The sequence below is a fragment of the Vigna angularis genome, chromosome 3 (genome assembly GCF_016808095.1).
Source record: "Vigna angularis cultivar LongXiaoDou No.4 chromosome 3, ASM1680809v1, whole genome shotgun sequence".
In the NCBI taxonomy this organism is placed as follows: Eukaryota; Viridiplantae; Streptophyta; class Magnoliopsida; order Fabales; family Fabaceae; genus Vigna; species Vigna angularis.
Genome location: NC_068972.1, coordinates 34,044,365 through 34,168,440, shown reverse-complemented (window position 1 = coordinate 34,168,440; position 124,076 = coordinate 34,044,365). Strand labels below are relative to the sequence as shown.

At 36.3% G+C, this 124,076-nt stretch overlaps 3 protein-coding genes across 7 annotated transcripts; 2 read left to right on the top strand and 1 right to left on the bottom strand.

Annotated features, from left to right (window-relative positions):
- Nucleotides 1-12,856: 12,856 nt before the first annotated feature.
- Nucleotides 12,857-14,047, top strand: LOC108325808 (late embryogenesis abundant protein D-7). Its single transcript, XM_017558887.2, has 3 exons — nt 12,857-12,935; nt 13,602-13,736; nt 13,922-14,047. The coding sequence occupies exons 1-3, from the start codon at nt 12,882-12,884 to the stop codon at nt 13,997-13,999; spliced, it is 267 nt and encodes an 88-aa protein (XP_017414376.1). The 5' UTR covers nt 12,857-12,881; the 3' UTR covers nt 14,000-14,047.
- Nucleotides 14,048-14,697: 650 nt separating this feature from the next.
- Nucleotides 14,698-64,385, bottom strand: LOC108326621 (DNA mismatch repair protein MSH1, mitochondrial). 3 transcript variants are annotated; one of them, XM_017560220.2, is made up of 22 exons: nt 64,165-64,385; nt 61,842-61,983; nt 61,610-61,707; nt 59,601-59,676; nt 59,013-59,132; nt 58,859-58,906; nt 58,668-58,732; nt 46,861-46,946; nt 44,655-44,819; nt 44,052-44,161; nt 43,840-43,945; nt 43,685-43,760; nt 41,595-41,653; nt 36,366-36,433; nt 33,213-33,386; nt 32,325-32,531; nt 31,977-32,233; nt 31,723-31,866; nt 26,315-26,372; nt 25,689-25,985; nt 15,824-16,516; nt 14,698-15,084 (listed from the first exon to the last, which is right to left on the bottom strand). In XM_017560220.2, the coding sequence occupies exons 1-22, from the start codon at nt 64,281-64,283 to the stop codon at nt 14,875-14,877; spliced, it is 3,378 nt and encodes a 1,125-aa protein (XP_017415709.1). In that variant the 5' UTR covers nt 64,284-64,385; the 3' UTR covers nt 14,698-14,874. The 3 variants fall into 3 exon arrangements, with proteins under 3 accessions (XP_017415709.1, XP_052731188.1, XP_052731187.1); XM_052875227.1 differs by having other exon boundaries at nt 14,902-15,084; nt 15,852-16,516; XM_052875228.1 differs by lacking the exon at nt 61,610-61,707 and having other exon boundaries at nt 64,165-64,300.
- Nucleotides 64,386-69,681: 5,296 nt separating this feature from the next.
- On the top strand, nt 69,682-123,352 carry LOC108325976 (uncharacterized). 3 transcript variants are annotated; one of them, XM_017559159.2, is made up of 19 exons: nt 69,688-70,181; nt 75,789-75,847; nt 80,760-80,841; nt 81,035-81,102; nt 81,582-81,651; nt 89,254-89,335; nt 89,539-89,603; nt 89,962-91,008; nt 91,147-91,209; nt 91,287-91,333; nt 92,057-92,102; nt 92,209-92,288; nt 93,290-93,403; nt 109,072-109,153; nt 114,392-114,517; nt 120,530-120,610; nt 121,340-121,465; nt 122,242-122,438; nt 123,054-123,352. In XM_017559159.2, exons 1-18 carry the CDS (start codon nt 69,897-69,899, stop codon nt 122,302-122,304), a joined length of 2,586 nt encoding a protein of 861 aa, XP_017414648.1. In that variant the 5' UTR covers nt 69,688-69,896; the 3' UTR covers nt 122,305-122,438; nt 123,054-123,352. The 3 variants fall into 3 exon arrangements, with proteins under 3 accessions (XP_052730152.1, XP_052730151.1, XP_017414648.1); XM_052874191.1 differs by lacking the exons at nt 114,392-114,517; nt 123,054-123,352 and having other exon boundaries at nt 69,686-70,181; nt 122,242-122,557; XM_052874192.1 differs by lacking the exons at nt 109,072-109,153; nt 114,392-114,517; nt 122,242-122,438; nt 123,054-123,352 and having other exon boundaries at nt 69,682-70,181; nt 121,340-121,466.
- The last annotated feature ends 724 nt before the right edge of the window (nt 123,353-124,076 follow it).

Here is a 124,076-nt window from a genome sequence, read left to right as displayed (position 1 = left end):
ATTAACGTCAGTATGCGAAAAACGAGCACACCTAATGTGACAAGACCGTACCGAACGCCTTTGGTCCACAATCCTCAAGACTAAGGCATTCAACTAAGTGACGGGCGGAGATCCGGCGGGGGAGGGTGTTAATGGTACGCACGGCCTCTAGGTCGCGTGCTGTCAAATCCCCGATAGAATTCGCCCTTATGCGCCGAGGGTCCCTCGTCCAATAGAAGGGGAACAGCGGCCTCCCTGCACCATCGGAAAATTCGTGGAGGCCGGCTTTGTCAACGATTATTTTAAAATAATGTTGCTTAAAATTTTTGAAGGAGTCGGAGAAGGGGCGGAAAAGGGTCCTGTCCCGCACCGACCTAAACGATACCCAACCGCCAGAAGGAGAAGGGCGGACTGCGAAATAATAAAAGAAGACCGGGATGGTGGGAGTGACACCTACTGCCGAACACATCGCCATGAACGCCTGCACAGCCGCCCATGAATTGGGATGCAGCTGCGTGGGAGCCACATTAACTTCTCGAAGAACGGCCGTTTGAAATTCAGTAAAGGGCACCCGGATAAAAAGGTGGGTGAAGAAGGTCACGTACATGAAGAAGAAATCATATGGACTAGACCGCCCATCATGAAAGACCCTTTCGTTTAATAAAGTCACCCCGGCACGAATTAACTTCGAATCCTCCACATCCCGGACGATATGGGTATGGCGGACTCTCCATTCTAACTCCTTGCGATAAGCATAGCAGGAAGCATACCGGCTGGGAACGACGGGTGCCAACTCAGATACCACCGTCCCTTGACCATCCGGCTCGAAGGGCGACCCGACTACGCGAATACCGCCCTTAAGCAGGAACAGTGCCACGCCGTGGAAGATACGATCGTTGGTTAAGACCGGTGACTCAGGGCCCCCCCCGGAAGACCCAACCGCCTCCTCCAAAAAATAAGAAGAAACCGAGCTAGGAGAATCGCCGCTGTCGCCTCGCGCAGACCCCTCCCGGACTCCGCCCGACGACCCAGAACCTGACTCGATGGACACAGATGCCATTTATTACCTGAGGGAAAAAGAATCTTGAGCTCTTGAGTAATGAAGATAAGTGAAAATGACATCGTCTAATCCGCTATTTATAGGAAAAAGTTAGTAACCGTTGGGTGTATCCTGGCCGTCTAGATTTAGCACGACCAACGCTCCGGATTTGGCGACGCTTCACCTTCCGTCAATAAGAGCGCGCCACGTGTTTTCCCGCCCAAAATCCAAATTCGAAAAGCCCACTAGGACTTGGGGGGCTTGTGTACCAGGGAGAGCCGGGCGCCGTACAAAGGACGCCCGTGAGGCGACGGGCGCCGCCCAAAGGACGCCTATGTCACACCCGCCACAGACGAATGCTCGACCGCCCAAGTCTTGGCCGCCCAAGTAGGTACGGATTGAACCTAGACCGTACAAACTCTCCTACACCAGCTAATGTCCGGCGTCGCACGTATGGACGCCCACTAATGAGGTCGGCCGACCATCTCGAATCCTACGCCGACCACTTGGGTAGAACCTCTGTCTCTAAGAGAAACTTTGAAGAACTCACAAGGAATTCCATCACCACGAGACAACGCCGCACTCTCCATGCTCACAAAAACTGTTCTACAGGATGACGCCGAGAGACGAACGTTTGGTATCATGAAGTGCCGGGCGACCGCATAGAAGATCGTTCGCCCAACGAAGTGCCGGGTGACCGCATAGAAGATCGTCCGCCCAACGAAGTGCCGGGCGACCGCGTAGAGGATCGTCCGCCCAATGTAGTGCCCGAGTCGTCCATAGGAAAGACGAACGCCCGTATCACTTGGGCGGACGCCCATATCACACTGACCGGCCAAATCACTAATCACTGTGGCTCAAGTAAATTGACCTGGTTTAGAGGTAAGTAGAAATTAGGAGCTATTGGGCTGATTGGGCCGTGATTAACCTTTCACTAATCCCAAAGCCCATAGCGAAAACTATAAATACAGGTTCACGGTGAGTGGTAGATAGGTTACATTGAATGCACATTTATTGCTATCCCTTGAGAAAAGCCATTGCTCTGAAACTGACTTTGGCATCGGAGAATCTTTTGTAGGTCTCCACCCCTCCGGATCAAGAGGAAAGTCAAAGCTTGGGAAGAAGATCCGCCGTTGAGACAAGATCGAAGGAGAATTGAAAGGTTTAGAACCGCACAGCCCTACACATCCGAAACAATAATCATTCTATAATTTATTTAAATTACCAAGGTGTTCTTCAAAAGATGAACCCTAACTAGAAAAATCATCCATAAATACTTTTATGTGTTATTCCAAAAATTCACAAATATACCAAACATAAGGGGTGCATAGACCAAATGACATACATAGCAATAATATCAAATGAAAGTGATTTTTGTAGATAACTAGAGAACCCGTCTTAAAAGAAAGAGAGAGAATCCCCTGCTAACCTTTCAAGCATATGATTAATTAATGTATTTTGAAATAGGATAATTGACATCATCTACTAGAATGTATTGGATATTCTACACCACATCCATAGTTTCAATGTGCCATAACTTAAAGAAAACAATCATTCTATCTAGTTGAATATTTTACATATTCTTTTCATATTGTTTTGCAAATAACTAACCCAAAGAATTAACTCCAACAATACCAATTAAGATAACAGGTTACTTCTAAAAGAAAGTTTGAATAAAACTTTTAAAAATATTTTGGAAATTTTTTCAAGGAAATTACTCTATTAGTCGTTGCATAGGGCTCTTCTAATAGTCTTAGAAAGTTTAACAATTATTTTCACAAAATTTTATAAAATTGTTAGGGACTTATATTTGTTTTTATAACATTTTCTTGAGAAATAACAATGAACATTTTTAATTTTATAATGGTTCATCCCAATTTGGATTATATTAAAAAAACATTTATTAAATGAGATTAAATATGATTTAGAAAAAATCTAATGAAGAAGAAGAATAAAAACTTTAGAAATAAATACAAAAATTTTGAGAGAGAAAAAGAAATCAATAAAAGATTTGAAAAGTGCTTAGGTATGATTTTCTCTTCGTTTTGATCGATTGATTTTGTGCACAAGTGCTCTTTAGATATTTTTTTCGTTTAGTTTCAATAGCACGGAACCACCTTCAAAGTTAGTTTCATTTTAGGTTTTTGATATTTTCGTTTGAGTGTTTGTTAGTTATTCATATGTATAGGTAAAATCGAGAGTGTGCTCAAATGAACTCCAAATGGCTTGAAAATTTGTATGAAGGTCCAAAAAATCATGAAAATCACTCACAAAAATTCAGCTAAAAACTCAAACTCTAACTATTTTAATTATTTTTGCAAAGTTTTCAAAAAAGCATAAAAATAGTATTTTATGGGAGAAAACAGCGTTTTCTAGGATATATGGAAGGATTAGCTGGCTACGCCAAATGCATATATAATAATAGGAAAACGGTTAATCGAGGTGAAAGTTAGGGTCATTTTAATATTTGCAATGCAAATATTTTTTAAACTTCAGATTGATCCGAATTAAAGGGCTTTAAATATGAGTTTAAAAGAGTGCTAAATAAAATTTCGTTCAAAGATAATGACCATAGCTATGAAAACAAAAAATCACATTAAATAATTGTTCTTGTGTGCAGGTTTTTTTTGTGTTTCTAGGCTTGTGTTCTTGTATATATGCTATGGAATGTTTACAGAAACGATCACTTTTAAAAGAAACATACTTGAGACAACGATTCTAGTAAAAAATGAGACAAAAAAGGGTTTATTTCCCTAGTTCTGGATCCAACCAAGGCCATAAATCCTTTAATTAATTAATTTTAAGGCTCTACGACCTCGGTTGGAACCAGAATCGAAATAATAAACCCAATTTTTTATTTTTCGGTTTATTACTTCAAGTTTTTTAAACCAAGGCAAAATCATAAACTTTTTATTTCAATTTTTGAATCGAGGCCAAAAGTCCTAGACTTTTTATCTCACCTGAATATACCTCAATTCTACAACCGCTGTCATAGATCCAAAACAACCGTTGTTGTATCCCTTTGTTACACTAGTGATTTAAGGGAATTGAGTTAGTATAATTTCAACAAAAAAACTTATTAATATTATAAATAGGTTGAAATTAATATTCTAAAACAATACATAATAAAATTCCTCATTTTAACGTACATATTTTATATATTTATTTCATTTTTAATTATGTAATGATCCAAGAAAATATATTATTCTACTTCCTTTAGTTTCTATATTTGAGTATTAAGAATTAATTGATCATATGGCTAATAAAAGATATACATAAACACACAATAAAAATGTATTTACAATCTTTTCATAAGTAAAGTCTTTCAAAATACATAAAATATGGAATACGTTCATTCTAAAAAGAGTTCTAAGAATCGTTCTTAGTCTATTGATGAGTCTTATCACTACAACTCCATTTGGTCACACATTGAATGATCATTGCAAAAGAGACAAAACAATCAACACAAAAAGAAGAATAAGATAATGAACAAAAAATCATACTACCAAATAAATGTAAGTCTAATACAAATAAGCACACATTTTGTAGTTTAAATCACACTCATTAATAGATAACTTTAGACTAATATTACCAAATTCGCCCTCCTTATAAAAGATATTGACCATACAACAAAGCACAACATTTCGCTATCACACATCATTGATTTAACCTGAAAACATCTTCATTGTAATCAATATCACCTTTTCCCATCTCAATTTCTAGAATTTCCATCATAGAAAAGTTAAATGAAATCAAATAGGCTCACTCAATGAAATCACACACTCGCTCAACAAGCAACCCTTGGAGGTCTACTCACACAATGCCTGAATGGCTCGCCCAACGAGTCTAGCACTGGAACAAATTCCATAATAATTAGCCCAACAGAAACGATCTCTCTTAGATGCCAAAAATCTTTGGAAAACACATTAATTTTTCGCTCAGCTAAGCATTTGGCTCACCCACTGAAATGAGTGATGGGAGAAAGTCATTTAAATTTTTTCTCAACGACCACCCACTATCCCAACAGCCAAAGCTCTCGAGAAAATTGAATTACATGAACTCGTCCAACGAGTGTGTTATAATATCCCATTTTAATAGTATTAACACTACTATAGGAATCATCACATATTCAATAAGAAAAGAACAATTAACCTAAAAGAGGACATATAAAATGTTATTACAATTATCCAAACATAACTATAACACCAAAATTTATATATAAAAGTTATACCCTACTAGGAGTTCTATTACACTCAAAACTAAAGTGAAATACTAGAGTTTTACAAAAGCATATATATATATATATATATATATATATATATATATATATATATATATATATATATATATATATATATATATATATGAATAAGAAATCCTACTCTATGTTCCTTATTGCCTCACCACCCTGTACCTGGTATACAAAAATATCCTCATCTGCTCACACCATTAAGGTTATCACAGCAAACAAGAAAACAAGTAAACACACAACAAAGATAGAAGGATAAAATAAATTACCAAAGAAACATACATATAATTGAGTTATGAATAAAACAATTAAACAAAAGTCAATCAAACAAATTCCTAAGCATACAAACACTAATTCTAGACTTGATCATCCAGATACATGTATTAGTGTCAAAATCTAGCGGGTTATGCACTTATGGTAGCCTCTATTACTCTATAGAGTCATTGTCAATGGGTTTCATTGTATTATACACAAATTTAGTCCATTAATACCTTAGAACAAGGTAAAACTCCTAAACTAGGACATCATGCTCCTCTCAACCTCACTCTTCTCTACTATAAATTGAATGGTTATTTTAAACGTTGGGATAACTTCAAATACGAAATCCTTACATCAATACATACATAACTTGAAACCATATAACAACTTTTCATTGAAATTCTTTTAGCATCATACTTGATACATACATATAGTCATAATATAACTCATACGACATTACCAACTTCAGAATAAGCATACATAACATCCATAAAAAACCAATTTAGTTAAGCAAAGATCAAAGAATCATAGAAAACATATTGGCGCTCAAATTGACGCTTAATGCAGAAGCTCTCGCAAAAGAGAGCACTCAACGCCAAAAGACAGAAAATAGCTCTAGACCTACAATGGTAACTAACACTCAACAATGTTAGACCATTCAAATTTTGGCCACTTAGCATAAAAACTGGAGTTGAGTGCCATACCAAAAACTTGCACATTTCAAACTATGATCTGATTGAACTGATGACCTATCCAAATGACCAAATTGATACTTCTGACTTAGTACTTAGTTTGAAAACATGTTTCAGTGTTAAAGTGAATACCAATTTGTCCCACTGGCTAAAGACTTAGTCCATCAGCTCAAATCCAACTTCAACCAATTTCAAACAACACAACAACATACTAAATAACCAAATTTCAACAGCAAATTTAACTAACACTTCAATTTTCATCCATCTTAGACAACCAACAACAGGAACAATTTCAACAAGTAGTCACAACAGAATATCCTTATAATAGACTACCAATTACAAAACAAAACAAGTGTATCAAACAACACACCATCATCAGACTCAAAGCATATTTTAACAGTGATTCAATCAACTAAATTAGTAATTTCTATCAATCACATACCATTAAACATGCACACACAATTTTAATCATATTAGAACTTGAGAATAATGGTATTTAACTTTCCTTAATGTTAGAAGCTCAAACTACTATATGGAACCTAGAGCGATTCTTATAGCTCAACGAACTTTATCTGCTCCTACGAGTCACAAAATCATGATCACAACATAATGTTAGTATCACTGATCAGCAAAGAGTCTTATAGAAGACTTAGATGACACATAATGCTCACATGCATGGGAAAACATGCAAATTAAAGAAAAGAGAAAAAACTAACTTACTCTTTTATAAGAACTGATCAGATAGACTTGAAGACACAACCTTAGTGATCACTTAGGTGTTCTCTAGTCTTCAAACATATGAATTAGGAATGAAAAGGCTTACAAAGATGGTAGAGAGCTCTTAGAGAACATGTTTTAGAGAGATGATATGTTTTTGGATAATGAGACTCATTAATAGAAATTATATTTATACATTGAACTTTTAATGTTAAAATAATCAAGTCTCATTATTTAGAACAAGCTATCACTTCTAATATCCTATTTTTTACACTCTCACTTCTAATATCCTATTTTTTACACTCTCACATTTGCATAATTCATATAATTAAAATTTGCATTTTTTTAGACAATCCCAAGCATACCAAAAACCAAACCAATATTTCATACCTCACAAATCACAATTTCACCAATTTCGTACCCAACCAATTCCATTTCTAGTACATGTCATACAAAACACCAAAATTTCCACAAAAACATGAAAATTAAGGGTTTTTAATCTCATACCTATCAAAAATAAAATCAACAAATCAATTTGAGCTACCAAAACACAACATCACTACACAACTAAACATCCAAACAAAAAAAATCTTTATACAAAAACTACAGTTTAGCTTTCCTCACTTCACATGTTACATTTAAGTTTCTCAACACTCATTTTTGCAACTTCCACCCACAAAACATATTTACACACATAAGAAGATCAAATTAATTACCTAAGTTTATCATTAGATTCATGAAAAATATTGAAGTAGGATTGAGCTACATACAATCTAGAAAAACCTTAGACAACATAAAAACACATATTTTCTCTATAAAAATGGTAGAAAAGGGAGTTTATTCTATTCACGATTTAGATCGATTAGATTTTGAGAACTATCTATGGTGATTGTAACGATAGACCTTGATTGACGTATGAATGTAAAGTCATAAAGAGAAGACAAAGAGATTAGAAGAATTCTTTCTAAAGAAAATTAACCAACTTTTATATGAATTTTCTAAATAGTATATATATATATATATATATATATATATATATATATATATATATATATATATATATATATATATTTGGCTATAGAAGTATATTTTTAAAGGTATCACAAATTATATTTTAAAATATATATATTTATACAATAAAAAAGATTCCCTTTTCATATGCATTTTATATTTCTATTTTACCTTTAATTATATTTTAAAATTAAAAAAACAAAAATAAAGTATTCAAATACTAAAATAATTACTGTGTAAGTACTCATTGTTTTTTATATACTTATTGTTATAAATATTTTTTTCAGAAAATATATGTTCCACTGGGTAGATATAAAGTGTATTATGCTAGAATATTTTGTAATGAGATGACCTAATTAATAATTAATTGGTTCTCAATAATTATCGAAAAGATCAAATGCAAAAGGAGAAGTGTTTAAAATTTTATCGAATTGAGGTTATTATGATTTTTGGACATCAAAGAAACATTTGTACAATTGTACAATATGGTTCCTTAAAGTTGTATCAAATCTTGATTTGAAAGACAGACCAAACGATTTTGAATAAAATTAAAACAACAAGATTTGAATATATTTTCCATTTAACATTTTTGACATCATGCATTAAACTTTTAGTAATAATGTATAAGCTAAATGACAAGGAAGATCCGTTGTACGAAAATATATCTTTATTCTTTAATAAGTTGGAAAATATTTTTTATTAAAAATCACAAAATTATGTTTGACTTAATATTGAATATAAGTTTAGTTTTATTTTTCTCAATTCGTAAATTTCATCCATTCATTTTAAAATTGAAGCATTTGATATTTTATTAGAAGCTTTTCAGTTTTAACGAAATCCTTGATTTTTAGGTATTTTTTATTTTTTTTATTTCAATTTAATTGAACTCTAAACATGATTTCATTAATTTAAATGTAATGTAAGAAATAAAATAAATATAGATAAATTAAAAATTTAATCAAAATTACATATTTTCTAAAATAAGAAAATAAAGATAAAAATTTTAAATAGAAAATTTTAAATTTTATTTAATAAATTTCTCTTAAAATTTTGCAATTTTCAATATTTTTCTAACCATAAAGTGTTAAGAAAATTATTTTAAAATTTGTAATCTTAACACTAATTGTGAGGACATAAAAAATGATATTTTAAAATTTATAATGATAATAATTTAGATGATAAGACCCAATTATTTTAATATTAAAAGTATTTATATAAATAGAAAGTTTTATGAATGAGTTTCATTATTTTAAAACATATAATCTTTAGAAATCATTTTTCTATAATTCTCTTCTCTCTTGCTTTCTCACAAGATCCAAAACCGTAGGATTGATCATCGCAATGAGCTCTTCAATTTTGACCGAACAATTTTTTAGTTTGGATAAGTATAGTTTCATCCATTTTCTTAATTTACTTATATTTTTTGTTGTATGTAAGCATTTTTTCCACTTGCATGCATCCTTTTAATCTTTTATATGAGTCTTTGTTGGTAAGTGATCATAACAATATGTCAGATCATCTTTGTGATGTTCATGTAAAACATCCTGTTGAACTAGAAGTGTTTTTAGTTGTCTAAAGCTATTTGGACACTTTTGGCTATTATAATTGGTATTTTTGAGTCTTGATTGCATGATTGAGTGTTGTAAAATGTATGTTTCATGTATTAGGTTCGAGAAGCATGAGCTTGAGTCAATATATGTAAGCTTTGGGGTCTGAAAATGGTGTTTTTGAGTTGCTATTAATGTCACCATTGGGTGGCCCTGGTCACCACTAGGTGTTATTAGGTTTCGAAAAACCTAGAACAACAAGCCTATGTAGCTATATCGTTGGGAGGTATTCTTGGCATTGGATGTCATTTGGATAGTGGTTCATTGTCTTGTTAACATCGGGCGCCACACTTTAACTATTAGGCTCTAGTTTGACAGTGGTTCATTGTCTTGTTGGGCATTATCTAGTATCAAATTGAGCTGGAACTTTAACCGTTGATCCTAGACACATAGTTCTTTGCTTAGACCGTCAAATCTTAAATTAGAGGTATTTAGTGACACCAATTTTTCTCTTAAGGTCTCTGTATATTAGGTTATTATACAACTTTGACCTTTGTTGTTTGTTCAGTGCATAATTTTTTCTACATCTATCCAATTAGATTGATTCTTTTTTGCATTGTGTTCTTGATTCAATTACCTTTAATTTGAATGTAAAAATAAATTTGTTTAAGTTTTGGACAAGGTGAAGTCTATTTCTAAAATCCCAAACAATTTGTACAATGTATTATTAAGTTGTTATGCAATTTACTTAAGGAAGTTGTATTTGATAAAAGTGATGGGAACTAGTTACTTCCAAGAGAGACATATGCTCTATGGTTTCTAATATGTGTTTTTGAATACTTGTTTGAGGATGTATAGACCCATTTGAAATTATAGTATGTATGTCATATGTGTGAACGTATTAAGCATGAGTCATCGATTTCTTTATATAAGACTGTTGGAAATATATGAGTAATACTTAATTGGTTGTGATAGTTGAAATTGGTGATATTATGGGGATTTCTAGAGAGAAAATCCTATTTACTGTGTGATTCACTAGGATGCTTCTTGAGGTAAGGACTATTCCATTTTTGTGTAGCCATTCTTAACTCTACTAATCGTTCATACTCATGTAGAGGAGAATGATTAGGTGATAAGAGTGGCAAGAGGTCCTATCATAAGGATGACTCTAGGGTTCTTATGATCATGACAGGGAATAAGCTTGTATATGTCAGCTCGGTAGAACAATATTTTTATCACCACAAGTTCATGGTTTCACTAGTCTGACTCAAGGACATATATCCAAATAAATTGAGTTCTAGAAGAGTTTGGTTGTATGTATACTTTTATGTGATAATTGAATGACTCATTATATTATAAATGTATGTTATCTCATTTTCCAACTAGCTTACTATGTTGTGTGTTTTATGGTTTCTATGTTATCTTCTTATTTTTGCAAATAACATCTTATTAGTGTGAGCATATGAAGATGCGAGTGTAAGGAAACCTCTTGTGGATGAGAAGCTAGTTGTCTGAGTTGTGGGACAATATTAAATTAATTGATGTGTATCAATTTGATTTTCACAAAAATTAAAATTAAAAAGAAATATATATATATATATATATATATATATATATATATATATATCACATTGTGTCCTGTGTCCTATATTTTTCAACTTCATCGTATCTTCATGTTTATGTCTGTATTTGTGTTTGTTCTTCATAGTTCTTTTTATTATTGACACAAGAGTCTCACCAAGTGACAAAAATCATCTTGTTTGATAAATGTGAGAAAGTTTACAAGCACAATAGTGTGATTGTCAAATACGAAATATGTCAACACCGTGAAAGAGGACAATGTGATTTGGATGGTAGTTTGCAACTTGGTAATGTCTTTTATGTGTCTCAATTAATTTGCAATTTAGTTTATGTATCACAATGCCTCCAATTGTATGGTTTAATTTATTTTTTCTAGAGTATTTCGAAGGTGCATGCATTAATGACTAATATATATTATAGACGTTTAGGTTACCTGTCACAAAAGGTGTTAAAAGTTAATCCTTGTGTGAGCATATTTAGTAAAAATAATAATATAGAACTCGTGATGTATGTTACCGTGCTAAACAATGTAAGAATCAGTTTACATAAAGTGGGAGTTTGTTTGAATTCGTTCATTGTGATTTATGGAAACTGTATCACACTCCTTCATCATCATGTGGGGTGCAATATTACTTACCAATTATCGATTATTATTCAAAGTTTGAGTTTATTTTTTATATAATGAAATTGAAGTTAAATCTATGTTTATGAATTATGTTGCTTTTGTCAATATAATTTGATACAAAAATAAAGAAAGTAAGAAGTGACAATAATGCCAAATTTATTGATTTTATTTTATCAAATAAAATATTTCAACATTTATCAAATGCAACAAAATATTTAAATTTCAAATAATTATTGATAATATAAAGATATCACTATTAACAATTTTTAAGTTAAAAGTTTATCAAGGTTTTTTAAATTGATATTTTAGAAAAATAATTTGTTTTCAATTTATTTAATTATCATTATTTACTGTGTGAGAATCCGGTGTTAGAGCAACAGTGGTTTATATAAAAAGATAATAGTATAATATTTTAATAATAAAATTTTTAAAATATATAAAGTTTATTTTTATAAAATCATTATCTCTCTAAACCCATTTTCTAGTTTTTTTTTTACCATGTCTATTAAGTTTTGACCTATGATTGAAGATCAAAAACTGCAAGATCATTCCTAGCGAAGAACTCTACATAACCATCTAATCAAAAAAGTGGAACAGAGTAAATATTCATTTTTCCCTTTTTTTTTTAGACATTCTCTGCGGGTGCATGCGAGCCTTAGGGTTTTTAAATTTTGCAATCTAAAAATATTTTTTTAAAAAAAAAATTGACTAATTTGAAAGTTATTTTTGACTTTTAAATTATATAGTTCTGAAGTTATTTTTGGTTTTGGGATTATATACTCGAAAAATAAAAATAAAAATGAATTTGAAATTGTGTAATCCGAAAAGTAATATGAAAAGTTGTTTTTAGTTAGGAATGTATGAAGAATGGCATGGAGGAGGAGCAGAAACAAAGTGTCTAATTGTAAATAGTAAGTTTTATTTTGTAACATTGAAGTTTTTGGTTGGAAGAAAAATGAAGAATAAAAAAGCATTAACTAGTAATAAATGAAAGTAAAGGAAAGATGGAAATGCGTGATTATCTCATGTTAGAGAAACAGAAAAATGCGCACATTCGTTAACAGAGTATGAGGATCCTATATTTATGCTTTTCTTAGATCTATAAATGAAGCTTGTGAAACACCAAATAACACCATTTTAGATCTATTCTTTCTATCACTCTTTTTCATCAAATCAATAAAAGATGTCAAGTACCCAACAAAACTTCAGTGCAGGCCAAACCCAAGGCCAGACTCAGGTCAACAAATCCCTTTCTCAACTTACATCACATATATAATATTCAACCCAAAACCTCACTCTCTTTTCTTATATATTATATTACTTCTTTCTTTTACCCAAAACTTTGGTTCAATGACTTTCTTTATAGATATTTTTATATATATTTTACACTACCTTCAACTCAAACATCTTCTTCATATATTTTAATATCAAACTCTTAATTTCACACAATATATATATAATTCTTAGTTATTTATAAAATAAAGTTTGTATAATTTATATACTATAAATTTGTTTGATGTGAGATCTCTGTAAACATATATATGTTAAGTATAAAACTAAATATTAATAAAATAATTCAATAATAAATAATTTAACAAATAACAAATCTTGTTAAGATAAAGGTTAAATAACTTTAATATTATCTTGTAAAATAAATTTTAAATGTAATTAAACTTTATAAAATGATATTTATACTTACAAATATTCTAAAAATTCATTTTATTTATTGTTGATGAGAGCTGTACCACTGATTCTGGCCTGATTGAAGATCAGACGCAAGAGAATAAACCTTAAATTTAACTCTGAACTTACACAATACATGCCAAACAGTTTCTTTATCTTAGCAAATTGAAAATATATATTATTCTTAATTGTTAATGAGTGTTGCTTGATTATGGTTTAGGCTAAGGCCGAAAATTTGGTCCAATCTACGAAGGAATCAGTTTCAGCAGCTGCTGACAAAGCTAATGCAGCTGCTAACACATCAGGGCAAACTGCTGAGCAAAACAAGGAGGAAGCAGCTGGTTTTCTCCAACAGGTTCTCTTTTTTCTCATATCAAACAACTTTTGTTGAATGTCGCTTTAAGAGTTCATCATATATAATATCCTTACCATGAACATAATCTATGTTTCTTTTTGTGATTTTCACTGCAACTTCATGAACATTAATATCTTAATTAATTCGTTAAATAGTGTTCTAATTTCAATTACCCCTTTTTGCAGACTGGGGAGCAAATGAAGAACATGGCTCAAGGTGCTGTGGATAGTGTGAAACACACACTGGGAATGGACAAGAAATGATCAATGTTCATTAGTGAAAGTGTTTTTATAGGTTCTTGCTTATTCCTAGTTGTTAGGGACTAGCAAATTAAGTATCTATTATTATGGAGTTTTCTTCAAGGAAAATTCTTTTGTAATAAAAAGTTGTTTATTTATATTTTTCTTCTTTTCTTGATTAACTTTCTGTAGTACTCACTTTTATATATTATTATAGTTTAATTACTAATTTAAATATGATAATTATAAAACTCTAACTTTTAACTACTTTTAGTCCATTTAGATGCTAGTCAATAAAAGAGATAAAAAAAATTGTATATATAGGAATTGATAAAGAAAAAGATATATTGTATAAAGACATTAAAAAACAATTATTTGTTTTCTTTATTCTAAAACTAGAATTTTAACTTCATAAAAAAATTCTAAAATGACTCAATTTTTAATGTATTATTAAAGATATTTTCTTCATTTTTCGAAATAAAATGCATTATGCTTTTATAGCAAATAAACATACTTCATTTAAGAGTGAAGTTATTTTAAAATATTGTTTCAACTAAGATAAAAAAAATACTTTCAAAATCTGAATGAATTGAGAAAGAAAATGAAAAAAAGTTATAACAAAAACGAATTTTTCAAATAAAAAAAAGAGCAAAAAGAATATTGAAAAATAAGGATTTTGTTACCTAATCTCAATATAATTTAAAGCAAGAACCAAAGAGGGATACGATAAGAGACCTTTTTGTACTTGTAAGATAATTGACAAAAGTACATTAATACAGCTACAGCCACTAATTCTAACAAAAATGCTGCAGACATTACTTCCCAAACTTTTAAAGTGATTTCGCCATATAAAACTGGCAGAAAAATTAAATTAGATATTATCAATGTCTATCATCTAGTTATGCATACATGTTGGAAGTGCCAAAGTTCCTATGTTTACCATCTGACGTGTTGCTCAGTTGGAAGCCTTGACTAGAAAGCTGGTTGATGAGCAGAGATTCAAATTCGCATGCCATGCTTTTTCCAGGGACAAGGAAATAAAGGAATGATGCTTCATGCATACCTTCTTTCAATCTATGTCTTCGAACCCGTCCCTCAAGATCATCTGTCTATAACATTTCAATGCAACAAAAAATTCAACTAATTGACTAATATTAAAAAAAAATAAGAAAGGAGCTGTATAACGTAATGATGGCATACAAACGAATAATTTGCAGCATTTCAGACAAATTACATGTTTTTGTTATTGTGCTAAAAGTCATCACAAATGATATTTAGAGATACCATAAAGGAGATAGACACAATAAGAACTATAAGTCCCCAGAAAGAACTGTGGGTCCGAGTATAGAATTTTTATTAGTAATTCAGTCTTTTCATGTGATCGTTCATGTGAGACAATCATTCGGAAGGGAATCAGATCCATTCTACCCAACCATGAGACCAATTCATGCAGCCAGGTTTATCAGCTATCAATTAAATACTGCTTTTGGCTAAAAACAGTTACAATAGAATCAATTATGGTATCCCCACAGCTAAGTACTGAGAACATTTTTTACAGCAGAGACTTACTCCCTTGTAAATAGAAATAAAGAAAAATGCTAGATAGTAAAAATTAATAATAGAAATAGATCAAAATAAGTTGGTGTTATGATTGATTCCAGGATAAATTAGGAATGTCTACCCGTTTGTTTTCTTCAAAAGCAAATTCATATATATAGCTCAATTTTGCCTACATGGTGTCTAGTTCTTTTCTCGCGTTGTGTATCACGCAAAGATAAAGGAAGAAACAAAATAAATAAGGAAAAAGGTTACTTCAAATTACGATAATATACTAAAGTTGGTATTTACCTCTCCTACGTAGAGCTTTTTATCTGACCTTAAAATCACATAGACGCATGAAGAACCTACAACCGATGGAGGTGGCAGCTCCCTTGTACCGATTAAGAGACATTTTATCTCAGGAAGCTCCAATGCAATCCTTTTGCTTTTCCGCTCCAATATATAATCCTGGCATATCCCAGTGACAGCTCTTTCAACTTCCTGGCGTAAAACTTCCATTTGATTAGCTCCTGATGAGAACCTTTTAGAATGAAGACGTGTTGTATTCAAATTATTAAAATTGTTGCAAGTAGAAAACTTGTCTTCATTTGGGAAATTTTCCTCAGCATAAACTGACTGATAAAGATATTCAGCTCTTCTGATAATAGGCTCAGGAATTCCTTCCCTAATGGCAGTTTCAAAAGCAAGACTTTCCTTACAGACCCCATCTGTCAGCTTCCACGTAGGCATTATTTGTCCATCAATGGACGTTGTGCCCATTGCTTTGCGCACAGTGCTTGTGATGTTTAGGGGCAAAGTAAATATTCCATGCAAGTGAGTGGACACAACACCCAGACAACCAATTCTTTCTAGAGTTTCAATGATGCTACCAGCAATACAAGTCCCTTTTGCAGTTTCTGTTCCTCGGCAAATTTCATCAACAAGTACAAGGCTCCTTTTGGTGGTTCCGCCAATGATGGATCGAAGTTCTGACATTTCCACCTGAAACAAATACAAAAAAGATGGATGAAATGTTCAAGGTAATTATGAAAACTGTAATTCCATAAAGCACAGAAAAGTATTTAATTTTAAGGATAATGATGTTGACTTCCCCTATCTTGATAATTCATCCCAAAATTAGAACACAATAATTTCTCTCTTATTTAGTGTCATTACATGCATCTGATATATATACATAGATTGATTGGATAATTTAGGAAAGTAGCACAGCCTACCCTAGGAAACAAATTTCTGAGATTGTGGTATTGATATGCTAGTTATAAAATCAAGATACAACAAATTTACAGAATTAAAGCCAATGGGAATAATATCTAAACTTCCAAAAATATCTAGACACTCCTCAAGCTGGTGAATAAGTGTTCCCCATTCTCAACTTGGGCATAATGTTCTCAAAGTTACTCTTGTTCAACCCCTTCGTAAGTATGTCTACAAACTGTGCTTGTAAGTATGTTTGCAACCATGGTTTGGGAGATTCACCAAAGTGATGATGAGCCTTAAATATAAATAGAGCCAAGGGAACCACATTTTATTTGTCAAACATTCTGATTTAGGGGGAGTAACAGTTCTATTGGTCTACGTGGATGATATCATTGTTACTGGAATGACAAAAAGGAGCAACAAAGGTTGAGACAAGGCCTTACCAAAGTGTTCGAATTCAAGATTTTAGGAAAGTTAAAATATTTTCTGAAGATGAAAGTAGCTCAATCCAAGAAAGGGATATTTATATTTCAGCAAAAATACATTATTAACCTGCTACGGAAACCGATGAAACAGCATACAAACCAACATGTACACCCGTTGATCCAAATACAAAGATGGGAAGTGCAGAGGGTGAAATTGTGGATAAAGAAATGTACCAAGAGACTTGTGGAAAGACTTATTTATCTATTTCACATTAGACCAAATATTGCTTTTGCTATTAGTCTAGTCAGTCAATTTATGGATCAACCAAATGAAATACATTTACAAGATGCTCTTAGAATTGCCTAGCATTTGAAAGGGACAACAAGAAGAGGAATTTTGTTCAAAAGAAACAAGAACATTAGTCTTGAGGCATATATTAATGTTGATTATGCAGGCTCAGTTATAAATAGAAGGTTCACTACGGGATATTGCACCTCCTTAGGTAGAAACCTAGTAACTTGGAAAGTAAAATACAAAGTGTAGTAACTAGATCTAGTACTGAAGCATAATATTGAGCAATGGCTCAAGGAATATGTGAATTGTTACTTTACAAAAAAAATTGTTTCTAACATTATTCATGGAGGAGCAATTGCTCTTAAATAGAATACATAGACATACTTATTGAAAATGCTAATTTATGATGGATGTAATCTATCTCTGCAATTCACAATCAATGATATTGTACAATAGATATAAATATACCACCAGTCTAGTAATCCTCCTAATTATGAAATGTAATTAAAACTCCTAATTCTGTACCTAAAATTATACAAGGAAATATTAACTGCAACATAATTTAAGAGCTTCTGACACTTATGGTTGTAGATTATATTGGAAGAAACAAACACATTGAAGTGGACAGACACTTTTCAAAGGAAAGCGTGACAGTGTCTACTCAAGGACACTTGTAGAAATATTTACCAAGGGGCTAAAACTGCAGTATCTTCGAGAGAATTATATCCAACCTGAAATGTAGAAGAGTTATTTACTAGCTTGAAAGGGAGTGTCGAGATTGTTAGAATAATTGCACCTATGTATCACCATTAAGCCTACTTAAGGGTAGTGTACTAGTCTTTATGTGTAGTATCTACAGTAGTACCTAGGTTTGCACCTAGGTGTCTAGGACATACCCTTAATCTTCCATGTACTTTTGTATCAAAACTTTATTATAAATAGATGAAAGTGAGAGGGATCGATTAAGCCCTCTAGAAATATATTTTATAGTTTCAGTCTTAAGTTGGTATCAGAGCGGGTCGATCCCGCTCTAGTTTCTGTCTAGTCTTCTCTGTCGACACCTATAGTTGCTATCCACAATTGTCCAACACTGTTTCCCGCTGTCCACCATTGTTCAGCATTGTTTTACCACTATTTGTAGCTATCCACAACAGTTTGTCACCATCCAGCACCATTAATCTCTGTTCTCTGCCGTTTTGACCCTCCAACACCGGCCATCGTCACAGCTTTGTCCATTGACCATCGGATCTGGTTCGTCTCTCCGCGCAACGGCCAACCCCACCGATGTCGGAGTCCAGTTCTCCTTCACACGCCACCATGCAAAGCATCTCAGTGTGCCGCGAACAGGCACGTGTTGCTCTCATGTCACCTTTGGCTTGCTAGACCGCCACCTCCATAGTTGTTGCTAGACTCTCCTCTCTTTGTTCTGCCCCTCAGAACCTTGTTTCGATAACGTCCAAAAGCAACCCTTTTGAAAGTCACCTAGGGTTTTTCGGTTTTTCCTAGCTGGTTCTTTAACCCTTGATCAGAAATGGCGTCTGAAAGTGCCATTTCATTTTCTGGAAGTCCCTCAATCACTTCTGAAAAGTTAAATGGCAAAAATTACCTATCTTGGTCTATTGCCGTTGAGATGTGGTTTCTTGGCCAAGGTCATTATGATCACCTTGAGCAAGATGGCACCCATGTACATGATGACAAAGCTGATCAATGGAAACAAGCAGATTTCTAGTTATGTGCCCGGTTATGGCAATCAGTGGAACCCAGACTTCTTATGTCTCTTAGAGCTTTCAATACTTGTCACTCCTTTTGGAAGAAAGCTCGAAGCATTCATGCCAACGATATTCAACATCTCTATGACATGGCAAACAAGCTTGCATCTCTTAAAATGGCAGACCATGATATAGTGTCCTTCATGACCGAAGCCCAATCTGTTGTCGAAGAACTAAGGATGTTTTTGGAAGTGGACTCATTGGAGGATATCAAGAAACTAGACAAATATTATATGGTATTGATCCTTCATGCTCTACATCCAGACTTTGATCATATCAAAGATCAATTTCTGACCAGTCATGACGTCCCTTCCATGGAAACATTGACCACTTGCCTTCTGTGTGTCCCGGTACCTCAAACTCAGGAAGCTCATGAACTAGTGGAACCATTTGTCATGGTTGCCACACGAGGAAAAGGAGGACGCGGCCCTAGAGCAGGAGGACAAGGAGGTCGGGGACATCCTCAATGCACATATTGTAAAAGGATGGGTTATACTCAAGAGAATTGCTACTCCTTGCATGGTTTTCCTTCCAAAATAGACATTTGGTTGAAACTGTCTGTACCCTTTTCCTTGGAGTGCATATTCTTGTCCATCACGAGGGGATGTCATCTTAACTGCATGTTATCTTACTAATAGGATGCCCTCCTCCTCTCTCAATCATAAAGTCCCTTTCTCTATTTTGTTTCCTAATGATCCTTTATTTCACACATCTCCCCGAGTTTTTGGTTGTTTGTGTTTTGTTCATGACATGTCTCCAGGACTAGACAAACTCTCCGCTCACACTCTCAAATGTGTCTTCTTAGGCTATTCTCGACTTGAAAAAGGATATCGGTGTTACTCTCCTGAAACTAAGAAGTATTACATGTCTCTGTCAATCCAAGTCTTGATCAAATTTCTCCTGCACCCATCTCTCCATTACTGATGTCATCCAACACAGGACCCCGATGGATAGTCCACCTCTCCGTGACAATGGTGAATACCCTACTTCAAATTCTTCTCCCTTGTCACCTCATACCACGTCTCCTGGTGAAGCTGATTCAAGTTGGCCCATTACTCTCAGAAAAGGTACTCGTTCTACTCGCAACCCACATCCCATTTATAATTTTCTTAGCTATCACAGATTGTCGCCTTCCTATTACTCTCTTTTATCCTCAATATCTTAGTTGTTATACCCAAAAATGTGAATGAAGCTCTTGCTCACCCTGGATGGCGACAAGCCATGGTTGCAGAAATGCAGACTCTTGACCACAGTAATACTTGGGAGCTCGTACCACTTCCGCCAGAAAAAAGGACGTTGGTTGCCGATGGGTGTATGTAGTTAAAGTCAACCCTGATGGTGAAACTGATCGACTCAAAGCTCGGTTAATTGCAAAAGGTTACACTTAGGTTTATGGTCTTGATTATTATGACACTTTTTCTTCTGTAGCCAAGATGACTACTATTAGCCTCTTCCTTGCCATGACAGCAATTCGTCACTAGCCACTTCATCAATTAGATATGAAGAATGTCTTCCTCCATGGTGATCTTGAGGAAGAAGTTTATATGGAGCAACCTCCTGGGTTTGTTGCTCAGGGGGAATCTGGTATGGTATGCAAATTTCGTCAATCTCTATATGGCCTCAAGCAATTACCACGTGCTTGGTTTGGAAAGTTTAGCTCTATTGTTCAAAAATTTGGGCTAAAACGTAGTGAAACAAACCATTAGATTTTTTACTGTCATTGTGTTTACTTAATAGTATATGTTGATGATATAGTCATTACAGAAAATGATGCCGTTGGAATATCTCAACTGAAAGAGTATTTGTGTAGACATTTCCAAACCAAGGATCTTGAAAGTCTTAAATACTTCTTAGGCATTGAAGCAGCTTAGTCAAATGATGGAGTTGTAATCTCCAAAAGGAAGTATGCTCTTGATATATTACAAAAAACAGGCATGATTGATTGCAAACCTGTAGACAATCCCATGGACCCAAACCAGAAATTAAGGACAAAAGAAGGTGAATTATTCTCTGATCTTGAGAGGTATAGGTTGGCAAATTTTTTTATCTCACTATTACAAGGCCAAATCTATCTTTTGCAGTTGGAGTGGTTAGTGAGTTCATGCAGGCTCCATGTGTTGACCATTGGAATGTTATCATTCGCATTCTAAGGTAAGTGAAAAAGGCTCCTGGGCAAGGGTTGTTATATGAAGATAAAGGAAGCATTCAGGTATCTGAGTACTGTAATGTAGACTAGACAAGTTCGCCTATTGATAGACGGTCTACTACCGGATATTGTGTTTTCCTGGGAGGAAACATTATTTCATGGAAAAGTAAGAAACAGAATCTAGTAGCTTGATCAATAGCTGAAGCCGAATATAGGGCAATGGTGTCACTGACATGTGAACTTATATGGGAAAGCAATTCCTTCAAGAGCTTAACATCTGTGACAGATAAAGATGTATTACGATAATCAAGTTGCTCTCCACATTGAATCAAATCCAGTGTTTTACGAGAGGACTAAACATATAGAAATCGATTGTCATTTTGTTCGTGAAAAGTTGTTGACTAAAGAAATATGACTGAGTTTGTTGGATTAAATGACCAACTTGCAGATGTGTTGACCAAGTCATTAAGGGGTCCTTGGATTGAGTTTATTTGTTCCAAACTTGGTACATACAATCTGTATGCTCCAACTTAAGGGGGAGTTTTAGAATAATTGCACCTATGTATCATCGTTAAGCCTACTTAAGAGTAGTGTACTAGTCTTTATGTGTAGCATCTATAGTAGTACCTAGGTCTACACCTAGGTATCTAGGGCAAACCCTTAATCTTTCATGTACTTTTGTATCAGAACTTTATTATAAATAGATGAAAGTGAGAGGGATCAATTAAGCTCTCTAGAAATATATTTTACAGTTTCAGTCTCAAGTGAGATATTTTAGGAGGCTTTGGATTTTATTTTGTCGAGATATTTTAGGAAGTTCTAGGGTTTACTCCCATTGGTTCTAATTATGTATATTAACTGTATATTGGTTTTATTACTAGCATATCAATCTCACAATCTTGGAGATTTTTTTCCTAGAATAGGTTGTTCTTGTTTCCTAAATTACCCGTCAATGTATGTACATAATCATGTATATGTAATGAGACTCAATAAGACAAATTATTTTCTAATAAACTTAAGAAAAACCCTTAGGACTAGCAATGACTTTAATGTCTAATATCATTCTTTAGGATCTTTAGATTGTGACATCGGAGCTACTGACCATATGTTACGGTATAAGGTAGGGGGTAATAATAAGGTTTGGAAAGTATATGAGAAGGAGAAGGAAGGTAGGAGGGAAGTGAGGCCGAACGGTATTGACGGTAAAGGCCGAACGGTAACCCAATGGTGGAAGGTGTGGAGAGGTCTAGCCGAACGATGGAAGGTGGTGAAGAGCGGGAGCTGAACGGTAGGAGGCAGGGGAAGCAAAGCCGAACGGGAGCTGGACCCGATCGGTTGAAGAGTGACTATCGGATTTTATTTTGTCGAGATATTTTAGGAAGTTCTAGGGTTTACTCCCATTGGTTCTAATTATGTATATTAACTGTATCTTGGTTTTATTACTAGCATATCAATCTCACAATCTTGGAGAATTTTTTTCCTAGAATAGGTTGTTCTTGTTTCCTAAATTACCCGATCAATGTATGTACATAATCATGTATATGTAATGAGACTCAATAAGACAAATTATTTTCTAATAAACTTAAGAAAAACCCTTAGGACTAGCAATGACTTTAATGTCTAATATCATTCTTTAGGATCTTTAGATTGTGACATCGGAGCTACTGACCATATGTTATGGTATATGGTAGGGGGTAATAATAAGGTTTGGAAAGTATATGAGAAGGAGAAGGAAGGTAGGAGGGAAGTGAGGCCGAACGGTATTGACGGTAAAGGCCGAACGGTAACCGAATAGTGGAAGGTGTGGAGAGGTCTAGCCGAACGATGGAAGGTGGTGAAGAGCGGGAGCTGAACGGTAGGAGGCAGGGGAAGCAAAGCCGAACGGGAGCTGGACCCGATCGGTTGAAGAGTGACTATCGGATTTTATTTTGTCGAGATATTTTAGGAAGTTCTAGGGTTTACTCCCATTGGTTCTAATTATGTATATTAACTGTATCTTGGTTTTATTACTAGCATATCAATCTCACAATCTTGGAGATTTTTTTCCTAGAATAGGTTGTTCTTGTTTCCTAAATTACCCGATCAATGTATGTACATAATCATGTATATGTAATGAGACTCAATAAGACAAATTATTTTCTAATAAACTTAAGAAAAACCCTTAGGACTAGCAATGACTTTAATGTCTAATATCATTCTTTAGGATCTTTAGATTGTGACATCGGAGCTACTGACCATATGTTATGGTATAAGGTAGGGGGTAATAATAAGGTTTGAAAAGTATATGAGAAGGAGAAGGAAGGTAGGAGGGAAGTGAGGCCGAACGGTATTGACGGTAAAGGCCGAACGGTAACCCAATGGTGGAAGGTGTGGAGAGGTCTAGCCAAACGATGGAAGGTGGTGAAGAGCGGGACCTGAACGGTAGGAGGCAGGGGAAGCAAAGCCGAACGGGAGCTGGACCCGATCGGTTGAAGAGTGACTACGGATTTTATTTTGTCGAGATATTTTAGGAAGTTCTAGGGTTTACTCCCATTGGTTCTAATTATGTATATTAACTGTATCTTGGTTTTATTACTAGCATATCAATCTCACAATCTTGGAGATTTTTTTCCTAGAATAGGTTGTTCTTGTTTCCTAAATTACCCGATCAATGTATGTACATAATCATGTATATGTAATGAGACTCAATAAGACAAATTATTTTCTAATAAACTTAAGAAAAACCCTTAGGACTAGCAATGACTTTAATGTCTAATACCATTCTTTAGGATCTTTAGATTGTGACATCGGAGCTACTGACCATATGTTACGGTATAAGGTAGGGAATAATAATAAGGTTTGGAAAGTATATGAGAAGGAGAAGGAAAGTAGGAGGGAAGTGAGGCCGAACGGTATTGACGGTAAAGGCCAAACGGTAACCGAATGGTGGAAGGTGTGGAGAGGTCTAGCCGAACGATGGAAGGTGGTGAAGAGCGAGAGCTGCACGGTAGGAGGCAGGGGAAGCAAAGCCGAACGGGAGCTGGACCTGATCGGTTGAAGAGTGACTATCCTAACTGAGACAACAGTTAGGATAGGCGGGAAATAGTTAGAAATAATTATAGTAAATAAGAATATATCTTAGGGAAATATTTTATTTAGAACAATATTCATATTTTATTCTAGGGAAAGATTTTATTCTAGGGAAATAATTTTACTTAGGAAATAATTAGTATAAATAAAGGGAGAGTCTAGGGTTAAAGGTATGCTTTTGATTATTGAGTTTTGTGACAAACATTATTGTCTTGTGAGGGAGGTTATGCTCCCAAATAATTGATGGAGGTTATGCTCCCAATTATTGTTTACTTTTGTTTATTCAGATATTTCCATCAATAAAAGAGATTCATTCGTTCATTATCATTCATTCATTATTCTTTTGCTTGTTGTGAGTGTGTGAGAGGGTGATTTCGTCACATCTCCTACTCAGATACGTAACAGACTCAATAAGACAAATATTATTTTCTACTAAACTTAAGACAAACCCTTAGGACTAGCAATGACTTTAATGTCTAATACCATTCTTAAGGATCTTTAGATTGTGACATCGGAGCTACTGACCATATGATGTGTTGAAAGTTCCACATCGACTAGATATAAGGTCAATTTATAGTATATAAGTGAGTGGAAACCTCACCTTACAAGCTAGTTTTGTGAGGTTGAGTTAGGCTTAAAGTTCACTTCTTAACATGGTCTCAGAGTCAGGTTAAAGCCTATCCTATCGAGATTTGTGTGAAAATATTGTTCCACCCACTATCAAGCCACTATCGGACCACCCATTAATGTCTAATCACACGCTCGAGATGTATATACCTCGGCGTAGGGGAGTGTTGGAAGTCCCACATCGACTAGAGATAAATCCAATTTATAGTATATAAGTGGGTGCAAACCTCACCTTACAAGCCGGTTTTGTAGGGTTGAGTTAGGCTTAAAATTTACTTCTTAACATATGACATCATATTCTTGTTTTCTAGCATACACTACTTTCTCTAGTAAACAACACATTAGTATTGTGTTTATGAAAATGGTAAAAAGGTATTGCAAAAAGTAAAGGCCAACATCCTTGGAAGTCATAGAATAATATATTTTCAAGTGTTGGTAACTAAGTTCGTTTGGGAAGAAGCTTTATCTATGAATACTTCATAAGTGGGTATTCATCCTGGTTATGACCTCATTCTTGCTTTCCGTCCATATTTGAACACTCTGGCTTCGGGTTTGGGTGTAATCAGAATTGTATAATATTTTACTATGGATGAACATGAGACAAAAGCATGAGAAAATATCAAACCTGAAAGGAACTCTTTTTATCAGCTGGACTATCATATGACTTCATATGAAGTGTGATGGAGTCAAAATAAGGAATCACGGCTGATTCTGCAGGAACCATGAGTCCACATATCCCAAGTAGTGCAGCAGCACAAATTGATCGAAGTAAACTTGATTTCCCACCACCATTCGGTCCTGTCAAAAGAAATAATGATTCCATATCAACATCATTACGCACAACACCCTCCGCGATGTGGATCCAATATGGTGATAAACCAACTATCTTCATCCCATGGGTTTTGTCCGACGATTTTACATCCTGCAACAATTTAACATATAGACATCAACTCTCAAACCCAAACAAGTTATGAATAAAAATAACTGCCATTAGGTGATAGAGAAACACATTTACACATCTATGCTCAGAGGACTGAGATATAGTTGTAATTGTCTAACAACGATAACCGTTTTAACTGCCTAATCAATGGAATCATTGTAACCGCCTAACAGCTGTAACTATCTGACCAAGATACAACTCAGTTACAAGAGTGTACAATATACAGAGAACAATCCATAAGTTTATTCTCTGCAAACATAAACATTATCCATCAATAAAAATAACAGCACTATCAAGTTATTACATACTACCTCAAACCCATTCGAATCTGCAAGTGTTGGAAAAACCCATCTCCTTCTTCTCCCTTCACTGAAAGCCATCAAGTAAATAATTTCACCATTTCAGTATTATAAAACATTGATTGGTTACATTACATTTTACAACCACCGATTTCAAAACAGAAGAATTCCACAAGATTCTGAAAAGTGAAGAATGATTATTTTGTGGTAGGCTTAATTTATTAAAGAAACCAAGATAATAACAATTAACCAGACCACTGATTCACCATTTTCCATAAACAACCTAAGAAAAGCAAGCATATATGTTGGATTCCCACATATGTCTTCCAAATCAAGAGAGCCTATCACAATATGCAATTATCAAGATGAGCTATATTCTATGACACCATATCAGATTTCATCCTAAAACCTATTGGTATTAAGTGAAGTTACACAACAAATATATAAGCCATATACCAAGGATTGAGGCAGACCATGTGGGATTTCCCAACACCCACCTTATATAGAAGTCTTCCAAATCAGGAGAACCTACCAGTAGAGGTGATTACTAAGAGGAGTTATAGTCTCTGATACTGTTAGGTTTCTGAATATGAAACCCAACAATGACAAACACTCACACTCACAAACAAGAAAACCAACTGTAAAAGAATGGTATTTTGTATTCAATGTACCAGAGTTCAATGTACAATCAATATACGGGAGCCTAATCCCCCTCCACAGGACAAATGTTCCTGTCTATACAAACTAATGTCAAAAGCTACCCAAAACAAAGTACAGAACTCTATTTATACAATTCCTAACTTCTCGCCTCTCCTAACTGCTAAAACTGTTAGGACATTAACTCTTCCTTCTCCTCTCATAAACTCTCCACTCCCTAATATTACCCACTGCCTGCCGATCAACCTTGTTCTCAAGGTTGAAATCTGGATATTGGTCTTTGATAGTTAGTGCATCTTCCCAAGTCGCTCCATCTCTACCTTCTTCCTGCCATTCAATCAATATCTGTTGCACCATTTCTTCCCCTTGTTGTATCTGCCTTCTGTCCAGAATTCTGATGGGCCAAAATGTTGGCCCCTCTACCTGCAGGTCTGTTGGCAGTTCCTTCTCCACACTCTTCGCGCTCACTGCCTTCTTTAGTTGAGACACATGGAATATAGGATGTATCCTGGATGTGTCAGGTAATTGGAGCTTGAAGGCTACCTCCCCTACTTGTTGTATGACTTGGAATGGCCCAAAATATCTAGCTGACAAGGTTGGATGCAGTCTTGATGGCATAGAAGTCTATTGATGGGGTCTAATCTTTAAATTACCCAATCCTCGACCTTAATATCCACTGGTTTCCTCTTTCTAGTCGCATATTTTTCCATCAAGTCCTGAGCTCGGGTTAAATAGAATCTAAGCTGCCTAAGGGCTTCATCCCGAGTCCGCAACTCCTGTCCTACTGCTTCTACAGTGGTATGAACCTGTTTAGGGAGGGAGGAGCTCTGCCATAAACAGTCTCAAAGGGGGTGCATTTCGCTGCACCTTGATAGCTAGTATTATACCAATACTCAGCCCAAGGAAGTATTGTACTCCAGCTTTTTGGTTGCTCTGAGGAAAAACACCTCAAATAGCCTTCCAAAATCTTGTTTAAAACTTCAGTTTGCCCATTTGATTCAAGGTGATAGGCAGTACTCATCTTCAGTTGTGTCCCTCGCATCTTGAAAAGCTCCTTCCAGAAAACACTCAAAAACAATGGGTCCCTATCACTAAAAATGGAGACTGGCACCCCATGTAGTCGGACTATCTCCCTAACAAACACTTCTACTATGGTGCGTGCTGAATAAGGATGTTTCAAAGGTAAGAAATGACCATATTTGCTCAGGCGATCCACTACCACCAGCACAGCATCATACCCCTGGGACTTAGGCAGTTTGACTATAAAATCCATACTCACTTTTTCCCAAACAACGTGAGGTATGGGTAAAGGTTGTAACAGTCCTTGAGGAGAAGATGCTAAATATTTATGTTGTTGACATACTAAACAACCAGCAACAAAATCAGTGACTGACTTTTTCATCCCCATCCAATACAGTGATTGGGCTACCTTTCGGTAATTCTTGTAAATACCTGAATGCCCCCCATGTATTTGTCATGTGAAAGTCGACTATGAGCTTGGGAATCCAGGCTGAACTAGCCGAAAGCACCAACCTCCCTTTATAATGCAACCTGTCATGCTCTACAGTGAAGGCTGGATGTAAATTAGGATCTTTCTTGATATCTTCTATCACCTTTACCAATGCCTAATCCTCCTCAACTTCCATCAAAACCTCCTGAAAGTCCTGCCAATAAGGCCTTGCCACCACCCTCAATTCCTTCTCATCCTCCCCATTTTCCTCCTTTTTTCGTGACAATGCATCCGCCACTTTGTTAGTTGCTCCTGATTTATGCAGAATTTCAAAGTCATACCCCAATTTTGTTGATTCTGTGTAGTGATCCGTTGTTTCAACAAATATTTGAGGCTTCTTTGATCAGTGTGCACAATAAACCTCTGCCCTAGGACATATGGTCTCCAATGTTGGACAGCCATAACTAAAGCCATAAGCTCCTTTTCATATATCGATTTGTTCAAAGATCCCTCTGACAAAGTCTTGCTAAAGAAAGCAATGGGTCTTTTTCCTTGGGTAAGAATTGCCCCTACCCCTCCACCTGATGCATCGCATTCTATGTGAAAGGGCTGACTAAAATCAGGCAGGATCAACACTGGTGCAATGGTGACAGCTTCCTTCAACCTGGCCATAGCAGCACTAGCTTGTTCTGTCCACGCGAATTGCCCCTTCTTCAAAAACTCAGTCATGGGTTTTTCAATTTTACCATAGTCCCTTACAAAACGCCTGTAGTACCCTGTAAGGCCTAAGAACCCTCTCAAAGCCTTTAGAGTTTTGGGTTCTTCCCACTCCAACACTACTTTTACCTCTTCTTGATCCATTTCTAGTCCCCTCTTTGAAATTAGATGCCCCAAATATCTTATTTGTATTCTTCAAAACTCACATTCTTTTCTATTCGCCACCCAGTTATTCTGCTCAATTTACTCAACACCTGCCCCACATGCTTCAAATGTTCTCCCCATGATTGGCTGTAAACCAAGATGTCATCAAAGAATACTAACACAAACCTCCTCAAATAAGGTTGCAGCAAGTTGTTCATGGCACTTTGAAAGGTTGTTGGTGCGTTGGTGAGACCAAAAGGCATCACCATGAACTCATAATGGCTTTGGTGAGTTCTAAAGGTCGTTTTATGTATATCCCCTTCTCCCATCCGAATCTGGTGGTATCCTGCCTTCAAATCCACCTTAAAAAAACACCTAGCTCCCCTTAACTCATCCAGTAATTCTTCTATAACGGGGATTGGAAACTTGTCGGGTATAGTAGCCCGATTTAACGCCCTATAATCCACACAGAAACGCCAGCTGCCATCTTTTTTCTTGACTAATATAACTGGGCTTGAATACGGGCTGGTGATAGGTCTGATAATACCTGTCTTCAACATTTCCGCCACTTGCTTCTCAATTTCACCTTTCATCACGTGTGGGTACCTATATGGGCGCACATTCACAGGGTCAACCCCTTCCTTAAGGGGTATTTGATGCACCATCCCTCTGTCTGGAGGTAATCCCCTGGGTTCGTGGAAGACCTCTGAATGTATCTCCAGAACCTGCTTCAATTCCTCTTGGTGTCTCCCTGTCAGCCCCTGGCAGTCGGTATCTTCCTCTCTTCTTCCTATCTGCCCTAAATTCCACACCAACATCCATGCCTCCACTTCCTTCATCTTCAGTAAAGCTTCGGGCTCCACCAATCTTCTAGCCAACATGGGATCCCCTTTTATGACCACCTTCTTTCCCCCTTGACTAAACACCATCGTCAACTCTCCCCAATTCAGGGTCACTTCTCCCAGCTTGGCCAACCACTCCACCCCTAGGATTATATCCATTCCCCCTAATTCAAAAACATGAAACCTCTCCTCTATCTCGGTTTCCCCTATGTTGATCATGACCTTCTTACAACAACCCCTGGTCTTTTTCCTCTGCCCATCTCCTAGACTCACCTGGTAAGGTGGTGTGTCCTCAATGGGTAATCCCAGCTCCTCTTCCAGTCCTCTGCCAATGAAATTATGGCTTGCACTCACACTCACAAACAAGAAAACCAACTGTAAGAGAATGGTATTCTGTATTCAATGTAACAGAGTTCAATGTACAATCAATATATGGGAGCCTAATGCCCCTCCACAGGACAAATATTCCTGTCTATACAAACTAATGTCAAAAGCTACCCAAAACAAAGTACAGAACTCTATTTATACAATTCCTAACTTCCCGCCTCTCCTAACTGCTAAAATAGATAGGACATTAACTCTTCCTTCTCCTCTCATAAACTCTCCACTCCCTAACAGATACCATGTCAGATTTCATCTTGAAACCAATTGATATTACATGAAACTGTCCAGATAACACTAATTAAGGCAAGTGATGTAGGACTTCCTAACAATTTACACCCTGAGACTGATAGCACAACTTCCATGCTGTCTTCCCATTCCTAAATATTTGTTTAACTACTGCTCCTATTTAAAAAAACTGCTATTACTTGAAAGCTTTATTATATGACAATAAAATATTAGTTTTTGTTAAGATGTTATTCAGATTAGATATTCAGTCTTTGGTTTTCTATTCTTTAATTCTGATAGAGTGTTAAGAGTGTATGAGAGGAGGAAGAGAAAGTAATAGGATGTTTAGGCGGTTAGGAGGTTAGGAAGTGTGTTTAACTGTTAGTGACCCTGCTAACAGTTAAGGGAACCTTATCAAAAAGGTTGTGGGCTTTTATAAAGGGGTTAGCTTTTGATATTTTCTTGTAAAGACAGGAGGTTGTTCCTGTAGAGGGAGAGTGCTCCCATGAGAGTTGAGTGCTGTTCTTATAATGTTCTTTGAATACAAGAGGAATATACAGTTTTGTTCTTTGTTGTCTTTGCAAGTTCGTGTTGAGTGAGTGTTAGATAGATTCTTGTACTAAAAGAATCTATCAGATTCTCTCCTACATTCCTTGCATAAACTGTTGTAAACACTAAACTTTACGAACTTATTTTGCTGTCCACCTGCATAAATATTGAACAAAATCATATAATGCAATATACAATTTTCATAATATTGTTTCAGGTTTTCCCATGACTTGAATTAAATCACAAAACTATTGTTTGTGAGCCCTGGGAGACAAATGCCCATTAAATATTTTCTAATGAAACTAAATTTAATCAACAAACTTAAGACAGATTCTTGTAGCTTAAACAGATCTAATAAAACCCACTTAAAAAAATTAATGCACCAAAAAGAAAAATACCATTGCATTTTATCCAAAAAAGTACAGCAGATGCAACTGCAAATGTTTACAAACCTTGCATGAGCGAATAAAGCTTTGGTAATAACAAGTAGTGTGGATGAAAAGACAAGAATGTTTATACTGTAATGCAATTCAGTAGCGAGTTCCCTTAAAATTTCCAAAACTCGTTCTGTTGCCTTGGCATTTGCTTCATGGTACCTTCAACAAATAAACTTATCAACATATATGATTTAGCAAAAAGAACTACAGTAGTTTGACAAAATAAAGTAATAATAATAATAAGATACAATTACTCATAAAAAAGGTACCTTGTTAATGCAGCCTCAACCTTCGGTGTGGTAAACCATTCCTCCCCAACCCTTTTACCTTTAGAATCTAAAGCATGCCTAAGCTGTTTAATTTGTTCCTCCCCAGGGCTACCAGACCACAAATTTGGTGTAAAGCGTTTGCCTCTGAACCAAACTGCCTCATGCTCACGAGCATAACAAATTTCCCCCCTAGGACCTCCAAGTGGGGCTATAGTAGCCTTTACTCTAGAAACAACAGGAACAAAATCTTCAGTGACCTGTAACAATGTTGGGACAACATTAATGTTGCATAAACAAGACTCCAAATATGCAAACATGTACAGACAAGATTGAGTTACATAGACCTACTGCTAGGTGCAAGACCTCAGCTGCTTTTTGCACTGCAGTAAACACGTCATCTATGTGGATTCTTTTTATTCGACCTTTCCATTTAGACTCCATATCTTCAAAAAATTCATGAGGAATAAGAGAGAAATAGTTGACTTTCTGATCATTCCCACCATCCAGAGAGATTATTTCACCAATCTTACTAGATGCAACTTCACATCCAGCAACCTGGAAACAAAATAACATTAGGGTAGTCTAAAATATTAGGGTAGAATTATTTATGGGTAAGAGTAAATCATATATCTATATATATAAGATTGGAAAACTAATTTTGGAATATAATAACACTTTAAATAATAGATCCCTATTATTCAAGGATATTTACAATACACACTTTATCTATAGCCTGTTGACACAATACGGAGTAAGAAAATCTAATTGTTGACACTACCCTCAAGCTTGAGGAGGAGTGTTCAAATGTAATGTTCTTTATTATTATTAATACTTATGTAGGGGAACTCATCTATTAGGTTTTAGGGTTTCCTGACCTTTTGTATTCTACACTAGTGTACTCTATAAATATAGTAGTAAGTTGTATAAGTGGTTTAAGTGAAATAAAACAGTTTTGAACTAATTATAAGCTCTTCAAGTCTAACATATATGGAAATAGGATATGATTTCATTACATCAAATAAAGAAATATCTTGACAAATGTTTCTCATTATTAGTCAATGACATGCATACAACTTACACCATTACAAACAATTCCTTCTATAGAGATAAAAAAATATTTATGGCTCATCCTTTAGTTAATATGTTTTGAGAAGTTGGTTAACCCAATTTCCTACCGGAGAAACAATCCCTCCTTTTTATTTCAATAAAGTGAAGAAATAAACTTTTCACACTCACCAAGGTTTCAAAGTCAATTTCTAACCCAGTTGTCGCCCACGTGGGTGCGATTAAACTTTCCAATATTTCATTGAGCTCAAGGGTTCTATACATCTGCAAAATTTCATCGACCACATTCTTTATTCTACAAAATTCCATATGATTGACCTCTCTCCATTCAAGTAGCTTTACAAGCTGCACAAAAATGCACATGCAGAATGGTTAAAATAAAAAAAGTGTAAGGATCTAAATATGAAAGGTATTGAAAATATAGTACAGTAAATATTGTTACACTTTAAATATTGACTATGTGTAAGAGATGTAAATAAGGATTAGGCCAATAGTCGCAGACCTATCTAAGAATAAAACTTGCGACTAATCTCCTCTTTATTGGCAGAAAATTAAAAACTAAAAGAACACAAGATATCCTAAAATATTGAAAATAATATTCTCTTAACTGTACAAATAAGAATTAATCAGACTATTCTCTTTAATGATATAAATCCGAATGAAACTTCTTAATAAAGGCTCAATAACCAACACATAATATTGGAGCCCAAAATGGAAAAAAGGAAATTTGCATCACATATTTAGATAAGAAAAAATGCCAATTCAAGTCTCTTGCTCAAATAAAAGCAAACAAGTATGAACCATGACATAAAACAGTCATGACATACAACACTTTTGCAAGAACTTGTTTCTATCTAAAGTTCCATCAACAATATAAAGTTCGGACACTCTTCTTCAATAGTGTCTCACTATCCGACACATATATGACACCAACCCACGCATGACATTGGTGCAGCACATATCAGCCACTGTTGAAGTGCCAAATTTAAAAAACGATTTCTAATGTCTGACACAGCTCTGACATGACTCCAACAAAGTGATAATGAGGACAGGCTGTGATTTTTTTATGCTAGAAATCCATAAAACTTATTCTGTAAGTATTAGGTTACTTTATTCGAGTAACCTAAATCTATACTCTACTCTCGCTTCAACAATCGAATAACAGAAAAAAAAAGAAAGTATGTATGTATTATGGATTCAGTAAAGTATCGAAAATACAAGTATACTCTCCCCCAAGGAAGCCTACCTTCCTCCACTGGCAAATATGTCTAGTCTTTACCCAAAAGAAAATAACCTCCTTGATTAGAGTTACAGGAAGACTATTTAGTGTCTCATTCTCGCGCCCTAACCTTTAGGCTAACCCAACCTACTTCTACTAAATACCATTCGGTACTAGTGTATATATAACGTTCGGTCTTTGATCCCATCCTCCTTTCATTTACCGTTCGGTATTAGTTTATACCACTCAATCTCTACTTCCCTCTTCCCTTCTGGATATCGTTCGGTCTATACTTCCCTTCTCCCTTTTGGTACCATTTGGCATCTACTTCCCTCCTCCCTTCTGGCTACCGTTCGGCTCTACTTCCCTCCTTCCTTCTTGCTACCGTTCGGTCTTACTCTTTTATTCCTAATAGTAAGTTTCTATTATAATTATAGAAATAAGTAGATGCTATATAATCAAGAGTTACGAACATTTTATTTATTCTTGTATGATATCTTCATATATTATGATTTTCTCTAAGGTTGTTAATTCTCCTTAGATGAACCCCGCTAGTGTGTTTTTCAATAATCATGATCAAGACCAAAATGAAATAGATTCTTTTTTACTTTTCAAAGTTTAGATTCATTTTTTTATTAGCCAACAGAATATTTAATTATTATATTTGACTAACTTTTAAATAGATTATTTCGAATATAAAATTTTGATTGTCAATTTAAAAAATTAATAATTATGCTCAATATAAATATATTCATGTTGCTATATCTGAAATTTTAGAGGTTATAATGTGTTGTATTCATTACCTATGTTCATGTCCAAGCTTTTTAGAATTTGGATGACTTCTCTTTCACATCACTTATCGCATCCCCTTCATCATCCAAACCTCACTAGTGGTCCAACAAGTTCATAATCATAATCCAACTTGTGTAATTTCTATCCAAAACAAGCAGCTAGAGCAAGAACAACTCAAATTGTACTCATCTTTGCTACAAGAGAAAAAGCCTCACCTTAATCAATTACCCCTTTCAACCAATCAGCTTTATACCTGTCTAGTGATCCATCTACCTTAAGTTTCACTGTAAATTCATTAGCACATCCAAGTCCATTTTAAGTGAATTTGTACAATGAATACCTTCAATACAAGGCAATCCAATAAGCTTCTTTATCAATCATTGAAGTGCACAAGCTAGTAACTCTTTGGCCATGGTTATCCATGCTATTAATTGTACTTTTCTTAGTTATTCTCAAATCCAAATTGTGCATCAATGTCAAGTTCTTCAATAATAGCCATATTAGAACTCAAGATATTAAATCTTTCAACTTCTAAACCCCCCAACCATCTTTCAACTTCTTAATGCACACCAAATGCTTAACATGAATCGCAAAGTACTCCATCTTTTTCACTAGCCCTTTGCTTTTCTCCTAATTACACAAAACCACAACACCTAACACAATGTCTACTAGTGTCAAAGTTTCAAGCAACAATTCAGTTACTACTGACATAGCAAGTTCTTAACAAACCTAGTTTCATAATACTAATAGTAGAATGTTCAGCTACATTTTATTTGTAGCAAACAATAATTCCTTTCAAAAGCATAGTTAGAAAATGGCCAAACAAAAACAATTATTTCTCATAAATAAGGAAATCCAGATACAAAAGCCTTTAAAGCCCCAAAACTTTTCCACTAAGACACTTCTTTTCTACTTGCTACATACCCAAAAGTTGAGAACCAAGAAAAGTTGAGAATCAAGAACTATCATGCTTGTTTCATATATATTTAAACATAAAAGTATAATACAACTTACAAATTAAAGCTAACATTAGTTTTTCAGATTGAATAATGAAGCATTAATTAGTGAACAAAAAGAAAAACATTAATAACCCTTTTATTTTCAGGCCAGCACATGTGTTTATGCTAGAGAGCAAGAACTATAAAAACTAATCTTCATAAAAGAAGTACTTGAATATAGAATGAAGAATAATTACTTGCAGGTAATCATTATGTTGAAGGTTGCAATCATAGTACAACTAATATTCATTCTATGTTTGACCAAAAAAAAAAACTGCTTTACAGTATATAGGATACAAGCAATTTAATAATAACCTTTGCTGAAGAAACACAAGTAAATTCTGGAATTGAGCACGTTAAACTACTCATAAGTTTGCATGTTTCTGTGAAACAAAAAAAATGAAATAAGTCCAAATTTAGGTAAAAATTGCCATTATAATAATAGCAATATAAATATGTAAAGTACATAATTGAGAATACTTTGAATTGCAATAAAAAGATTGAAAGTAATAGAGTAGAATAGCAAATCTTTTGTGCAAGTACATTACTCTCTATTGTAATATAACTAAGAGACCTAAAGAGATTATCAAACATTCAAAGATCAAGTACAAGATCCATGGTTAAAGAGACAGGCGTAAAGAATTCAACAAATCCAAGAGGATGCAAAGGGAAGATCAACAAGATTCGAGACTAGAGAGCTAATAAAGCGTTTCTATTTTATTTTATCTTTTAACATCATACACGTCCTTATCTCTAATATTAACAACCCAGCATAAAATCAGTTGTAAACGTTTTCTTTAATCTATTAATCACAGTTTAATTTTGTTTACACCAGATTTTCAAATAATAATTACAATAAATAAATGACAATTTTAAAATCAAAATATATAGTTTCTTAGTTTCAAGTATTTATTTACTCACTTTGTTTAGGTAGAAAGAATATAATATAGAATAAATAGGTAGATAAATAATCACAACACTACATGTGATACAGCCCTACATGCAATGTTACATATGTGATCTATCACTTTTAATTTGTCATTAAAGGTGTGGGAAAGGAAAATCATTTGAAGTGACATTCAATTCGTTTATTCCTGTTATTCTGAAAGTCTTTGACCAATTGCATTTTATCTCTTATTTTATCTTCCTTCTAAGGTATTCGTTCTTTTATAGACGTTTGTTTCATTATTTTCTACTATTTTTTTCCTATTATTTATTTTACTTACTTCTAAGTAAAAGAAATATTGGCACCAATACCAAATTTTTCTAGTTCTAACTTAAAAATTCCAAGGAAGTCTATTTCAAAAGATGTTTAACAAGTTGATTATGATTCTTTATGGGCATATGTCAGTTTATTAGACAAAGGAACAAAAGGAGGAGGAAACAAGAGAAGGTCTTGTAATTTTTGTCAAAAAGATTTTAAAAGTTATTACTCTAGAGTAAAAGCTCATTTATTAAAAATTCATGGATCCGGAATTAGTGTGTGCTCAAACGCCAATGAAGAACATTTGAAGTAAGGAGTGAACTTTAAGTTTAACTAAATCCCATAAAATCAGCTTGTAAAGTGATGTTTGCAGCCACTTATATATTTTAAATTAGTCTTATCTCTAGTCGATATGGGACTTCCAACATACATCCCTCACACCAAGGTATATACATCTCGTATGTGGGACTAGACATCAATGTGTAGTCCGATAGCGGCCCAATTGTGGGTGAAACAATATGTCCAACAAATCTCGCTAGGATAGGCTCTAACAGTGCCTCTGATACCATGTTAAGAAGTGGACTTTAGGCCTAACTCAACCCCATAAAATTGGTTTATAAGGTGAGATTTACACTCACTTATATACTTTAACTAGCTTTATCTCTAGTCGATGTGGAACTTCCAACAATTTGGTTGAATAGAAATCAACTGTTGAATTGGCAAAAAATAAAGTTAAACCTAAGCATGTTCCCTTGCCCACTAAAGATAGACATGAAAATATTTCATTATGAAAGAGGAAGAGGGCATTCAACATAGAGGATAGAGACAATCTCAATGCTCCCATAGCTAGAATGTTCTATTCCTCTGGTTTGCCTTTTAACCTTACAAGAAACCCCTGAGATGTGAATTCATATTTGTTTGTTGAAAATCATATTATCAAAGGTTTTACTCCTCTCACATACAATGCATTGACGACAACCCTATTACAACAAGAGAAAACACACGTTTAGAGGATACTTAAACAAATTAAATCAACTTGGAAAAAAAGGAGTTAGCATAGAAACGGGTGGACTATCCAGTGGGGCCTTGTATGGGATGGTCTAAGCATGTGGAGAAACGGGTGCAGGAGGATTGTGATCAAGACTGGGAATGACAGAGACAGTGGAGCTATTTCACTCATCCACTAGAATGGGAAGGACCTGCTGGAGGATAGAAACATCCTGAACAGATGGAGAGAAGTAAGGAGTCTGTTCAAAGAATGTGACATTGGCAGACATGTAATACTTCTTAGTTTCAGGAGAGTAACACGTATATCTTTTTTGGAGTCGAGAATAGCCTAAGAAGACATATTTAAGAGCGCGAAAGGAGAGTTTGTCTAGTCCTAGAGACATGTTATGAACAAAACATACACAGCCAAACACTTGGGGAAATGTGTGAAAGAGAGAATCATTAGGAAACAAAATGGAGAAAGGCACTTTATTATCAAGAGAGGAGGAGGGCATCCTATTAATAAGATAACATGCAGTTAAGATGGCATCCCTCCAGTGATGGACAGGAATATGGGCACCAAGCAAAAGGGTACGGGCAGGTTCAACTAAGTGTCTATTTTTTCGTTCTGCCATACCATTTTGTTGCGGTGTATGAGGACAAGTAGACTGATGTAAGATACCATGGGAACTCAAGATGGCAGAAAAGGAGGATGAGAAATACTCTTTGGCATTATGACGTCTTAATATTTTGATTACTTGACCACATTCATTCTTGATTTCATTCATAAAAGATGTAAAGCTGGCTAATAATTCAGAACGATTTTTCATAAAATAAACCTAAGTACATCTTGAATATTCATCAATGATGGTAAAAAAACATCTAAAACCAAAGGAGGAGATACGACTAGGTCCCCATATATCAGAATGGATGATGGAAAAACTAGAATTACATATTGATGAAGACCTTTTAGGAGAGGAAGTTATAATATGTTTTCCAAGTTGACATGACTCAGATTCTAAGGTCTAGAGACCACTAAGTATAGGACACATCTTTTTTAATTTCAACAATGAGGATGGCCATGTCGATCATATAGCACTTTAGGATCAAGAGCAGCAACACACAACTTGGACGAGATCCAAAATGGTATAATCTGCCAGCTTCATATCCTTCTCCAATCTGTCTCCCCGAACCACGCTCCTTTATAACAAAAGATTTGTGATCAAAGTTTATTGAACAATATAACATTTTGGTCAACTGGCTTACGGAAATTAAATTAAAAGGACAATTAGGGACAAAAAGGACAGAGTTGAGATCGATGGAGGGAGAAGAGGAAACATGACCGACTCCTTTGGAGGAAGTTTTAGATCTATTTGCAAGGCTTATGAACTGAGGTTTTTCTCGAAAGGAAATAGATGAGAACAGAGAAGTATTACCAGAAATGTGATCAGAAGCACCTGAGTCAATTACCCATGAATTTTGACCTTCCATGGATTGAGAGATGCAGGTTGTTGATGTACTAGGAGATTGAGATGGTTGTGCCACGTTGTTAGACTTTAACCTTAGATACTCTTGATATTCATCCTCGGTGAACTTAGAAGTGGAGGTTTCAATCTTCGAAATATTGGCAGTTTTGGAAGGGAAATCATGTAAGCAATAGCAATTATCTTGAGTATGACCCATCCTTTTATAGTATGTGAATTAAGGACGTCCCCGACCTCCTCGTCCTTCTCCTCTAGTGCCACGTGCTCCTCTTCCTTGTGTGGCAACCATGACAGATGGTTTCACTAGTTCATGTGCTTCCTGAGTTTAAGGTATCGGGACACGCAAAAGACGAGTGGTCAATGTTTCTATGGATGGGACCTCACTGGTCAGAGGTTGTTCTTTGATATGACCAAAATTTGGATCAACACCATGTAAAATTTGTCTAGTTTCTTCTTGTTATCCTGATAGGACTCCTAACAATTAAACTGAATATCACAGGTATATTATTCAAGTATTATGCAGAAGAAAAGTTATAGACTGAAAGCTCTACAATCACCAGTAAAACCCAGAGTGCTCTCACTCCTAACCAGAGGATGACTCTCCTCCTAACCAACTCACCACCTCCTATTCCGTATCCCCCTTCACACTCTCTATTCTCTCTCCTATAACAGAATTCCCCTTCCCTGGATTCCTGACACGTCATTCCCCTCTCTAACTAACTTCCCTTTCTTTTCCTAACCCCATTTTCTTTCTTCTCACGTAAACGTTCCATATTTTGGGCCTTGCTCCCTCTATAATTATTTCATGTTGATTAACAGGCCCATCCTTGTTAGGAGTCCTATCATATCCTCTAATGAGTCTGTTTCCAGAAACATCCTTAGTTCTTCAACAGCAGATTCGGCTTCAGCCATGAAGGACACCATATCATGGTCTGCCATTTTAAGAGATGCGAGCTTGTTTGTCGTGTCATAAAGACGTTGAATATCGTTGGCATAGATACTTTGAGCTTTCTTCCAAAAGGAGTAACAAGTTTTGAAAGCTCTCAAAGATATAAGAAGTTTGGGTTCTACGGATTGCCATAACAGGGCACACAACTAGAATCTGCTTGTTTCCACTGATAAACTTTTTCAACAGGCACATGCCTTCCATCTCGCTCAAGGTGGTCATAATGCCCTTGGCCAAGAAACCACATTTCAACCGCAGCAGACCATGATAGATGATTTTTTTCCATTTTGCTTCTCGGAAGTAATTGATGGACTTCCGGAGAATGAAAGAGCACTGCCAGACGCCATCTCTGAAGAAAAAAAACGCAACAGCGAGGAACAAGAAAACTCTAAGGGTTTAGACCACTTTCTTCAAGAGAGGCTACAAGACAAACCAGAGCGGGGGGGTCCGCTCTTATACCAACTTGAGAATTAAACTGTAGAATAATTCTAGAGGGCTTAATTGATCCTCTCATAATCTTCTATTTATAAGAATAAATTGGTACAAGAGTACATGATAAATAGGATAACCATAAACACAATATAATCATGATAAATAGGATAACCCTTGACACAATATAATCATGATAAATAGGGTAAATATCCTAACAAAAATATTTTGTTCAGTTACAAGATGGTATTGCAGTCATTACCAATGTAGTACAATAAGATACTAGAGATTTTCGTAATCATTCCTCTAGGAGAGTAGAGCTTTCTATATACAGTGTTTTATATAACTAGAGAGAGAGATAGAGACACAAACGCGCACGCGCGCACACATACACATATATATTATGTGCTTATGTACGACTTCCAATTCGGTTAAGATCTTTTTTCTCCTCTCATATATCCAAATCCTTTTCTAGTTAAACTATTAAAAATTACCCTGAATTTTGGATGCAATCTCATAAGAAGGAGGATTCAAGAGAAGATTCCTTATATACCTGCGAAGCAAACATAAATTAATCATCTAATATGGATTCTAGAATTAATTGCCAGGACACTACTTTGAGCTAAAGTTAATTATTAAAACTAAAACAAAAGGGGGAAAATAGGAAAAATAAACAATTCATATTGAAAATTTTAGTCTAGTTAAGTCAATGAATTACACAATTAAATGGTTCAAAACTAGAAAATATAAACAAAATAAACAGTTAACTCAACACAGTCAGACTATATACCCACATCTTACAACAAAGCTATCTTCACCCTTCCATCAATCCCTTGAAACTTTTTTCCTTTTCTAAACTTCTTTCCAGAGTTAAGGGGAACACAGAAACTTTAGGTTGCAATAAAAAAAATAAAACAACCAAACTAAATGGAAAAATAGAACAAGCAAAACAATCAAACCATCTTGCAAATGCAATAAACCAGCGCTTATAACTTTGGACTTCTTTCATAATAAATGTCTTCTTCCCATGTATAGGGAAGTTTAGCTAATGGATTGCCTTATAGCTAACTAGCTTGTTCTTTGGTCATGGGTTTTGGTTTGGTCCCCCATGAGTTCTTTGTTTCTTTTTTTCTAGTTTTTAATGATATTGATAGGATCTAAGGTAAGAGGATAGAAGGCGGAAAAATGAGAGAGCGGTTAGGAAAGGCGGGATGGGAGATCTTATATAAATAGAGTTTTATTCTTTGTTAGAGGGCAGCTAGCCATTTCTTACATTGTGTAACCAGGTCTTGGACCTTGTTGACGGGGATTAGGCTCCCGAATCGTTATTCCTTTTCATTATACAATTACAGTGAATTTACGCATTTCCTTTGTTTTCTCTTGCTTGAATTGCCTTTGTGTGAGTGGGTGTTGTGAGAAAGTTAGGTTTTCTAACACAGAAACCTAACAGATATCTTCATGAACTTATAATAATAATTAAAAAAAATAAAAACCATCTTGCAAATGCAAACAAAATGCATCAACAAGAAAAAAGAAAATTTTAGTGGCTGTCCATAATAAAGAATTAATAACGAAAAAGCATAAAGCTTGTTTTTAACTAAAATATACAGTTATGTAAAATGAAAGGTAATTTTCAGTATGTTTGAGGGACAGCAGACTCAATACCAGCATATCAAAAACAGAATTTTCACTGTTGTGAATCTTTCTGGTTCTTTGGAAACAAGTAACATGCATTCTACTCCACTATTGCAGAATTCAAACTTAGTATGGCCTTTTAAGTTGTTTGCGGCCAAGGAAGTCAAATAAGACTGCTCAAGTGGATTGAACTCCCATTGAAACAGGATGGATAAAATACAATACAGATAGAACATAATTTGATCATGGACGAAAATCAGCTTGTGGTGGTATCTTTAGGAATTCGAAAACAGAAATTATGGGTTGCTTTTCAATAATTTTACAAGCACAGTCAGCCTTGGAATCAGAGCTTATGGGAGGAGCTATACATGCTATCAAGATTACTATGCAAAAAGGGTGGAGAGCTCTTTGATTGAGACTGATTTCTTGCTTACTATGAAATCTTATTATGATAGTTCCTTGGTACCCTGGAAGCTAAGAAATAGATGGCTCAACATTTTAGAGCCCATCAAAAGTAAAATTTCAGATTTTCTCATATTTCCAGATGATGGTTTAGCAGCTTATGGTTTGAGATCTTCTGTTTTTTCTAGGTGGAATAGTGTACCTACTTTTATTGTTTCTGACTTTCATTGAGATAGGTATGGTCTTCCGCACTTTCATTTTTCTTAGTGGGTTGGCTTTGCCTCTCCACTTTTGTATTTCATTTCCAAAAATAATTATTCTAAGAATGTTGCATATGATTGATGTTATAGCATTCTTTCTTTCCTTTGATTTAAAAAAAAAAAAAAAAAAAAAAAAAAAAAAAAAAAAGATAGAACTAGTCTTTTATAAAATGAAAAGGTTAAGTATGTAATAAATAGGAAAAGTTTAAAGGCAAGTGGGTCAAATAATTATCATGGAGTAATTTTAAACATGATACAACAAAAGGAAAAAGGAATCCGTCACTCACAGAACTGGTAATCCGTTGCAACTAAGTGGAAGTAAGACCTTTAACAAAGAAGGTATTCCTTCCGTTTGAATGGCACCTAAAATGCAAGACACTAGTTTAAGAAAAAGAAAATGACATGTGGACAACTAACAATCCATCATTAGTAATATACAAACCAATTTGAGTAGATGTTCCAAGAGTTAAAGGTCGAGCCCTATGTGCCGAGGATACAGTTGCGTTCCGAAAATTAACCTCATCACCAAGGCCATAAAGCTCCTTTACCTATGTTCAAAAGTGAAATAAACATGTAATGTTAAATGACTCATTTGTGTACCATTCATTTTAGAAAAGGAAAATGCAAAAAAGTTTATATAATTTGTTTATATACCTTGATCAAGAGATCAGAGAGAGGGTTGCCATCAAACCATTCAAAATGTCTAGAACTACATTCTCCCCATAGGAGACCCCCCTCACCGAATTCTCCCCATTTGCATGTTCCTATGAAAACAATATTCAAATGCTTAAGAAAGATGAGGAACACAAAAAGTATTTATATCTACTAATTATCTCTCTATTCTATCAAAGTTACTCCGGTCAGGTGGAGAACTCCTATCAATACTTGGGCTAAATGTAATATTGGTAGAGACCTCCAATCAATATCTAAAAATGATCTCTATATACTGTGTTACATAAACACCATTTATAGATAAGAACAATTACGTAACCAGCACCATGATAACATTGGTCACAGTTTTTGCTTTTATTTTTATTTTTATTTTCATATATATCAAATAAATATTATAACAAACAAGGAGAAAATACAACTATGTAAAGGATAGAATCTACCTAAACAAAAGAAAAATATTATAAAAAGGAACATCAAATCTAACATGTGACCTCTGACATGTCCTTCATAGAAAATCACCTTGTAAACCAAAATCCGGCCCAATATTTTCATAAAAAGAACAGCAAAGAATGAGAAAGTACAAACCACAAGAATCCTGCTTTAAAGATGTATGCAAAAATAAGTGATGATATTGACAAGTACGAAGCTTTGTAACAATTGCTTCTTCTGTCAAGCAATCTTCAGAGGAGAATGTTTTCATGGTCTCTAGCACCATGTTAATGCAATAGCCCCTCGCAGAATAAGATATTCCTACAATAAAAAGACATGTTTCAAACTTATCATTTCAATGTTGTTATAGTTATAGAAATAAGGAGCAGATCCTATATTCTCAAGTTTAGAACAAAATTATTTCTTTCTCGTTATATTTACATACACATAAACATATATTTGTTGGATAATTTTGGAAATAAGAACAGCCTATTCCACCGAACAAATCTCTGAGATTGTGAGATTAATATGCTAGTAATAAAAACAAGATAAATGTACAAAATTAAAAACAACAGGAATAATTTTTTAAACCTCCTAAAATATATTTTGACACTCACTCAAGCTAGTGAATAAGTGTTCCCCATTCCAAGGTTGGACATAATTCTCTCGGAGTTACTATTGTTCAGCCCTTTGGTGAGTATGTTTGCAAATTCTACTTCGGTAGAAACATATGGAGTGCAAATCATGCCACGGTCAAGCTTTTCTTTGATAAAATGAATGTCCACTTCAATGTGTTTAGTTCTATCATGTTGTACTAGGTTGTGAATTATGCTAACTGCAGATTCATTTTTCACAATATAACCTCAGATTCATCCCACTTTTTTTTATATAAAATTAATGTTAGGCATCGCTTTGAACTATGACCTCTGAGCTAGAATGACACCCACAATTCAACAATCATTTTCCATTACATGAAACAATTTATTGAAAAAGAAAGAACAAATAAAATCAAACTAAACAAGGGGTGGTGGTGGTGGTGGTGTGTGGGAGAGGGGAACCAAAACTCGTGTCTTTTATCAATCCTCAAATTTGCTAGATTATTTGCACAAGAATTTCCTTCACAAAAGATGTAGATTACTTTGAACTCCATAGCATCACAACTCTTCATGAATTTCCACCATCTCCCTCGAAAATTTGAGGATATAGAAAGGCTCACCAAACCAAAGTAGACTCAATTCCAACCACACCCGCCTATAATCATCAGTCCAAGATTCTTAATAGCCAAAATAACCCACATAATCTCAGCATATAAAGTATTTCGATTATAGGGATATATTTTTGGGATTCCAAGAAGATCCTAGCTATGGCTAATCCCAAAGGTTATTCTTTTCCACCTCATGTTTTATGTTGATGATGTCATTGTTTTCTGCAAAGCTAATAAAAACACTCTGGATCACCTAATGAAATTCCTCCATTTGTATGGAATGGTTTCTCGACAATGGTTGAATGTCAATTTTATAGTACAGATGACTAACCATTTCAATAGGCAGATTAGAAATTTACTTGGCTGCAATATAGGCTAGTTTCCTATATCTTATTTAGGTGTTCGTATCATTTTGGGGGCACCCAAAACTCAATATTTTCAACTCCCAGCTGATAAAATTCATGTGAAACTTGCCTCTTGGAAAAGTAAAGCTCTTAGTATGATGAGTAGAATTCAATTGATCAACCGGGTAACTATTGGTGCTTTTTCTTATAGTTTCAAGAATTATAAATGGCTTCTTAGTCGCAATTGGTTAGTGTTAAGTGGAGTCAATTGTGTAATAATAAATGTGTAAATAATAAATTTGAAGGGGATCTTCATGTTGTGAATACTTAGGTTGAAAATAAGACTTATTTGCTTAGATTGCCTCAGGATTTTTCTTATAGCAATATGCCTTGGTCTTTATTATGAGAGCTAGATTTTTAAAATCTACATATAATAAGATTGTTGTACAAGTCATCCTCTATGATTGTTGGAAATGGTGATTAAAATAATTTCTAGTATGACAAATGGTATTCTAGTAGTAGCTGTATTTCTCTTATGGTTGGTGTTTCTAATGTAGAGAGATTCAAGCTTTTGTCAGAGTATCACATGCCTAGAATGGTAATGGTTGGTCTCATAGTTCAAAGTGATACCTAACAAAAATTTTATAAAATAAAAAAATGAAAAAAACTAGACCTCATAATCTCTTACTAACAATAAAGTTATGTTATACACAATATTTGTCCTGAGTAATAAGTGGTGCAAAAGAAGTTATAATTTTAAAAGAAATGGTAATATTCTAATTAGTACAAATAGGTAAAAGAAAAACATCAATACCTATTACAGGCATTGGTTCGGGAAAGTTGAGATCATGATCAACTGCAGCAAGTCCATATACATATGGATTTCCAGGATGAGCATGCCTAAAAGTTAAACATGAAATCAATAACATGACACAATAAAAATTCAAAACTAATTTGAGATAAAAATATAATGGAAAAACTTGAGAATTAAACTGTAAAATAATTTTAGAGGGCTTGATTGATCCCTCTCACAATCTTCTATTTATAAGAATAAATTGATACAGAAGTACATGATAAATAGGGTAACCCTAGACACGATATAATCATGATAAATAGGGTAATCCTAGACACAGTATAATCATGATAAATATGGTAACCCTTGACACAATATAATCATGATAAATAGGGTAACCCTTGACACAATACAATCATGATAAAATAGGATAAATATCCTAACACTCCCCCACAAGCTGGAGCATACAAATTGTATGTACCAAGCTTGGAACAAATAAACTCAATCCGAGGACCCCTTAATGACTTGGTCAATACATCTGCGAGTTGATCGTTTGACCCAATACATATTTCTTTAGTCAACAACTTTTCACAAACAAAATGACAATCAATTTCTATATGTTTAGTCCTCTCGTGAAACACTGGATTTGATGCAATGTGGAGAGCAGCTTGATTGTCGCAATACATCTTCATACTATGGATGTCACAAAATTTAACCTCTTGAAGGAATTGTTTCACCCATATAAGTTCACATGTTAGTGATGCCATCGTCCTATACTCGGCTTCCGCGGTTGATCGAGCTACTACATTCTGTTTCTTACTTTTCCATGAAATAATGTTTCCTCCCAAAAAAACACAATATCCTGTAGTAGACCGTCTATCAATAGGTGAACCTGCCCAATCTGCATCACAATACCCAGAGAACTGAATGCTTCCTTTATCTTCATATAACAATTCTTGCCCGGGAGTCTTCTTTACATACCTTAGAATGCGAATGAGAGCATTCCAATGGTCAACACATGGAGCCTGCATGAACTGACTACCCACTCCAACTACAAAGGATAGATCTGGCCTTGTAATAGTGAGATAAATCAGTTTTCCAACCAGCCTCCTATACCTCTCTGGATCGGAGAATAATTCACCTTCTTCTGTCCTTAATTTCTGGTTTGGGTCCATGGGACTGTCTACCGGTTTACAATCAATCATGTTTGTTTCTTGTAATATATCAAGAGCATACTTCCTTTGGGAGATTACAACTCCATCTTTTGATTGTGCTACTTCAATGCCTAAGAAGTATTTGAGACTTCCAAGATCCTTGGTTTGAAAATGTCTACACAAGTACTCTTTTAGTTGAAATATTCCAACCGCATCATTTCCTGTAATGACAATATCATCAACATATACTACTAAGTAAACACATTTCCCGAAAGAAGAATGACAGTAAAAAACTGAATGGTCTGCTTCACTGCGTTTTAGCCCAAATTTTTGAACAATGGAGCTAAACTTTCCAAACCAAGCACGTGGGGATTGCTTGAGGCCATATAGAGATCGATGCAATTTGCATACCATACCAGACTCCCCCTAAGCAACAAACCCAGGAAGTTGCTCCATATAAACTTCTTCCTCAAGATCACCATGTAGGAAGGCATTCTTGATATCCAATTAAGGAAGTGGCCAATGATGAATGGTTGCAATGGCAAAGAAGAGGCGAATAGTAGTCATCTTGGCTACAAAAGAGAAAGTGTCACAATAATCAAGACCATAAACCTGAGTGTAACCTTTTGCAACAAGCCAAGCTTTGAGCCGATCAATTTGACCATCAGGACCAACTTTAACTGCATACACCTATCGACAACCAACCGCCTTTTTGCCTGGAGGAAGGGGTACCAGCTCCCAAGTAATACTGTGGTCAAGAGCCTGCATTTCTGCAATTAAATTAACAGGACAATTAGGGACAAAAAGGACTGAGTTGAGATTGAGGGAGGGAGACAAAGAAACATGACCGACTCCTTTGGAGGAAGTTTTAGATCCATTTGCAAGGGTTATGAAATGAGGTTTTTCTCGAAAGGAAATAGATGAGAACAAAGAGGTATTACCAGAAATGTGATCAGAAGCACCTGAGTCAATTACCCATGAATTTTGACCTTCCATAGATTCAGAAACGCAGGCTTGAGATGGTTGTGCCAAGTTGTTAGACTTTAACCTTAAATACTCTTGATATTCATCCTCAGAAAACATAGAAGTGGAAGTTTCAGTCTTCGAAGTGGAAGTTTCAGTCTTCGAAATATTGGCGGTTTTGGAAGGGAAACCATGTAAAGAGTAGCAATTCTCTTGAGTATGACCCATCCTTTTACAGTATGTGCATTGAGGACGTCCCCGACCTCCTCGTCCTCCTCCTCTAGTGCCACGTCCTCCTCTTCCTTGTGTGGCATCCATGACAGATGGTTCCACTAGTTCATGCGCTTCTTGAGTTTGAGGTACCGGGACACGCTGAAGGCGAGTGATCAATGGTTCCATAGAGGGGACCTCATGACTAGTTAGAAGTTGATCTCTGAGATGATCAAAATCGGGATGTAGGACACGAAGGATCAACACCATGTAAAATTTGTCTAGTTTCTTTTTAATATCCTCTAATGGGTCCACTTCCAAAAACATCCTGAGTTCTTCGAGAGCAGATTGGGCTTCAGCCATGAAGGACACCATATCATGGTCTGCCATTTTAAGAGATGCAAGCTTGTTCGTAGTGTCAGAGACGTTGAATATCGTTGGCATAAATGCTTTGGGCTTTCTTCCAAAAGGAGTGACAAGTTTTGAAAGCCCTCAAAGATACAAGAAGTTTGGGTTCCACTAATTGCCATAACAGGGCACACAACTGGAAATCTGCTTGTTTCCACTGATCAACTTTTTCAGTAGGCACATGGCTTCCATCTCGCTCAAGGTGGTCATAATGCCCTTGGCCAAGGAACCACATTTCAACAGCAGCAAACCATGATAGATAATTTTTTCCATTTAGCTTTTCGGAGGTAATTGATGGACTTCCGGAGAAAGAAAGAGTATTGCCAAACGCCATTTCTGAAGAAGACGAATAGTACCAGCGAGGAACAAGAAAACCCTAAGGGTTTAGACGAACGGAACTGTGACAGCGATGGACGACGGTGGCCGGCGACGGACGACGGCGGACGGTGGCCGGCGGCGGGCGGCGGCGGACGGTGGCGGGCGACGACGGACTGTGGTGCCGGACAGATATTACGAGACAGAAACCAGAGCGGGATCGATTCGCTCTGATACCAACTTGAGAATTAAACTGTAAAATAATTCTAGAGGGTTTGATTGATCCCTCTCACAATCTTCTATTTATAAGAATAAATTGATACAAAAGTACATGATAAATAGGGTAACCCTAGACACAATATAATCATGATAAATAGGTAATCCTAGACACAATATAATCATGATAAATAGAGTAACCCTTGACACAATATAATCATGATAAATAGGGTAACCCTTGACACAATATAATGATGACAAAATAGGATAAGTATCCTAACAGAATAGAAGAAAAATATTTTTTGTGATCTCTGTAACCTACAAATACTATGTAAATGGTGAATATGGTTATCAGGAAATACAATCACACCTTTATGCACCAACATGACAACATGAGTTGTTTCAACTAAAAGAATCAAACACAACCGATAAAATAAAAGTCTAAGGTCATTAAAATTTACCGGCGTTCATTTCAAGAAAAGAGAACTTTTACTTAGGCTATATCCATAGTTGACATGTGATCTCAGCCTATTTGTCATCCCTAGGATTGGATATATAGAGCAGGTGGTGATAGGACTACATGAGGCTATGTATGATAGACTTTATTTAATATTGCAATGGGAAAGTCATGAGATCAGATAAAATGAAAGTTGTGCAAGAGATTACACAGGCTCTCAGACTTTAGATAGTTGATACCATGTCAGAAAAACTTTTTCTGATATTATTCATAGAGGAGCAATTGCTCTTAAATAAAATACAAAAGACATAACAATTTAAAATACTAATTTATGATATAATCTATCCCTACAAATCAAGATCATTGATCCTGAACAAGAAATATAAAATATATTGTAAGCCTATTAATCCTCCTAACTATCCTCTTAAATATGGAATGCAATTAAATCTTCTAATTATGTAATAAAAACTGTACAGGGAAATATTAGCTGCGGCGTAAATCATGGGATTCTGACAGGAATCAACACTATTTTCAGACATGAACAAAGAAAAGTAAATCTGAACTTCTCTAATTTCACCAATCATACAATAAAAGATACAAAGGAGCACTCTCCTTCCCACTGAATTATTCCAGTTACAAAATTCAATTCTCTGAAACCGAACTCCCCCCACCAACCCCCCTTTTCCCCCTGGACTTTCTATAAAAGGAGACCTGACTGCTAGCGAACACTAGGCTGCAAAAACTACCTAACAACTGCATTTCTAGTTATTGTTTTTAAACATCTTGCTGTAATAAACTTGCACTCTTGTCTTACTGACAACATGTTTATATGCTTCCCAACACATTCACTACTAGTGTCTACCCCATAAATAGACTACCCACTGTCTACCTTAATTTTTATACCAAAATGGAGTTGTTGAACATAAACACCCCACATTGTGGAACTTGGTCTCACCCTCCTAGCTCAAGCATCATTACCCCTTAAAGTTTTGGGACCATGCAATTAAATCTTCTAATTATGTAAAAAAAACTGTACAGGGAAATATTAACTGCGGCATAAATCATGGGATTCTGACAGTCTTAAGATTGAAACTATAAAATAATTCTAGAGGGCTTAATTGATTCTCTCACAATCTTCTATTTATAAGAATAAATTGATACACAAGTACATGATAAATAGGGTAACCCTAGACACAATATAATCATGATAAATAAGGTAATCCTAGACACAATATAATCATGATAAATAGGGTAACCTTTGACACACTATAATGATGATAAAATAGGATAAATATCCTAACACTCCCCCCCAAGCGAGAGCATACAAATTGTATGTACCAAGCTTGGAACAAATAAACTCAATCCGAGGACCCCTTAATGACTTGGTCAATACATCTGCGAGTTGATCGTTTGACCCAATAAACTCAGTACATATTTCTTTGGTCAACAACTTTTCACGAACAAAATGACAATCAATTTCTATATGTTTAGTCCTCTCGTGAAACACTGGATTTGATGCAATGTGGAGAGCAGCTTGATTGTCGCAATACATCTTCATAGTATGGATGTCACAAAATTTAACCTCTTGAAATTGTTTCACCCATATAAGTTCACATGTTAGTGATGCCATCGTCCTATACTCGGCTTCCGCGGTTGATCGAGCTACTACATTCTGTTTCTTACTTTTCCATGAAATAATGTTTCCTCCCAGAAAAACACAATATCTTGTAGTAGACCGTCTATCAATAGGTGAACCTGCCCAATCTGTATCACAATACCCAGAGACCTGAATGCTTCCTTTATCTTCATATAACAATCCTTGCTCGGGAGCCTTCTTTACATACCTTAGAATGCGAATGAGAGCATTCCAATGGTCAACACATGGAGCCTGCATGAACTGACTAACCACTCCAACTACAAAGGATAGATTTGGCCTTGTAATAGTGAGATAAATCAGTTTTCCAACCAGTCTCCTATACCTCTCTGGATCGGAGAATAATTCACCTTCTTCTGTCCTTAATTTCTGGTTTGGGTCCATGGGACTGTCAACCGGTCTACAATCAATCATGCCTGTTTCTTGTAATATATCAAGAGCATACTTCCTTTGGGAGATTACAACTCCATCTTTTGATTGCGCTACTTCAATGCCTAAGAAGTATTTGAGACTTCCAAGATCCTTGGTTTGAAAATGTCTACACAAGTACTCTTTTAGTTGAGATATTCCAAGAGCATCATTTCCTGTAATGACAATATCATCAACATATACTAAACACATTTCCCGAGAGAAGAATGACAATAAAAAACTGAATGGTCTGCTTCACTGCGTTTTAGCCCAAATTTTTGAACAATGGAGCTAAACTTTCCAAACCAAGCACGTGGGGATTGCTTGAGGCCATATAGAGATCGATGCAATTTGCATACCATACCAGACTCCCCCTGAGCAACAAACCCAGGAGGTTGCTCCATATAAACTTCTTCCTCAAGATCACCATGTAGGAAGGCATTCTTGATATCCAATTGATGAAGTGGCCAGTGACGAATGGCTGCCATGGCAAAGAAGAGACGAATAGTAGTCATCTTGGCTACAGGAGAGAAAGTGTCACAATAATCAAGACCATAAACCTAAGTGTAACCTTTTGCAACAAGCCGAGCTTTGAGCCGATCAATTTCACCATCAGGGCCAACTTTAACTCCATACACCCATCGACAGCCAACCGCCTTTTTTCCTGGGGGAAGGGACACCAGCTCCCAAGTATTACTGTGGTCAAGAGCCTGCATTTCTGCAATCATAGCTTTTCGCCATCCAGGATGATCAAGTGCTTCTTTCACATTCTTGGGTATAACAACAGAGGACACTGAAGATAAAAGAGAAAAATAGGAGGGCGACAATCGATCATAGCTTAGAAAATTATAAATGGGATGAGGGTTTCGAGTGGAACGAGTACCTTTTCTGAGGGCAATAGGCCATGCTGAATCATTTGCACCAGGAGGCATGGGAGGAGGTGACGAGGGAGAAGAATCTGAAGTAGGAGATTCACCATTGTCTTTGGGAGGTGGACTATCCATTGGGGCCCTGTGTGGGATGATCTCAGTATGTGAAGAAACAGGTGTAGAAGGATTGTGATCAAGACTTGGAATGACAGAGACAGTGGAGCTATTTGACTCAGCCATTGGAATAGGAAGGACCTGCTGGAGGATAGAAACATCCTGAACAGATGGAGAGAAGTAAGGAGTCTGTTCAAAGAATGTGACATTGGCAGACATGTAATACTTCTTAGTTTCAGGAGAGTAACACCGATATCCTTTTTGAAGTCGAGAATAGCCTAAGAAGACACATTTGAGAGCGCGAGCGGAGAGTTTGTCTAGACCTGGAGACATGTCATGAACAAAACATACACAGCCAAACACTCGGGGAGATGTATGAAAGAGAGGATCATTAGGAAACAAAATGGAGAAAGGGACTTTATTATCAAGAGAGGAGAAGGGCATCCTATTAATAAGATAACATGCAGTTAAGATGGCATCCCCCAGTGATGGACAGGAATATGGGCACCAAGCAAAAGGGTACGAGCAGTTTCAACCAAGTGTCTGTTTTTTCGTTCTGCTATACCATTTTGCTGTGGTGTATGAGGACAAGTAGACTGATGTAAGATACCATGGGAACTCAAAATGGCAGAAAAGGAGATGAGAAATACTCTTTTGCATTATCACTTCTTAATATTTTGATTACTTGACCAAATTGATTCTTGATTTCATTCATAAAGGATGTAAAGATAGCTAACAATTCAGAACGATTTTTCATAAGATAAACCCAAGTATATCTTGAATATTCATCAATAAAGGTAACAAAATATCTAAAACCAAAGGAGGAGATACGACTAGGTCCCCATATATCAGAATGGATGATAGAAAAACTAGAATTACATATTGATTGAGACCTTTTAGGAAAGAAAGATCTAACATGTTTTCCTAATTGACATGACTCACATTCTAAGGTTTGGAGACCACTAAGTTCAGGACACATCTTTTTTAATTTGGACAAATGAGGATGGCCAAGTCGATCATGTAGCACTTTAGGATTAGGAGCAGCAACACAGGACACCCTTGGACGAGATCCAAAATGGTATAATCCGCCAGCTTAATATCCTTCTCCAATCTGTCTCCCCCGAACCACGCTCCTGTATAACAAAAGATTTATGATCAAAGGTTATTGAACAATGTAACATTTTAGTCAACTGGCTTAAGGAAATTAAATTAAAAGGACAATTAGGGACAAAAAGGACTGAGTTGAGATTGAGGGAGGGAGACAAAGAAACATGACCGACTCCTTTGGAAGAAGTTTTAGATCCATTTGCAAGGGTTATGAAATGAGGTTTTTCTCGAAAGGAAATAGATGAGAACAAAGAGGTATTACCAGAAATGTGATCAGAAGCACCTGAGTCAATTACCCATGAATTTTGACCTTCCATAGATTCAGAAACGCAAGTTGTTGATGTATTGGGAGATTGAGATGGTTGTGCCAAGTTGTTAGACTTTAACCTTAAATACTCTTGATATTCATCCTCAGAAAATATAGAAGTGGAAGTTTCAGTCTTCGAAGTGGAAGTTTCAGTCTTCGAAATATTGGCGGTTTTGGAAGGGAAACCATGTAAGGAGTAGCAATTCTCTTGATTATGACCCATCCTTTTACAGTATGTGCATTGAGGACGTCCCCGACCTCCTCGTCCTCCTCCTCTAGTGCCACGTCCTCCTCTTCCTCGTGTGGCAACCATGACAGATGGTTCCACTAGTTCATGCGCTTCTTGAGTTTGAGGTACCGGGACACGCAGAAGGCGAGTGGTCAATGTTTCCATAGAGGGGACCTCATTACTAGTTAGAAGTTGATCTCTGAGATGATCAAAATCGGGATGTAGGGCACGAAGGATCAACACCATGTAAAATTTGTCTAGTTTCTTTTTTATATCCTCTAATGGATCTACTTCCAAAAACATCCTAAGTTCTTCGACAGCAGATTGGGCTTCAGCTATGAAGGACACCATATCATGGTCTGCCATTTTAAGAGATGCAAACTTGTTCGTAGTGTCATAGAGACGTTGAATATCGTTGGCATAAATGCTTTGGGCTTTCTTCCAAAAGGAGTGACATGTTTTGAAAGCCCTCAAAGATACAAGAAGTTTGGGTTCCACTGATTGCCATTACAGGGCACACAACTGGAAATCTGTTTGTTTCCACTGATCAGCTTTTTCAGTAGGCACATGGCTTCCATCTCGCTCAAGGTGGTCATAATGCCCTTGGCCAAGGAATCACATTTCAACGGCAGCAGACCATGATAGATAATTTTTTCCATTTAGCTTCTCGGAGGGAATTGATGGACTTCCAGAGAAGGAAAGAGTACTGCTAGACGCCATTTCTGAAGAAGACGAATAGTACTAGCGAGGAACAAGAAAACCCTAAGGGTTTAGACGAAGGAAACTGTGACAGTGATGGACGACGGTGGCCGGCAATGGCGGGCGGTGGCCGGACGGTGAACGGTGGCCGGCGGCGGGCAGCGGCAGACGATGGCGGGCGACGAAGAACTGTGGCGCCGGACAGATATATATTACGAGACAGAAACCAGAGCGGGATCGACCCGCTCTGATACCATCTTAAGATTGAAACTGTAAAATAATTCTAGAGGGCTTAATTGATCCCTCTCACAATCTTCTATTTATAAGAATAAATTGATACACAAGTACATGATAAATAGGGTAACCCTAGACACAATATAATCATGATAAATAAGGTAATCCTAGACACAATATAATCATGATAAATAGGGTAACCTTTGACACACTATAATGATGATAAAATAGGATAAATATCCTAACAGACAGGAATCAACACTATTTTCAGACATGAACAAAGAAAAGTAAATCTGAACTTCTCTAATTTCACCAATCATACAATAAAAGATACAAAGGAGCACTCTCCTTCCCACTGAATTATTCCAGTTACAAAATTCAATTCTCTGAAACCGAACTCCCCCCACCAACCCCCATTTTCCCCCTGGACTTTCTATAAAAGGAGACCTAACTGCTGGCGAACACTATGCTGTAAAAACTACCTAACAACTGCATTTCTAGTTATTGTTTTTAAACATCTTGCTGTAATAAACTTGCACTCTTGTCTTACTGACAACATGTTTATATGCTTCCCAACACATTCACTACTAGTGTCTACCCCATAAATAGACTACCCACTGTCTACCTTAATTTTTATACCAAAATGGAGTTGTTGAACATAAACACCCCACATTGTGGAACTTGGTCTCACCCTCCTAGCTCAAGCATCATTACCCCTTAAAGTTTTGGGACCATGCATTGACTACTAATGTCTACCTCATAAATAGACTACTCACTTCCTACCTTAATTTTGATATCCCTAACCCTAAATTGTTTGCTCAAAATCCTGATTATACATTTTTTATGGATTTTTACTATGCCTATTTTACTCCTGAGAATGCATTTTCCTAAGGTACTCTATTTCCAACAAAGGATACAAGTGTCTAGCCTCCAATGGTTAATATTTACAAAGATATTATATTTAATGAGCTAAGATTTCCCTATCTCCATATTTCACAGTCTATTTTCCACTTTTCTAAACTCAGTCAATTCCCATTCCCTCACTGTATCACCAAAATGCCCTCCTTCATCTTGTCAACCCTCTTAATCTAGTTTCTTCTCCTGCCTATTCTCCCTTCCCTCCCCCCAGTTCCTGTCACTCATTCAATGTCTGTCCAACCTATGCAAAGGGCTAAATTTGGTTTTGTAAAGCCTAAGATTCATCCTACTGTTCTACGCACCCATATGGAACCAAAAAGCCCCGAAATCCTACTTGGTTGGAACTTGGAAGCAATAAAAGTTGAATATAATGCTTTAATTGGCAATGGCACCTGGCCTTTGGTTAAGTTACCTCCTCACAACAATCTCACTGGTTGATGTTGAAGATTCCACTCCCACATCATTCAGAGCATGGTAGTCAACATCATGTTCCAACTACAACAATTGAACGACTCTACATTTCTGTCATGTCACAGCAAGTTCATTCATGTTCTGAATCACTGCTGAGCAGAATAGGTAGAATCGCCATGCAGAATCATAAATGTAATTTTAGGTACTGTGTATTATATTCAGGAATCAAGAATTTAGATATATAGGAAAACCTGTCAATTAGATAATAAATGCAGAAAGGAAAATACTTGAGAATTAAACTGTAAAATAATTCTAGAGGGCTTAATTGATCCCTCTTATAATCTTCTATTTATAAAAATAAATTGATACAAGAGTACATGATAATTAGGGTAACCTTAGACACAATATAATCATGATAGGATAACCTAGACACGATATAATCGTGATAAATAGGATAATCCTAGACACAATATAATCATGATAAATAGGGTAACCCTAGACATAATATAATAATGATAAATAGAGTAACCCTAGACATAATATAATCATGATAAATAGGGTAAATATTCTAACAAAAATAAATAAGAAAGGATAGATTTGATTTTGACCACAAAAAATCAAATCAGAATTACCTTTGGACACTAATTATTTCGAATAAGATCAAATTAGAATAATCTGATTAATTATTCAATCTTCTAGAAAATAAAATTCAGTTGTCAACTAATTCCTAATACAGACATACAGGTGCCAACAGTAGAAATAGTAGAATCAGAGAGTTTACTGAGTTTGTGTGGATCATCTTTTTATGTGCCAACTTTCAGCATTGGGTCAAGTTTCACTTCTTTTTTTCATTTTGAGCCTCTACAAACCTACTAAGCCCATGATCCCTGGAGGGATCAAGGTATGCAGAACCCAAGTGAAACAACTGGGCCAAATGACCAATCAGAGTAAACCTAAAGAACAAGGGGCTGAGCTATTCTTGCTGGTTGAAATAGAAACCTATGATTATCAAGCATGTCCTTGAAGTCAACCAATATGACATTATAATAATTAGCAAAATGAAAGTTTATTTTACTCTAATAACCACAGCAAACTCTATCAATTGACCACAGAAATCCATAGAGACCACTGGCTTTGAGAGAGTATTGTACTAACCCAGATATAAACCGACGTTTCCTGGATCGAGCTTGAGTTGGGCCCTGAACTTCCTCCACGATGCACTGTGCAGATCAAGATTAATTAGCAACAAGTATTCATAAAACGGTAACATGGCAAGTAAACAACAAAGTAATGAAACCTTTAAAAGGTGAAAAAAGTATAGAATACTATTTAATTGTTGCACTCACCACTGAATAACCATTTTGAGTTAGATCATCTAAAGTTTGTCGAAGATTCTATGACAAACAAAAGAAGAAAGTTGTTATATATATAAGAAAGTCAGCAAAATATTTCATATATATTTAAAATCCATGAGAAAATAACATAGTAAAATGTCAATACCATAACAGGACAACCAGCCCTTGGAACACAATCTGATTGGAGACCACCACAGGGATTTAAACCAGCATATTCAACAAGCACACAAGCATCTATTCCCCAAGCTTCATAGAATTCCCCAACCTTAGCAGTAATTAGAAAATATATGAATTAATACATGACACAAACAGAATATTTACTTCATGAGGGATAGAAATGGAATACTACAAAACCAACGAAGAGAAAACAGAAATTTTATCAAGAATTGGGAAGGGGAAATGCATATTTAGTCCTAGTATTTTCAGTGAAACATGGACAAGGTCTTTATACTTTCGTATCAATAAACAAAGTCCTCGAACTACAAAAAAAAATGTGAATTTAATCCCTCATTTCTTATAATGTATAAAGTTTCCTAAATTTACGAGGGACTAAATGCATCTAAATTTGAGGACTAAATTCATCAACACAAAGGTACATAGATTAAACCATGTTTAACCAAAAGTATAGCCACTGAAAACACATTATTCCCAATAAATAATCATGCTCCCTTCAAACTAAATTTATAAGACCACCAATACTAAATTCTCAATGAATGGCATAACTATTACTTACTCTGCAGAGTAATACTTGACGTGGAAATTTTGACTTGAACTGCAACATTTCCCAGTTGAGTGTTCCTTCCTTTACACTAAACACGGAGATTCATCATACCACCATTCCTCAGATTACAAAAATAAGGGAGTTCAAATGTGTTTGAACAATAGCCTATAATGCTAAGAATAAAGGATTATTATAGACAGTCATATATGCATTCTTGATGACATTGGTCCAATAGTTGTGTTCTTGAATCTGAACAGAAGAACATTGCAACAGAAGAACGGACTTTCTGCTGAATTTATGGGAGCTATTCATGCCATTAAGTATGCAAGAAGTGTCAGATTTAGAAGTCTCTGGTTGGAATGTGATTCCTATCTTCAATAGGTTGTACCATGGCCTATCAAAGGGCGTTGGAGAAAATGTGTAAAGTTTTGTCGTGGTATTGAGTTTAAGGTGTCCCATATATTTCGAAAAGGAAATCATTGTGCAGATAAGTTAGCCACCTTAGACCTATCAACCAGAGAGGGGATTAAATGTTATACGACTATGCCAACTTTTATAACTTTGGACTTCTTTCATAATAAATGTAAGTTTAGCTCATGGATTGCCTTATAGCTAACTAGCTTGTTCTTTGGTCATGGGTTTTGGTTTGGTCCCTCCATGAGTTTTGTCTTTCTATTTTTCTCATTTTTAATGATATCTTTGTAAACTTATATAAAAGTAAGGGAAATAAATATTTTTATTAAGAATTGAACAGAAGTGAAGAATAATGCCAAACGATATACATAAAGTCCTATGGAATTTGTTGGAATTGTAGTCAAGATCACAAGACAATCATGGAATAGTGTGACTCCTCCATTTAGCACACCTTGTTTGATTCAATGCACACACAAGATCATGCCAAAGTGGAAGATCATGAGATCACGGATGAAGATTGTGAAAGCATTTCGATAGAAAATCAACTGAAATGTAGATGTGGATAGACAATCTAGTCAAAGGTTGGTTGGAAAATTGATATACTTGTCACACACTAGATTCGACATTGCCTATGTTGTAGGGGTTGTAAGTCAATTCTTGTATAATCCAAAGGAGACTCGACTCAAAGGTGTTTATCATATTCTACAATACTTGAAGGAAATCATGGAAAAGGAATTATATTTACAAAAGGGAACGAGATGTGATCTTAGAAGCCTACAAAGATGCTAACTATACAGGTCCAATAGACAACAAAAGATCTACCTTTGGATATCACACTTTTCTTATAGAAATTTTGGCAACTTGGGGGAACAATAAACAAAAAGGTTGTTGTGAGATCAAGTGCGGAGGTAAGTTTAGAACAATGACATTAGGGATTTGTGAAATACTATGGTTAAAGAAAATTTTAGAAGACCTGAAGATTGATCTAAAGTTGAAGTAGATCGACACTTATAGGAAAAATTCGATAATAAGACAATATGTACACCATTTGTATCCTCTAGAAATTAACTTGCAGAGGAATTGAAAATAGGAGCTAAGTGGTGCTACATTCCAGTCTATTATTAAAATGTTGGGAATGGATGACATCCACTCACTAACTTGATGGGCGAGTGTGAGAATCCCTCAATTTATATTGCAGATAATATTTCTCTGTACACTTTTAATTACATAATTAGGAGATTTAATTACATTCCACAATTAAGAGTATAATTTGGAGGATTAATAGGTTATATTTATTGTACAAGATCATTGGTTTTGATTTATAGGGATAGATTATATTCATCATTCGTACATGAACTAAACTGAAGAATGATTCAGAGAAATTGAACTGAAAATGAACTGATATCTAATTATCTCATCACACATAAAAATAGGAGTACCAATCATAAACTAGGATGTTCCATTATTAAGTCTTTGAATTCTATTTAAGAACAATTGCTCCTCTATGAATAACGAAACAACAATTGATGTTTTCGTATTGTTTTGTTATAAAAAAACCAAAAGAAATGCATAAAGTAGTAATTTTAATTTCATTAGTGCGCACTCACCTTCCATTTTTCAATTTGGAATCCAGGCCAAGCAAATTAGAAAATTCAAGTTTTTCAATTAGTTGGATAGTTGAAAACTTTTTGCACATTTGCAACCTCTGCCATAATTTGAGAAGGAAATAAAAGTCAAAATGAAGTTTTATTGTAAATAAGACTTTATAAACAGACTAACAAAGTTCAGGAACAGTTATTTTTGCTTTAACCAAATGCAAAAAAGAGTAGATAGACCTACCTCCTTCCACCACAATATGTGAGGAAGATCTTTATCATCTAAACCGTTCTTTGATACTTTTGGCTTCTTGGTAGTCCTACTACTCCCCCTTGAAACCTTGTTTTCCATATAACCCGATACATTCTTTACACATCTATTTATTCTGTTCAATAAGAAGTTTCACATTTTACATGTCATACAACAAAAAACTAGATATTTACATAATTAGAATTTCACCAAGTCAAGCAAATATTAGATCAACGTTTATGCTGGTGATGCAACCTTTCTCCAATCAACATTTAGTTCCTTGGTGTTTTAAGAATCATTTGAAGAATATGTTTTATCAACCTAAGAGAATTAGATTTCATGTGTCTCAAACATATAGGGAAAGAGGGAAACTATTATGTTGATGAATAGGCTTCTTTTAGGGTTAGACACAGATGTACTAGGTGGTGGGATCTTATTCCTGTTTTTGTTCAGTTTGATCTCTATAAGAATAGATGGAATCTACCTAATTATAGGTTTTTTATTGAGTGGCTTTCGGTATAGTCCCTCATTCAATTATATTTTTTTATTTTTCTATTGTACTTGGATATGCTGCAAACGATTAACATAACATGGAGTGCCCACCTAGTTGGAATTGCAAATTCAATAGTGATTTCTTATATACCTTATTTGCTTCACACTTTGCACAATAACATAAAAAGCAAGAAGGATGTAGCTAGAATGAACCCAAGGTCCAAAACCACTATTAGCATCAATAACTCTTGCTAACTCATGAGATGTTGTTCAAACACCAAAATCTCACACGAGATCTTTATGACTTTTACCATGTCTCTAAACTAGAACTCAATAGAAGACTGCTTGCGTTAGTTTTACACCTTCATACGAAATTTAAAAAACCAAAAAAGAAAAATGTTAAATTCGATTACACCATCCTTTTTACAAATTTTCAAGTACAATGTTTAGCGCAAAAAAATTAAGCAGTAAAGATGAATGATATTCATAAAACCTAATAACTACCCCCTTGTCCCAATGCAATTGAAGCTATTTTCACAAATTAAGAATAACAATAAATATATCACTCATTGAAACAATTTTACTCAAATCATCTTATCCTCTCAATAAATACATTACTTTTATAAGCAAATATAAACATTCTCCTTATGAACATTTGGGGGAGAATAGAAATTAAAATAATAATGGGTGAGTTTATGTATTTTTGTTTTTGTTTGTCTGTCTAGCATGTTTATTTAAAAAATAAGCACTTCTCTACATTTTAAGAACCAAATTATTAAGATAGTATAATTTAAACCTAACACAACCTCATTTATATATTGTAATTTGTCACTACTTTTAATCGACGTCAAATCTCCAACACACTTCCTGACGCAATGAACTTCATGAGTGTGGAATTAGATATTTGTGGGTGATAGTCCTAAAGCGGTGGCATAATTGTCCAAATGAACTTCACTAGGTTTTGCTCTAAATGGCTTACTTACCATATTAAGATAGTGAAATTTAAATCTAACTCAGTTTCACTTATATATTATGATGTTGTCTTATTCTTAATCGATACGAGATCTCCAACACAAATATTAGGTGAGTTTGTTTGTAGTATTCTTTACAAAAAAACTTACTCAATAAAATAAAAGCTCAATAAAATAAAAGCTTTATGCTTTTGTCATCCAATAGTCTGTTCTGCTTATTTATAAAAATAAGCAATTTTATGCTTATTTTAATAAGTAAATTGTATTTGCTTCTCAAATTACTGATTATTTTAAAAATTGCTTATTTCAAAAATATTTATTCTAATTTTAAACAAACTGGCCACATCTATTTTCTTAAATGGGCTTTTTTTTTCTCAAATTGCTTATTTCAAAAACACTTACTTTACCTTAACCAAACACTATTTAATCGAAAACTTAAAATATCTATCACATTAGAATCTTTCTCTTACGGGTAAAACTGGAATCACTTTTAGACCGAGATCAAGGAAGTATAAAAGTCAGTTTTCAACAAAAAAGGTTTCTGCAAGAACTAAATAATATAGATTTTTGTTGTAGCCATGCGATGTATCACTGGTTTGATGAATGATTAATCTTTACTGAAGAATAAAGAATAAAGAATACAAGTGAGTTCATAAACATAATATGTAGGTTAAAGTGAGTGTCACACCTAATCACGTTTCGAGACACATATTGTAGATAATACAATGTTAAAGTGTAGTTCTAAATACAATGTTTTGACAGATAAAGTGAATATTCACCAAATAATCTGATAAAATACTAAATACAAATTCTATATGACAAAATATGAAACGAAAAACACAAGAAAATATTACCGGAGGAAGCGAGAGGGAACACATGAAATGAAAATGGGAAATGGCGAATGAGAGAAGTGCAAAAGAGAGCGGCAACGAGGCAGGAAAACGGCGACGTTTCTAGTGACTACCCTGTACATTGCGTGAAGGGTAGAGAGAGAGTGCAAGCACAGTGAGTTCCCGCCACAGACACGAAGGGAAGGGTTTTAACTAAAAAGAAAAGAGGAAACCAAAACGATATTTAGAACGCCACCGCGTCTCAACGAGTGTTTGTCGTCTTTTTCAAAAGTAAATAATTTTTCTTTTTAAATTGGCCATTTAAAATAATTTTTTATTTAAATAAATCTTGATTTTTGGGCTTGGATTTCAAATATTCTAAAAAAATTCAAATGTATAGTATTTAAATTATTTATGATTAAATTCTTCTTATTTTTTAAATAGTTTGTTTGAAAAGTAATTAAGATATTTTATATTTGAATTTTTTTGTTTTGATTAAACAATTTAATTTTTCTTTTAAATAAAATCTTGTTTTAAAAATATTTGAATAACACAAGTTCGTCTTGGCCTTTAATTCGAACTTACTCGTTTCAGTCCTTAGTTTTTGTCAACCCATTTTAATTTTTAGTCTGGTCTAATCGTCTCGATATTTAATTTAGACAAATTTATTTTGATTTTGGGCCTACATTAATTTGTCTTAATCTTTCATTTAGGTCTAGTCATCTCGACTTTTTTCCTAACTTATTTTTTGACTTTCAACCTAGTTGATTTATCTTGACTTTCAACTTGATTAAATTAACTCGACTTTCGACATGTGCTGAATTAGCCTGACTTTCATGTTGACTCAACTTGACTTTTAGTTCAATCGACTCATATTAACTTTTAACTTTAGTTATTTTATCTCAAAATTCAATCCTAACCAAATTCATTCGACTTTCGATCCAAATAAAATCAAATTGAACTTTTAACTCGAGTTGAACTTTAAACTCAAACCTACTTGATTGAACTTTTAGTATAAGTTGACTCGACTAAACTTTCAATTTAGATCGAGTCACCATTGTTTTCGTGAGTAGAGTGAGAAAATTTTAAAATTCACTCACCTTTCAAAATTCATTTATTTTATTGATTTGAAATACTTTTCAAAATTATTTTAATTTCATTTTCTTTATAATTACTAATTAAACTAGTGAAAAAATATATGTTACATGTGCTCAATATTTTTGAAATAAAAAAATTATAATTATAAAAATAAAATAAAAAATCATTTTTATAATTTAATTACAAATAGTTTTAATTTATTTAATAGATGATTTTTATTTATTTAATTTAGAAAAATGGTTAAATTTAAAAATCAATAAATTCAAATAAAATGATAACTTGAAAAATAAAAGTGAAAAGAACCAACGAAAAAATTTGTATATATAAGTCATTTTAGTGTAAAAGAATTTAAATTCTTCAAGTAAATAAAATGTCATTTTAAATTATCTCGTCCAAACTCAGCATTAACAATGTTGAATCCGATATGGCAGCATTTTGACAGCCTCGATTCTTGGTGAAAACAAGTTTTGTTCAAGATTTACTCACCTTTAAGTCGATCTATACTAATTAATGTGGAACCAAGTCTAGAAGCACTAAAATGTAAAAATAAATAGGTTGTGTATCAGTGAAAGGGCAATGAATTGACGAAAAACTTATTTCAAAAACAAAAATATCCTCTTAAAAATAAAACTTCCTCACTCGCTTAAGAGACTATTTTAGGAGACAATAATAAATGCTTAAGTATTAAAAAACTTAAATTACAATATAAAAGAGATGAACGAGTGAATAGAAGTAAAAAAGTATATGAAAAAAAAATGTAATGACTAATAGAATAAGTAAATATTTATAATATTTTAGAGGATCAATAATAAGTGGGACATACATAAGTGTAAAAAACATTATTATTTGTTGTGAGGCTACGAACAAAGGTAAAGTTTATTGTAAATTGTGTCATGTGAGATACTTTGAAAAATTATACATTCCACACTCCAAATATATTATTATGCTTAGGTTAATAGCATGTGTAAAATTTGTATGAAATATTAATATTTTTAAAATTATGGAAAATTGGTATTTATGATAATATAAATAAAATATAGTTTATAATAAACTAAATTCAATTAATATATTTGTTAATTTGTTATTATATTTTAAGTTTATTTTATTTGTTGTTATAGTATCGTGTTCACGTAAACTTTTAAATATTGTGATAACAGATAAAGTGTACTAATTCAATATTATTTTTTATTCTCATACTCACAAGATATTATTTATTGACTTGACTATCAAAGTACCAGTGAGTGGACTTAGATTAATATGACAAAATTCTGATAAGAACATTTGGTGTCCACCGTGGGATGAGATAAAATTTATCAAACTTTTACATTTTATACTATCATCACCTTGTGTAAAAGATATTTAATCACAATCAATAATCATCTTGCTCGTAGTATCATGAACATTTATGATCAAAATTTTGCAAAGCATTTAAGGAGTGTTAGTTTCATACTCCATCTATTTTCTATATTAAATTATTTTTTATGATGAGTATTTTATTAAAAAAATTGTGGATATATAATTGTGTCAATCAAAGTTTGCAATCAAATACCAACCACTTGTGAAGCTTTTAAACCAATTTGTGCACTGATCAAAGTTCAAAAGGCAATTGCAACTTTAAAACTATAAATTCTCCTCTCTCTCATCAAAACTTGGAGTTCTCCAACAAGGGCGCGATAGTTTGGCTGTTGAGAGCATAATACACCAACTTGGAGATGAAGTTGTGATGAAACTCAAAATGATGATAACTTATAAATCAATCTCAACCACAAAATCCTATATGTATAAGAATGTTGAATAAATGATCAACCTTGTGCAAAAGGTACCAGAAAAAACTAGGGTGAAAAAAAGATGAAGACCGAGCGATATTCTATGGTAGAATATTAACATTATTGAAGATTTCTAAAGAAAATTTGTATAAAGGGACTGAGGAAAATTTTGTCTAAGAAGGGGGGATTGAGGAAAACTTTGTCTAGAAAGATTTTTTAACTTTATCTAATGTGACTCACTTCTCTCTTGGAAGTCTATTTAGTAAATCTTCAACAATATTTCTCTATAAAAAACTTATATACATCTCATAACTAGTAATTTTGTTAGTATTAGAATCAACTTACACCATCTTTCATTCAAAGTCCAAAATTTTACCAAAATCATCTCAAAAAAAGAAAATACTCATTATTAGTACTTAACAAAACAACACTTTGACAAAAAAACATAACAACTTCATACATAAAATACAAGAAGATGTAACAAAGCAAAATGTTACTCAATTATACAACATGAGAGTAAAAGAATGAGCTTATTCTCGAAAAAAAAAATATAAACTTGAAATTACTCATAATGCCACTTCTTCTAATGTTTTCCCGCTAAAAGTGCAGGAAGAAAACATAATTTGTAGGAAAAAAATCCTCAGAATTTTTTTATGTCTCACTAACATTTATAAATGTCACTATGACATTTTTCTAATGTAAACACAAAACGAGCTTCATATATATAGGAGAAAAACATTTGTTTTGTTAGATTAATTCACTTACCCTTTATATGCATCGATGAGATTAGACACCATTTGAAGAATGAGTTGTTGATTACAGACAAGTGTGCTTATTTTTTCTAATCGACTTGAAAGCATTGAGTTGTAGACAACGTGTTGATGCATTTGAAAAGTTTTCATAGAGTGGTGGACAATTATTGCTCGAGCATAACAGTAAATGAGTTTTAGGTATCTTGAAAAAGGTATTGTAAATGTGGAATTTGTTGAAATTGGAAAATTAAGCAAAACTTTAAAGAAGTTGATTTTGATCATGTCTGAAGAAGATGATATTAATGATGTATTACAACTTTCATTACATATGTTTTGTAGGTCTTGTACATAAATAAATTATAAGAATTAAAGTTTACTGCACAACCTAACCACTGGTGGAAAAATAACGTTCTGACTCCATCCACGGGCCGCTTGCTCTGACAATCTTCACACAGAAACCCTAACTCATAGATAGGGGCACCATCACGTTCTCAGTTGTAACACTTTATCACAAGAGCCACATCTTCATTCAATGTTTCCTTTCTCGCAATAAACACTCTCATTTTCACATATTCACTCATGTAACCATATACTTTATTTTAAAAGGTAAAAATAATTTAAAAAAATGTTTTAATTTTGTAATTTTATAATTTGTTATGAAAACATGGGTTTGTGTCAACTTATATTTTATAATAACAAAAAGCAATAAAATTATTATTATAATTTAAAAGTAAATGCAACTATTTTTTTTTTAAATTTTATTATAAATAATTTTTGTTTGTTTTGTAAATATTTTTCTATTGTAGACATTTATTTTAATTTAATAGAACGCTTAAGTTAAAAAACGATTAAATACAAAAAGTGATATCATCACTTGTAGTAATTTATATACAAGGAAAATCTCATTTATTAATGTTATAGATAAATAAATACTTTCAAATAAGGCTTACATAACTTCTTTTCCAAACAACAGCTATAAAACTTTTTTTAATACTTGTTTTGAGAAAAATGAGTATCCATGTTTTTAATTATTACATAATAATTTATCTTTATTTCAAAACTAATTAAATAATTATTTTTAAACTGAAAGTTAATGATTGTATATTTTTTATATTTAAATTATATAATAAAACTTGTTTTTAAATTATTTTCATTTTAAATTTTACTATTTTTAAGTCAGATAAATATTTATTTATATTTTATTTTATTTGAAGTCAGACGTTACTTTATCGTATAGATATTATTATATTTATTAAATAAATTCAAATTTTATTTTAAAAAGTAAATATTTAAAATTATTATATTATTAATCTATATTTTTTATAAGATTAAAAATTATTAATTTAAATGAAATTCAATAATATTATGAGTGTTAATTTAAAAATAATTTCAAAAATATTTGATATAAAACTAAATTTTAATATAAATACCAGTAAAATATTTATATAAATAATAAATTTGATTTTAATTTTGGAAAAAATATTATTATTTTATTTTAGAAAAAAATTGAGACAGAATTAACAGAATTAATTCATTTTAATTTAATAATTTTAATTAAAAGTGAAATAGACAAGAAAATACATACAATAACAAATAATTACGAAACAATGACATATTTTCACTAATTCAAAAGAATTATTTTTTTATATTGCGTTTCACGTTTCATAGTGGTTAACTATTAAATAATTCTTAGTTATTAAAAGTTAATCATAATTAGCGCATACGTCTTTTCGCTAGTTCAAAAGAATTATTTTTTTTATCACTGTGTTTCACGTTACATAATTTTTAGTTATTAAAAATTAATCATAATTAGAAAAAGAAAGTAATTTGTTTCTTCACGTGTAAAAGAAGCCCTTAAATTATAACATTAAACACACCTATATAAATAAAAAATAAAGGAATAAAAGCCGTAGAAAAGTGTCACCGTCCATGGAAAGAAACCTGTTGACATGCTTTCCAGAACTAACCAGAAACGAGCACACTTCTTCCCTTGGCTATACACGAAAATCCACTGTCTATTCTCAACCATTTACCCTTTCCATTCCTCTTAATTACACCTTTTGCCACTCCCTTCCTTCTATTTCTTCTATTAATGTTTATTATCTTTCTCTCTTCCCGCCTCTTGTAATGTAACAAGAAAATGTCCTCCGTCCAATTCCGTTACGCTCTCTCTCCTCTTTGTTCCACGCTTCCGCCTCCTCGCAGGCCAATATTTTCTCGCACCTTTCCTCCTCGTTTTCTCGGAAAATTGCGCGTTTTCTCGACCGCGCGGAGGAGGCGAGTTCCTTCAATCTGCTGCTCCTCAAAAACTGGTTCCCAGCTTCAGCGGGTTTCTGTTCCTGAGGACGATGATCGGCCTCCGTTCGATATCAATCTTGCGGTTATTCTCGCTGGTTTCGCTTTCGAAGCATACACAACTCCACCTGTACGTGTTCTTTTTGTTCTTTTCTGTAGAAAATAGAAGAAACTTTCGGGAATAGTGAAGCTGTGCTAATAGTTCATAATTGCAGTGCTAGAAGAGTTTTTTTTATTTAGTTTTTGGCTAAGGCTAAGATTATATTGATAGATCTTATTGTATATTTTATATTTATATATTGTTATAATAATATTAATAATATTGAATATAATAATATTAATATTAATTATAATTGTGATAATTGGTCATTTGATTACTCCTAGTGGTGTTTATGTTAACTTAATTGGAGCATACTAAGAACAGTATGATTAATATCGCCTTGATTTATTCTTTAGGCAATATTGAAGTCATTTTGGGATGGCAAGAGTGCCATTTTAAAATCTCATTTTTAACGTTAAAAGAATGTAAACAGTTAATATTTTCTCAAGGTATTAAAAAAATCATCAAACTTGTAGTAGGCAATTGTGATTGAATAACAGTATATAATTGTCTTACACTATATTTACGTAATCTATTTTCTAATAAAATTTCAGGATTGAGATTGATTTTTAATTACAATTATAAAATTTTAGTGACTGATTTGGTAGTATTTTTTTAATTTTTCTTATCATTTTATCATTGCTGTACAATTTTAATATCAATGGAAATACAATTTTTTCTAATATATATTTTTTACTAATTCTTTTAGTATCAAATTAGTCCATACACTCTTACACAAATTTGGATATAAGGGACCAAAAGGTGACTACTACCAAATAGGCATAGCTGAGAATGCTCAATTCATTAATTTTCAGAATGCATAGTAGGGAGAATATATAACCGACACAAACAATCACAACTCACCATTAGACCAAGGGAATCTACCCTCCAGAAGGTAAAAGTTGTACAATAATGTTATAAACTTAATACAGCTTAGCAGGTTTCTAGTCCCTTCTAAAAGACAGGGGAGATCATAGGGAAAACAGTTATAAGGTTATACTAGGCTATTGCCAATTCACGATAACAAATAATTCTTCTTCTATTTTCTCCATCAGATCTTTAACATTTTGTTCACTTGAATGGATTTGGGAGAGAGTGATTGAATGGATTTGAGAGAATTTGAAGGTAAGTTTTTTGTTGTTTATTTGAGTGAATTTGGAAGTAAATTTTTTTAATTTGTTACATCAATCAAATCCTACACTAATTCTCACAAACTTTACTTCCAAATCCACTCTCACTTACCTCCAAATCCACTCAAATAAACAACAAAAAAATTTACCTTCAAATCCTCTCAAATCTATTCAATCACTCTTCCCCAAATCCATTCAATTGAACAAAGCCTACCAGATTTAAAAATCTAATTGTTGGTCGTGCACGAAATCCGGAAACAGAAAGTAGAATCTGTAAAAGTTATTTCGTAAAAGCATGTGTCCATTGCAACTAGCTTTTGTTGTAGTGCCTTCTAGTGATCCTCTTTTCCTTACCATAGAGTCAAATATAATCCTTGAAATTGTTAGGCCTTTTGGTGATTCTCTTTGATCTGGTATCAAATATAATCCTTGAAATTGTTCGGCCTTTCTGGTAACAATCACACTGTTACAGAAGAAAGTAGAAAAAGGAAGTAATCACTCACATTTGTATTATTTGTCAATGAAAGCAAAATACAGAAGGATAACAAATCCCACTGCACTGAGCTAGGCTCCTATAAAACAGCCCAAGCAATTCCTCCTCCTCTCCTTCAGGAAAAAAGGGCCTCCTTAGCTATCCTTTCTCCCTCCATGATTGATTTTCTCCCACAAAATAGTATACTCTCTCCTCTAACTGTCCTACCCATTAGTTATGTCACCTCAGTCATCCAATTCTTCTTTATCACATATACTCTTCCCCATCGTGTCTTGCTCCCTTTGTGGACTAGCGGTTCTCAAGCCCACTTATTCTTTGGAAAGTAGTGTGGAGCTCATCTAGTTCTCCCAGTTGTTATCTTGGGGTGAGATGACGATCCAGTAAACAAGAACAAGCTTGGTGGGAGGAGAAGTGGGGAGGTCAATCTTGGAGTCAAGGATTGAAAGAGGCTGAAGTAAAGGATGAATATCAACAATAGTAGAGGGGAGCAAGTCTTTGATGCAATTCTAGTACGGAACAATGAAACACAAGGTCTATTATGGATGAGCTATATATTCACTTGAAAGAAAATGATTTCCTAATGTATGGTATATTCTATGAAAGAAGCAGGTCCTAAGTGATTTGTTGAAACAAAGAAAAGAAAGTAGGACTATGTTCAAGGGTCATTGTATAAAGATGGTGGCGAACAAATTTCTATATCATGAAGAAGACTCGATCAAGAAGTGATAAAGCCATTCCAAAACGTCCATTGGGACTAACTTAATGCAGGTCTGTCCATGTTGAAAGAGGCGGTGATACATTCATTGCTTGGAGTACACTTATAGTCAAAGAATTGGTTGGTTTTAGAAAATCCACCCCAGGGGATCATTACCATCAAAATGTAGAACTTCCAACCCGATTGGAGGGTGGTGGGATATTGTTAGGTTCCTGGGTTTGGAATCTAACAAGAAAACACTCAAAAGATAGAAACAGAAATGAAAGAATGAGTTTTGCTATTATTCATCGTAAACGAATCTCTTTACAAGGACTGGATTTGGGAACATAACCTCCCTCTAGAGAGCCTAACCTCCCTCCTCAGGATGACAAACCCTGTTAGACTACAATCAAAACAATCGACCCCCCACTACAATTGATTATTTTCTATTTATACAACCAATAACCTTGCTCTTCCTAACTGCTAAGGCAGTTAAGGCAGTTAGGCATTTAATGTTTTATTCCTTCACTCGTAAACTCTCCATCCCTAACATTACACCCCGCTGCCGAACAACCTTGTCCTCAAGGTTGGAAACGGGAAACTTGTCCACTCGGTCTCTCCTGCTGATACCGTTCGGCCGCTCGGTCTGTTATCGCTACCCCTTAACCGCTCGGTCTGTTATCGCTACCCATTAACCGCTCGGTCTGTTATCGCAATCCCTCGGTCTATCTTGTTGATACTGTTCGGTTGTTCCCCGTTACCGTTCGGCTTGATCAAGAGGCTTGGGTGGTGGCAAATCCTCCTCTTCATCGTCTTCCTCATTCTCTGCTAAGAGTACCACCCGCAGGCTCCTTTCTGGACAATGGTGACCGGGCGCGAATGGTCCTCCACATCGAAAACATCGTCCCTCTTCTTTTCTCTTCAGGAACTTAGGATAGGGCAGGTTCCTCACCGTTCGGCCTCTATTGTCGCTCCCGCCCATACTGTTTGGTTGCCCCACCTTACCGTTCGGTTTCATTACACTACTCGTTGCGACTTCTTCTCTTCTCACCGATCGTCCGCTTTCTGCCCCGCTCGATCGACTCGGATTTGGGTGATTGATCTCGTTTCTTGTGTCTGCCCCGATCGCTTCTTCCCACGATTGCAAATTCTTGGTCGCATTCCAACTTCCCCCTTTCGTCATGAGCGCCACGTCCTCCATGTCTCTCGCGATTCTCATCGCCACCGTCAACTCCTGCGGGTCCTGAATGCGCACCTGCCCCTTGATGTCCTCGCGCAACCCGACAAGGAAATAACCCAACACCTGCTCCTCCGGTATGCCACGTGTTTGTCCTACCAACACCTCAAATTCGCGAATGTACTCTTCCACGGTTCCCTCCTGCCGCAACATCGCCATTCGTTCGAATACAGACCCCCGAAATCCACTCCAAAATCGGCCGATCATGGCTGCCTTAAGGCCCTCCCATGAACGATTGGTGGCCTTTTCCTTCCAGAACTTGAACCAGTAACTCGCGCTGCCCTCCATGCTGATATACGCGAGTTCCACCTTATCTTCCTCCGCTACCTTCTGGATATCGAAAAATCGTTCCGCCCGATTGATCCAACTGTGAGGTTCCAGCCCTTCGAACATGGGTAAGTCCACCCTCTTCCTCCAGTTATGTTGCACCCCTTGATGATCGCCGCTCCCTCTTCCTCCAGTGTCCTCATCGCGCCTCCCCGGATTATCATTTACGGATGTTTGACTTCCATCCGAGTCTCTATCATGGTTATTAGACCGCGCCTCCATCATCCGTATTAATTGTTGCAGTTCCCGTCGTACAGCGGCGGACTCAGCCTTCACCCCTTCCATCGTAATCTCCAACGCCTCCAGTCCTCCCTTCGTCGTTCTCTCCATAACTCGTTCTTGCGCCCAATTTGGGATCCGACAATTTCTTGATCCTTCACCCCCACTTCGAAACGGCAGGTCAGACCAATTGTTAGGTTTCGGGTTTGGAACCTAACAAGAAAACACTCAAAAGATAGAAACAGAAATGAAAGAATGAGTTTTGCTATTATTCATCGTAAACGAATCTCTTTACAAGAACTGGGTTTGGGAACATAACCTCCCTCTAGAGAGCCTAACCTCCCTCCTCAGGATGACAAACCCTATTAGACTACAATCAAAACAATCGACCCCCCACTACAATTGATTATTTGCTATTTATACAACCAATACCCCTGCTCTTCCTAACTGCTTAGGCAGTTAAGGCAATTAGGCATTTAATGTTTTATTCCTTCACTCGTAAACTCTCCATCCCTAACAGATATTGAGGAAGAATTGGTTTATAAAGAGGTAGTGGAGTAGGTGGTGCAGGTGTCTAAATGGTTTAGAATGCCTTAACCTTCAGAGTTAGGTCATAATGTGTGGGTATGGGTAGATTGTGTTTGTGTAAGATGTTGGATAGTATGCTCCAAATGGTTAGTGACAATTTTTTTATGTTGTGCTCTGGCCTGATAGGTTGGACTAGTGGATAGGGAAAATATTCTAAGAGTATACTAAGATATTGCTAATTCAAGGCAAAAGATAATTCTCCTCCATTTCTCATTTCTCAATCAAATGTTTAATGTAGTTATAAATCCAATGATTGTTGGTCGGTGAAATCCGAAAACAGAAAATAGAATATGTGAAAGATATTTCATATAAGCATGTGGCTGTTGCAACTATGTTTTGTTCTAGTACCTATCGTCTATTTCTCAGCATACAGAGTCAAATAGTCCTTGAAAATGGCTGGGCCTTTTGGTGATTATCTTTAGTCTGATGGGTTGCGCTATGTTACTACTAGAAGAAGCATAGGAAATTATAACAATTGACCATCTTATTCCATGAGCTTTAGAGAAAGAATTTTTGTTGCTTGAAATTGATAATATCCGTTAGGTAATTGCGGACAGTCACTTTAGACCTCAACTTAGGCATGTGTTATTCAATTTGGTACTTGGTCGTCAATTAATTTGATCTCTAATGTAGTTAGGTAATGTTGTTAATTGAAAGACTAAATTTCAGGAATTATTTTTATATATTTTACTCTTCTGTTGTGAAAAATAAGCTAATATAAAATTATTAGTAAGTTTATAACATATGGTTTAATTATAGACGTTGAAATGAAAACAGAAATAGATAAATATGTATGCTAATTATATGATTCTTGCTATTTCTTCATGATATTATGAGTTGAATGGAATAAATCGATCACTGTTACAATGAAAATAATGGTTTCTTTTAATGATATTTCCAAACTCCTTTTCAAACCTTTTCTTTTTCTCCCCATTACAATATGTTGCAGGAAAATATAGGCAGGAGGGAAGTTGATGCTGCTGGTTGCAAGACAGTCTACCTTTCTGAGTATGATTCATTTGCATTCCTAAGTTTCATGGTTGCACATGCAGCCGCTGTTCTTTTTGTCAGAATTCCTTGATGTATACTACAATTAATATTTTCTTGTACAGTTTTAATTAATTACATAATTAGAAAAAATTAATTTCATAATTAGGAGGATAGATAGGATGAGTGATAGGCTGACATTATATTTTATATTTATTGTACATGCTCATCGGTCCTGAATTGTAGGGATATATTATATCCATCATAAATCAGGATTTTCAGTTATTATGTCTATGTATTCTTTTGAAGAGCAATTTATCCTCCACGAATAAAACCAGAAATAGCTTTTTGACACTTTTATTACTTGACCATATCAAATGCATTTTTTATATAGTCTTTTGGTGAGAAATGACTTATATTCATATGATAGAACCCCCTTGCATGTATTAGCAAAATTGAGGAACACATGCAAAATTACTCCCCTAATATTTCATAGGGATGGACTCAAGCCCTTACAAAATATAACTAATACACCCCTCTCAAACCAAAACATAGAAATCATATATACCAAGCTTGTAATGTATATAGTCAATCATAGGGCCCTACAATGATTTGGTGAAGATACTTGCTAGTTGATCATTAAAATTAACAAATTGAGTGCTAATGTCTCTATGTAAAATCTTTTCTTGGTGAAGTGATAGTATATTTGAATATGTTTGGTCGTCTTGTGAAATAATAAACTTGAGGCAATATGAATAGCAACTTGTTTATCACAAATGAGAATCATCTTGTAACTTTCCAAATCTTAGTTCTTTAAGAGGCTATTTGAGTCAAATAAGCTTACAAGAGGCAGAAGCCATATTTTTGTTCTCTACTTTTTTTGTTCGATCTTGCCACTAAACTCTACTTCTTATTTGGATGTGGATCACTTGTTAGTAGGTGCAGCTTTTCAATCTGCATCTGAGTATCCTACAACTTGAGTATGATTATTGTATAGGGGCTTCTTTAATGTACTTAAGAACGTGAATGGATTTAATTCCAATTTCTTGCACATGATGCATTAAGAAACTGACTGAACACACAAAGCACAAAGGAGATATCAAGATTAGTTTCCAACCAGTCTCGTGTATCTCTCAAGATTTGAAGGTGGCTCTTCCTAACATATTAGTAGTTTAACATTGGGATCTATAGTTGTGTCAATGGGTTTGGAATTCGTTAGCCTCCAATCTCCTCTAAAATATTTGTTAAACTTATGATTATTATTGTATTGTACAACTTCTCTAAACTTGTTTTTTGGGTATATGTACATAGCATAACTCGTTGAGTCTTATAGGATATAACTTTTCTCTGTAATGTACTCTTTCCTACTTCATAAATAGAAAATATACATTAGCTGAGTATGTAAATCAATGTTTTTTAATCACATTCAAATTCAAGTTGGTATTAAGAGCCATGTAGCTGGACCACCACTTTCTGTTGTCTCCATTTGTTGTTTGTTGTCGCCATTTTGTTTGATGAAGTCAAGGTTAGGTGTGTCTTAAGGAGTATGACTCAAATCTGGTGGTTGCGTGATGCCTTACCATGCAGTGATCCTTGTCAACCTTGCATTAGGTGTGTGCGCGCGTGTCCAAGGTGCTCCGTCCTAGTGTCAGAATGACAAATGTTTGTTGTTGTTTATCTTGTTGTGTCTTTTGAGCATGTTTCTACCCTTGTCTTCTTGGTTCAATGCACTTATATAGCTAGTCAAGGTTGTCTCCTCATGCCTTTGGGTCTTTCCCTCTCTTCACAAATTTGTTTATGGCTTTGTCTCTGGAATAACTTACACTACTTTTGCTCCTTTTTTTATTCTACTCCTACTATTAGCACTACAACTAAACTGGACCTAGACAAACTACTTTTCTTGGTCCACATCTATGGAGTTATGGTTCCTTAGTTAAAAATACCAGATCTTTATAAAAAGGAAGTTAGTGCTCTTTCGAATGAAGATAAATCTCTATGGAAGAAATTGGACTTCCAGTTTTTTGTTGTTTTGGGGTATTCAATTGAATGAGATGTCCTATAAATATTTAGATGCTTTAAGACATGTTTTTTTTTTTGGAAAAAACGCATACGATATCTCTTAATAAGTGAATTTTAAACCTAACTCAATCCTACAAAATTGACCTTTAAGGTGAGATTTGCAGTCTGATAGGATATAGGGCGAGAGGATATAATGGGTAATGGGTTTAGGATAGAAGAAAGAGAAATTGTATAAATAGTACTTTGTTATGTTGTTAGAGGGGAGTTTTTGGAATTGGATTGTACAGATAGGCACTTTTGGGTCCTGTGAGGGAGGTTATGCTCCCAATCATTCTTTGTAAAGAGAATTCTATTGCTGTGAATAATAGAACTCATTCTTTCTTTATTGTTTCTACCTACTGTTATTGTTCATAGTTAGGTTTCATACTCAGAAACCTAACAAATTGGTCCGATCTGCCGGATCCAATTAAAGGCAGAGCAAGACGGTGGGCAAGCTACCGCTTTGGAGAATAGAATCGAAGGAAGGATAAGCATGAGGGAAGGAAGAGACAATACCTTGGAGAGGAGGACCGGCAAAAGGAGCATGGCAGAATGGAAAAGAAATATGGCAAGAAATGGCCGCGATGCGTCAAGACTTACAAGAAATCATGCAAATATTGGGTGGACGAAACAGGAACCAGGATGGACACTCAAATGGGAGCCAAGTGTCCGTTGATGAGGACAGGAGGGACACACGAGAAGAAAACAATGGTGGAAGAAAAGTTAAACATCATGAGGGGCAATACAGTGGGAGGAAGCAAGGGGAATTACCCATCTTCGAGAGACTCGACCCATTGAATTGGATCAATCGCGCTAAGAAGTTCTTCGAACTTCAAGTGGTGACGGAGGAAGAAAAGGTGCGTCGGGGCAATACAGTGGTAGGAAGCAAGGGGAATTACCCATCTTCGAGGGACTCGACCCATTGAATTGGATCAATCGCGCTAAGAAATTCTTCGAACTTCAAGTGGTGACGGAGGAAGAAAAGGTGCGTCTGACGCACATTAGTATGAAGGGAAGTGTAGGGTATTGGTTCAGATTCTGGAAGGCTAAAACCAAGAAACTTTCTTGGGATGGTTTGAAGGAAGCCTTGGTGATAAGGTTTGGAACCATTGTTAAGCGTTTGACGGCATCGAAACAGATAAGGACGCTGGATGAGTATGTACAAGACTTCAAGATATTGGCGGGTCGAACGAAGAGAGTGCTGGACGAGCAGCTATTAAGATATTTTCTTGCGGGATTGCAAGAGGACATCTGGAATCAAGTCCGACCGCATGACCCACATGAATTAATGGTGGCGATGCGGATCACAAGGGATGTTGAAGAGTTCCAGGGAGGCGCAAAGGTGGGGAACGGGGGCGGGATAGAAGACCAGTCGTCTTGGGGATGAACGAGCGGTGAGGTGACACGGTCCGAGACCAATCACTATAACCCAGGCCGATCGAGAGTTGTTGAGCAGTCCGAGGCCAATCACTATAACCCAGACCGATCAGGAGTCACCGAGCGGTCCGAGGCTAATCACCCAGGCAGATCGGGAGTCGCCGAGAGTGTGGGGTCAGTACTGAACGCCCAGAATCTGCCTTACTCAGAATTCCTGAAACGGAGAGAGGAGGGAAGGTGTTTCAGGTGTGGGGGAGGATTTGCCACCACCCCAGCCTCCTGACTTGAATTAGGATGAGAGGGCATAAACAGTGGGTTCCTTTCATATGGTAACACGATGATGAAGAGGAGCCATGAGATCAAGCTTCCCGATTCCAACCTTGAGGACAAGGTTGTTTTGCAGCGGGGTGTAATGATAGGATATAGGATGAGAGGATATAGGATGAGAGGATATAATGGGTAATGGGTTTAGGATAGAAGAAAGAAGAATTGTATAAATAGTACTCTGTTATGTTGTCAAAGGGAGTTTTTGGAATTGGATTGTACAGACAGACACTTTTGGGTCTTGTGAGGGAGGTTATGCTCCCAACCAAGGAGGTTATGCTCCCAACCATTCTTTGTAATGAGAATTCTATTGCTGTGAATAATAGAACTCATTCTTTCTTTACTATTTCTACCTACTGTTAGTGTTCATAGTTAGGTTTCATACTCAGGAACCTAACACAGTCACTTATATACTGTAATTTTGTCTTATCTATAGTTAATATGGGATCTTCAACACACATCGCTCATGTTTAGGCATATGCATCTTGAGTATGGGAGTAAACATTAATGGGTGGTTCGGACAAATAGCACAATAGGCCCAACAAATAACAAACTACAAATTTCACTAGATAGGCATTAGGCATCAAATGACTCTTATACGATCTTAGGAAGTAGACTTTAAGCCTAAATCAACCTTACAAAACCAATTTATAAGGTGAGGTTTGCATTTTCCCATATACTCTTAAAGGCTAATTTAATCCTACAAACCGGCTTGTAAGATGAGATTTGCACCCACTTATATATATTGTAAATTCATTTTATCTTTGCTAATGACATTCAACGTCTCTTTGATGTGAATCAAAGAGTATCCTCTCTTAGAAAATTGGCATCAGTGATCATTGGGTCCATGGGAAGGCACAAATTTTTTATTAGGCTCTAAATACTATGTAGAAATAAATGGTATGTATTCATGTAAAAGAATCCCCTTTTATGTATTTAAAAAATTGAGGAACATATATACACATCATACATAACACAACATAGGCATGGGTCCAAGTCCATATATAAAATATATCTATAATGTATCTAACAAATTTGATGGTGTCACTTGATCCTATGTTGTTGCCCTTATCTAATCAAACAAGGCTTGTTGTTGTTGTTGCAGTAGTATTATTTTTACAAGATTTCCTTAGAATAATGGCATGTTTAACAACATTATTTTGGGTATCTGCAGGGAATTTGTTCATGAAATTTATGATGGTCAACTCTTTATAAAGTTGAAAAAAGGGTTCAATTTTCCTGCCATGGATCCCTGGGTTGGTTATTTTATTTCTTTTAAATTACCAACCTAATTATAGTTCTCTAATGATATGAAATGTGTACTACATTTTACTTCGACTTGTATCTGACAATCATCCCTGTTGCCCCAAATTTTTAGTTAATTCATACAACTGCTTATTGCTATAATTTCTATTAATTATTTATATTGGTTATTTTGGTGTCATCCAGGGAACAAGTGACCCATATGTTGTCATACAACTGGATTCTCAGACCGCTAAAAGCGGTATCAAATGGGGGTGAGCATTTATCACATTTCTGTTTTGTTCATTTCACTTATTCAAAGGCCACCATCTCATGGTTAAGAGTCCATGTTACATTGCATAGTTTGTGCTATGTGACTGTTTTGACTTTTCTTTAAAAAATCTTTCATATTGTCCCTGGAAGCATTTCCCTAAGTTTGAAGTATCTTGGATTATCATTTTCTTTCAAATTTGTATATTGGCTAAATGTATACAAGAATAACATGCAGGGACCATTTGTTTTTAATTCATAAAATCCCACTGAGTACTTGTCTTCTACTTCCTTTGCTAAAATTTAATGTCTTAACTTCAGCTGTATCTTTGTATAATGTTTTCCAATTAGATTGGGCTCATTTATGTAAAATTAATTGATTGGGTTCATTTATGTAAAATTTAATGTCTTAACTTCAGCTGTATCTTTGTATAATGTTTTCCAATTAGATTGGGTTCATTTATGTAAAATTAATTGATGGCAGGACAAAAGAGCCAACATGGAATGAGGAGTTTACATTTAATATCAAGCAGCCTCCAAACCAATCTTTACAGGTTAACAAGCATGATCACTCTTTCTCACTTACATCTATTCGCAGATACATATTCAATGGAAGGTAGCATTGCAAGATTTTGATAGAACAGGACATCCTTCTATTAAAATCGCATACCAGAGAAAAACATAAGAAAAATTAAATTTGTAATAGTTGGGTCAGCTGTCTAGTAGAGTAAAGACTACTAATAGAGGAAGTTTGTTTTTGTTAGTACTAAGAGGAAAATTGAATAGTTCTGTGGGAAGGGTTCAGGTTCCTTGAAATACCTGGGATTTGTTCAATTGAGAACTGTTTGGATGAGAAGTTCTTTAAGATCAATAAAAATATTCTTGTGGTTATTGTTCTAAATCCAAATCTGTTTGTTTTGGGGAGAAGTTGTGTTTGGTAGACGACAAAGCCCCAACGTTTTTTTGGTATAGGGTGATGGGTTATGCTTGGTGAATAAATGGAGGCAACTATGGTGGCATTAAAAAGTGATGCACTAAGGTGGTTTCAGTGTTGGGAATCTTGCAACCCAAATACGGGTTTGGAAAAATTCAAGGTGGCATTAATGGAGGATTTCAACCTGTGTCGAGTAATCCCTTCTAGTCATCATGAGCTTTGAAGCAAGATAATTTGGTGAAGAATATGTTACTAAGTTTGAGAAATATGTTGGTTCTGTTCAAGGTTTGGGAGAAAACAATTGCTGGAAAGTTTTATGAATGGGTTGAAAGAAGACGTGAGAGCAAAATTCAGACAATCTTTCTTAAGAAAAAGAGAAAAAGAAAGCAAATCCTTTACTTTTTACCGAGTCCTGCACCGACAGTTCTTTTAGTAGATCTATATCAACCAAGATTCTTGGAAAGTGACCTTATATTTGTTGATAGAAGCAGCATCAATACAGATAAGAACACCTACTCCAGTTGCAATGGTATCAAATAGACATCAAGGATTTATGTTCCAAGATCTTGCTAAAACAATCATTCTCAAGTCCTCTTGAGATTTGAATTTGGATTAAAAAGTCACGTCCAAGGAATATCGTGTGTGTTACGTACCTGAGTACGTAAACTAGCCAAACACAACCACTCACACTCTCACAGACAATGAACAATGGTAAATAGCTGAATAAACCTCTTTATTAAATGGAAATAACTGTATCAAGGAAAACAAATAATAACTGGGAGCAAGATCTCCATCAGTTACCTGAGAACATAACCTCTCTTTACAAAACTCACTAATCAAAAACATACCCTTAACCCTAGGTTTCCCCTTTATTTGTACTAATTAATTCCCTCCCATAAAGGTAAAGAATAATATAAAATAACACTATTTATTATAATTATCCGATAAGAATATCTCTAGCCTTATTTACTATATTTAACTTATACGTAATAATATACTGAGATATGGCTCTATTACTCTAATTATTCTCTGCTGAATATCTTCTCAAAATATCTCTCTTATCACTTTATTTAATTTCCCACCCATCCTAATTGCTGTGGCAGTTAGGATGCTTTCTCGCGGCCTGGTCGTCCTCTCTCGTGTACCGCTCGGCCAACTAGCTCCCCGCCTTCTACTGTTCGGCCTGGTCGTCCTCCCTCGTCTATCGCTCGGCCAACTAGTTCCCCGCCTTCTACCATTCGGTCCCCCTCTCTCTCCCTCTTATACCTTCTTCTCTTATACACTTTCGAGCCCCTAACATTACCCACCGCCTGAAGATCAACCTTGTCCTCAAGGTTGAAGTCTGGATATTGGTCTTGGATGGTCATGGCATCTTCCCATGTCGCCCTGTCCGGTCCTCCCTCTTGCCATTCTATTAACACTTCCTGTCGCTCGTCCTCTCCTTGTTGTACCTATCTTCTATCCAGAACGCTGACCGGCCAGAAAGACGGTCCCTCCACCTGTAAATCTATTAGCAATTCTTTCTCCACACTCTTCTCCCCCACGACCTTCTTCAATTGCGACATATGGAAAACTGGATGTATCCGAGCGGTCTCTGGTAGTTGAAGCTTAAAAGCCACTTCTCCTATCTGCTGTATGACCTGGAAAGGTCCAAAATACCGAGCGGCTAGTTTAGGATGCAGCCTGGATAGCATCGAAGTCTGTCGGTGTGGTCTGATCTTCAAGTACACCCAATCTCCCACCTCCACATCTGCTGGTCTTCTTGCTTTGTCGGCCTGCTTCACCATTAGTTCCTGAGCCCTTGCTAGATGGAACTTTAGCTGTTTTAGTGCCTCGTCCCTTGTCTGTAACTCCTGGCCGACTGCTTCCACTAAGGTCTCCCCTGGTATGAACCTGTGCAAAGAAGGGGGAGATCTCCTACTGCTTCAAATGGGGTACATCCCGCCGCCTCCTGATAGCTGGTATTGTACCAATATTCCTCCCAGGGTAGTACTATGCTCTATCCCTTTGGCTGTTCTGAGCAAAAGCATCTCAGATACCCTTCCAACACCCTGTTTACTACCTCAGTTTGACCATCGGATTCAGGATGATAGGCTGTGCTCATCTTCAGTTGAATTCCCTGCAATTTAAACAACTCTTTCCAAAAAATACTCAGAAACAGTGGATCCCTATCACTCACGATAGATATTGGTACCCTATGCAATTGGACAATCTCCTTTACAAACACCTCAGCTATGGTGCGGGCAGAATAGGGATGTTTCAGTGGTATGAAATGTCCATATTTGCTGAGGAGGTCCACTACTACCAGCACCGCATCATACCCGTGGGACTTCGGCAACTTCACAATAAAATCCATACTTATCTCCTCCCAAACGGCGTTGGGTATGGGTAAAGGTTGCAGCAATCCCTGCGGAGAGGATGACAAATATTTATGCTGTTGGCATACCAGGCAGCTTGCAACAAAGTCAGTCACGACTTTCTTCATTCCTATCCAGTAAAGAGATTGTGCTACCTTGCGATAAGTCCGATAGACCCCTGAATGACCTCCGGTTTGAGTTGTATGAAACTCTGCCATCAACTTAGGCACCCAGGCCGAGCGGGCTGAAATCACCAGCCTTCCCTTATAGTGTAACCGATAGTGTTCTAGAGTAAACGAGGGATGTGAGTTGGGGTCCTTTCTTAAGTCTTCTATCACTTTCCTTAACGCTTCATCCGCTTCAACCTCCTCCAGAATCTCCCCGAAATCTTGCCAATAAGGTCTGGCCACAATCCTCAATTCCTTTTCCTCCTCCGGGTCCTCCTCCTCCTTCCGAGATAAGGTGTCTGCTACCCTGTTGGTGACTCCTGACTTGTACACAATCTCAAAGTCATAACCCAGGAGCTTCGCAATCCAATTCTGCTGATTCTGAGTGGTGATGTGCTGCTCCAATAGGTATTTCAAGCTCCTTTGATCAGTGTGGACCACAAATTTTTGACCCAAGAGATAGGGCCTCCAGTGTTGTATGGATAGGACCAACACCATCAATTCCTTCTCATATACAGACTTACTCAACGACCCCTCCGATAACGCCTTGCTGAAGAAAGCAATGGGCCTCTTCCCTTGGGTTAGAACCGTTCCCATCCCTCTTCCTGATGCATCACACTCAATATGGAACAGCTGGTCAAAGTCCGGCAGAACCAGTATTGGTGCAGTGGTAATGGCCTTCTTTAATCTTGACATGGCTTCCTCCGCTTGCTTGTTCCATGTAAACTGCCCTTTTTTAAGATCGGTCAAAGGTTTGGCAATTTTCCCATAATATTTCACAAACCGCCTATAGTACCCTGTCAGGCCCAGAAATCCCCTCAAAGCCTTCACCGTCTTGGGCTTCTCCCAATCTACCACAACCCTTACTTTGTCCTGATCCATTTCTACACCCCTCTCTGATATTCGATGACCTAGATAGCCTATCTTAGTTTTGCCAAACACATTTTTTTCTGTTGGCCACCCATCTGTTCTTCTCGAGCCTTCCTAGCACTAAATCAACATGCTCTAAGTGCTGCTCCCAGGATCGGCTATATACCAATATATCATCAAAAAACACAAGTACGAATTTCCTAGAATAAGGCTGCATCAGGCTGTTCATCGCACTCTGAAAGGTGGCTGGCGCGTTGGTGAGACCGAACGGCATCACCATGAATTCGTAACGACCCTGGTGAGTCCGAAAGGCTGTTTTCTCTATGTCCCCCTCTCCCATTCGAATTTGATGGTAGTTGGACTTCAAATCCACCTTCGAAAAGTACTTGGCCCCTCTCAATTCATCTAACAGTTCCTTTATCAGTGGGATGGGAAATTTATCAGGTACTGTTGCCCGGTTAAGGGCTCTATAATCCACACAAAATCTCCAGCTGCCATCCTTCTTCTTCACTAGTATTACCGGACTCGAATATGGACTGGTGCTCGGCCTTATGACCCCAGTTTTCAGCATCTCGGCCACCTGCTTCTTAATCTCCCCCTTCATCACATGGGGGTAACGGTACGACCTTACATTCACTGGATCCGTACCCTTTTTTAATGGAATTTGATGAACCATGCCCTTGTCTGGAGGCAGTCCGCTAGGCTCGTGAAATACTCTCGCGTGCTGATTCAGAATCTGATCCATTGCATGATTCTGCTTCTTTGTCAGGTCCTGACCGAATGGTCCTTCTCCTTGACTGAACGGTTTTCTTCCCTCGTCCTTTTCTGTCTCCCCAAGCTCCCACACCAACATCCAGGCCTCCACTTCTTTCATTTTGAACAATGCTTTGGGTTCCACCAATCTCCTAGCTAAACTAGGATCTCCTTTGATGGTCACCTTCCTTCCTTCTTGACCGAACACCATGGTCAGTTCCCTCCAATTTAATGTTACTTCTCCCAGCTTAGCGAGCCATTCTACCCCCAATATTACGTCAACTCCGCCCAGTTCAAACAGGTGGAACAATTCGGTGATTGTAGCTTCTCCCATGCGAATCATTACCTCTTCACAACACCCCCTGGTGTTTTTTTTTCTGCCCATCTCCCAAACTCACCCTATAGGGTGGGGTATCTACTATGGGTAACGTAGCTCCTCTACCAATTCCTTTCTTATGAAGTTGTGGCTGGCGCCACTATCAATCAAAATCAGCACCTGCTTCTTCCCTATTTTTCCATGTAATTTCATCGTTTTGGGCTGGGTGAGGCCCCCTGCCGAGAAGGCTGATAGCTCCATCTGGTCGAGTTCAGTCTCAGCTTCTTCTTCCCCGCCTTCCTCCTCACCTTCTGCCAGTATCAGCATCCGAAGACTCCTTTCCGGACAACGATGGCCTGGACCGAATGGTTCCCCACACCTGAAACACCTCCCTTCTTCCCTTCGTTTAACATACTCCGCACAAGGTAAATCCCACACGTTCCTTCCTTTGTTGTTCAAAGATGATCGGTCCACTTCTCTCCCTGGTGTCCCTTCCTTTCCTCCTGTCCGACCCCTCTCTGTGACTCCCGTTCGGTTTTGATTGTGCCGACTGGGTTCCGTCCTCATCACTGAACCGTTCGGTTTCCCCTATGTTTGGCTCTTGATCATGATTCCACCTCCAGCCTTCGCACCACCTTGGAACTCTTCCACGTCCTTTGCCAGTCTCATAACGTCCATCAACTCCCGCGGATCAAGTAACTTGAGTTGATTACGGATCCCCTCCTGCAACCCTGCCATAAAGTACCCCATCAGTTGTGCGTCGGGTATTGTTTCCGTTTGGCCGACCAAGACTTCAAATTCTTTGATGTATTCCTCCACGGTTCCTGATTGTTTACAGGCCGCCAGTCTCTCGAAGACGGTTCCCCGGTTTCTTCCTCCAAAACGGATCACCATTGACTCCTTTAATCCTGCCCACGAGCGGCTCCTGGCCTTCTCCCTCCAGAATCTGACCCAGTGTCCCGCGATTCCCTCCATGCTGATATAGCTAGGCGCAACTTTTCTTCCTTGATACTCCTTGCAGCTCAAAGAATTTGTTCGCTCTATTGATCCAATTCAACGGATCACTTCCTTCAAAAATGGGTAAATCTACCCTTTTCCACCAATTCGGCTGCTCGTCTCGGTGTCCACCATCTAGCCTGTCGCCATCTCTCTCACCCTCCTCCTCCTTTCTCCCGTTGACAGACCCTTGACTTCCATCTGAGTTTCCTTCATGCCGTCGACCTCGCTCTCCCATCACCTTCACTAGTTCCTGCATTGCTGCCTCCAATCCTCCCATGGAGATTTCTATGACCTCTAGTTTCCCTTCAATTGCATTTACTCTTCCCTCCATGATGTCTTTCCTCCTCTCAATAGGATCCTGCAGGTCGGACCAATTGTTACGTACCTAAGTACGTAAACTAGCCAAACACAACCACTTACACTCTCACAGACAATGAACAATGGTAAATAGCTGAATAAACCTCTTTATTAAATGGAAATAACTGTATCAAGGAAAACAAACAATAACTGGGAGCAAGATCTACCTGAGAGCATAACCTCTCTTTACAAAACTCACTAATCAAAAGCACACCCTTAACCCTAGGTTTCCCCTTTATTTGTACTAATTAATTCCCTCCCAAAAAGGTAAAGAATAATATAAAATAACCCTATTTATTATAATTATCTGATAAGAATATCTTTAGCCTTATTTACTATATTTAAGTTATACGTAATAATATACTAAGATATGGCTCTATTACTCTAATTATCCTCTGCTGAATATCTTCTCAAAATATCTCTCTTATCACTTTATTTAATTTCCCGCCCATCCTATCTGCTGTGGCAGTTAGGATGCTTTCTTGCTGTCCCCAACCGTTCGGCCTGGTCATCCTCTCTTGGCCAACTAGCTCCCCGCCGTCTACCGTTCGGCCTGGTCATCCTCCCTCGTCTATCGCTCGGCCAACTAGCTCCCCGCCTTCTACCGTTCGGTCCCCCTCTCTCTCCCTCCTATACCTTCTTCTCTCATACACTTTCCAGCTCCTAACAGTCTGTCATTCCAGAACACGATCCAAAGAGCACTAAGCTTAATATGCAAATCATCCAATATCATAGGCTTTTGACCTTTGGCGATAATGAATCTTCCATGGAGATTGAATCCTTTGTAAACATCTTCTAGGTTAGTGATGGATAAAGAATCCCCTTTTTGGCATGGTTTAGGTAGCTAGGATAGAATAGGAGCAACCACTTCACAAGACAAAGCTTGAAGACAAGATTTAGAGGCTTTTGGTGGGATATAAGGCTGATTATTGAGGGTTATGGGACATTACCAAGTGATAAATGTAAGGTTCCTCCATTTCCTTTCCAAAACCAGACACCAATGGCTCAAGGACAAATATAGATGTTGCAATCTTGGAGAGAAGATGACCGCAGATTCCATCTAAGTGTGTCATATAGTTGAATACATACTAAGTGGAAAACATAATTCTATTTATAACATAATTAGATTTTTACTTTCTGTTCTACCTTCCACAGATCTTCTCATCCTTATTGATGTAATTTAACTTTGCTCCATGTTTAAGTTTCCTCCCTCTTTTATGGTTTCTTTTGAAGTCATTATGTCATGTTGCACATTTTATTGAGTTACAAATTAAGCAAACAACTTTCTGTAGTATATCATCTGGTTTCACGAATGAAAAATACTGAAAATATATGTTTGAATGAAAGTAAAACTATCTTGAAAAGTTCATGTCAATATTTTAACATGTGGCAGTATATCGTAGGTTGCAGCCTGGGATGCAAATCTTGTAACTCCTCACAAACGCATGGGGAATGCAGGTGTTGATCTAGAGTGGCTCTGTGATGGTGAGGACTAGAAAATCTATTGAAATTTTGTTAGTGCAATGTTGAAAGATTGTTGTGTTGCTTAAAATTTTGAAATGAGTTCAATTTCTTCTCTCCATTTTCTTTTTATACATGTTGATCGGTCAACAGTAGTGTAAAAGTTACTTATGAATATAGTTAAACTTATGGCTGCAAAAACTCAGCAAAAATGCCTTTTGCTATAGGAGATGTGCATGAAATATTGGTTGAGTTGGAAGGAATGGGTGGTGGCGGAAAGGTTCAGATGGAGGTATGTTTCTTAAGAGTACAAATTTTATGGGGAAAAGTTATTTTCTGTATGATTTGGTAGAACAAATATTACAACTTACAACTTCATATGGCAATATATGCATTTGTATATTTTATTACTTGCATTAAACTGTTTCCTTTTTAGCCATCTTGTACTATTTTAATAAATCTTCATAGGTTTTAATGTAAAATTTGACTTCTTGAACTTCAATCAGGACTTTTGATATAAGCTATATGCTTTATGTATTTTTGAAATATTTATCTACATATGTGCTTAATTTGGTATAAATTCTGTTGTGTTGTTTAAAGGACAGGTTATGATGTAATGAATCATGATTGTGATAACTTTTGGATTTTAGGTAAAATATAAAAGCTATGATGAAATTGACGAAGAGAAAAGGTGGTGGAAGATACCTTTTGTTTTAGACTTTTTAAAGATAAAAGGTTTTGATTCTGCATTCAGAAAGGTTATTGGCTCTGATACAGTACAGGCCCGCCAATTTGTGGAATATGCATTTGGGCAGTTAAAGTCTTTTAACAATTCATATCTTCTGAAGGGCCGGAAGTCTGATAATAATGATGAGTACGACAGTGAAGCTACAGGGGAACTGACTGAATCTGCTTCTATATCCAATATTCCTTCCATCGAAGCTGGTAGTTCAGAAGCCTCCAATGAGGCTAGCGGGGAACAGAGGAACTCAAAGGAATTTATCAGACATGACAATGATACTGAAAATGGACATGCTTCTGAATTGCCAGCAAAAGTTAGTGAGGAAGAATTATCAAATAAAATTTTTTGGAGGAATTTTGCTAATGTTGTTAATTCTAGTATCGCTCAAAAGTTGGGTCTCTCTGTTTCTGAGAAATTTAAGTGGGACGGATTGGAGTTTTTAAACAAAATTGGCTCACAATCTCAAAATATTGCAGAAAGCATTTATGTTCAATCTGGTCTTGCAATGCCTGGCAGCACAGATGATATGAATGATAAAACAAGTGGCCAACCTGCCGTCACTGTGTTTCAGTCTTCACTTCCTGAGGTTAAAAAAGCGACACAAAATTTGATGAGGCAGACTGAGTCAATTTTAGGAGGTTTGATGCTTTTGACTGCAACAGTTTCTAAAATAAAAGATGAAGTGGATTCATCAGAAGAGAGGAAAGTGAAAGAAGATTATACTAAAGCAGGAGACAAGGACATCCAATATTCCGGTAGTCAGAAGCTTCCCAACTCACAGAGTGGAGTAGTGCTGGATGATAAAATAACTGAAGAGATGAAAGAACTTTTTTCTACTGCTGAAAGTGCCATGGAGGCTTGGGCAATGCTGGCCACTTCCCTGGGCCAACCTAGTTTTATTAAGTCGGAGTTTGAAAAATTATGCTTCTTAGATAATGCATCCACAGACACACAGGTGTTTTGTTTATAACCTCTTCAATAAGTCCATTTCTCTGTTTTCTGTGAATTTTCAATTGGCAATGCATGTTTGTGATATTGCCAATATCTTATTTTGTGTGCTGCTTTCTATTTTCTAAGTCTTCAGAACTTTCAGGTTGCAATTTGGCGTGATTCTGCACGAAGAAGGTTGGTGGTTGCTTTTAGGGGAACAGAACAGGTAGTTTATATTCTTGTTCTTTAAGGTGGTTTATAGCATCTGGACAGTTAAAGAAGCATATACTTTTTATTTTTCAGTCTCAATGGAAGGACTTAAGAACTGATCTAATGCTTGTGCCAGCTGGGTAACATTCTTTTCCATCCTAGTTGTGACTTTTTTAGTGGTTTGGTTTAGTTTTAATTTAACCAGTATCTCATTGTTTTATAGTTTTAATCTTGTGAGTAATCGTGTTGTATCATTGTATGTATTTGATAAATTTAATCATATTTGATACTGTTAGATGTTTTGTGATACTGTTTGAAATCCCACATTGGCTAAAGATATGGTCAAATTATACAAACTTCTCCTTAAAAGTTAATTTTGCAAAGTTGATTTAAGTTTAAAGTCTATTTCTTAAGATGATTTTTGAGGTTAATATAATATATAAGTGGATGCAAATATTATTTTACAAGCTGGTTTTTGTGAAGTTGAGTTAATCTTAAAGTTTACTTTTTAATAAATATATTTGATTCTTTTGAAACAAAATATTTGGCAAAAAAACTGATAATAGATAAAATTAAAAATGAGTAGGAAAGGTAGTGAAAATCAATAGATTCATGTTTTGGGGACATAAGGCAGCAAGATATTTTTAGTTCATTGAGAAAGTACACCATTCTTCTTTCTGTTGTTGGTATTGACTGTTATTACTTCAAAATGTATTAGAAATGTCAGTTTTTGAAGTTCTCAGGTGCACTGAAAATTCTTTGGTGCTGTGTCAAATCATAATTAGTTTAGGGATTGATTAAAATTACTTTTCGTTTAACCATATTATTTCCTTTCATGACTACCTTTCCCATGAATTTCACAGGCTAAATCCTGAAAGGATAGGTGGAGATTTCAAGCAAGAGATTCAAGTATGTTAATTGTAGTAAGGTTTATGGTCAGACATGTTTGGTAGGTTTTTTGAAGGCTTAAGAACATATTATTCGTTTGTTGTTGATGATGCTATGGTTTTTGTAGGTTCACAGCGGTTTTCTAAGTGCATATGATTCAGTAAGGACCAGGATCATTTCTCTTATTCGGCTAGCAATCGGTTATGTGTAAGTCATGTGAAAAAGGTTTTTGTACCGAGCAAACTGCCTTGTAATTGTGCTGTATTTCTTAGAATATTTTGAAAATTCCTTTGCTTTCCAACGTGAAGCTTTTATAGTTGACTAAATAAGTGCTTATATGAGTTAAGTGACAAATGAATTACTTATTGTCATGAACGAGCTAGCCCAAAAGCTTAAGCTTGGGGTGTAGGTACAACTTCAACTGCCAAAAATATAATTTTATTGATAACTATGTGATGGGTTCTATTGGGAGGTTATGATTTAGGAGTTACAGCTGTTGTGTTCTTGATAAGACCCGAGTGTTATGTGCAATTATGACACTTATATGTAAAAAATAAATGCTTTAGAAAACAACTCAATATTAGAAACTCCGGGGTGACAGTTATGTGTAGAAAATTATTACTTCAGAAATCAATTCTATATTAAAAACTCCAGGAAGGCAGTTATGTATAAAAGATAACTATTGCTAGTTTGTTATGTATTAGAAGCTGTAGCATGAAAATATGGGTGGAAAATAACTGCTGGTAGTAGTGTATTTGGAGTATATGTGATTGGTGGTTGTGTAATTATTGACGAGTGTGAAGTTGTTTGTGATTTGTGAATAGAGAATACGGTTATATGAGATGTTTGTCTCTAGGACAGAAAGTGTATTGATCTATTTAAAGTGATAAGGGAGCCTTTTGTCTCTGGGACAAGTGTTTTAAACTATTACATGTGATTCCAGTGTTTAATGTTATATTTATTACTTTTTTTATCAATAGCGTTTCTATCAATTATACACACAGTTTGATTGACAGACCTATATGAGGGTATTAAGGTTTCAGTTTGTTGCATATGGCTTTGAAGGAAAAATCTCCTTAAAAGGGGTAAACCCTTGTTTGTTGAGTGCTTGTACAGTAAATCTGGTCATTAAACCTGATTGTTTTGTTAATACAGTACATCTCAAAATTTGATTTGCTTTGACAAACAAAAGTTATTTCTTGTTCCAGAGATGATCATTCTAAGTCACTTCACAAATGGCATGTTTATGTGACTGGTCATAGTTTAGGTGGTGCATTGGCAACCTTGCTCGCACTTGAACTTTCATCCAATCAATTAACGAAGTAAGTTTATTATTTCTTATATACTTCATTTCTTTAATTTATAACTTTTTATGCTTTTATTCGTTTGCAAATGAATACGCACTTACTAGCAAATCTTTTATTTACACTTGACAAAGAATAGACATGATGAAAGGAGATTTTATTGAATTGAATGTTTGAAACGATATATCAGCCTTTATTTAGAGAACTCTACCCCTAAAGTAAAGATTACAAAGAGATCTCTAGAGTGAGTATACTTGAAAGGATTAATATGAAACAGAACATTTTTATTCAAAATTGATTCATTTGAAACCGTACATCAACCTTTATATATAGAGAACTCTAACCCTAAAGTAATAATTACAAAAAAATCTCTAGAATCTTCTAACAACTAACAATTTCTATCTACTTCTAGTTATACAATTAATATTCTACCAACAACTTTCAATAATGTATTTAATATCTTACTAATAATGCTCCCCTTCAAGCTGGTAACTGGATATCTATCATTCTTAACATGCATGTGAGATTATGAAATCGCTCAATGGTAAGACCTTTTGTAAACAAATCTACTAATTGAAGCCCAAATGGGACGTAGGAAGTAGTTATAAGGCTACTACTATCCAATTTCTCTTTAATAAAGTGTCGATCTATCTCTATGTGTTTGGTCATCTCATGCTGAACTGGATTGTGAGCAATACTAATAGCTGACTTATAATCACAATAAAGGATCATAGATTCTTCACATGCCACTTTAAGATCATTTAGAGTAATTCTCAACCATAACAATTCACACACTTGTTGTGCCACAACTTGAAATTTAGCCTTTGCACTAGACCTTGCAACAACATTTTTTTTCTTTTCCAAGTCACCAAATTTCCACCCCAGAACATGCAATATCCTAAGGTAGATTTCCTATCTCATAATCCCTGCATAATCTGCATCAGTATACATTTTCATTTTTAATTTTTCATTCCTCTTGAACAATAATCCCCTTCCTGGACTTTTCTTCAAATATTGAAGGATTTTGTTTACAACTTGTAAATATCTCTCTCTTGGATCATGCATGAACTGACTAACTACACTCACAACATAGGCTATGATAGGTTTCTGATTTGGGAACCTATCTGAACTCCTTACACTAACACACAAAAACAAGAGCACAGAAAACCAAAGAATGAATCTGTTATTGATCTATCTTTACAATGTACATAATACAAGCATTCAAAGCAGCCCAATTAACCCCTCCACAGGAAACAAAGTCCTGTCTTAACAATTCTCAAAACTCAAAATTAACTCTGTACACAAAACAAGTGTTCTTTATATGAACTCTTTTCCCGCGCCCCCCACCTAACAATCTAAGCGTTATGACAGTTAGATTTCACCTTCTCACTTAACTCTTCTCTTTCTCTCATAAACCCTCCATATTGTATCATTACCTACCGCCTGATGATCAACCTTGTCCTCAAGGTTGAAATCAAGAAACTGATCCTGGATTGTTCCAACATCTTCCCAGGTAGCTCCCTCGGATCCCTTTTTCTGCCATTCGATCAGAACCTGTTGTCTAGTCTCCCATCAGAGTTGCGTTCAAGATTTCTTGTTCGCCCGCCAAGAACTTGTGTGAGTTCTCGGATTTCTTGTTGTAACGTTGTAGTCTTTGCCTTCAAACCGTCTAGCGTTGTCTTGACTATCTCCATTTGACCTTCCAACACGTTCAACCTTGTCTCCATTCCTCCTTTTCTCTTGCGAAACTGATCCGGCAAGTCGGACCAAATGATAGGTTTCTGATTTGCAACCTATCTGAACTCCTCATACTCACACACAAAAACAAGAGCACATTCAAGGGAGCCCAATTCCCCCCTCCACAGGAAACAAAGTCCTGTCTAAACAATTCCCAAAACTCAAAACTAACTCTGTACATAAAATAAGAGTTCTTTATATGAACTCTTTTCCCAACAAGTCTTTAATATTGGCCTTTATTCACAATAGAATTGCCTTCATCAGTCCCTATTGTATGGTTTTGTTCTTTGAGAAGTTCAAGAACATAGTTTCTTTGGGAGATAAAGATGCCTTTCTTTGAGTAAACAACTTTTATCCTAAGGAAGTACTTTAATTTTCCCATATCCTTCATTTCAAATTGAGTTGCAAGATTCTTTCAAGATTTGTTTCTCTGGTCATCATTTCTTGCAACAATCATGTCATCAAAATAGACTTAGACTAGAGTAAGTTTTCCTTCAGGGGAATGTTTGATCAACAGGGTAGCCAGAACCAGTCACCGACTGCTTGAGGATAAAGACATATGTTGAAAATTTGGGGAGAGATTTTGAAATCATGAAACATGAAGGGTTATTTTCTTCCTATTTAAACAACAAATTGAAACATAGTTTTTAGTGTAATTAAATAGAAGTCATGTGTTTAATTGCTACATGTGATAGCAAATTATTATTGAACTGAGGTGTCAGCTTAAGATGTCATAGTTTCAAAGTGATGCCTTAAATGAATTTTATAAAACCTAAAATAAATTAGAAGTCTTGTATCCTCCAAATCTTGGATGGATTAAATGCAACAAAAATGACATCTTAAAGCTTGGGAATATTTCACCTTGTGGTGGCATTTTTAGGATGAAGGCTAAGAATAAGGGATTTTTATTGTCCAACTGGTAAAGGGGCCATTGACGAATGACAGCCATAGCAAGCAAAATACGAACTGGTTTTAGCCACAGGAGAAAAGGTATTACAATAGTTGAGACCATAGACTTAAGTATATCTTTTAGCTACTAGACGAGCTTTGAGACGATCGATTGCACTAGTAGGACCAACCTTAATAGCATAGACCCATCTACAACCAACAAACTTCTTATCAGGAGGAAGAGGGACAAGGTCCTAAGTGCCATTGTGTTCAAGTGCTTGCATTTCATCAATCATGACTTGTCGCCATCCAGGATGACCAAGTGCCTCATGAACAATATTAGGAACCTGAATGGAAGATAAGGAGGAAACAAAGGAGAAATGTGGAGGAGACAAACGATGATAACTCAAAAAATTATAAACAAAAAATTATAAACAGGATAAGGATTACGAGTAGAGCGAATACCTTTCTGTAGGGCAATAGGCAAATTATTATCTGAGTCAAGAGAGGGTGAGGAGAATGAAGGATCCATGGTCTGGGAATCTGATGGAGGAGGATCTGAGTCTCGAGGATCTTCTGTGTTCTGAGTTTGAGATTGTGTCTGACGTTGATATGTGAGAAGAGGTGGATGAACAATGTCATTTGCATTTTGAATTTGAAGTAAAGGAGCAAAAGTAACCAAGGGATCACATGATGTTAAATGAAACATTTGTTGAACAGATGAACGATCCTCCATGGAGGACAAGAAAAAAGGTGTATCCTTAAAGAATGTGAGATCAACATACATATAGTACCTCTTGGGTGAGGGAGAATAACATTTATACCCTTTTTGAAGGCGAGAGTATCCCAAAAAGACACACTTAATAGCTTTTGCAGAGAGTTTATCAGGACCTGGAGAAACATTATGAACAAAACAAGTACTCTCAAATATATGAGGAAACACAAGGTATAGAGGGTCTTTTGGAAAAATGATAGAGTGAGGGACTTTATTCATAAGAGAGGAAGAAGACATCTTATTGATCAGAGATCAGGCAATGAGGGTTGTCAAACTCGAGAGTTTAGTAAACTCGTGAGAGTCTAGTAAACTCGTGAGAGTCTAGTAAACTCGTAAGAGTTTACTTTGCATGATAAAAAAATATAAATAACATCCTAATTCAAAGAAAATAACAAAATTATATAAATTCAAATACATAAGTCCATAGAAATATTGTTCATAGAAATAATGTAAAACATAAATTGAAATGTCAAAGTCTCTATGCCTATTCCTCTAATCCTCTAGTAATGGCATCATCATCTCCATCATCATCCTCATTTACTTCTTCCTCTGATGAATGTTGTACATCTTCATTGTCCCTAAATGTTATGTTATAAAGATTAAGAACATCTAGAGCAGGATCTATTGTTGCTCCATCTAAGTGAACATTTTCACCTTCAACTTGCTCAATCTCAACAACATCATCTGCCTCTTTAGTTATCTATTCATCATCTGATTCAATGTCATCAAATGGAAGAGCTACACTTTTTCGAATTTGTCTACTTTTCAACTTGGAGTTATACATCACATAAACTAAATCATTCATATTTTTTTATGCAAACGATTCCTTCTCTTTGTATGAACCTAAAATGAAATATAATATTTTTAGTGAAGATATAAACATAATAAAGAAATTTATAAATTAAAAATAATTTAGATTACCATTTCAAATGAACTTCAATTACGCTCACATCTAGAAGAACTACAAGTCAAGCTTAGAATTTGAATAGCAAATCTCTTCAACTCCGGAGTTCCATCACCAAACATGTCCCACTGTTCCCCAAGATTTAACTCTTTCCTACACTTCTTTGCATCTTCCATTCCAAAAAGTCCTTTAGCATAATGAAATTCAACAATTTGTAAATTAATTTTTCTTCTTTCTGCCATATCTGGTATCAATCTTCTCATGGAAATATACAATCCTTCTTTCACCTTTCCACCATCATCACATCTAAAGTTAGGTTCATAGTGGAAATGGGGGTTCAGAAAATAGGCAGCTGCATGCAAAGGCCTATGAAGTTGATTATGCCATCGAGCATTAATTATTCTCCAAATCTCTTCATAACTACATCTATTATACTATATCAGAAATAATCACACATAAGTAATTAAACATTGAATGAGTAAAAGTTTGAAAATTTACCTCTTTTTGATATTGTTAAAGTTAGACCTAATCTTCTCTTTTGCACAATCCATTTCTTCATAAATGAAACCCATTGCGGGTTTTACATCTGAGTCCACTAATCTTAAGACAACCATAGAGGGACAACAACTTTCAAGCACGTGGAGACATTCTTCTAAAACCGGCTATCTAATACCGCATGTTCTACTTTTCCTCCCTCTTGTGAAGTTCCAAACTTGCTTGTCTTCCATTTCTTAGAGCTAAACATGGTTAATAACGAAGCCTTCAATTCATGAAGACAAGCAAGAGTTAAATAAGTCGTGGCAAATCTAGTCACACCCGGTCTTATCAAGTCTCTACTGTTAGTGAACTTTTTCAACAAGGAAATCAACATTGATCTTCCGTAGATGTAAGTGGTAATCTTTCTTCCCTTCTTAATGGTCAATTCATGGACCTTCAAAGTTTTTTCAAAATCTTTAAATATCAAATCAATGCAATATGTTGCACATGGAGTCCAATACATTTTTTCCCTCTTTTGCATCAACAATTCTCCGACTGCCATGAAATTGCAGCATTATCAGTGACAACTTGAACCACATGTTCTTCTCCAACAAACTCGACAAAATCGTCCAACATTTTGGAAGCGGTTTTTGAAATGTCTGAAGTGTCAAGTGAATAAAGAAAATCTGTCCCTTTAGGACTATTCACCAAGAAGTTGCAAATAAAATGTCTTTTTCTATCTGTCCAACCATCAGACATAATTGTACATCCACTTCTCTACCACTCCTTATATTGCTCAAGATTTGCATATGTTTTCTTCACAGCTTGTTTCAAGAGCTTCTTTCTAATATCATGATAAGATGGTGGTTTGTATCTAACTCCATACATACCAATCATTTCACACCTTTAAAAATGTTGGATTTCTAATTACATTAAAAGGAATAGCACTGGTGTAAAAGAATTCAGCCACTTGAGCATCAACTTCTTCTTTGTATCCTTTTTTCATCATTTGATTTATCATTGCTTGGACTCTCCCTTGCTAGTAGTAGCAACTTTTTCTTTTCCTTTATAACCACATACCTTATGTCCTCCATCAAGACTATCTGTTAGGGATGGAGAGTTTACGTGAGAAGGAATAAAACAGGGAATACCTAACTGTTTTGGCAGTTAGGTGGTGTGGGTATTCGTTTGTATAAATAGCTAGCTGAATAAAGGAGGAAAGTTAGTTAGTTGTTTTGTAGAATTCTAACAGGAAACCATTATTCCTGTGGGGGAGGTTAAGCTCCCATTTGCTTACTGTACATTGTATTCTTGCTGTTGATAATACATAGAGAAATTAAGCACCCACGCGCCTCCACGCGCCGCTGCAACAGTCGCCGGCACTGCCGCTTCCCGCCGTGCGTGGCGGCGCGTTGCCGGAGAGTTTCGCCGCCGATCAGAATCGCCGTGATCGCCTCCCCGTACTCTTTCTGGATCTGTGGTCGTTGCGTCAATCGGAGCACTTTGGATTTTTAGGGTTTCTCCCTCTCCATGGCGTCTTCCTCATCTACAAACACCTCTGTTGGTGGCTCATCTTCTGATCCCTCAATATACACCAATTATATGAATGTACACTTGTCCATTGACAAGTTAGATGGCACAAATTATGCAACATGGGCGTTCGAAATCAAACTTTGGTTGAAGACTCAGGGGTACTTAGATCACCTTACTCAAAATGTGACTACTGCTACCACAGATGACACTTCCTGCTGGATGAAAATTGATGCCCAGTTATGTATTGTTATAAAGTCCACCATTCACTCCTCACTGAAACAAATGTTTCGATCATATGAAACATGTTCAGAAGTATGGGCACAAGCGAAGTTGTTATACACAAATGACACTCAGCGTCTTTATGGTGTTTGTCAGGACCTATTAACTGTTATTGGTCCGCGCAATCATGGTCCCATGGCAGAATATTTGGGTAAAATTCATGCCCTTCTTCATGATTTTAATGATATATTACCTCCTGCTTCCACTCCTGTTGAAGAACTAGAACAACGATCAAAGTTCTTCATGTTGTTGGCATTATACGGACTCTCTGATGATGTCTCTCATGTCCGTGATCAGATTTTGGGTTCTGCTGTCATACCCAACTTTACTTCTACTTGTTCTGCTCTTTTGCGTATACTGAGCAAACCAGTCACTGAGACATCTCCTCATACTGATGATTCCTCAGTTATGGCTGCCCAACGTGATGATCGAAGTCGGTCTCGCAAGCCAAGTAAAGGACGTCCAAAATGTGACCACTGTGGCAAGTTAGGCCATAAAATTGATAGATGTTATGCGCTTCATGGGCGTCCTCCTCGACCTGTAGAAATGGTTAATTCTGATCCACCTCCCTGATAACCGTCTGCAGACCATCTTACTTCATCTAATACTGTAGAAAAACCTGCAATCTTTAACGAATTTCTCGAGGATTGTCAGCACTCTAGTTCCACTACATCTGCATCTGTTGCATGTACAGGTACACCTTTTGTTGGTCTGACTCACTTTCACTCCCTCGGACCTTGGGTCCTTGACTCAGGCGCCACCGATCATATCACTGGTAACAAGTCCTTGTTTTCTTCCTTGTCATGTCCGGATAATTTACCCTCGGTAACAATGGCTGATGGGTCTAGAGTCTCATCTCATGTAGTTGGTACTGTTCATATTTTTCCGTCCATATCCATTGATCATGTACTTTATGTCCCTGGGTCTCCCTTCAACTTATTGTCCATAAGTTGTCTAACTCGTACCCTTAATTGTGTTATTTCATTTACTAAAGATTCTGTTAGGTTGCAGGACCGGAGTTCGAAACACATGATTGGCACATGATGTGAGTCTCATGGCCTATTCCATCTCCGCCCTTCTCCACATGTTGGCGTAATCATGGAGTCACCATCCCTTCTTCATGCTCAGTTAGGTCATACTAGTCTTGCCAAACTGCAACAACTTGTCCCGAGGTTGTCAAAATTATCAAGTTTGTCGTGTGAGTCTTGTCAGTTAGAAAAACATACTCGTAGTTCCTTTCCTCGTAGTGTCTCACAACGGGCGTTGTCCCCCTTTTCATTGGTTCATTCTGACATTTGGGGACCTAGTCGTGTTAAGTCCACTTTAGGTTTTCAGTATTTTGTTACCTCTATTGATGACTATTCCAGATGTACTTGGTTGTTTTTGATGAAGAATCGTTATGAGTTGTTTCCTATTTTCCAATCATTTTTCAATGAAATAAAAACACAGTTTGGGGTTTCTATTCGAAATTTACCAGTGATAATGGCCGTGAATACCTTTCTCAACCGTTTATACATTTTATGGCTTCTCATGGCATTCTTCACCAAACCTCATGTGCTTATACCCCTCAACAAAATGGGGTGGCTGAGCGCAAGAATAGACACCTTATTGAAACAACTCGTACAGTTCTAATTCATGGTCAAGTACCCTCACGTTTTTGGGTTGATGCAGTTCTCACGGCATGTTATCTTATAAACTACATGCCATCTTCCGTCCTAGATAACAAAATCCCTCATTCTATCTTATTTCCTCAAGACCCTCTACATGCATTACCTCTTAGAGTTTTTGGATCTACATGTTTTGTTCATGATTTTAGTCCTGGTCTTGATAAGTTATCCCCTAGGTCTCACAAATGTGTCTGCTTAGGATTTCCATGGTCACAAAAGGGCTATAAGTGTTTTTCCCCTTGCCTCAATTGTCATTTTATCTCTGCTGATGTCACTTTTGATGAATCTTGTTTTTACTTTCCACATCTATCTTCTAGTTCTGTACCTCCATCTGCTACTATTGATATTCCTATTTTCTATGATCCTCCTGGTGATGCTCCACCCATTTTGTCTCCTCCTTCTTTAGACTCTCATTCACCACAGGATCGTCCTTCACCACCACCCCTTCAGGTTTATAGTCGCCGCAATTGTCTCCCTCATGACTCACTTCCAGTGCCGCCTCCTGTGTCTCCTCCGGCTCCAGCAAATGAGTCTGACTTGCCTATTGCCCTCCGTAAATGTATACGCTCTACCCATAACCCTTCCCCCCATTATACTGTTCTTAGTTACCACAGATTATCTCCTTTTTTTTACACATATCTCTCCTCCATTTCTTCTGTGTCAATTCCCAAGTCTGTAGGTGATGCCTTAACTCATCCTGGCTGGCTGGCGTCAAGCTATGCTGGATGAATTAATTGCTTTACAGAAAAGTGGAACTTGGGAGCTCTGTCAATTACCATCTGGAAAGTCTGTTGTTGGTTGCAGGTGGGTGTATGCTATCAAGGTTGGCCCTGATGACACAATTGATCGTCTGAAAGTTCGACTGGTTGCCAAAGGCTACACACAGATTTTTGGTTTGGATTATGGTGATACTTTTTCTCTAGTGGCAAAAATGACCTCTGTTCGCCTATTTATTGTCATGGCTGCTCTTCGACAATGGCCTCTTTACCAACTTGATGTCAAAAATGCTTTCCTTAATGGTGATTTGCATGAAGAAATTTATATGGAGCAACCGCCTGACTTTGTTGCTCAGGGGGAGTCATTTGGATTGGTATGTCGTCTTCGCAAATCTTTATATGGCCTAAAACAGTCTCCTCGGGCCTGGTTTGATAAATTCAGCTGTGTTGTTCAACAATTTGGTATGTCTCGCAGTGAAGCGGATCATTAAGTGTTCTATCGCCACTCAAGGGCTGGATGTATCTACTTAATAATGTATGTCGATGGTATTGTTCTCACAGGAAGCGACTATCTTGGCATCTCTCAGATGAAACAACACCTTTGTCATCATTTTCAAACCAAAGATCTTGGCAAACTCCGGTATCTTTTGGGTATTGAAGTAGCACAATCCAACACCGGTATTGTCATATCTCAGAGGAAGTATGCGTTAGACATCTTGGAGGAAACAGGGTTAATGAACTCTAAATCTTTTGAGACACCTATGGATCCTAACATCAAACTCCTACCAAATTAGGGGGAGCCTTTCTCAGATCTTGAACGGTACAGAAGATTAGTTGGTAAATTAAACTATCTTACTGTTACACGTCGTGACATTTGTTTCGCAGTTAGTGTTAGGTTCCTAATTCAAGAACCTAAGGTAAATGCACACTAAACACACCAGAAACTTCTGTATAACTCTCGTTGTATTATTCACAAACACGAATACAAGGTCTGGATACAGCTAGAGAGCTTAACCTCCCCCTACAGGAGTCACGCTTCCTGTACAACTCACACAACAACCTCCCTTCTCTATTCAATTATTCACTCTTTTATACTACCCATCCCGCCTTTCCTAACTGTTATTGCAGTTAGGCTAACTAACTTCTAATTACTTCTCTTTCTCCTCTCATATACACGTAACTTCCTAACATTACCCTCCCCTTCTTCAGCAACCTTGTCCTCAAGGGTGAAATTAAAATCAGGATACTGATCTTGGATAGTCAACACGTCTTCCCATGTAGCTCCTTCGCTGCCACCCTCCTGCCATTGAACCAGGATTTGTAGTATTTTCTCATTCCCTTGCTGTCGTTGCCTCGTCCCCAACACTCTCACTGGCCAATATGTGGGCCCCTCTGCTTGTAGCTCAGCTGGTAGACCCTTCTCAACCTGCTTTGGTCCCACCGCTTTCTTGAGTTGTGACACATGAAAGACTGCATGTATACATGCATTTTCTGGCAGCTGTAGTCGGAATGCCACTGGGCCCACCTGCTGTAGCACCTGGAAAGGGCCAAAGTATCGAGCTGCTAGTTTAGGATGTAAACGAACTGGTATAGATGCTTGCTTATGGGGTCTAATTTTAAGATAGACCCAATCCCCCACTTTAATGTCCACATCTCTTCTCTTCTTATTCGCTTGATTCACCATTAAATCCTGAGCACGACTTAGGTGAAATTTCAGTTGCCTCAAAGCCTCGTCCCTTGTCATGAGATCTTGTGCGACTGCCTCTACCACTGACTCCCCCGGTACAAATCTGTTCAAGGATGGAGGAGCTCTTCCATAGACCGTTTCAAACGGCGTGCATCTCGCGTCTCCCTGGTAGCTGGTGTTGTACCAGTACTCAGCCCACGGTAACACTGCATGCCAGTTCTTGGGCTGCTCTGAGCAAAAACATCTCAGATATCCCTCCAAAATCCGATTAATTACCTCGGTCTGTCCATCCGTGGCCGGGTGGTAAGCTGTACTCATATTGAGCTGTGTCCCCTGCATTCTAAAACGCTCCCTCCAAAACGTACTCAAGAACAAAGGATCTCGATCACTCACAATTGAGACAGGGATCCCATGTAGCCTGACAACCTCTCGGATAAACACCTCCGCCACCGTTTTAGCCGAATAAGGATGTCTAAGTGCCATAAAGTGTGTATTTGCTCAGCCTATCCACCACAACCAATATAGCATCATAACCTTGTGATTTAGGTAGCTTTACAATAAAATCCATGGTGATCTCCTCCCATACTGCTTGCGGTATCGGTAGAGGTTGCAACAACCCTTGGGGGGAAGCTGCCATATACTTGTGCTGCTGACAAATTACGCATCCAGCCACAAAATCGGTGACAGCTTTCTTCATACCCTTCCAATAAAGCGACTGGGCTATCCTCCTATATGTTCTAAATACCCCAGAATGTCCCCCGGTATTCGTTACGTCAAACTCAGCCAATAATTTGGGAATCCAGGTAGATGTTTTGGATATTACAAGTCTCCCCTTTTAGTGCAGCTGGTCATTCTCAGGAGTATACGACGCATGGCATTCGGGATCCCTTTGAATGTCAGCTATTATCTTTTTCAACGTCTCATCTCTTTCCACCTCCTTTAATACCTCCTCAAAATCCTGCCAGTAGGACCTGGACATCACTCGTAACTCTGCCTCCTCCATTTCTCCTGCTTCCTTCCTTGATAAAGCATCAGCCACCATATTGGAACTCCCCTTCTTATACATGATTTCGAAATCATAGCCCATCAACTTGGCTATCCAGTTTTGTTGGCTATATGTAGTAATCCTTTGCTCCAACAGATACTTTAAACTGCGTTGATCAGTATGCACCACAAACTTCCTCCCTAGTAGATAAGGTCTCCAGTGTTGGATGGCCAACACCAACGCCATTAACTCTTTTTCGTATACCGATTTGTTCATGGAAGTCTCGGACAATGCTTTGCTAAAAATAATGAGATAAGCTTCTTCACTACAAACATAAAAAATAAAATGTCCAAGAGCTTAAAATATTGTGGCAGCACAGTTTTTTCAACAGTGCAGTGTGCAACACTTTATTTTTGAAAAATAAAATGAATGGTGTAGTGTTGTAAAATGGTGCAGTGCTGTAAAACATAAAATTATTAAAATATATGCTGCAGTGCTGTAAAGTTTACTCATTAAAATACTCTGCTCTTAAAACATAAAATCAAGTTAACCATCACGAAGTGGTAGAGGATTTACACTTACACAACCCGCAAGTTAGAAGACAATATAGCAATATCGATGACGAGATCGACAAATGATGCGAATGGCGAGAACGAAAGCAAGATCGAACTACGAGAACGAAGGTGTGACGAAGGGCGAACTTGATGAACGAGGGCACAACGGAGGGCGAGATCGAATGACGAGATCAAAGGCGAGAGCGCGAGAATGAAGATGAATAGTGAGAATGAAGATGAATAGTGAGTGAATCTCTTGAACTAAAGCTCAAAAATCCTAATTTGGTGAGCCCAAAAACGAAGTCGTTTTATGTTTTCGAAATTTATTCCCAAACTCGCAAAATCAACACCAGAATCGCGATTTTATGCAAGTTTATCTAGTCTACCACCGATTCCACCGATCCTACACCAAAAGCGAGTTTGCTTACGTGTTAACTCAAAAGCACTGTGTGAACTCGTAAACTTGACCAAGTTAACGAGTTAACTCGCGAGTTCGATAACACTTCACCCCGATGATGGAAAGGAACATTAGTATTCAACATTAGGGAGCGTGCAGTTTCAATGAGATGTCTATTCTTTCTCCTACAATGCATTTTGTTTTGGAGTGTGGGGACATGTTGACTGGTGTAAAATTCCTTGGGAAGATAAGAATGAAGAAAATGCTACAGAAAAATATTCCTTAGCATTATCACTTCTGAGGATTTTAATTGTCTTCCCGAATTGGTTCTTGATTTCATTAAAAAAGGACAGAAATATGGCCAAAAGTTCAGATCTATCTTTCATTAAATAAACCCAAGTACATCGAGAAAATTCATCAATGAAGGTTACAAATAATTAAAACCAAAAGAAGTAACACGACTTGGTCCCCTAATATCAGAGTGAATAGTTGAAAAGGCAAAAATACATCGCGTCTTAGACATTTTAGGATAGGAAGATCTAACATGGTTTCCTAACTGACACGACTCACAATCTAAGACTTGAATGTGTTTCAGACTTGGAACCATCATCTTTAACTTGGATAAGCTTGGGTGGCCCAACCGATCATGTAAAAGTTTTGGGGATGAAGTTGTGAAACAAGAAACTGAGGAGTTAGGTTTTAAGAAATAAAGTCCTTGTGACTCATATCCTTCTCCAATCAGATGACCCATACCATGTTCCTGTATAACAAAGGAATTAGCAGAAAAGGTTAAAGAGCAATTTAAAGAACAAGTCAATTGACTCAAAGAGATTAAATTGTAAGGACAATGAGGAATATACAAAACAAAATTCAAAGTGAAGGAGATAAGGAAACTTTGCCAATTCCCAGAGAGGCAACTTTGGATCCATTGGCAACAGTAACCAAATGAGGAATGACATTGAGGAGATGGTTGGCCAAGATTAGAAGATTTTTCAGACTTGTACCTCAAAAACTCTTGGTACTCTTCATCAAAAATTCTAGATTTTGAATTATCAGTTAGACACATGAGCGGCTTTGTCTAGAAAGCCATGCAAGGAATAACATTTATCTCCGGTATGGCCTATTCTCTTACAATATGAGCATTGAGGACGTCCACTTCGACCACCACATCCTCCTCGGTTGCTCCTACCTCCTCCTCTTCCTCTTGGTGGCACCATTACTGATTTTTCAATGGCATCACTTAAATTTTCGTCTTTTACCAATGTAGGTACCCAAAGGAGTCGAGTAACTAAGCCATCCATTGACAGGATTTGGTCACCAGCTAAAACTTCACAAACATGATCAAAATCTGAGTGTAAACTTCTCAAAATTAGGACCATGTAAAACTTGTCAAGCTTTTGTTTATATTTTCTAATGAATTAGCTACAAAGAAGTTCTTTAACTCTTCTACCACAGCCCGAGCTTTTGCTATATGGGAAACCATATCATGGTTGACTTGTTTGAGAGAAGCTTCTCTTTGGGTTGCATTGAAAAGATGATGCACATCATTAGCAAAAATATCTTGTGCCTTTTTAAAAACAGAAGAGCATGTCTTATAGGGTCTTAAGATATCTACAACCGATTGCCATAAAACAGCACATAACTGAAAGTCTAGTTTTTCCCACTGAGATTTCTCTTCATCTGGGACCATAGAAATATCCTGTTCAAGGTTATTATGGTGTCCTTGACTAAGAAACCATAATTCCAAACCAGAGGACCATGATAAATAATTTTTCCAATTGAGTTTTGCAAATGTAATGTTAGCGGTAGCAAATAAAGAGGAACTAATTCCAGTAAAAGAGGTCATTTTAAAGCTGTGAGAAAAAACAAGACTTAGGGTTCCAAATAACTTGAGGAAGGAAACCCTAGGTATGAGCCCCAACCAACAAAACGGAGAAACAAGTACCAAAACTAACTCAGGAAGCCCCGACGAGACGATCGGCAGTGGTGCGATGGAATTCTGACACTAGTAAGGCGGTGCGTGAGGAACACGCGCTTGAGACTGGCTGGAGAGAAGCGGTGCGTGGCGGCGTGTGCGGAGGCTTCTGAGGAGGGGACCACCAAGGTTGGTTTGCGCTTCTCAAGGCGCACCTAACCCTTGACTTCGTTGGAGAAAACGAAGGGTGACAGTGACGGTGATGGTAGACAGTGGCGATGGTGGACAGTAGCGGTGACCACTTAAAACAATAGAGAGACGATAGACGAGGAAGACACAAAGGTCTGGCTCTTGATACCAACTTGAAGAGTTGAGATAAGATACAAATTTTATTTCACTTAGTAAACCTGATACAACTTACTACTGCGTTTATAGGTGACATTAGTTCTGAAATGTAAAAGGGCTGGAAGCCCCCTAACAAAACCCTAAAAGTACAAAACGCTCACATAAATATTAATAATAATAAAGACATTACATTTCAACAATAGGTGTTGATTTTATTTGGTGGGAAGGAATTTCCCTTTTTCTTATGATTGTAGAGATAGATGTGGGCTTCAACATTCTTGGTTTTTCTAGCGGGTTTTAGTTGGGTCTTCCACTTTTGTATTTCTTTTCTTTATACTATGAAACGGATGGTGCAAATGATTGGTAGAGGCTATAGTCCTAACCTAGGATTATAACCTATACAGTGATACCTTAACATTCTTATTTTCATTTTAAAAAATAGAATTTGTGTACTCTTTGAGAATTTTATAAATGAATTTGTGTAAATTTTCATTGACTTTCAAACAAGTATCTATAAGTAGCTAACAATAGGCAAGTTTCTGAAACCGAGGACCTATTTAAATTTTTCTGAAAGATAGTATGCATAGTGATATTATACATACAACTTGTTTGAAACAGCTGGCAGTAACTAACTTTGCTAAGCTGACAAGTTAATTAGAGTACAAAGCATTTTTATGAAATGATTTGAGACAATCTGCGTATATACTATCACTAAAAATATAGGAGCTAACAATTAATACACCCTAATATTATAAATTATAATCACTATTTCCTCCCACTTATAATCATGACAGTTTTTGTATGCTGTAAATTTTTTTTTCTACTAGGCAAGGGGCAATTTCCATTACTATGTACAACTTTGGTTCTCCTAGGGTTGGTAACAAAAGATTTGCGGAAATTTACAATGAGGTTAGAAAATAATATTACTATTTTGTTAATGTTGTTTGCCTTGTTGCTATATCAAATTGATTGTCCATTATGATCTTCATTTTTCTTTCAAATTCTATATCTTCCTATATACTATAATGTTTGACAGAGATATTTTGTCTTCTTTATTAGATTATCATGTTTAAAAAAATAGACATTTTTGTGACTATTTACATTTTGTAAAAATGATGATTGTGTGATGTATTGATTCTAAATTTTCATCATTTGATGAAGAGTACAATAGTCCGTCTACTAGTGTCAAAATTAGTTAGACCATCTACCTTCTACCACCTTTGTTGGTGTTTTGTCTTAATTGTTTTTGTAGTTTTCTATTTCCTTATTTCAATATATAGAGAATCTGTGTATGGTATACATATTGCATTGAGAACGTACTTCATGTATGCTACAACACTTGCATTCTTTCATTCTTGTTCTTGTGTTTTTCTTGTTATTGTTGAACAAACCCAACAATTGGTGCCATTTATGGGAATAGGAGGAAGAAAGTTAAGAAGAGCAAGGTTTGAAGACATGACCTTCGAGTTTGATATCGTAAATGTTTTTGCTGAGAACAACTTCGAATTATGGAGGATCAAGATGGATGCTATATTGATACAGTAACAATGTGGTGATGCAAGAAATGGTGAGGTGAGCATGTCAGCATTGTTGTCTTAGAAGAAGACTGACATGATCAACAAAGCTAGAAGCGCCATAATTTTTGTGTTTTGGGGATAAGACACTTAGAGAAGTCATGAAGGAAAGAACTATTGCATCAATGTCGATGAAGCTGGTGTCATGACAAAATCTTAGGCACATAGATTTTGTCTGAAGCAACAACTATATTCCTTGAAAATGACTGAATCAGGAATAATGGTGGAGCAACTAGCAAATTTAAACAAGATTATCGATGATATGGAGAACATTGAAGTGAAGTTCGAAAATGAAAATAAGACTTTACTATTCTTAATGCCTTGCCTACGATATTTGAGCATTTTAAAGACACTTTGTTGGTTGGGAAGGATTATATCATTACTCTGGAAAAAGGTACAAGCCTCAATTTTGATGAAAGAGCTACAAAAGCTTCAAGAGTCTAAGGTATACAATGATGGTTGAAATTGGAAGGGAGTAAGTCAAAACATTAGTTGAAAATAAGACTGATTTATTATTCTCAATCATGAAAAATACATTCTCATATCCTCTATTTGTAATAATCTAATTCTTCTAAAAAGGTAAATAGGGAAACTAGGAAAGCAAAATAAAATAAAAGATTATATATCTATTTCCTCTAATTAGGAAGATTCTAAAGATATTTTCTCTAATTACAACACTCCCCTCAAGTTGGTAAATGAATATCAATCATTCCCAACTTGCCTACAAGATCTTGAAATCTACCCAGAGGAAGCCCTTTTGTAAAAATATATGCTATTTGAAGTTCTGTAGGAACATGAGTTGTAATCACAAATCCTCTGTCAAGATTATCTTTGATGAAATGTCTGTCAATTTCAATGTGTATGGTTTTGTCATGCTGTACTGGATTATGGGCTATGCTCATAGTAGACTTATTGTCATAGTGTAGTTGCACCGGGTTCTCCACTTTGACTTTAAGATCATCCAAAATGATTTTCATTCAGAGTCCTTCACACATTCCTTGAGCAAGGGCTCGAAATTAAGCTTCTGCACTAGAACAAGATACTATATCTTGCTTTTTGCTTCTCCATGTTACCAGACTATCTCCAAGAAATACAAAATACCTAGAAGTAGATTTTCTGTCAGTAATAAGCAATGTTTGGTCTTCTGTGTGATAGATAAATCAATTTTCCTGCCAACCTCTGATATTGGGCCTTCTCTACAGAAGCACTTTCCTCTAGTTAGGAAGATTCTAAAGATATTTTCTCTAATTACAACAACATTCATATGATGAAAAGGAGAATCAAGGGCTTGAGTGTTACAATTGCCAGAAGAGAAGTCACTAAAAGGTAGATTGTCTAGAGATGGAGAGGCATAGAAATTCTCATTTTAGAAGGGAATTTGCTGATCTTGTATAGCACTTGATAGCTAAGAGTTTGCTGGAGTGTTAGAACTCGGGATGCACTCACCACATGTTTCAAGTGAAGGAGTTGTTTGAGACCTTAGAATTGATAATAAAGCTTGTAATATGCAAGTCGTGGGGTCAATTAGATTGAAGATGTTTGACAACTGGGATATGTTATTTTAAGGTGCAAGGTATGTTCCAGAGCTCAAGAGAATCTTTTTTCGATTGGTATGTTTGGTCTTGCTGGTTTTGTCAACTAAAATTGAACAAGGCACTAAAAAGATTTTAAAGGGAGTTTCTACATTTGCTAAGGGGTGAAAAGAACGGTCTTTACAATTGCTAGATGGTTCAATAGTGATTGCGCAAGTGTTTGTGGTTAGTTAGATGATGTAATATAAGAGGAAGTTGTGGCATCTGAGGTTGAGACACATTAGTGAGAGAGGTTTAGTGGAGCTAGGCAAGCATAACCTACTAGGAGGTGATAGGTTAGAGGAGTTGGAAGTGATAAGCAAACAAAACCTACTTGGAAAGTCTCAAATTAAAGTTTGGGATGGGTAGGTATGTGTCTAGTATAGACCTCTGAGGTCAAACATGAGCTCAGACTCATGATGGAGGGTCCTATTTGCTCACTAGCATAAATGATTACTTGCCAAGGGTGTGGATTTGTGTCTTTTAAAGACTAGGAATTTTTGGACATGTAAGGAGTGACACACCATGATTGGTAATTAATAGTTAACTAAACTTAAAAGTGTTTAGAATTGACAATGGATTGGAGTTTGTATTAGAGCAATTTAATGGATTTTGTAGGAAAAAAGGTATTTAAGATGCCATAAGTTGGTCATAGGTATACCTCAACAAAATGGTCTTGCTGAGAGGATAAACAAAACCATTTTGGAGCAAGTAAAGTGTATGCTACTGGGTGTTGGTTTGCCTAAGTTCTTCTGAGGGAAGCTACAAACACTACCATCTATCAAATAAACAAGAGTCCATCATCTGCTATGAAGTTTAGACTCCCATGGAATTAGCAAGGCCAACAAAAGATGTACTTTTTTATTCAATAGAAGTAATGGAACTAGAGGTCTAACGATCCTCATACCATTTGAGAAATTTTTAAAGATTGCAGTTTGCTCTAAAGGCTCAAACAACATAGCAGTAGTAGAAGAGGCCATAGGTACTTGTATGGGAGAGAGAGAGAAAAACCCTAAAATTCAGGTATCTCCAATCAGGGCAACAAGCACAAATTCAGAAAGACGGGAAGAGGCAATCTCGACACAAGTGATCACTATCGGAGAGGAGGAGTGACACGCCACCATGCCCTACTGCCAAATGAACTAATGTGCAACTTCGAATGGCGCATGACTACTCCAATGACGAAAATTCTTGCGGCATGGTAGTCGTTGGACCCAAATGATTTGAATGGTGGGGTCACCAACTTAAATAGTGGCTCCGATTGCTTGGCGGCAGCTATGGCGTGTTAATGGCGGTTACTTGGAAACCCTAACTCTAGATACCATGTTGAATATAGAGAAAATTAGATATAGGAGTAATTCCCCTTGTGTAGAAAATACACAGGATAATATATTTATAATGAACAATAAGAAAAGAAACCCAAATACATAATCTTGTGACTAACGTAATATATTATAACTAAGAATATCTTAACCGTATCTAACACTTCTCACCAATGGCAAAACACTCTTTGATAAGAATATTGATGTCAATTGTTAATTGGTACAATATGGTGTTAGAACAATTGAATATTAAGATAACTTTTCTGCTTGAAAACTTGGAAGAGACCATTTACATGGAACAACTGAAGGTATTTGTTGAAGACAAAGTAAAGGTGTGTCTCTTACAGAAATCATTGGATGGCTTGAAGCAATGTCCAAGGCAATGGTACAAGATATTTGATGATTTCTTGAGGTTGACGGGGTTCTAGAGGAGCAATTATGATAATTGTGTCTACATCTTGGAAAAAGAGATGGATGTAGTGTGTTATGCTCGCTCTTATGTAGATGATATATTTATAATTAACTTGTATAAAAATGAGATAAAAGAATTAATAGAAAATTAAACTTGGAGTTTGAGATTAAAGATCTTCGTCCCTCAAGACAAATATTGGGGATGGACTGATGGAGGGATCAAGCAATTAGAGTGTTATGTCTATCTCAGCAAAGATATTTGAAGAAGGTTTTTAAGAGGTTTAGGATGCATGAATCTAAATTTGTGGGTACACCATTGGATCATCACATAAGCTCTCAGTTACTCAAGCTTTTAGTTTTGAGGAAAGTAGGTGGGAAATGAGGACTATTGCATATGCTAATGGAGTAGGGATCATCATGAGTTAGATAGTGTGTAACAGATCAGATTTGGCACATGCTCTTAGTTTGATTAGCAGATTCATGGCAGATCTTGGATATGCTCATTGGGAGGTAGATATATGAAAGGAACAATATCATATGGACCATTGTATAGATAGTCTACCCATAACAAAGAAGTTATAGAAAGGTTTGTAGATGTAGACTGTGTAGGGAATTTGATATCAATAAGTTGATTTTTGGGTATTTTTTTTCCCACTATTTGGTATTGCAGTTTGTTGGAAAGCCAATTTACAATCGGTAGTAGCTTTATCTACTACCCAAGTTGAGTATATCACATTCACAAAAGGGGTGAAGGAGATTGTGGTTGAAAGGGATAGTAGGAGAGCTGGGTATTGTGTAATTATTCGTTGTGATAGTCAAAGTGTCATATATTTAGTTCATCATTAGATATATCATTAGTGAGCTAAACACAATAATGTTAGATTGCATTTCATTAGAGACGTTGTTGAGTTTGAGAAGGTTAGGATTGTGAAGGTAGCATTGGAGGATAATCCTACATATGTGTTAACGAAGTCCATACCAAAATCAATATTCAAACGTTTCTTGGAGCACATTAAATTAAGGTGATGTGGGATTTCTTCATTATTTGGAGTCAAGGTGGAGAATTATAATGTAGTGGCTGATGAAGGGCACCATAGAGAATGTCTAGTACCACCCTTTAGTAGCTTGTCTATGTGTAGGCTATGCACGTTGCATTGACTATGAAGAAATTTTTGTTATAATACAATTGCTTTCTTTCATTCTTGTTCTTGTGTTTTTCTTGTTATTATTGAATGAACACAACATATTGTTTTCCTCTTGTATAAACAGAAAGTTAAAGATAGCTGGCGGGTTGTGAATCACAGAGATATTATACCTACAGTTCCTCGGTTAATGGGTTATTGTCATGTTGAGCGACCTGTATTTCTTGCTGCAGGTGTTTTAAGAAATGCTCTAGTGAGTGATTATTATAATTCTTTGCACTCGTGAATCTGTGCATTAAAAATCAAATTGTAATAAGAATGTACTATTTTCTTTATCTTCTACTGTCGTGTGAGGCACTCATACTTTTTGTTGACAATTTTAACTGCTTAATTGATTTGGCTATTAATGGCAATATTTAGGAAATTTTGAGTGAAATGGTATGGTTAGATTTGTTAGTCTTGATAGTTCAACTATGTAATTATCAAGCGCTTGGTTATATGGGAAAATGATTGAAATGGAACAATTAAAATGGCTATTAGGGGAAATGAATGGAATGAAATACTTACATTTATTAGCCCCAGATATAAAATGGCTATTTTGGTATCACCCTGGCATCAGACAGTTATGCAATGTAATTTATCAAAGGGTTAAGTATGTTTTTAATACGAAAAATTGGAATTCGTCCTTATCCGAAATTGATAGGCCCTGGTTAGTTTACAAAAGGAGAGAAAGAATTAAAGAACCTATCTGTCTTAACAGTTGGGAGGGGAGCGGAAAAGAATTGTATAAATAACCTCTGTTTGGTAGAGGAGGGGAGTTTTTGCAGTTATTGTATAGACAGGTTCTTTGAACCTTGTGAGGGCGGTTATGCTCCCAGACTATTCATTGTAAAGGCTATCTCTTGATAAATAATAGAATTCTTCCATTCATCTTTGCATTCTGCGTGTGTGAGAGTGTTTTGGCTAGGTTTCATACTTAGAAACCTAACAATTTGGTCGAGGAGAGGTGCGCGAGATTTCAATGGAGGGAAGAGTTGACGGAAGGTTCAATGTGATGGAGGGCCGGTTAGAGACGGTAGAGATTGCGGTTGACGGGATTAAGGCGGAAACAGGGGCGTTGCGCCAAGATACTATCGCAATACGCCAAGAATTGAAGGAGATCACGAGGATTTTAGGGGGGAGAGGTCGACATCAAGACGACCATCAATCGAAAGATAGCCAGGCGTCGATCAATGAGAACAAAAAGAAACAAGGGGGGGACGAAGGTGGGGGAGAGGGAGTGGTCGTCCCGAGAGCATGCTCAATTGGAGGAAAAGAGTGGAACTACCCACTTTTGAAGGATCGGATCCACTCAACTAGATCAATAGAGCGGACAAATTTTTTGACTTGCAAGGGGTAACGGAGGATGAGGAGAAGGTGCGGTTGGTGTATATAAGCATGGAGGGCAGTGCTGGATATTGGTTTCGGTTCTGGAAGGAGAAAGCCAGAAACCAATCTTGGGCGGGGTTGAAGGAAGCGATGGTAGCACGGTTCGGGGGAAGAAGCAGGGGAACCGTCTTTGAAAGGTTGGCCACCATCAAGCAGATCGACTCAGTGGATGAGTTCATCAAAGAATTTGAAATCTTGGTAGGCCAAACGTCGAAGCTACCGGAGGAAATTCTGTTGGGATATTTCATGGCTGGGTTGCAAGAGACAATAGCAACCAGGTGTGTTACTCAAGCCTCAGGAACTGATGGTCGCGATGCATATCGCGCGACGCGGAAGAACTGCATAGGGTGCGAAGTCAAGGGGAACGGGGAGAAATATAACGAACTGGAATAAGTCGATCAGGACGATGTCGCGGGTAGAACCCATACGTCAAAACCAAAACCGAACGGGGCCAGCGGAGAGTAGTGGGTCGGTGCGTAGAGAATCGACACAGGCGAGCGGGGTGGCGTCATCCAATATCGATAACAGAGGATGAAATTTCCGAAACTTGCCTTACGCCGAATTTGTGAAACGTAGGGAAGAAGGCAAATGTTTCAGATGTGGAGGGGCTTTCGGGCCTGGGCATCAATGCCTAGAAAGGGGTTTGAGGATGTTGATTTTGGCAGAGGACGAAGAGGGAAATGAGACTGAAACAGAGTCGGAGTTAGCCCAAATGCAGATGGAACTTTCGGCGTGCTCTGCAGGAGGTCTGACGCAGGCTAAGACGATGAAGTTGCAAGGAGAAATCGGGTGGAGAAGAATTTTAGTCCTGATTGACAGTGGTGCGAGCCACAATTTCATTAGTAGAGAACTTGTGGGAGAACTGAGATTAGATACGATAGAGACGGGGCCTTACCTAGTTAGCTTGGGCGATGGGTAGAAAAAAGAAACCCAAGCGTGTTGCGAAGGTGTGCGGATTCGTATAGGGGAAGTGGAGGTGACAACTAGATTCCACCTGTTTGGATTAGGAGGAGTGGATGTGATTATGGGGGTGGAATGGTTGGCTACTTTAGGAGAGGTAACTATGGATTGGAGCAACCTGACCATGATTTTCAGCCAGGAGGGTAGGAAGGTAACAATAAGAGGGGATCCTACGCTAACCAGAAGCTTGGTAGCTCTAGAGGCATTGTTGAAAATAAAGGAGGCGGAGGTTTGGATGCTAGTATGGGAATTGGGAGAGATGGAGAGGGGTGTAAGGAGCACCTTACACAGGAATAACATGGATCCGAGAAAAGAAATAGAGGACTGCTGGACCAGTATGCAGGGGTGTTCCAGGAACCCAACGGGTTGCCCCAGAGAGACTTATGGTGCATCAAATACCCATGAAGGAGGGAGTTGACCCAATAAACGTAAGGCCCTATAGGTATCCACATGTGCTGAAGAATGAAATAGAGAAGCAAGTGGCCAGAATGCTGCAAACAGGGGTGATACGGCCAAGCAATAGCCCATATTCCAGCCTTGTTATATTGGTGAAGAAGAAGGATGGTTCTTGGAGATTCTGCGTGGATTACAGGGCCCTAAACCGTGCCACAGTTCGGATAAGTTTCCAATTCCAGTGATAGAGGAACTGTTGGATGAGTTGAGAGGAGCAAAATATTTTTCCAAGGTTGATCTTAAGGTTGGGTATCATCAGATACGAATGGGAGAGCAGGACATTCAGAAGACAGCGTTTCGAACTCATTTGGGGCATTATGAATTCTTGGTAATGCCATTTGGCTTGACCAATGCCCCATCAACCTTTCAAAGCACGATGAACGACTTACTGCAGCCTTACCTAAGGAAATTCGTGCTAGTTTTTTTTGACAATATATTGATTTACAGCCAGTCATGGACAGAACATATGAGGCATGTGGGGATGGTGTTGAGGAGGTTGGAGGAGAATCAATGGGTTGCTAACAGGAAGAAGTGCGAATTTGGAAGTGTTCAGATAGGGTATCTCAGCCACTTGATTTCTGAAAAAGGGGTAGAGATGGATCCGGGAAAAGTAAAAGCAGTGCTGGATTGGGAGAGACCAAGGAGTGTGAAAGCCTTGAGGGAATTTCTTGGGTTGACTGGGTATTATCGGCGTTTTGTCAAGGACTATGGAAAAATTGCTAAGCCCTTGACCGACTTATTAAAGAAGGGAGAGTATAGTTGGACTGAACGGGCTGAAGAAGCTATGTCCAGATTGAAGAAAGCAGTTACTTCAGCCCCTGTGTTAGTGTTACGAGATTTTGATCAGCCATTCCACATAGAATGTAATGCGTCGTCGGGAGGGGGAGTTGGAGCAGTCCTGACACAAGGCCGAAGACCCATAGCCTATTTTAGTAAAGCCCTATCAGAGGGGTCATTGAACAAGTCAATCTATGAGAAAGAACTCATGGCCTTGGTGATGGCCATACAACATTGGTGACCATACCTGCTGGGACAACGGTTTGTAGTTCACACAAACCAGAGAAGCTTGCGGTACTTGCTAGAGCAGCGGATTACAACCCAGAATCAACAGAATTGGCTCGCCAAACTGCTTGGGTATGACTTTGAGATAGTCTACAAGGCAGGGAACACCAACAGGGCAGTGGATGCATTGTCCAAAAGAATGGTGGACCAGGGGGAAGGGGAAAAGGAATTGAGGGTAGTGGCTAGACCCTATTGGCAGGGTTTTGGAGATATTCTAAAGGAGGTGGAGGGGGATGAATACTTAAGGAAGGTGGTGCAGGATATTAAGAAGAACCCAGACTCACACCCACCCTTCACTATGGAAAATGAAAGGTTGCATGACAAGGGTAGGTTGGTGGTATCAGCTCAATCATCCTGGATTCCAAAACTGGCGGTCGAGTTCCATTTGACCCAAACTGGGGGCATTCCGAGGTGTACAAGACCTACAAAAGGGTGGCTCAGTCTCTTTATCGGGTGGGAATGAAGAAGGATGTTACAGACTATGTGGCGGGTTGTTTGGTGTGTCAACAACACAAGAACCTTGCATCTTCCCCTCAGGGACTGTTGCAACCACTACCTAGTCCTAATGTTGTGTGGGAAGAAGTCAACATGGACTTCATAGTCAAGCTGCCAAGATCGAATGGGTTTGATGCAGTGCTGGTGGTGGTGGATCGCCTTAGTAAGTATGGTCATTTCGTGCCCTTGAAGCACCCTTATTCAGCCCACACGATAGTTGAAGTGGTCAAGTTGCATGGTATACCAGCTTCTATTGTGAGTGACACGGATCCCCTGTTTTTGAGTAATTTTTGGAAAGAGTTGTTTAAGAAGCAAGGGACTCAGCTGCAGATGAGCACAACTTACCACCCAGAGTCTGATGGACAGACGGAGGTGCTGAACCGGGTATTAAAGGGGTATTTGCGGTGTTTTTGCTCGGAGCAACTTAAGGGATGGAGTTTTATTTTACCTTGGGTGGAATACTGGTACAATACCAGTTTTCAGGGAGCTGCGAAGTGTACACCTTTTGAGGTAGTCTATGGGAGATCACCTCCATCTTTGCATAGGTTTATTCCAGGCGAAACAGCAGTGGAGGCAGTAGCACAGGAGTTACAGACACGAGATGAGGCTTTGAAGCAATTGAAGTTCCACTTAGTGCGAGCCCAAGAGTTGATGGTAAAGCAGGCTAATAAAAAGTGGAGGGTAGCAGATATTGAGGTGGGAGACTGGGTGTATCTCAAAATTAGGCCGCATAGGCAAACGTCCATGCCATCAAGGCTGCATTCGAAATTGGCAGCAAGATACTATGGGCCTTTCCTAGTTGAGCAGAAGGTGGGACAAGTGGCTTACAGGCTTCAGTTACCCGAAACAGCTCGCATACATCCTGTTTTCCATGCATCACAGTTGAAGAAAGTAGTAGGGGATATGAGTGTGGAGAAAGAATTACCTACGGATTTATAGGGGGAAGGGCCGTTTTATTGGCCTACTAAAGTCTTGGATAGGAGGCACATAAGGGGAGACGAGGAAGTGCCACAAGTGTTGATTGAATGACAAGAAGGGGGCCATGATGGAGCAACGTGGGAAGATTCCATTACCATACGTGATCAATACCCGGAATTCAACCTTGAGGACAAGGTTGAACATGGGGCGGTGGGTAATGATAGGCCCTGGTTAGTTTACAAAAGGAGAGAGAGAATTAAAAAACCTAACTGTCTTAACAGTTATGAGGGGAGCAGGAAAGAATTGTATAAATAACCTCTGTTTAGCATAGGAGGGGAGTTTTTGCAGTTATTGTACAGGCAGGTTCTTTGAACCTTGTGAGGGAGGTTATGCTCCCGGACTATTCATTATACAGACTATCTCTTGAGAAATAATAGAATTCTTCCATTCATCTTTGCATTATGTGTGTGTGAGAGTGTTTTGGCTAGGTTTCATACTTAGAAACCTAACAGAAACTTTTATACATTTTAGTTTCTAAACTTAAAAAATGAATGGATTTATACTTTTTAACTTAATTATGTTAAAAAATTTTAACGTGTTTACGTTTCCCAACCATATTGAAGTAAGAGCATGTAAACAACTCATGCTAGCATGAATCATATTTGATATGTTAAAAAAAAGTTAATATAATTGAGTTAAAAACACTATATCTATTATTTTTAAAGTTTAAAAATTAAAATGTATTAAAGTTTCGGATAAAGAGAAATTTCAATTTCTCATCAAAGTTTAGGAATTAAAAACGTTCTTAGCCCTTTCTCAAAAGCATGACATTACATATAAAATGAAAGTCAGTCATCATTGACTAAGAGGAATAATTTCTTGAAGTTTAAAAGAATTGTGCATTTCCAAACGCCTACTCTTACTAATATATCAAATGCTTGTCATCCAGGAAAACAAAGATATTTTGGGAGATGGTTATGAAGATGATGTTCTTGGGGAATCAACACCGGATGTTATAGTCAGTGAATTCGTAAGTTTCTTCTTTTGCAACTTCGAAGTAAATGTTTATTCTGATCTATTCACAAATTCACTTATAATTATGGTCATTATTTTTTATTTCACACTAATACTAAATGTTATAGTTATGGTCATTAATTTTTATATGATAATTAAGTTTTTCTTAAATAAAAAAGACGTAATAATGAACTTTTTATTTTTAAATCTTTATCCACGTACATCTTAATAGTGTCGCAAGGTATATCCTCGTGCATTTCACACACCTTACCATTGAGGTCAAATGGGAATTTATTAACAGATTATTTCTTATTCAAATGTCAGTTTTATCTGATTGTAGACAACATACATTTATTGTCTGGTTAAGGTTCTAAAGAGGTTAAAAATTAATCCCGACTTTGGTAATAGTATTGTTTGGCTCCTCTTGCAGTTCTCTAAGTTCATACCTGTCCTTTTAGAATATTAATCATATTTTATTATTTTTAGAATATTAACTAGTTGCACTTGGCTTTTGCTGATGAGATAACTGTGGTGCACATTTGGTTATTATTTGCACTTTTGGTTCCGTTCATTTTTAATTTCTCAAAAAAAATATTTCTAGCAGTAGTAGTGTATACATAATGCTTTCTTTGATTGAATGCATATTTCATGTCGTTCTTATTAGCACCGTTGGCATATTCTTCCTTTTAAGAATCTAGAGGTGGTCTTTCTTACATGCTCACCATTCACAACTTTGATGTATCAGTTGAAGGGTGAGAAGGAACTTATTGAGAAGTTGTTGCAAACTGAAATAAATATATTCCGCTCAATCAGAGATGGAAGTGCTCTGATGCAGCATATGGAGGATTTCTATTACATCACGTTACTAGAGGTACAGTTGAATCTCATAAAACTATTCAATATATCACTTGCCTAATTCTTTTGTTCTGCTATTATCATTCCTGTCTAGTTTTATAGAGTAGCTCGGATGTTTTTTTTTTGGAAGTAGTCTATTATAATAGTTGTAGAAATGTCGGATAGTATTCATATGAATGAATACTTGTGAATACTTGTGTCACGAGCAAAACTAATGAACATATTATATATTGAAAATGCATCTAACAATAGTAATATTAAAAGAGTGAAATCTACAAATTGGAAATTGTACTCTACTGCATTATTTCTTTTACAAAAGAAAATTCTTTAAGAACTAAGAAATGCATATTTTGATATTCCTTATGGTCTTTTAACGAAATTATCATTCAGTTTAGGTGTACAATAAACACCTTGCCATAAGTATATTAATTTTGTATATCACTAATGAACCAATATGTGTTTATCCTGTAATTATGTTTTTAATTCATACAGTACAGCTCGATATTTCACGATTGGTTGTCATACCTCGATATATGAAAATGCATAAAGCTAATAGATGCATTATCTAAATCATAGGTAGGAGATTGGGTAGGTCAACCAAATTGACTTTCTTTTCTATGATTAAAGATCAAATTGATGTTCCACTTTGTTTAGAGGACCAAATTAACATCAGTTGGTTAAGGGGGACTAAATTTGTTTAATGATTTCATCATGCAGTTTCCTTTTCTTATTAGTTCGTTCTTTCATTTTATCTGATACTAATGTTTCGTACTGTATTATTATTTAATTCAGAATGTAAGATCAAATTACCAAGCAGTCCCAAGGTCAGAACAAGATCAAAACTATAGTTTATAATGATCCAACAAGGGTTTGCTGTGGCTAGCTTCAGTCTCCGGTACCCAATACTTGATAAAGTTGTATATAGGTGTTGAGAAGAGCATACATGTACATTTGAGATCGCTTGCGGGCTTGCAGCCAATTCTTTTCTGGTATAGTACTGTACTATGTTAAACAACTGCTTACATGCATTTTATTTACCTTTTTAAAAAAAATTTAAGATAATCACTTTGTTGGATTGCAAAAGTTGTATAAAAAGCTGTTTCTTGGATCTACTGTGAAATGACTGAACCTTATTAGTTGTTTTAGTACGTCATTCACTCAACTTTGCTATATTTCCACTTGAATGATAAGCTGCATCTGCAGTTGCTTCACATAGCATAAGCATTCACCTTAGTATATCCTGAATTTCTGTTTTTGGAACTAGTGTAATGGGGAGTGGACCTATTCTGCTAAAAATAATTATATGGCAGTGTTACAATCTCGCCGTTTTTTTCACTACAATTTTTAACAGTCATTATTTAATGCTAATGGAATTTAATGAAAGGTTACGATCCTCTACACTAATCCCTATGTAACTTGTTAGGAAACAGATTTTATTTAGTTTTTTAATTTCATTATAAAGTTTTAAAATGGTCGAAGTCATTTTCCAGAACTTGTTTATTCTTTCCTCAGTAATGAACTTGAATGTGGCTATTTGTTGCATGATTAATATCCTCTGGAAGAAGATTTTCTGTCTTATTAATAAAACCTACTTGAATTGGCAGCCAAGGAAATGGAAGCTATGCAGTATGTCCTGTATATTTTTCAAATGGAACCGACAAGGAAATGTGAGTTCCTAGAGACTGAAGAACAAAAATTCTTAACAACTTCTGTTGTTTAGGTATTATATTTATTTGGCTTGTGAAAATAATATTATAGCATGAATGTCAAATATTCAAAGACATCTAATCCTTGTTCTGATATCAAGAATCTATAGCCTCATGCAGAATGTAATTTATGTTGTAAATATGCACATACAAACATTTTATGTTGTTCAAAGATTCAGTTGTTGTGGTTGAGCATAGATTGATTTGCATTGCCAGTTTTTATTGGGATTAAGTGCCACGTTACCATTTATTGAAGATGTAAAAGATAGAAGGTAAACAATGATTTTGTTTATGATTACTTGTTAATACAACTAGAGGTGAGTAAAATAAGAGGCGCTGAGCCGAGCTTTTTTATTAAAATAAATAAAAAATGAATGCAAAATATGAAGAAATCAGACCAAGCACATCATAAAAACTACATATAGACCTTATAATTATTTCAACTCTACTCGTATCTATTTCACATCTACAAGGTTGACTATGGAGATTAATAATATTAATTTTTCCTTTATATATATATGCTCAATTACCTTAACAATTAAGAGAGTTCAAACAAAAACTAATGGAATTCATGTTTTTGTACTAAAATTATTCTTTTTCTTATTATACTAAATGTAAAATATATCAATATTTATTATTATTTACTGAATTACTTTCTATGGGATGGTTCCTATATGAAAAAATAAAAATATTGGATGACTTAAGTGTTTTATATTTAGACATGTCATGATTTAAACATGTCGTGATTTAGGCATTTCCTCCTGTTACTACTAAAATGCATACATGTAATCGACTTTCTAAATTATGTTTATTATATGAAAGAATTTGACAAATAAAATAAAAGTTTTATATTTCAAGAGGAAAAGTAATGTGAAACTAGCATAGTCATCAAATGCGAGTGAATCTAATTAGGATAAATAA

Bases quoted from the DNA above. Each gene is read 5' to 3' on its own strand.
- LOC108326621 (XM_017560220.2), bottom strand. From the start codon at position 64,283: ATGTACAGGGTAGTCACTAGAAACGTCGCCGTTTTCCTGCCTCGTTGC. The intron at 61,984-64,164 runs GTAATATTTTCT...CTTATTGAACAG, and splicing joins GTTCCCTCTCGCTTCCTCCG to AATAAATAGATGTGTAAAGA. The intron at 26,373-31,722 runs GTTTGTAAACAT...GATGGCTTTCAG, and splicing joins GCTTTATTCGCTCATGCAAG to TGAAGGGAGAAGAAGGAGAT.
- LOC108325976 (XM_017559159.2), top strand. From the start codon at position 69,897: ATGTCCTCCGTCCAATTCCGTTACGCTCTCTCTCCTCTTTGTTCCACG. The intron at 92,289-93,289 runs GTAAGTCATGTG...TTCTTGTTCCAG, and splicing joins CGGCTAGCAATCGGTTATGT to AGATGATCATTCTAAGTCAC. The intron at 114,518-120,529 runs GTGAGTGATTAT...CTTGTCATCCAG, and splicing joins GTGTTTTAAGAAATGCTCTA to GAAAACAAAGATATTTTGGG.
- LOC108325808 (XM_017558887.2), top strand. From the start codon at position 12,882: ATGTCAAGTACCCAACAAAACTTCAGTGCAGGCCAAACCCAAGGCCAG. The intron at 12,936-13,601 runs GTCAACAAATCC...ATTATGGTTTAG, and splicing joins AAACCCAAGGCCAGACTCAG to GCTAAGGCCGAAAATTTGGT. The intron at 13,737-13,921 runs GTTCTCTTTTTT...CCCTTTTTGCAG, and splicing joins CAGCTGGTTTTCTCCAACAG to ACTGGGGAGCAAATGAAGAA.